At 40.0% G+C, this 131,691-nt stretch overlaps 12 protein-coding genes, 1 long non-coding RNA gene and 3 pseudogenes across 14 annotated transcripts; 14 read left to right on the forward strand and 2 right to left on the reverse strand.

Annotated features, from left to right (window-relative positions):
* Positions 1-5,862: 5,862 nt before the first annotated feature.
* On the forward strand, positions 5,863-6,916 carry LOC130140285 (LEAF RUST 10 DISEASE-RESISTANCE LOCUS RECEPTOR-LIKE PROTEIN KINASE-like 2.7; annotated as a pseudogene).
* Positions 6,917-7,470: 554 nt separating this feature from the next.
* Positions 7,471-8,331, forward strand: LOC115676586 (LEAF RUST 10 DISEASE-RESISTANCE LOCUS RECEPTOR-LIKE PROTEIN KINASE-like 1.2). The gene has a single exon (XM_030599537.1). The coding sequence runs from the start codon at positions 7,471-7,473 to the stop codon at positions 8,329-8,331; it is 861 nt and encodes a 286-aa protein (XP_030455397.1).
* A 628-nt stretch (positions 8,332-8,959) lies between these two features.
* LOC130140235 (PR5-like receptor kinase) lies at positions 8,960-10,039 on the forward strand. Its single transcript, XM_056319083.1, has one exon. The coding sequence runs from the start codon at positions 8,979-8,981 to the stop codon at positions 9,993-9,995; it is 1,017 nt and encodes a 338-aa protein (XP_056175058.1). The 5' UTR covers positions 8,960-8,978; the 3' UTR covers positions 9,996-10,039.
* Positions 10,040-13,179: 3,140 nt separating this feature from the next.
* On the forward strand, positions 13,180-14,042 carry LOC115676687 (PR5-like receptor kinase). Its single transcript, XM_030599650.2, has one exon. The coding sequence runs from the start codon at positions 13,180-13,182 to the stop codon at positions 13,957-13,959; it is 780 nt and encodes a 259-aa protein (XP_030455510.2). The 3' UTR covers positions 13,960-14,042.
* An 11,158-nt stretch (positions 14,043-25,200) lies between these two features.
* LOC115676689 (LEAF RUST 10 DISEASE-RESISTANCE LOCUS RECEPTOR-LIKE PROTEIN KINASE-like 2.7) lies at positions 25,201-27,647 on the forward strand. The gene is made up of 2 exons (XM_030599652.2): positions 25,201-26,176; positions 27,533-27,647. Exons 1-2 carry the CDS (start codon positions 25,384-25,386, stop codon positions 27,631-27,633), a joined length of 894 nt encoding a protein of 297 aa, XP_030455512.1. The 5' UTR covers positions 25,201-25,383; the 3' UTR covers positions 27,634-27,647.
* Positions 27,648-27,673: 26 nt separating this feature from the next.
* Positions 27,674-28,972, forward strand: LOC115676585 (PR5-like receptor kinase). Its single transcript, XM_030599536.2, has one exon. It carries the CDS (start codon positions 27,788-27,790, stop codon positions 28,901-28,903), a length of 1,116 nt encoding a protein of 371 aa, XP_030455396.1. The 5' UTR covers positions 27,674-27,787; the 3' UTR covers positions 28,904-28,972.
* Positions 28,973-34,908: 5,936 nt separating this feature from the next.
* Positions 34,909-69,748, forward strand: LOC115676690 (LEAF RUST 10 DISEASE-RESISTANCE LOCUS RECEPTOR-LIKE PROTEIN KINASE-like 1.2). The gene is made up of 2 exons (XM_030599653.2): positions 34,909-36,404; positions 69,525-69,748. The coding sequence occupies exon 1, from the start codon at positions 34,977-34,979 to the stop codon at positions 35,811-35,813; it is 837 nt and encodes a 278-aa protein (XP_030455513.1). The 5' UTR covers positions 34,909-34,976; the 3' UTR covers positions 35,814-36,404; positions 69,525-69,748.
* Positions 36,365-37,790, forward strand: LOC115676584 (LEAF RUST 10 DISEASE-RESISTANCE LOCUS RECEPTOR-LIKE PROTEIN KINASE-like 2.4). The gene has a single exon (XM_056319306.1). The coding sequence runs from the start codon at positions 36,657-36,659 to the stop codon at positions 37,788-37,790; it is 1,134 nt and encodes a 377-aa protein (XP_056175281.1). The 5' UTR covers positions 36,365-36,656.
* On the forward strand, positions 39,670-76,164 carry LOC130140234 (LEAF RUST 10 DISEASE-RESISTANCE LOCUS RECEPTOR-LIKE PROTEIN KINASE-like 2.7). Its single transcript, XM_056319082.1, has 3 exons — positions 39,670-40,635; positions 75,630-75,665; positions 75,775-76,164. Exons 1-3 carry the CDS (start codon positions 39,852-39,854, stop codon positions 76,023-76,025), a joined length of 1,071 nt encoding a protein of 356 aa, XP_056175057.1. The 5' UTR covers positions 39,670-39,851; the 3' UTR covers positions 76,026-76,164.
* LOC115676682 (PR5-like receptor kinase) lies at positions 45,955-48,178 on the forward strand. The gene is made up of 2 exons (XM_030599647.2): positions 45,955-46,817; positions 46,991-48,178. The coding sequence occupies exons 1-2, from the start codon at positions 46,769-46,771 to the stop codon at positions 48,166-48,168; spliced, it is 1,227 nt and encodes a 408-aa protein (XP_030455507.2). The 5' UTR covers positions 45,955-46,768; the 3' UTR covers positions 48,169-48,178.
* LOC115676685 (PR5-like receptor kinase) lies at positions 57,734-59,000 on the reverse strand (annotated as a pseudogene).
* LOC130140236 (LEAF RUST 10 DISEASE-RESISTANCE LOCUS RECEPTOR-LIKE PROTEIN KINASE-like 2.7) lies at positions 66,313-69,371 on the forward strand. Its single transcript, XM_056319084.1, has one exon. The coding sequence runs from the start codon at positions 66,377-66,379 to the stop codon at positions 67,223-67,225; it is 849 nt and encodes a 282-aa protein (XP_056175059.1). The 5' UTR covers positions 66,313-66,376; the 3' UTR covers positions 67,226-69,371.
* On the reverse strand, positions 70,344-74,271 carry LOC130140237 (uncharacterized). Of its 2 annotated transcripts, XR_008818252.1 has the most exons (3): positions 74,158-74,271; positions 73,702-73,804; positions 70,344-70,883 (listed from the first exon to the last, which is right to left on the reverse strand). It is a non-coding gene; the product is annotated as an uncharacterized LOC130140237 (long non-coding RNA). The 2 variants fall into 2 exon arrangements; XR_008818253.1 differs by lacking the exon at positions 73,702-73,804.
* Positions 76,165-78,005: 1,841 nt separating the features above from the next.
* On the forward strand, positions 78,006-86,359 carry LOC115676582 (cuscuta receptor 1-like). The gene is given in 6 exon segments (XM_056319307.1): positions 78,006-78,093; positions 78,332-78,496; positions 78,643-78,795; positions 78,921-79,574; positions 80,564-81,893; positions 86,293-86,359. Coding segments are annotated over 6 exon segments (2,457 nt in total).
* A 10,444-nt stretch (positions 86,360-96,803) lies between these two features.
* On the forward strand, positions 96,804-100,589 carry LOC115676686 (PR5-like receptor kinase). The gene is made up of 2 exons (XM_030599648.2): positions 96,804-97,341; positions 99,979-100,589. The coding sequence occupies exons 1-2, from the start codon at positions 96,843-96,845 to the stop codon at positions 100,587-100,589; spliced, it is 1,110 nt and encodes a 369-aa protein (XP_030455508.2). The 5' UTR covers positions 96,804-96,842.
* Positions 100,590-103,331: 2,742 nt separating this feature from the next.
* Positions 103,332-109,698, forward strand: LOC115676693 (uncharacterized; annotated as a pseudogene).
* Positions 109,699-131,691: the final 21,993 nt, after the last annotated feature.

The following is a 131,691-nucleotide window of genomic DNA, read 5'->3' on the forward strand; positions in this document are numbered from 1 at the left end:
ATTCATTTTAATTATTTTTATTTTTTAAAATTCTAATTTGATTTTTTTTCTTTTTTCTTCTTCTTTGGCCAGTTGCCAGCCACGACGAAGGCCGGCGAGGCTCGGGCCTTGCCAAGGGCCGGCGATCGATCTGGCCAGCTCGCTCGGGAGTCGCGACGAGCTTGACAGGCAAGGCTTGGCTTGCCGGAATTTGGCGAGCTGGAGCCTCGCCGACTTGTGGCGAGACTCAAGCTCGCCTGTGGCTGGTGACCAATCGAAGAAGAAAGAAAAAGGAAAAAAGAAAAAGAAAAAGAAAATCAAATCCGATTTTTCATACCAAACGGTAGAAAATATTTTCTGGGTCTTTTGCAGATTTGAGCCGAACATTGGAAAATTGTGTCATTTCTTGGAAAATGGCTTTTTGGAAAACATTTTCTAGAAATATCACATTCTTCGCGAAACGAATGGAGCTTTATGTTCCGTTTGTTTTGCGGACAACAAATGATTTAAAAAACATTTTAAAAAAATGATTGCTTGTATCATTTAATAAATGAATGAATGAAAAATATTTTTATCGTTCATGAAAACGTTTACACATTAAATATCGTTAATGAGAGTATTTTTCCACTAACCAATTATTTCAAGAGATATAAATGATTATTTTTATGAAAACGTTCTCCAAATCATTTATTTTGCGCGAAACAAACGGAGCATAGTATCATCACTCAAAAACTCTCAAAAAGATGAAAAGTAAATGGAAAGATAAATGTTGGTAGCATGCACGAAAACTCGATATTTTCACTTGGGGGGTTATCAACAGCAAGTCCAATCCGATTTTAGTCAATATATCTTGTTGGACCTTTATTAACCGCTTCACACCACATCATATCAATTCTTCGATGTAAGTTATGTTCTATTCTGATAAAAAAAGTCATGTGCTCAACTATCATTATTAATCGCTTCACATCATACCATATCAATTCTCAGATATATGACTTTTCTAATATAATTCGCGCTCGAATCTCAACAATAAAAACAACATAATTTCTGTGGTCTTGTCCCATTCGGGTTGTCCTCACATTGTTTCACTTTTATTAAAATCTTATACTTTTGTAGCCCCAAGAAAGGGTCAACATAGACACGGGACACTGTGTGGATGGGTGTCTGATTGTGTTTTCTTTTTCTTTGCCTCTTTTTAACTAATGAAAAAAAGCACCAACAGAGGTTGCCCCATATTATAACCATAATCAGTCAGGTAATTCCAGATCCAAATTAACAAAAACTCATTATATAAACCCAAGAAACACCAAACGCAATCTGACATGGACCGACCATTATCAATCCGCTAATCAATAGCATCTTACATCGCATTTGATCTTTGCACATGAGATATTTTAGTGAATTTACCGACTCGTTGTTAATTAAATTTATATGGAAAATTTACGATTTTGGATCTGAAGCGTCTTACTCAATCTCAAATATTTGCCAATATTGAAATATAATGGAGAACATGTTGGAATATCTTATTAGGGACTAATGTGTAGGACCAGGGTACACCTCGAGCACATTAGTGAATTAGCTATGTGTACTTTTTGAGGTTGATGATGAAGGGTCAGTTTGACTGCTCTTTTTTGGGTCCAAAGGGTCGGTTTGACTTGACTAATTCAGATCATGTAGGATCCTAGTAGTGATAGTAGTTGTTGGCAAAAGTAAGATTAAATTTCAATACCTATGATAAATACATTTGATTTATTTTATCAAAAGTCAGTGCAACTAAAATGACTTGAATTTCCCTGGTAAAAGTCAGTGGACTCGCAATAATAAAAAATTGGATTATTGACCGTGATAATTGGAAATTCCTTGTTTTTATTACAAAAGAATCTGGAAATTCTTCTTTGGCATGCTGAAAATCGTTGGCTGGCTTATCAAATTATCTATCAAGCCATGAAAAATTCAACAAATGGCATTGGAAGAGGACAAAGGCCGGTTTGAGCCATTCCACTTGGGGGTGCTTAACTAGAAGGAAAATGGGTATATTTACTTGAGCATTCTAGGGCTAGGAATTTCCACTTGCAACGAGGAATGCGATTTTTAGGCCAGGACTCAGTTTTTTCTCGCGAAAAAATCTAAACTATGCCGGGCTAGTTTTAAATCCCAAATTCTCTCTCTGTCTCTCGATCTCTCAGAGGATATCATAGGTTTCTGGATCAAGTTGAAAGAAGGACATGACATGGACCTAATATATCATAAAGCATTGAAAGCACATCTCATCCTTCATGTCTTTTCAATAGCTATTGAGACAACACAGATTGACAGGCAAAGTCTCACCATCCAATTTCCGTCTTGAAGATATACATCAAACATAACCTAATCAAAGGTGACAGGCCCAAATCGAAGCATCAGTTGCTCTTCAATCTTTCTATTCTCTTATGCACTCAATTGGTGAGATAATTATCAAAAAAGTCATAAAATTTATTATACGGAGGTCAATTAAGTCATAAATATTTCAGTATAGCAAATGTTGTCTTAAACCTTTTGATAATTTGCCAATATAGTCATTATGACTAATTTTGACCAGAAATCTCTGATGTGGACGTTAATCGTTCTGCGTCTCATGACACGTCAATAAGATTATTTTTGGTAATGAACGCAAAATAAACCCCACTTTAATTTCTAGGGTACAAACATCTAAAATCCCCGAAAGGGTTACTTGAATAGGTGTTATATTTCTTGAACATGACCTAATACTTGAGTTATATTTGTGAGGGGCCCAAGCATGCATGGACGGCTAGGATTCGATGATCATGCTGCATGTCCCCCATTACCACAACGATTCTTGGAACAACATTTGAGTGGTGGACACACATGTATCAGGTGGTCCATTCATGGGGAAGAAAGAGAGAGGGGACATGAATGATGTAATGGACAATGTTGATTTTGGTGATTGAAGATAGTGAGGAGCCCACAATTTCTTCGGCTCTCTCTCCCTCTCTCTATGAGTCTCTTCAATTTGGTGGGACTTTTCTTCAGAGTTTCTGAAACTAAAGGGAACATGCATCAACCATCAACTTCAAATTATCATCATCCGCACAGCATATTCTCAACCTTGTTCAAGAATAATGCCACCCCTCAAATTGTTTTCAAGGAAAAATGGTGCAACAGTGTAGCTATCAGCATTAGGTGGTGAGCCCCATGATGGGCTTATAATTTTGCAAATTTGTGAAGGGAGCTTCGAATGTCGGGCCCATGTGGGAAAAAGGAAATATCAACTTTTAAAATCAGAATTAATTTTGTGGATTATCCGCGCTAATCCGAGGGTCTAAGGGTCGATCTCCTGGTTTTTTTTTTTTGGTCGAAAGGTCGATCTCCTAGTTAACCCGGTGCTTATTGTACCTAATTTTGGGACGACTTGGTATTACTCTCTCGTGAATGATCCTTTCATACTAATTAATATTAAATGAATTGGCCGAAAATTGACAACAAATGAATTGGTTGAACTGGCCCAAATTGAGAAAAAATGAATCAGCCGAAAATCGAACTAAAGCCCGGTTAAACTGTTGGTTCGATCCGATTATCAAAGCAATTAATTTTTCTATCTTTTTGAATCAAAGGCTTCATTTGTTTCGCGAAAAACAACTTCCGAGAAAAAGGCTTTCCGATTTTTTCGGCGTTTGGCCAAAGGAAAACGAATGGGTCAATGGAAACAATTTCCATCAATGGAAAAGAGTCTTCCAAAATTGGGGAACCCTATCGTCTTATCTTATGCACCATGCAGGCCTAGCTCATTTTCTCGTCGCTGCACGCCTCCCCTTTCCTCCTCTCCGCCTTCTCGCTCATCTCTCTCGGCCTCCAAAAACTTTGCCTCCTCGTCCTCCTTTGTTGCCTCGTGCTTCTCTTGTAGCCGCCTTCCCCTTCCTCCTCGTCTCCTTCTCGTTCATCTCTCTTCGCCTCCACAGCTCCTACTCCTTGTCCTCCATTGTCGCCTTGTGCTTCTCTTCTAGCCACGATAGCAAGCGGACTAGAGAGGCTGAAGTTCGGAAGGAGTCTAAAGGGCCCAATCACCCACCATTCTTGCTTCTAAAGGGCCCATGTTTCGTCCCTTTTGCATTTGCTGTGATCCTCAAGAAATCTATAGCACAGTGCGAATAAACAATAACATGATTGGCTCGAGGGTGCGTTTTCAAGCTCCATAGTAAATGATCCGTAAAAACACGGTATTTTTACAAAATAAAACACACGGTTCTAACTAAACTTAATTAAGAAAACATGTAAGATGAAAGCTTGAAAATTTTATCTATTTAAAAGATTATGGATAAGTTTTAGATTAATATTAGTACGTGTATCTATTGAGAAATTAATTTCGTCTCTAGATATCCTTATGAAAATCACTTATACTTTTAATAGTAGGAATATCAACCCGATACAACTCTTAATGAGGTTTATTTTTACTATTATAGAGATCACAAACTACAATATACTTAGGTAAAACTATCATAATATTTATAACTACCGAAAAGATAAAAATCTAATAAAAGGATAGAATACTTTAGTTTGTTGATCTAGGAAATAGATTGAAAATGAAAAGATATTATGAAATCCGGTCAATAGTTTAATTATGCAAACTTGTGGATGGTAAAAATTTGAAAGATTGATTTGACTTTGTTATGGAAAGTTGAGGGACTAGACTAAACACAATGAAAGTTTAGGACTAGATTGCACATTTTGCAATAATTTAGAGACTGGATTGCACATTTTGCAATAGTTTAAGGATTAGACTTGAGCATTTCACAACAATTTGGGGACTTGTGATGACTTTCTCCCTTGTTCGATCAAATAAATGGACTACATTGAACATTTAGAAATAGTTCAAGGACCAGATTAAACAAATTAACTGTCTAAGGATGACATTATATATTTGGCTAAAATTTAGGACTTAAGTGTTATTTTTCCTATGTGTGTGTTTTTGGGACGACGATCATGCATTTTTTTCTTTGATAGTTTTTTGGTGTTGTTGTGCCGCAAAATATCAACTTGAGAAGTCCAGAAAGGGAAAATACTATAATCATTGTAATACTTGATTACAGATGAAGTTCTTATTCGAAATGTTTTAAGACCATTAATTTCTTAATCTCATTGTAGCCAAAGATAAAATACAAGCCATCGAACCACACTCCAACGAGTCGTGCGCTTACTGAAGATTGATAGTGTGAAAGAGAATACGGATAATTTTTATCACTGCTACTTTATTTGTTTGATACTGTAATTCTATAAAAAATTAATAATGAAAATTTACACTAAATTTAAGTCCCCTGAATGTTTTTGTAGAAATTTTAATAAAATTCTAACTATTGTTTTTTAAAAAGTGCATCAAGCTCGACCACCCTCCCCCCTAAAATATGGATATGAGAAAAAAATAAAAGACAAAAAGGAGTTATGGTCTAATGAAATGGCTAACTTCTCTATATAAGTCCAGAGTCATTTTCAAAAATCATCCCCCCTCTCTCTTCCGGACGACACCTGCTTCGTCACCGAAAAAGACATTGACAAGATAGGTCAAATTACGAAAATAAAGGACGCTTCTATACTTTATGGGGCGGTTCTTTTGTGTGCTCCCTGGGAATTGTAAGGCAATTGGTTAGCGTTCTTTTAAGCTTAGGAATGAGCTCAAAAGACGGGGGAGGGTTGCGTGTCCAAATTGTTATATGGGAAAACCGGTCCAAGTCCTAAGCCAAAAAGCCTTGGTCTTCGTGTCTTCGTACACCAAAATCTTGGTCTTCGTTCACCTAGGAAAGGTCTCAGTCTCTTGGCAAGAATAAGAGCTTCTCATTAGTGCATTGGATCAAGTCATTCCCAAAGCAGCGCTAATTCATCCTCTTCCTTTACATGTCCTTCCTTGTTTGCTCATTTATCAACTCCCTTTGGACGAATCTTACCATGTCACGTCCCTCTCTCTCTCTCCTTCTTCTTCATCATCTTCCTCCAGATTTACGTCCCCGTGCCAGCTTCCGGCGACTTCGCACCGTACCAAGGGTGCATTCCTTTTGATTGTGGAGATCAACAAATCAGCTATCCTTTCAGGCATAATGAGCAAAAAACATACTGTGGATATCCAGGCTACGAGCTCGACTGTGACGAATATGGCCTGACACTGTCCATGGTGTTCTAGAAATATCGGGTGATCCACATGAATAGGAGCAGGCAGATCCTCGAGGTGGCTAGGACAGATTTATCGGAAGATATATGTCTTCATACATATATCAACACCACTTTAGCCTTCAGTCTCTTCGACAACACTTCCAGTGACCTCAATTCCACTGTATTCTACGGTTGTGGCTCATCGGCCACCCCTCAACTTTATCAATTCTCTTGTCTCACGTCTCGAGATGGCTACTTTGCTCTCGATGTGGACCTTGCAAGTCCCATACATGAGCTATGCAACTTCAGTGTCCTTGTCCCGATTTCAAGAAGTGAAGCTCCAGGGCTACCACAACCTTTGGAGGGCGGCAACGATACTGCTATTATTAGGGAGGTCTTGAACAAAAGCCTTGGGATCATTTGGATTGCCAACACATCGCAGTGCGAAAATTGCAATAAATCGGGGGGTACATCCGGGTATGGCTGGACAAGGGAAGAATTCAATTGTTTTTGCCTTGATGGAGCCTATTCAATGACCTGGTTGGGATTGTGTAGGGGAGGAAGCCGGGTTGGAAAATTGGGTAGGGATTCGTCCCTAGACCCGGTTGAGTGGATTCGGGTCTCTAATCTGGACCCATCCAACCCGATCCACCACTTGGATTGGGCTGAGTCCCAAGGCCTGGACCTCCTCCTTTTTCGAATGGGCCATGTTGTGCCCATGTCTGACTTGGTCCAGTGCCCCATTGGCCTCGAATCGGAAACTAGTGAACCGACTGAATCAATTAGTCTTCAATCTATGTGATTAGAATCGGAGTCAAGAATCAAATCAAATCAAATCCTTTCTCCAACAGATACTACTAACAAATACTAAAGGTGAAGACACCTAACGCGGGTGTTGACTAATTCTAGAACCACATTGGGTTATAAGTTACATTAAGAGGAGTGAGAACCCCAGTTTTGGACAAGAATCCCCGCAAAATGTGCAACATAAATGTTTAATTTTTGTTAGGACTAAAATTTGGCATTGGAAGGTCAAACAAGAAAAATCAATAATTAATTTGCGTTGCTTAGCAGGATTTGTTCTTAATGATTAGGTAGATCGCCAATGTCAACATTTCAAAACGTTGGTGAGTCCTCCAACCCAATTGTAATTTAGAGGTCGCTTTGACTTGGAACGTTTCATGGTTTGGCCCTCAGGATTTTTTAGGGCAAAGTTGATGAACTAGCGGGCGACGGTGATTAGGAGACCGGACCAATTCAAACCAACTCCATTTGATTTTTCCGCAAATGCTTTCCTCACTCTCTCCCTACCTCCTTATCCTATTCTCTGCCATCCTCTGCCTCCTTCCAGTCCAAATGAATCTCCAAAACTTCATGTGTGTAGCTAATCGTCACCAATTGGTCCTTGTCATCGTCTTCACCAACTTAGTCTATCAGGCTCTATCGGATGGTGTGCAATACGAGGCCTGCGTGCCTCGGAACTGCGGATATGGTCCGAACATCAGCTACCCTTTTTGGATTTCTGGCTTGCAGGAGTCCTACTGTGGCTATCCGAATTTCGAGATTAACTGCAAAGAGATATACCCGGTGCTGAATTTCTCGGACGGTGAGTTCATCGTCAAGGATATCTTCTATGCGAACCATTCGTTCCTCCTGGTTAATGCCCTCGTGAACCAGGACTCCTGTGGTGCTCCGCCGCGTAATAACAGCCTCGAAAGGACGCCTTTCAATCTTAGTTCCGCAAATGACGATTTATTCTTCTACTATAATTGCACCTCGAAGCCGACAGGTTTTACATATCCAGTGGACTGTGCTAGCGACTACACCCACTATTCTTTTGCTCTTTTCCCCAAGACAGCAGCGCAAGATTTGTATTCCGCCGTCAGCTCCTGCGATCCTCCAGTTAGTGTACCTGTTGATGTTAATGCAAATATCACTAGCTTGGCGTCTATGAACTACAGTGAGATTATAAAGATGGGGTTCCTTTTGAACTGGACTGCAATTAATTGCAGCAACTGCGAGGGAAGTGAGGGACGGTGTGGTTTCGAGAACAATAATTTCGTTTGCTTTTGCCAAGATGGTCCTCATTCTCAAACCTGCAATGATGATAAGTGCATAGCGGAGTCAATTTTCTGTTTGCGCTTCTTGACTGAGGCTTCATATCTACTGTTTTGCATGATCTTTCATTTGTACGTGCGGAGGGACAGTGTGGATTAAAACTTCACTGCAACCTTCGCCGCCTCAATTGTCTGATCATGAGGTTGGTGTCTGCGTCCCACAAGATCTAATGGTATAAATGTACCGACTGAAGACCAAATTCACGTTAAAATTTGCAAACGTTGGACTAAAACAGCTTGCCTTTCTTTGTGTAATTTCAGCGTAGTTTAGTGCACAGTTTGAATATATAACATTGATTGATTTGAACTCTACATATAAAACCGTTTTTCAGTGTGGATCCAAGCATGAGCGATAAATTCTTCCATACGAGATTTATGCACGATCTACTGCACTGTTGGAAGCACTCTTTTACTAGTTTCATCACAACTTCATTAAGGATTTATTTGATAAGCCTTTGTGTCCTAGCAGGGAAACGTGGCAGTTTGAGGACAGGAGTTATAATAGGTAATCCGTTAAATCGTGTTTTTCGTTGAATATTTCCTATAAGGATTCGCAACTTAGAAGCCTCGATAAAGAGATGGAAGTGAGATTGCTGTTTGAAAATATTCTCTGTTTTATCAGGAATAGCCGCATCAGGAGCTGGAATTGGGATTACCCTAATTTTAATGCTTTCCTTAAGAAAGAGACCAATGATTAGACAAATAATGGCGTTGATAAAGCAGGGGAACGACCATTTCGATGGCGAAATGAAAATCGAGAGACTTGTCTCTTCGAAAAGATACACCTACAAAGACATTAAGAGGATGACCAACACTTTAGAAGAAAAGTTAGGCCAGGGAGGCTATGGCTACGTGTACAAAGGCAAGCTTCAAGATGGCCAGCTTGTGGCGGTGAAGCTACTAAAGAAGTTGAAAGGCGACGCCGAAGAATTGTTCAATGAAGTTGCAAGCATAAGCAGGACTTCTCATGTCAATGTTGTCAGCCTCTTGAGTTTCTGTTTTGAAGGAAGTAAAAGAGCTTTGGTTTATGAGTTCATGCCCAATGGATCCCTCGAAAAGTTCATATTCAACGGGAGTAACACTTCGGAGGTAGATCAACAATTGAGTTGGGACACATTGTACCAGATTTTTCTCGGCATAGCTCACGGGTTAGAGTACTTGCATAGAGGCTGCAAGACAAGGATCTTGCACTTCGACATAAAACCTCACAACATCCTTCTTGATATAAACTATTGTCCCAAGATTTCTGACTTTGGTCTAGCTAAAATATGCTCAAGAGAAGAGAGCATCGTGTCAATGCTAGGTGCCCGGGGAACCCCCGGATACATTGCTCTGGAGCTGATCATGAGGAACATTGGAGGGGTTTCCCACAAATCAGATGTTTATAGTTATGGCATGATGATTCTGGAGATGGTCGGTAGGAGGAAAAACATTGAAGTCATGGTAGATCACACTAGCGAAACATACTTCCCTCATTGGGTCCACCGATGCTTGGAGCTCCAAGAAGAGCTTGGGCTACAGGGGATCACAAATGAGGAGGACGAAGTAATCGCGAAGAAGATGATTGTAATAGGCTTATGGTGCATTCAGATTGATCCGAGAGCTCGACCATCTATGACCCAAGTTGTGGAGATGCTAAAAGGAAGTGTTGAGGCCTTGCAAGTTCCTCCCAAACCAACATTCTCATCTCCCTCAAGATCGCTCGTAGCTTTTCCCGGTGAAATTTCGTCTTTGCAAAAGAGTGATGACTCGAGTTGGGGTTAATTCAATGTCAATAATATGAGATTTACAATAGTTTGTAATGTAGTATTAAAAAAAGCACCGGTAAACGTATTAACTATTATTGCGATAAAATGTCTAGGTTGAATTTCTATGGTATGTTGCACAAAAAAAAAGTGAAATGTGCATTATTTCATAATATCAGTAGCCTTCGTTGTATATACAAATAGGATTTAGATTGTGCAAAATTAATAACATGTTAAACAAATTTTATTGAATAACCTCCATTCGTGCGAACCAAATTCACATGAACTCTTGAATCGAGTATGTCTAATCCATATATCAAGTATAGTTGAGAGATATGTCATTTCATTTAAAGATCTTATTATAGACTATGCTAGAAAACCAGTTAAGCAATACAAGTTACCATTATCTGACCAAATATATATATATATATACACACACACACACACACCATTGTAAACGCACTAACTTCCTTCATGATTTAAGTGGGATCAGTGTCTTAGCAATTCCTTGTCATCTATGCTCAATCAGTAATCCTGAGTACATGCTCGTAAATATATTCCTCACATATTATTTTGTAGAATTCTCTCAGATTTCTTTTTCTAAAAAAAGAATGTAATCAACAAAGCTCCAAGTCCAAGAAATTTTTGACGTTTCGCTCTTACCTTCATCTTTGAAGTGCGTTTAAGGAATCTCATAGCAATTCGTATTTTCTTGGCATCCGCAATGGCCGCAAAAACAAAGGTCATTCTTGTCACTGTGCTAGAATCACTTAACTAAATCATGGTTGTAGACACCCCATTTGTTCGATATTATTGTTCCAAAAAGCGAAAATCTTCAAAAAGGATAGAATTCCTAAAAATTTAAGAAAATTGAGGTTTATTTTATTTTAATTTAAACCGGTAAGTAGATGATTGTATAAGTAAAGAAACCGGAATGGCACTGAAAATTAAAGGTTGCGAGGAAGGTAAAGGGCCAGGAAATTGAAGGTGCTGAAAGAGTAAATCTCAGCTTAATGATGAAAGTAAATACGCAAGAACAAGTTTTCCGTGATTGATTACGGGAAACTATACAAGGATTTAACGTGGGTTTTTATATTTCAACTAATAGAGGTAATTGACAAACAGTTCTGAATTTTGAATCTATAAATAATTATCAATACCAGAAAATTAGGTATCTCGAAAATTTCTTGCTCGGTAATACCCACTTAATTTCTTTAAAAAAAAGAAAAAAACATTTGATACTCATAACTGTGGCAACTAGATCCAACATAAAATAAAAAAAATAAAAAAAAGAGGAAAATGAATAAAATTGGAATTCGCCACTTTAAATGTTTGTTGGATGATATAATGGCAATTTTGTCTCTTTGATGAAAATATGGTAGATTTAGTCGTATGGGGGTGAAAACAAGGCCACTCTAAATAAAAGACAAAAAGAGTTATGGTCTAATGAAAGGGGTAACTTCTTTATGGAAGTTCACAGTCATTTTCGAAGTTTTCAATCAATTGCATGCATGGAGAAATAATGAATTCAAGAAAATAACCAATCATTCTAATTTTGATTGTCCTCATAAAGATTAGTATAAATCGCTCCTCTTACCTTAAACGAAGTTTCATTAACTCACATGCCTTTTGTAAGGTCCTTCGTGTATTGAGTTATGATTGCAACGTTCTTTCAAGATCGATAATTCCCGACCAAGAAATATTTTACTAACATAATGGACCGATCAAACGAAATACGAGTGAAATTGTAGTGAGCGAGTCATGATGGTTTGCGTTTGTTTGGCGATACATGATAAATGGATTTTGTTGCCGTGTGGGCTTTAATCCGTCTGCACAATACACATGTTTTCTTTCTTCAACTCAGGGTGCGTTTGTTTTCGCAAATTGCGAAAGAATTTTTCGCGAATTAATTTTCTAGAATTTCTCGCGTTTGGTTTGTTAAAAATGATTGGTCAACGAAAAACCGTTTATGGTCAAAGAAAATATGCACGCTTAAAATTAAGAAAAATGAATTTCCTATTTTAAAAAGGGAAGGACATTTTCTTGGAAAATAATTTCTCCTCCATCATAAAATTTTCCCCCAAATAAGCACACCCTAAGTAAGCCAATCATGAGCTTCCGCACGAAGCGCTTGAGGAAATTGAGACTTTAAATTTTATAGGCTCGCATAATTAGTCGTTGTTTTTGGACCAGTAACTAATGACCATAATAAGTTGTTATTAGTGTACTAGAACCTTTTAAACAGATAGGATTACTCGAATATAGTTTCCAATAAAAATGAAAGTCAAACTAATATTGTCTTTAGTAACAATTTAAGACTTTGACTGAATTATTATTTAGCCGGTCCATTCTAAATTGCCACACAATCATCTTCTCCCTCACCAAGAGAAGAACAAAGAAAAATGCCAACCCACCACCTTCTCTGCATTCTCTTTCCTTCTCTCTCTCCTTCTCCTTCTTCTTCTTCGGGAGCTTCCATGGCCTCCACTCCACTTTCTCGACCATTTGCAACGCCATCTCATCCTCGTCACAATGCGGCAACATCCCCATAACCTGGACTGTCGGTGATCCTGCCGTACCCTGTGGCTACCCAGGCCACAATTGCTGGTCTGGCCCCGATTACCCGACCCTCTCTCTTCCGGACGACACCTGCTTCGGCACCAAAGAGGACATTAGCGAGATGGGTCATGTTACAAAAGAAAAGGACGGTCCTATACTTTATGGGGGTGGTCCTCAATTTTATTTCCTGGGAATTAATTGTAAGGCAATTGGGTAACGATCTTTTGAGCTTAGGAATGGGCTCAAAAAACTCGTTAATGAATGAGGGTTGCGCGTACAAATAGTTATATAGGAACGAATACCAGTCCAAGTCCTAAGTCAAGGTCTTGGAGGTGCTTCGTGGCTCATCGTCGACCCGTTGACCTTGTCGGTTCTCTTGTCCCGCGTCTCGAGATGCTACTTTGCTCTCTCTTTCTTGGATTATTTCTCCAAACCCTCAATTTGCCTTCCATTTCCTCTCTCGAGCACCCGCATTCCCATTCCTTCGGGAACCGCCATGTCTCTTTCTTGGGTTCCTTCTCCATCCTCTTCTCTCATTCTCCACTTGCTGTTTCCACTGTTCCTGATCTTTATCAAGACTCCTCATTCCCTGGGCGAGGATTATTACTCGAACTGCACCGAGACGTTCAGCTGCGGGGACGTCGATGGCGTTGGCTATCCTCACAATGGCGTTGGCTATCCTCACGTTGGTTTATGAGTTCATGCCCAATGGATCACTTGAAAAGTTCATATTCAACAGGAGTAACACTTTGGAGGTAGATCAACAATTGAGTTGGGACACATTGTACCAGATTTCTCTCGGCATAGCTCACGGGTTAGAGTACTTGCATGGAGGCTGCAAGACGAGGATCTTGCACTTCGACATAAAACCTCACAACATCCTTCTCGATATAAACTATTGTCCCAAGATTTCTGACTTTGGTCTTGCCAAAATATGCCCAAGAGAACAGAGCATCGTGTCTATGCTAGGTGCCCGAGGCACCCCCGGATACATTGCTCCGGAGCTGATCATGAGGAACATTGGAGGGGTTTCCCACAAATCAGATGTTTATAGTTATGGCATGATGGTTCTAGAGATGGTCGGCAAGAGGAAAAACATTGAAGTCATGGTAGATCATACTAGCGAAACATACTTCCCTCATTGGGTCCACCGATGCCTGGAGCTCCAAGGAGAGCTTGGGCTGTGCGGGATCACGAATGAGGAGGACGAAGGAATCGCGAAGAAGATGATTATAATAAGCCTATGGTGCATTCAAATCGATCTAAGAGCTCGACCATCTATGACCCATGTTGTGAAGATGCTAGAAGGAAGTGTTGAGGCCTTGCAAGTTCCTCCCAAACCAGCATTCTCATCTCCCCCAAAATCGCTCGTAGCTTCTCCAGGTGAAATTTCGTCTTTGCAAAGGAGTGATGACTCAAGTTAGTGTCAATTCAATATCAATTATATGAGACTGATGATAGTTTGTAACTGATTATTAGAAAAAAGCACTTCTAGACATATTAATGATTATTGGGATCAAATGTCTAGGTTGAATTTTTATGAGGATAAGTGCATTGGAAGTCTTAAAACTTATTATCAAAGTGCAATTAAGTTCTAAAACGTTCAAAAAGTGCAATTAAGTTTTAAAACTTATCACGAAAGTACAATTGAGTTCTAAAACTTTCAAAAAGTGTAATCAAATCCTAAAACTTGTCAAATTGGTCCAATTAAGCTTTTCCATTATTGCAATTTTTGAAAGTTTTAGGACTCGATTGCACTTTCGTAGCAAGTTTTACGACTTAATTGCACTTTCGTAGCAAGTTTTACGACTTAATTGCACTTTTTCAAAGTTTTAGGATTCAATTGTAATTTCGTGACAGGTTTTAAGACTTCTAGTAACTTATCCCAATTTTTATGTATGATGCACAAAAAAAAGTGAAATGTGCATTATTTCATAATATCAGTAGAGTTCGTCATTTATCCAAATCGGATTTAGATTATGCAAAATCGATGACATGTTGAACAAATTTTATTGAAAAACCTTCATTCGTACGATCACCTGAACTCTTTAATTGAGTATGCCTAATCCATGTTACGTATAGTGAAAGCTGTGTCATTTCATTTAAGGATCTTATTGCAGACTATGCTAGAGAACCAGTTAAGCAACAAATGTTACCATTGTAAATGCACCAATTTCCTTCGTGGTTGAGTGTGATCAGCGTTTTAGCAATTCATTGTCGTTTATGCTCAATTAGTAATCCTGAGATACTCGTTAACTATACATTCTCCTATACATATTCCTCACGTATTATTTTGTAGAACTCTCCCGGATTTCTTTTTCTAAGAAAAGAATGTAATTAACAAAGCTCCAAGTCCAATAAATTTTTGACGTTCCACTCTTATCTCGATCATTGAAGTGCGTTTAAGGGATCTCATAGTAATTCGTGGTTTCATGACATCGGCAATGGTGGCAAAAACAAAGGTCATTCTTGTAACTGTGCTAGAATCACTTAACTAAATCATGGTTGTAGACACCCCATTTGTTCGATTATAGTGTTCCAAAAAACTAAATTCTTCAAAAAGGATGGAATTCAGGAAATTTAAGAAAATCGAGGTTTTTTCATTTTACTTTGGACCGACAAGTAGAATTTTTCGAAAAACATAATTTTTTGGTATTAACGGTTATCTATAGATTCAAAATTCATAGTTGTTCGTAAATTACCGCTATTAGTTAAATATAAAAACCCACATTATAATCCTTGCATAGTTTCCCATAATTAATCACGGAACACTTGTTCTTGCATATTTACGTACTCTTTCAACACTTCAAATTTCCTGTCCCTTGACCTTTCTCGCAACCTTCAATTTTCAGTGCTTGCAATCCGGTTCCTTTACTTTTACAATCATTTACTCTTTAATGAAAATATGGTAGATTTAGTCGTATAGGAGCGGAAATAGGCCCACTCTAAATAAGAGACAAAAATGGTAATGGTCCAATGAAAGGGCAAACTTCTCTATGGAAGTCCAGAGTCATTTTCGAAGTTTCCAATCAATTATGGAGGAATAATGAATTCAAGAAAATAACCAATCATTCTAATTTTGACTGTCCTAATAGAGATTGGTGTAAATCTCCCCTCGAACGGTAAACGAAGTTTCAATCACTCACAGTGGCTTTTGTAAGGTCCTTCGTAATTGAATTATTATTGCAAAATACTTTTAAGATCGATAATTCCTGACCAGGAAATATTTTACTAACATAATGGACCGATCAAATAAAATACGAGTCGAATTGTAGAAATTGTTTGCGTTTGTTTGGTGATATAGTAAATGGATTTCGTTGCCGTGTGGACTTTAATCCATCCGCACAATAAACATGTTTTCTTTCTTCAACCTGATTGTAGGGTGGGTTTGTCTTCGCGAAAGAATTTTTTGCTAATTAGTTCTCTAGAATTTCTCGCGTTGGTTTGCTGAAAATGATTGGTCAACGAAAAACCATTGATAGTCAAAGAAAATATGCAAGCTTAAAATTAGGAAAATAAATTCCCTACTTTAAAAAGGAAAATACATTTTCCTAGAAAATAATTTTTCCAGAAAGCATTTTCCTTCGTCATGAAATTTTCTCTCCCAAACAAACACACTCTAGGTAAGCCAATCATGAGCTTGCAAATGAAACGCTTGCGGAAAATTGACATTTAAAATTTTATACGCTCGCACAATTGGTCGTTGTTTTTGGACGAGTGACTAATGGCCAAAATGAGTTCTTATTAAATTACTTGAACTTTTTTATACAAATAGGATTACTCGAATATAGTTTCCAATAAAAATGAAAGTCAAACTAATATATTCTTTAGTAACCATTTAAGACTTTGACCGAATTATTATTTAGCCGCTCCATTCTAAATTGCCACGTAATCATCTCCTTCCTCATCAAGAGAAGAACAAAGAAAACGCCAACCCCCCACCTTCTCTGCATTCTCTCCCCTTCTCTCTCCTCCTCCTCCTCCTTCTGCGAGAGCTTCCATGGCCTCCACTCCACTTTCTCGACCATTTGTGACACCATCTCATTCTCATCCCAATTCAGCGACATCCCCATATTCTCAGCGATCCTGCCGTACTCTGCGGCTACCCAGGCCACAATTGCTCGTCTGGCTCGGATTACACGATCCTCTCTCTTCCGGAAGACACCTACTTCGTCGCTAAAGATGACATTAGCGAGATAGGTCATATTACAAAAGAAAAGGACGGCCCTATACTTTATTGGGTGGTTCTTAATACTGTTCCCTGGGAATTGTAGGGCAATTGGCGAGCGATCTTTTGAGAATAGGAATGAGCTAAAAAAACTCGATACTTAGTGAGGGTTGCGCGTTCAAATTGTTATATGGGAATAGTAGTCCAAGTCCTAAGCCAAAGTCTTGGTCTTCGTGTCTTCGTTGCACCAAAGTCTTGGTCTTTGTTCACCTAGGAAAGGTTTCATCTCTTGGCAAGACAGAGAGCCTCTCGTTAGTGCGTCGGAACAAGTCAATGCCAAAAGCAGCATTATTCTTATCCCTCTGCATCCTCTTCCTTTACATGTACCCTCCTTGTTTGCTCCAACACCATCTCCCTTTTGATTCTTCTTCCTGGCTGCCTTTTTGGCTTCGCATGTGGAGCCCAACGAAGCAAGCACGAAAGCAGCATGGATTCTCTCACTTTTGTCTTTCCATTGAGATATTTTGCATGAAACATGACATTTTGAGAGAGTGTTTAAGTCCAACTTTAAACCATTGATTAACACAATATGATTGCACTTTAAAATGCCAATACACAATCTTGGGGGACTCGGTTTTACTCTCTCGTGAATGACCTTTTTATACTAATCAATAGTGGATTGTCCCACAAAAATCGGTCGAATTGGCCCAAATCGAGGGAAAATGAGTTGGTCGAAAATCGAAGTCATCCCCGGTTGAACCGTCGGTCCGGTCTGATTATGAAACAATGATTCTCTTGTTCGTTTTGAATTCTCAGTCTTGGCTCGTACTGGACACTCTAGGTAATTGAATGCTTCCTTTGGGGTCCGGATCTACAGGGCCCAATCACCCACCATTCTTGCTTTTAAAGGCCCAAGTTTCATCCCTTTTGCAGGTGCAATGATCCTCTAAAAGATTGACTTTGACTTGACTGGTGTTGATTGGATTGAAATTGAAACCAGCTCGTGCTTGAGGCTGTGAACATATGGACAGAGAGGGCAAAAAGAAAAAGTGAGCATTATTCACAAGGCGAGGGTGACACGAGCGGTAACAGTAATAAGGATGAGTATCCTTGATACTCGAAATATGGACTTATGCGCTGATATCATCTCAAACAATTTCATTCCTAATATGTTAAAATGAGGATAATTATAAAAAGAAAGTCCTAAATTTATTATATAGCAGCCAATTCAATCATAAATATTTCAATTTGATTAATTTAGTCATAAACTTTTTGAAAATTCGACAATGTAATCTTTTCGGTCAATTTGACTGGAAATTGATGACGTGGACGTCGGCCGTTCTACATGGCATGGTCGACGTTGACATGGACAATTTTTGCTTTTATTTTTTTAAATTTTCCGAATTATTAATAATTTAATATTTTTTCTTATCTATTTTCTTTCTATTTCTTTTCAAATTGAGCCAGCGAGGCTAGCCGACCCTCTCCAGCCACTGTGTGAGGATGACGAAGCCCTTATTGGCTGTGCGTGAGGGTTGCTGGCCCAGAGTTGGAAAAAAAAGAAAAAAAGAAAGAAAAAATATTCAGAAGAAATTAAAAAATTGTAAGAATTGTGCCTTGCCATGTAACACGGCCAACGTCCACGTCGTTAATTTTTGACCAAAATTGATTGGAATGATTAAATTGGCAAATCTTCGAAAGGTTTATGACTAAATTGGTAAAATCAAAAGGTTTAGAGCTGAATTGATATCGTACAATATGTTTATGACTTTTTTTTTCGTAATTTTCCCATTAAAGTGTTATTCTGGAAGGAATCCAAACTATATAAATCATGCTAAATTGCCTAATAAACGGTATTGATTTATATTTCTAAAATTCACTTGCTTACTTATGACGTATTATCGCTATTCTCTTTCCAATTATCTATACTTGTGTAGTTTTTTTCTTTTTTTTTGGTCGGAATCCTTGTGTAGCTTGAGACGACAGACTTTGCCCCAAACTCATACTCGATTGTTCCCTAACATTAACTCCTATCCATCCTTAACCCAAGGCGATCTTTTAAATAGGGTTCCAAACTTGTCTCGACTAAATACGTGACCGGCTGAAACCAAACTATATATTATTTTCTAAATATTTATAACAAATATATATAGTAAGATAATGGTAGATATATTAATAATGTAGTGTCTAGTTTAGAAGAATAATTGTAATTTAGGAAATTAGGTAGTCGAGAACAGATGAGGTACTTGCCAACTAAATCCTGAATCACTCGGAAGAAAAAGTCCTAACCTTTTGTATTTGTGCCAATTTAGTCATAAACCTTTTTTTGGTGCCAATTTAGTCCTAAATCTTTTGCATTGGTGCCAATTGAGTCCTAAACCTTTTTTTGGTGCCAATTCAGTCCTAAATCTTTTGTATTGGTGCCAATTTAGTCCTAAACCTTTTGCATTGGTGCTAATTCAGTCCTTCGATACGTGAATAGCTATTAACCAAAAAGACTGAATTGGCACAAATGCAAAAGGTTTAGGACTGAATTGGCACAAATGCGAAAGGTTTAGGATATAATTGGCACCAAAAAAAAGTTTAGGACTAAATTGGCACTAAAAAAAGATTTAGGACTTTTTTTACACTTTTCTCCATATTTTAGTTATATTCAGTAAATGGGTCATAAATAAATTTAAAATGATAAAGCCCAAAGTAATATAAGTATTATATGCATTCACAACTTATTTAGACCAAACCCACCTCAATGCTCTCTCTTCACTCTCTCTCGCCCTCGTTTACTCCACGCTTTCACCTCAATTTGGGTATGAGTTTTCATAAATTTTGTTAAATATGGAAGTGTTTTAGCAATCTGGACTGAGTCGGGTGAAAATGGGTCAATTTAGATCGGACCATTTTCGACTCGACCCGACCTGCTCGTTTGACGGATCTACATTTGCGTACGTTCTTATCACCTAAAAAGACTTGATATGTGGTCCAAGAAGAGCACAGTTTAGTCACCGAAACTCGGGATGATCGATTCCCGATCCGGTCCGATTCTCAAAATTGGGAATCGGGGATCGGACCGATTGGTCCTAGAATTGGGAACTGGACCGAACCGATTGGTCCTAGAACCAGGAACCGTACCGATTCAGTTTCAGTTCGGTCCGGTCCAATGGAACCGGTCATTTACGATTTAGTTTTCTCTTTTGGGTCAAACACTTAGAGTTTAGTTCACATTTTACTAATTTTTATCAATGAATTTATGTCTAATTTTTGTCAATGAATTTATGTCGATGAAATTCACTTAGGGTTTAGTTCACATTTTACTAATTTTTTGAAAATAAAATTAAAAAAAAATATATAATTGGTTCGGTTTGGTCCGGTTCCTCCTTAGAATCAAGAACCGAACCGCCCAGACACCGGTTTCACTTTTAGGAACCAGGAACCGGATCGATACTCTCGGGAACTGAACCCAACCGGCCGGTCCGATCTAGTTCAGGCGGTTCCCGGTACGAGCGGTCCATTTTGCACACCCTTAACCAAAACGCGTATACTCCCTCTCCCTCCCTCTCCCTCCCTTTCTGCCGTCACCTCAACGCGGTGCCAATGACCGGCATCGACGTTGACTTGGAGGTCGCCATTGCTTCCCATCACCGACAGCACGAAAGCCACTTCAAACAATAAATCCGTAAAGAATTGCAGAGGAGTATATGGAGAAAGTGCGGCGTCGAAGGCTTGAATGATAACCGCTACAAGAAACCGTGCACATAGAGACATTTTTTTCCAGTCGGACAATGACGTTTTTTAAAACTCCATGCACATATGGTAACGTTTTCGAAGACGTCCCATGCGCGTCGCGAAATTCGGTGTCATAGAGTTTTAGGCAACAGTGCCTTAAGAATCATCGTTGTGATGGGATATTGTCAGTGTCATTTTTACTACGCGCGTGTATATTTTTGGTATGACGATCAAACATATATTCTCTAATCGGTACTTAGTATTATTATGTGCAAAAGATTAAACTCGGGAAGTCCATAAAAGGAAAATACTCAAAGTCACTATGTTACTTGATTGCATATGTAACTTTTTGAAAATTCGACAATGTAGTCTTTTCGGTCAATTTGACTGGAAATTGATGACGTGGACGTCGACCGTTCTACATGGCATGGCCGACGTTGACATGGACAATTTTTGTAATTATTTTTTTAAATTTTCTGAATTATTAATAATTTAATTTTTTTTTCTTATCTATTTTCTTTCTATTTCTTTCCAAATTGAGCCAGCGAGGCTAGCCGACCCTCTCCAGCCACTGGGTGAGGTTGACGAAGCCCTTATTGGCTGTGCGTGAGGGTTGCTGGCCCAGAGTTGGAAAAAAAAGAAAAAAAGGAAAGAAAAAATATTCAGAAGAAATTAAAAAATTGCAAGAATTGTGCCTTGCCATGTAACACGGCCAACATCCACGTCGTTAATTTTCGACCAAAATTGATTGGAATGATTAAATTGGCAAATCTTCGAAAGATTTATGATTAAATTGATAAAATCAAAAGGTTTAGAGCTGAATTGATATCGTACAATATGTTTATGACTTTTTTTTTTCATAATTTTCCCATTAAAGTGTTATTATGGAAGGAATCCAAACTATATAAATCATGCTAAATTGCCTAATAAAGGGTATTCATTTATATTTCTAAAATTCACTTGTTTACTTATGACGTATTATCGCTATTCTCTTTCCAATTATCTATACTGGAGTAGTTTTTTTCTTTTTTTTTGGTCGGAATCCTTGTGTAGCTTGAGACGACAGACTTTGCCCCAAACTCATACTCGATTGTTCCCTAACATTAACTCCTATCCATCCTTAACCCAAGACGATCTTTTAAATAGGGTTCCAAACTTGTCTCGACTAAATACGTGACCAGCTGAAGCCAAACTATATATTATTTTCTAAATATTTATAGCAAATATATATAGTAAGATAATGGTAGATATATTAATAATGTAGTGTCTAGTTTAGAAGAATAATTGTAATTTAGGAAATTAGGTAGTCGAGAACAGATGAGGTACTTGCCAACTAAATCCCGAATCACTCGGAAGAAAAGACTCAATTTCAAACGCATCTCAATTCTTATAGGGCTTTCTAAATGGGATCCTAAGCTCGTTCATAGCTCAAAACCTTATTACGCCTTCACAAGATTTTTCAACCAATTAAAAATCCGAGTTAATTCGACCCAATGCTTTCCTTGGCAATTAGAGATTGTGAAGTCTACCCTCTTCTTACAAGACACAACTTTTAGCGTACGCGAATCAAGATTTCAATTTCCGTATACTCAAGTGGTTCAAAGCGAAAGATTATGTTGCCCGAACACGTAGCCTGCATTTGCGTAGATATGCCAAAATGAGTCATAGAATCATTTCTTAACCCATATGATTCTAAACCCATATTTGATGGGCTGAGTTATTACATATTTTAGGGACCAAGTGTCAAAAAAATCCTAAACTTTTTGCATTTGTGTCAATTTAGTTATAAACCTTTTTTTGGTGTCAATTCAATCCTAAACCTTAACCTTTTGCATTGGTGCCAATTGAGTCCTAAACCTTTTTTGGGTGCCAATTCAGTCCTAAACCTTTTGCATTGGTGCCAATTTAATCCTAAATCTTTTGCATTGGTGCTAATTCAGTCCTTCGATACGTGAATAGCTATTAGCCGGAAGGACTGAATTGGCACAAATGCAAAAGGTTTAGGACTGAATTGGCACAAATGCAAAAGGTTTAGGATATAATTGGCACCAAAAAAAGGTTTATGACTAAATTGGCACTAAAAAAAGGTTTAGGACTTTTTTGACACTTTTCTCCATATTTTAGTTATATTCAGTAAATGGGTCATATATAAATTTAAAATGATAAAGCCTAAAGTAATATAAGCATTATATGCATTCATAACTCATTTAGACCCAACTCATCTCAATGCTCTCTCTTCACTCTCTCTCGCCCTCGTTTACTCCACGCTTTCGCCTCAATTTGGGTATGAGTTTTCATAAATTTTGTTAAATATGGAAGTGTTTTAGTAATCTGGACTGAGTCGAGTGAAAATGGGTCAATTTAGATCGGACCATTTTCGACTCGACCCGACCTGCTCGTTTGACGAATCTACATTTGCGTACGTTCTTATCACCTAAAAAGACTTGATTTGTGGTCCAAGAAGAGCACAGTTTAGTCATCGAAACTAGGGATGATCGGTTCCCGATCCGGTCCGATTCCCAAAATTGAGAATCGGGGACCGGACCGATTGGTCCTAGAACTGGGAACCGGACCGAACCGATTGGTCTTAGAACCAGGAACCGGACCGATTCGGTTCCAGTTCAGTCCGGTCCAATGGAACCGGTCATTTACGATTTAGTTTTCTTTTTTGGGTTAAACATTTAGGGTTTAGTTCACGTTTTACTAATTTTTATCAATGAATTTATGTCTGATTTTTGTCGATGAATTTATGTCAATGAAGTTCACTTAGGGTTTAGTTCACATTTTACTAATTTTTTGAAAATAAAATTAAAAAAAATATATAATTGGTTCGGTTCGGTCCGATTCCTCCTTAGAATCGAGAACCAGACCGCCCAGACACCGGTTTCACTTTTAGGAACCAGGAACCGGATCGATACTCTTGGGAACTGAACCCAACCGGCCGGTCCGGTCTAGTTCAGGCGGTTCCCGGTACGAGCGGTCCGTTTTGCACACCCTTAACCAAAACGCGTATACTCCCTCTCCCTCCCTCTCCCTCCCTTTCTGCCGTCACCTCAACGCGGTGCCAATGACCGGCATCGACGTTGACTTGGAGGTCGCCATTGCTTCCCATCACCGACAGCACGAAAGCCACTTCAAACAATAAATCCGTAAAGAATTGCAGAGGAGTATATGGAGAAAGTGCGGCGTCGAAGGCTTGAATGAGAACCGCTACAAGAAACCATGCACATAGAGACATTTTTTTCCAGTCGGACAATGACGTTTTTTAAAACTCCATGCACATATGGTGACGTTGTCGAAGACGTCCCATGCGCGTCGCGAAATTCGGTGTCATTGAGTTTTAGGCAACAGTGCCTCAAGAATCATCGTTGTGATGGGATATTGTCAGTGTCATTTTTACTACGCGTGTATGTTTTTGGTACGACGATCAAACATATATTCTCTAATCGGTACCAAGTATTATTATGTGCAAAAGATTAAACTCGTTAAGTCCATAAAAGGAAAATACTAAAAGTCACTATGTTACTTGATTGCATATGTAACTTTATTCAAAATGATTTAAGATCATCAATCTCTTAATCTCATCATAGCCACAGATGAAGTACAAACCATGGAACCACACTCCATCGAGTTGTGGACTTCTCGAAGGCTGAAAGTGTGAAGAGAATATGGAAAATGTCAATTACTGCTACTTTATGGACACTGTATTTGATAAAATTTTAATCACGAAAACACTAGATTTAAGACCCCTAAATGTTTTATAAATTTTAATCAAAATTTAACTATTTTTCTAAAAAAGTGCATCAAGCTCTAAATCATGTGCTTTTTTTTCCTCTCTCAAAAAATGGATACGGGAATGAATAAAAGACAAAGATAGTTATGGTCCATTGAAAGGGCTAACTGCTCTATGGAAGTCCATTGTCATTTTTCAAAGTTTTCAATCAATTGTAAGCCTCGATGACTCAAGAAAATGACCATTCATTCTAATTTTGTCTGTCCTAATAGAGATTGGCGTTTTACACCAATCCGAATCGCTCCTGGAACGTTAAACGAAGTTTCAATCACTTGCAGGGGTTATTATAAGGTCCTTCGTGTATCAAATTATCATCGCAACGTACTTTTAAGATCGATAATTGCTGACCACGAAGTATTATACTAACATAATGGAGGGATCAAAATAAAATATGAGTCAAATCGTAAGGATCGATAATTTCTGCATGTATTCTTTAGTCAAACTAATATAGTCTTGAGTCCCAATACAAGACCTCGAACGCATTATTAGCAGTACTTAGACGGTCCACTCTAAATTGCCAGACCATTATATATCTTCTCCCTCACCAAGACAGGAACAAAGGAAATGCCAAATCATCATCACCTTCTCTGCATTTTCTCTCCTCCTCTTCTTCTTCTTCATCAGGAGCTTCCATGGCGTCCACTCTGCTTTCCCGACCGCATGCGACTGCATCTCATCATCGTCTCCATGTGGTGACATCCCCATCCAATATCCATTATGGACCGTTGGCGATCCCGCTGTACACTGCGGCTACCCAGGCCACGATTGCCCGTCTGGCTCCGGTTATCTGACCCTCTCTCTTCCGGACGACACCTGCTCCGTCACTGAAAAGGACATTAACGAGATGGGTCAAATTACAAAAGAAAAGGACGGTCCTATACTTAATGGGGCGGTTCTCTAGTCCGTTCCCTGGGAATTGTGAGGCAATGGTGCTAAAAAGACGGGGGAGGGTTGCGTGTCCAAATAGTCACATGGGAAAAGTAGTCAAGTCCTAAGTCAAAGTCCTCGTCTTCGTGTCTTCGTTGCACCAAAGTCTTGGTCTTTGTTCACCTAATAAAGGTTTCAGTCTCTTGGCAAGACAAAGAGCTTCTCGTTAGTGCGTTGGATCAAGTCATTCCCAAAAGCAGCATTATTCTTATCCCTCCGCATCTTCTTCCTTTTTACATGTACCCTCCTCCTTGTTTTGCTCCAAACACCATCTCCATTCGGATGAGTCTTACCATGTCGTGTTCCTCTCTCTCCTTACTATTCATCATCTTCCTGGTGCCAGCTTCCAGCTACTTCCAGCCGTTCCAAGATTGCGCTCCTTTTGTTTGTGGAGATCAACAAATCAGCTATCCTTTCAGGCATAATGAACGACCAAATCACTGTGGGTATCCAGGCTACGAGCTTGGCTGTGACGGAGATAACCTGACCCTGTCCATGGCGTCCCTGGAATATCGGGTTACCCACATGGATAGGAGCGCACAGATCCTTGAGGTGGCAAGGATGGATTTATTGAAAGATATGTGTCTTCAAACATATGTTAACACCACTTTAGACTTGAATCTGTTCAACTACACTTCCAGCGACCTCAATTCCACCTTATTCTACAAATGCGACCCATCAATGAGCTATCAACCTTATGAGTTCTATTGTCGTGCGTCTGGAGGTGGCTACCTTGCTCTCGATGTGGACCTTGAAAATCAAGTACACGAGCCATGCAATGTCAGTGTCCTTGTCCCGATTTTAAAAAGTGAAGCTCTAGGTCCGTCACCCGCTTTGGAGGGAGGCGACTATGGTAGATCTATTAGTGAGGTCTTGAACAAAGGCTTTGAGATTACCTGGATTGCCGACACATCGCAGTGCGAAAATTGCGCTAAATCAGGGGGAAGATGCGGGTATGGCTGGACAAGGCAAGATTTCGATTGTTTTTGCCCTGATGGAGCCCATTCAACGACCTGCGATGGACCTCTGGGTATGTATGCTTACTCTGACCACCTAATATGTGGTTTTCAATTAGCTAAAGTTGTTCAACCAGAGGGATTGCTGGGCATACCCTTCCCTTGGCTTGTTATTTGGGAAACGACCCGCTCATGCTCCTAAAGCCTGACAATCTCATTTTGCTGGGCATGCCCTTCCCTCTATTGAACTGCAGTCATCCTCCCTATGACCTCCATGATCAAGTTACGATTCAGACTCCCAAGTCTTAAAACTTTTTCGTCCCATCGTCTGCAACCTTTTCTGCTTTAATTGTTAGATATTTAGGTCGGTATCTGCCACCACAAGATCCAATGGTTTAAATAAATTGAGTGACGATGCTCCCAATTTACTGTAAAATTTTGCAAATGTTGCGCTAAAACTACTTGTTTTCTTCTTGGGGTTCTATCCAAATGAAAAGAAAAACTACGTCTCCACAGGTGGTGCTAAAATCTTATCATTCGCAGGGTTGAAATATATTTACAATATCGATAGAGGTGAACAGCACACGTAATTAAATCTCTACACTATCAATGAAATTTTTGTTCATGATGATAGTGGAGAATTAAATACTAAAAAAATGTTTTTCCTGTTATTCAATTGATCTATCATTTATACGTGCTGTGAATAATGTCCTTAAGCTTTTCCAATTTCTTTGCCCTTAGCTTAGACTGTGGTCTCACCTACCGCTGCAAACAAAACTCTTCGATCCCTTGGGTCCCAAGATATCTGACCAGAACCTAATAGATTTTGATGTGTTTATCTTTCTGCAATAGTTTGCTAGTTATCAATTGTGTGTTCATGATTGAAGAAGCTTGAACATGAGCTGCCCACTTGTTTTTATCCGTGGAACGAATTCTAATCAAGCCTATAGGTCTGCTTAGAAGGCAAAAGAGTTGAGACATGTTCAGAATATACCGCCCATTCAATACACACAGTTTTTATCTGTCTCCGCCTCTGATACCACATGGTTGATCATATTGCAGAGTGTTTACTACTTCTAAACCAGCTATTTTTTTTTCTGTCTTCCTGTTCATCACCTGATAGCTCTAGAATTCAGGACTTTAGCTAATGTCTATACTCGTTAGTCAATCAGGCACAGATCCATTTGCATGTGTTTCCAATTTCTCTTGTAAAATGTCACTAATTGATCCATGAAAAGTTCAAGAAAAAAATCAACCTAAACTGGTGAATTTGTAATCTTTTCACTCGATTTTGGTGTTTTTTCTTTCTCGAAACAGAATCATCTATTGCCTCATGATGTGCCCTGATCTTCAAATCTCTCAGACACTTTGAAGTTATCAGTTTGCAATTCGTTGACACATTTTTTCACTCTTGATGACTACTGTCTCAGGAAAACAAAAGGTTGGAATGACAATTGGAATAGGTAATTATTTCAAGACTTTTTCTTCCACTTCTCTACAATCTCCTCTGCAATTTGTTGCGACTTTTTGACAGTAAGCTTGCATCGTTGCTCAATGGAATCAATATTTCCAAAATATGCTAGATGCCCTGAAGAAGTGATGAAGTGAGATTGCCGTTAAAAAATACTCTTCATTTTTTTGGGAATGGCTGCATTGGGAGCCGGAATTGGGATCGCCGTTTTTTAATGCTTTCCTTCAGGAAGAAACCAGTGATCAGATTGCTTTTGGCTTTGATAAAGCATAGGAGCGAACATTTCGATCGCGAAATGAAAATTGAGGGGCTTGTCTCTTCGAGAAGATACACCTACAAAGAAATCAAGAGGATGACAAACTCTTTCGAAGAAAAGCTAGGCCAGGGAGGCTATGGCTGCGTGTACAAAGGCAAGCTTCAAGACGGTCAACTTGTGGCGGTGAAGCTTTTGAAGAAATTGAAAGGCGATGCGGAAGAATTTTTCAATGAAGTCATGAGCATAAACCGGACTTCTCATGTCATTGTTGTCAGCCTTTTGGGGTTCCGTTTTGAAGGAAGCAAAAGAGCTTTGGTTTATGAGTTCATGCCCAATGGATCACTCGAAAAGTTCATATTCAACAGGGGTAACACTTTGGAGTTAGATCAACAATTGAGTTGGGACACATTGTACCAGATTTCGCTCGGCATTGCTCGCGGGCTGGAGTACTTGCATAGAGGCTGCAAAGCAAGGATCTTGCACTTTGACATAAAGCCTCACAACATTCTCCTCGACGAAAACTATTGTCCCAAGATTTCCGACTTTGGTCTTGCCAAAATATGCCCAAGAGAAGAGAGCATCGTGTCGATGCCAGGTGCCCGGGGCACCCCTGGATACATTGCTCCGGAGTTGATCATAAGGAATATTGGAGGGGTTTCTCACAAATTAGATGTCTATAGCTATGGTATGATGGTTCTAGAGATGGTCAGCAAGAGGAAAAACATTGAAGTCACCGAAGATCGTACCAGCGAAATATACTTTCCTCATTGGGTCCACCGACGCCTAGAGCTTGGAGAAAATCTTGGGCTGCACGGGATCACAAATGAGGAGGACAAAGGAATCGCTAAGAAGATGATTGTAATAAGCTTATGGTGCATTCAGATTGATCCGAGAGCTCGACCATCTATGACCCAAGTTGTGGAGATGCTAAAAGGAAGTGTTAAGGCCTTGCATATTCCTCCGAAACCAACCTTGTCATCCCCCTCAAGATTGCTCACGACTTGTCTTTGTGAAAGTTCATCTCTGCAAGAGAGTAATGACTTGAATTTAGGTTATTCAATATCAGTTATATGACCGACATAGTTTGTAATAGAGTATTATTAAAAAAAAAAAAACAACCGTGACTATTGAACTGTTGACAAATTTGCGATCAAAGGTCTGAGTTTAATTTCTATAGTATGATGCACACAAAAAAGTGAAAAGTACATTATTTCAAACTATAAGTAGAGTTTGGCATCTATCCAAAAAAGTGAATAACCTCCTTTTGTTTGAGATCTTTCACATGAACTTTTGAATCGGATAGCCCTAATCCATATACTAAGTATAGCTGAGAGATATGTCATTTCATTTAAAGACTTTTTTTTATAGATTATTCTAAATGACTAGTTAAGCAGCAAATGTTACTCTAACGCACCAACTTCCTTTGTAACTAGGATCGATCAATGTCTTTAAAATTCCTTGTTATCTAGGTTTAATTAATGATTCTGCGGTACTTGTTAATGATACATGTTCCTATATAAATTCCTCACAAATCGTTTTGTAGAATTCTCATTCTACATTCTCCATAAAGCAGCTACCTACGTGACTGTAAAGGTATTGACAGATGATCTTGCATTATGAGAAACTGATTTTTCTTCTTTTTTTTTCTTTGATAGAGTGATTGTGCTTATACTTTGTAACTCGACGTGTTCATGTGGCATGATCTCAGGGATATATATTTTCTTCTAAAGTTATAAATTCTAAACCTCATTCCATTATCACATGTTTACTATATGAATTTTTTGTTTTTACTTGTGAATCAAATGTTGACAGATGGGAATTCAAAAGGAGGGAGTGGAGCTAACTATGATAGGAACTTCTAGATTTAGAGCATCCTTAAGTTCGTTGATGAAGTCTCCGTTTTGAAATGGAGATATTGCGTGATGCTCGGACACTAGAAGCGTCAAAAGTTGTGTACAACACTCACTTTAGTGCCAAAAGTTTCATTCGAATTACTTAAGTGCCAACTTTTTTAAAAAAACGCTCATTTCATTGCCAACTCCGACATGTTGGGCTGGAAATCCAACGTGACCTTTTTTTATTAGTTTCTTAAGCTGACGTGACTTGCTGGAGAGTCCAGTCAGCATCCAAACCCTAAAACGACGCCGTTTAGTACCTTTCCCCCAAATTGAAAGAGAACCCCCCAATTTCGAACCCTAACTAGTTATTGAACCCAAATTCAACTGGAATTCCGACGTGACCTTTTTCTATTAGTTTCTTAAGCTAACGTGACTTGCTGGAGAGTCCAGTCAGCATCCAAACCCTAAAACGACGCCGTTTAGTACCTTTCCCCCAAATAAGAACCCTATATTCCCAAATTGAAGAGAACCCCCCAATTTCAAACCATAACCAATTATTGAACCCAAATTCACTCCTTATTTCGAGTCGGCCCCAAAATTACCACCTCAATCTTGCAATCTCTACTACCGTCGTCCCCACGACGTTGCCAAGAACCTTTTTTCCCTCCCTCCGAGCCCTAATTTTGCCTTTTGAGCCCTCATTTACCCTTGGAACCCTAATTTTTCTAGCCAGTTGAGCAAGAGAGAGAAGATGACAAATCTGAGTGAGCGATGGCGAACGACGGTGAGCGACGGCAAGTGACGACGAGCAAGCAAGGAGGAGTTCATAGTGTCGTGCAAGAACATGAACTTGAAGCCCCAGTTTTGATCCGCTTTGTGCGATGTTGTTTTGGCTAGAGGCTAAGCGATGTCGTTTCTTTTCAATGAGCCCTGTAGGCCGGAATCCAACATCGTTTTTGTACTCCACATGGACTTGGTTTTTAATAAAATATGCCACGTCAATTTTTTTTAATTAAAACGGCCACGTAATCAATTTGGCCGAAATATCTCGCCGATGGCACTTAAGTGATTGTTTTTTCTCCGATTTGACACTTAAGTGATTTGGCGGAAATTTCTAGCACTAAAGTGAGCACCATACATAATTTTTGACACTTCTAGTATCCTTCTCCCTTCCTCAGAGTATCTTGCTACCTAAGTCTCGTGGAGGAGCAGTTCCACGTTATTAGCTTAAACAAATATCCAATTTGATTTTCAACCATTACCCACTCTCTTGGTATAGATTTTAAACCTTGAAAAAAATGCCCTTAGAGCTCAAGATGATTCACTTAGTGCAAGGAACCGACCAGGATGGTGGGCTTACTTGGTCCTTTCTCCTTATGAATCCTTCCTCTCATGTAATCACCATAGAATTGACAGTATAAAACTTGCATCATCTGCTGTATTTACTTTGAATGTTCTGCACTATATATTTTCAAATACAATACTGTAATATCTTCTGGGATTCATATCATGGATTACGTATTTTAAGCTTAATTACAGGCATGAGTTTTCGAGTCTACTCAAATGAAGTCGGTTTTGTTGAGAAAACATCCTATATATTTTGAAGTTGACAAAACTATTCACGGTTTGTATCGATCTTACTAAATGCAAGAAACTTTCATGATTCGGGTAATATTCACATTGAAAGGATTATTTTATGACCGAATGATCTTATGAACAAGTCTAGAATTCTATATTGACTCGATGGCATCAAGATCTTATGTCTATAGAATCTACATCATTATCATTGTAAAAGTATCTTGGAAAGAACAGTTGACAATATCCAAGAAGCCAGAAGCAACATACTATGTGAATATCAGCAAAGCTATCAGCAAGGCAATTGGATGAATATCAACGAGGCTACCAAGTGCATATTAGTAGACAATGCTGGAGCAGATTATCATCAGATTGAGTTGAATACTAGCAGAACACCTATTCTACATGCAACGAGATTCCTATCAAGAACTTCAAGATTATCATTTTGAGATACTTAGTCTCATTCTTTATAGCTAGTGATATGACATGAATTCCCACTTAGAAGATCTTTATTGACTATCAATCTTAAAGATTATCTTCACCAAATAATCAATCATGCGAGAAATCTTGGTTGATTGTTAATCATCCGAAAGACAAACACAAAATGAGATTATTCAATAATTATTTGTTCAACATGTCACCAAATTCCCGCAATGTAAATCTTATTTGGATAAATGCCAAGCTCTACTTATAATGAAATTAATGCACTTTTCACTTTTTTTTGTGCATCGTACATTAGAAATTCAACCGAGACATATGATCATAAATTTGTGAAAAGTTCATTTGTGATCAATATGTAAACAATTGTTTTTTTTTTAAGTACTCCATTACAAACTATGCCGGTCTAATATAATTGATATTGAATAATCCCAACTCAAGTCATTGCTCTCTTGCAGAGATGAACTTTCACAAAGGGAAGCCGCGAACGATCTTGAGGGAGATGACAAGGTTGGTCCGGGAGGAATTTGCAAGGCCTCGACACTTCCTTTTAGCATCTCCACAAGATGGGTCATAGAAGGTTGAGCTCTAGGATCGATTTGAGTGCACCATAAGCCTATCACAATCATCTTATTTGCGATTCCTTCGTCCTCCTCATTTGTTATCCCACACAGCCCAAGCTCTTCTTGGAGCTCTAGGCGCTCGTGAACCCAATGAGGGAAGTATACTTTGCTGGTACGATCGACGGTGACTTCAACATTAAGCCTCACAACATTCTCCTCGGTGAAAACTATTGTCCCAAGATTTCTGACTTTGTTCTTGCCAAAATATGCTCAAGAGAAGGGAGCATCGTGTCAATGCTAGGAGCTCAAGGCACAGCTAGATACATTGTTCTGGAGATGATCATAAGGAACATTGGAGGGGTTTCTCATAAATCAAATGCCTATAGCTATGGCATGATGTTTTTGGAGATGGCCGGCAGGAGGAAAAACATAGAAGTCACCGTAGATCATACTGGCGAAATATACTTCCCTCATTGGGTCCATCGACGTTTGGAGCTTTGAGAAGAGCTTGTGCTGCGTTGAATCGCGAATGAGGAGGACGAAGGAATTGCGAAGAAGATGATTGTAATAGGCTTATGGTGCATTCAGATCGATCCGAGAGCTCAACTATCTATGACCCAAGTTGTGGAGATGCTAAAAGGAAGTGTTGTGGCCTTGCAAATTCCTCCAAGACCATCCTTGTCATCTCCCTCAAGATTGCTCGTGGCTTGTCCATGTGAAGGTTCGTCTCTACAAGAGAAGAATGGCTCGAGTTGGGGTTATTCAATATCAATTATATCATACCGGCATAGTTTGTAATAGAGTATTAGGCAAAAAAGAAAAAGAAAAAGAAAAGAAAGAGCAGCTGTACACGTATTAAGGACTAGAGATATTTGCACAAATTTGTAGTGCAAATGTCTATAATAAATTTCTACATGTATGATGCAGAAAAAAAGTGAAAAGTGCATTATTTAATATTATCAGTAGACTTTGTCATTTATCCAAATAGGATTTAGATTGTGCAAAGTTGATGGCATGTTAAACATATTTTATTCAATAACCTCCGTTCATGTGAGTGCAATTCACATGAGCTCTTGAATCGCATAGGCCTGATCTATTTATTAAGTATAGTTGAGAGATATGTCATTTCATTTAAAGATTTTATTATAGATTATTCTAAAGAACTAGTTAGACAACAAATGTTACGACTGTAAACGCACCGACTTGGTGATTAAGTTTGATCAATGTCTTATCAATTCCTTGTTATCCATGCTTAATCAGTGATCTTGAGTTCAGGCCTGGTAATCTCCTTTTAGTGTTTGACGTTAAATGGAACCCTTTGTGGTCGAAGCCAAGTCAAGCCCGGTCGTCTCCTTTCTATTCTGATGTTAAATCGAACCCTTCATGGTCGACTAGCCTAATAATCTCCTTTCAATCCTGATGTTAAATCAAACCCTCTGCAGTTGAAGCCAAGTCAAGCTAGTCATCTCCTTTCAATTTCGATGTTAAACCAAATCGTGGTCGAAGACAGTTTAAGCCTGGTCGTCTCCTTTCAATTCTGACATCAAATCGAACCCTTCAGGGTTGAAGCGAGGTCGAGCTTGGTCGCCTACTTTCAGTGGCGTTAATCACAGGCATTGACGTCGACTTCGAGGCCGCCACTACTTCCCAACACTGGCGGCACGAAAGCCACTTCAAACAACAAAAGTGTAAAGAATCGCAGAGAATTACATCGAGATGATTCGGTCTGAGAGGCTTGAACAAGAAGCACTACATCAAACTATGCAAATAGAGACCTTTTCCAGTTGGACAGGGATATTTTTCAACAGTCTTTGCATATTTTGTGACGTTTGTGAAGACATCCCATGAATGCTACGAAATTCAGTGTTGCGGAGTTTTAGGTGACGCGCCTCCAGAATCGTCCCTACGATGAGATGTTAGATTGTTGCCCCCGCTTTGGTCAGGAAGACGTCTTCCATACTACAAAAGGGGGAGACTCCGTCGAAACTGAATTCATATACATCGGCGTATTTGAGTTACAAAATGCTGTGTGTCTGGTATATAGAGCCCATATATTTATCTATCATGGACGGAGTTGAATGCGTGGAAGAATCTTGCTGGGGAGGACCTTAGAATCAATCATCAAAATGACGAGAGAAACTCATATTATGGCATCGGTCCCAGCGACCTCAAGCAAGAAGAATTCATATATATCTGCAAGAGGAGTAATCACTTTTTCACCTTTCAACTTCATTATTGTAAAAACAACTACATAATGAATATTGAGGATCTCGTTGTCATAGAGGGGAGAAGTACTTTGTACTAGTAGGCTAATGGATGATAAAAAGTGTCTACTTGTTGAACAGCTTTAGAATTAGAGAAGTATACATTTGGTTAGTCAATTTCTCGATCAATCTTTTTTAAGATTTGAACGGTTGTCTCACTTATGCACGTATATCCCTTGATCTAAAGTGAATTTTCGGTGAGAATGATAAGATGAAAGGCCTCGCATGCAGTGAAATGTGTGTGATACTTCATGCTTGTTACAACATGCCTTGGTTCTTCTTGTCTGTTTTCGGGTCGGGCATCAGTCTTGGTCTCCGTTGACCTCGGAAAAGACTCTCTTGCCAAGTCAAGAGCCTCTCAGTAGTGCATTCGATCAAGTCATTCCCAAAGCAACCTTATCCTATCCTTCACATGTAACCTTGTTGTTTGCTCAAACATCGACCCCCTTTCCCTGCGTCTTTCCTTTGGATGAGTCTTACCATGTCTCGTTCTCCTCTTTCCTTAGTTTTCATCATCTCCCTCCAGATTCACTTCCTGGTTCCAGCTTCCGGCGACTTCCTGCAGTACCAAGAGTGCGCTCCTTTTGATTGCGGAGATCAACAAATCAGCTATCCTTTGAGGCATAATAAGCAACAAAGATACTGTGGGTATCCAGGCTTCGAGCTCGGCTATGACGGAGATAACCTGACCCTGTCCATGGTGTCCCAGGAATATCGGGTGATCCACATTAATAGGAGCACGCAGATCCTTGTGGTAGTGAGGATGGATTTATTGGAAGATTTATGTCTTCAAACATATGTTAACACCACTTTAAACTTCAGTCTCTTCAACTACGCTTTCACTGACCTCAATTCTGCCTTATTCTACAATTGCAACTCCTCGTCAACCCCTCGACCTTATCGATTCTCTTGTCCCACATCTGGAGATGGCTACTTTGCTCCCAATGTGGACCTTGCAAACCCACTACCCAAGCTATGCAACTTCAGTGTCCTTGTCCCGACTTCAAGTGAAGCTCAACCTCTAACACCACCACCTCCGGAGGGTGGCAGCCACAGTGCTACTATTAGTGAGGTCCCGAGCAAAGGCTTTGAGATCACCTGGATTGCCGACACATCGCAGTGCGAAAATTGCAATAAATCGGGGGGAAGATGCGGGTATGACTGGACAAGGCAAGAATTTAATTGTTTTTGCCCTGATGGAGCCTATTTTACGAGCTGCCCGCCAGTACCGGGAAGCATCCCTTCGGGTTTGTATGCTTATTCTCACCTAATATGTGGTTTTCATTTAGCTAAAGTTGTTGAATGAGAGGGATTGCTGGGCATACCCTTCCCTTCGCTTGTTAATTGGAAAACGAATGGCTCATGCCCCTAAAGTCTAACAATCTCGTTTTTCTGGGCATACACTTCCTCTTATGAAGTGCAGCCATCCTCGTGATGACATACATGATCATGTTACAGTATAGACTCCAAGTTTTAAAACTTTATCATCCCATCCTCTGCAACCTTCCTTGCCTTAATTGTTGGATCATTAGGTCAGTATTTGCAACTCACAAGATCCAATAGTTTAAATACATTGAGGGGAGAATGACACAAATGGTCTTCAAACTTTGGTCTAATGTGCAATATCATCCCGAAACTTTTAATTTTGTTCAATGTTATCTTTGAACCGTTAGTAGATGTTCAATCTAGTCCCTAAACTATATGAAAATGTTCAATGCCATCCTTTCATTAATTCAAATTAATGTAATCTGCTGACGTGGCTTCCAATATGTTAAGCTTGAATAGTGGACCAAAAAAAAAAAGTTACACATTGATTGTCTAAGTAAGATGTTCATCTCATGATGTGCCCTGATCTTTATATCTCTTAGACACTTTGAAATCATCTGTTTGCAATTCGGTTGACACATTTTTCACTTTCGATGACTATTGTCTCAGGAAAACGAATCGTTGGACTGAAAATCGGAATAGGTAATTATTTCAGGACTCTCTCTTCCACTTCTCTATATTTTCCTCTGCGATTAGTCCCAATTTTTTGACAGTAAGCTTGCACATTTGCTCAATGGAATCAATGTTTCCAATATAGTCTTAGAAGCCTTGATAAAGTAATGAAGTGAGATTGCTGTCAAAAAATATTCTTCGTTTTTTAGGAATGGCTGCATCAGGAGCCGGAATTGTGGTTACCCTTATCTTATTGCTTCCCTTCTGGAAGAAACCAATGATTAGAATAATTATGGCTTTGATAAAGCAGAGGAGCAAAGACTTCGATGGCAAAATGAAAATTAAGGGACTTGTCTCTTTGAGAAGATACACCTACAAAGACATCAAGACGATGACTAACTCTTTTAAAGAAAAGTTAAGCCAGGGAGGCTATGGCTCCGTGTACAAAGGCAAGCTTCGAGACGGTCAACTTGTGGCCTTGAAGCTGCTAAAGAATCTGAAAGGCGATGCAGAAGAATTTTTCAATGAAGTTGCGAGCATAAGCAAGACTTCTCATGTCAATGTTGTCAGCCTCTTGGGGTTCTGTTTTGAAGGAAGCAAAAGAGCTTTGGTTTATGAGTTTATGTCCAATGGATCCCTCGAAAAATTCATATTCAACAGGAGTAATACTACGGAGGCAGATCAACAATTGAGTTGGGACACATTGTACCAGATTTCACTCAGCATTGCTCACGGGCTAGAGTACTTGCATAAAGGTTGCAACGCGAGGATCTTGCACTTTGACATAAAGCCTCACAACATTCTCCTCGACGAAAACTATTGTCCCAAGATTTCCGACTTTGGTCTTGCCAAAATATGCCCAAGAGAAGAGAGCATCGTGTCAATGCTAGGTGCTCGGGGCACCATCGGATATATTGCTCCAGAGTTGATAATAAGGAACATCGGAGGGGTTTCTCACAAATCAGATGTCTATAGCTACGGTATGATGGTTCTGGAGATGGTCAGTAAGAGGAGAAATATTGAAGTCACAGTAGATCAAACCAGCGAAACATACTTCCCTCATTGGGTCCACCGACGCCTGGAGCTTCGAGAAGAGCTTGGGCTGCATGGGATCACAAATGAGAAGGACAAAGAAACCGCGACAAAGATGATTGTAATAGGCTTATGGTGCATTCAAATCGATCCAAGAGCTCGACCATGTATGACCCAAGTTGTGGAGATGCTAAAAGGAAGTTTTGACGCCTTGCAAATTCCTCCCAAACCCATTTTGTCATCACCCTCGCAATCACTCGCAGCTTGTCCATGTGAAAGTTCGTCTATGCAAAAGAGTAATGACTCGAGTTGAGGTTATTCAGTATCAATTTCGACATAGTTTGTAACATACTATTCGAAAAAAAAACTACAAAATCAACTATTATTGAGATGTTCATATATTTGTGATCAAATGTCTAGGTTGAATTTCTACAAGCATGATGAAAAAAAAGAAGAAGAAGTGAAAAGTGCATTGTTGACACATAAATTTTCTAATATGGGTCTCTATTGCATTTTATCAAAGTTAGGGATCTAATTTATAACATAAATTGACCCCCTAACCCAAAAAATTGACCCTGTATCATTTAGTATTCACATTGCTTGTTACATCTCATCACGGTTAGGGACATTGTGATTTTTGAACTTTCACTACTGCATGGGTAATCCAATTCATAGACAATAACTAAAATAAATATAATAATTTAAATAAATATAAAAAATTAGATTAAATTATGCAATAAGAAAAGGGAAACAAGGCTCGCGGATCATTTTGTATTTCACAAACACATTAACTTTGCCATACCAATTAACCGAGAAGAACGGGCCTCATTCTGAAGCCCATCTATTGGGTTCGCGCCCGGCCCGCTCGAATGGGCCTTAATTTCAGCCCATGAAGAATTAGGAGGGACAAGTGGAAACACTGAAAAGATTGGAGGGCTGAAGAGGAAGCATGCGTTAAAGTTAACGGCCTCGTGCATGCAAGGGAGGAGGCACCCACTTTGCCCTAATCGTTTTCAGAACATTTGGCTTAACGGCTTGAACATTTGGCCGCACAAGCGTGCAAAGTGCTAAGTGCGCCTAATAATCGCGCACCCGGGTATTGTGTGGACTAGCACACACCCCATTGTCTTCACTCTAAGGAGTAAGAAGACACTCACAGTTATAAAATGGCCCACTTACCCAAAACTTTCCTATGCGGGACAAAGAAAAAAGCATTGTTTTGTTTGTTTTACAAACAAACATCCAACATCCGTTCCTCCTCTCGCTCACACGGTCCTCCAGTAGGCCCAAGGCGTTAAGAATCTCACGACTGAGGCTTCACGATGATGATGGGGATCGATTTCGGATGAACTAGTTTTGGGAGCCGAGATGAAGCGACGTCTTCAAATCCATAGAAGCAAAATGAAAATGAGGGTTAAGAGTCGAATCCTCTAGTTAAGAAGGTTCTGGCTCTCAGCACTCTGGAAGAATTACCGTTGTTCCGATGTCAATCCTCAGGCGAGACTCGTCGACCTTCAGAGCACTAACGTCGTCCATTGTTCTGACAAAAAAAAAATGTCCTCCATCATGCTCACCTACGCATTCACTTCTGTTTCCCTGCTGATGATCCACTACAAAAGGATGGGTTTTGCAGCGAGAATTTGCCGATGGTCTTCCATCGTTGCCATTGCTGTAGTTTTAGTGTTGTTCTGTCCAGCTCGGCTTTCCATCAATGGTGAGGCACAAATTCCGGCAAGTTCCTAAGAGGCGACAACGGTATGACACCGTTCCCCCGAGAGTTTGATCCTGGGTAAAAGAAAATTGTATTTTTTTTTAACTTACTTGTACTGAATGACAAAGTTATGGCAAATGGCGTGGATTGATCGAATGAATGCTGCGTTTTTCTTCTGAAACAGGAACCCGACCCGGACAAACACGACCCGACTCGACAAGATTGTTGAGATTATGTTTTTGTTCGGGTCGGGTCAGTTCGGGTCAAGCACACATGTGTAGTGTTTCGGGTCGGATCGGGTATTCTGAAAACCCGTCTTGACCCGACCCATTGACACCCCTATGGGCTGCCGCGTGTACAAATTGTAAGATGGGGAATACTAGTCCAAGTCCTCCTAAGTCAAGTTTACAATTAGCCATCAGCTCAAGCTACTCGGCTTGGTTTCCACGTGCCTCCTCCTCCTCCTCCTCCTTCCTTTTTGGCTTTTGCCTTGGGCGCCTAAGTCTTGGTCTTCGGATGATTTAAGACAAAGAGGTTCTCATTTTAGTGCATCGGGGGTCAAGTCATTCCCCAAAAGCAGCATTGTTCTTATCCCTCTGCATCCTCTTCCTTTTTACATGTACCCTCCTACCTTGTTTTGCTCCAAACACCATCTCCCTTTGGATGGATCTTACCATGTCGTGTTCCTCTCTCTCCTTGCTCTTCCTCATCTCCCTCCATATTTACTTCCTGGTGCCAGCTTCCGGCTACTTCCAGCCGTTCCTAGATTGCGATCCTTTTCCTTGCGGAGATCAACAAATCAGCTATCCTTTCTGGCATAAAGAGCAAGAAAGTCACTGTGGGTATCCAGGCTACGAGCTCGGCTGTGACAGGGATAACCTGATCCTGTCTATGATGTCCGAGGAATATCGTGTGATCCGCATGAATTTGAGCACGCAGATCCTTGAGGTGGCGAGGACGGATTTATGGGAAGATATATGTCTTCAAACATATAAAGATACCACTTTAGACTTGAATCTCTTCAACTACACTTCCAATGACCTCAATTTCACCGTACTCTACTATTGCGACTTGTGGAAGACGACTCCACCTTATCAGTTTTCTTGCCCCGAGTCTCAAAATGGCCACTTTTTTCTCAGTGTGGACCTTGCAAAGCTAATACCCAAGCCATGCAGTTCGCTTGTTCATGTCCCGATTTCAAGAAGCGCAGCTCGTGATCTACCACCACCTTTCGCGGGAGGGGATGATGCTGATGCCATTAGTGAGGTCCTGAAGAAGGGCTTTGAGATCACCTGGAATGCCAACACATCGCTGTGTGAAAATTGCACCAAATCGGGGGGAAGATGCGGGTATAATATAACAAGGCAAGAATTCAATTGTTTTTGCCCTGATGGAGCCTATTTTACGACCTGCGACGAACTGCCAATACCGGAAAGCGTCTCTTCGGGTATGTATGCTTACTCTCACCTAATATTCGGTTTTAAATTAGCTGAAGTTGTTCGATGAGAGGGATCGCTGGGCGTACCCTTCCCTCAAACGAAGTGCAGTCATCCTCGCTATGACATACATGATCGAGTTACAATTTAGACTCCCGAGTTCTAAAAACTCTATCGTCCCATTCTCCGCAACCTTCCTTGCCTTAATTGCTCGATCATTAGGACGGTATCTGCGGCTGACTAGATCCGACATTGTAAATACAATGAGCGAAGATGCTTCAAGTTTATCGAAAAATTTCACATCATGGACAATTAATTTTAATTGGAATGCGTTAGCCGATTAGTCAATCAACCTATAATTCAGGTTTGACTAGTTCTTTACTTCTCTTGACATGAAATCTTGACCCCTCAAATGGGCTAGACTTTTTCATACGTGGGAACCTGGAGAAATTTTCACTCTGCAATTCAACTACATGGGAAGAAATCCGGAGGAAATTGCTTTGCATGTGTCCTGGCTACTCCTTCCTCATCACCTTCACGAAATGTCAGAAGACTGAAACCGGTCTCGGTCAAAGTCAGCGGTCAGAAGAGTCTTTTGATATTGTAACCACATCCATCTCTTTCACACATGAGTCTTCGGAGAAGCTGAATTAAAAACGAATTTCTCCATCCTCAGCTTGCCCCTCTGAACTCTAAACCCCCATTCCACATGATATTCTCCACCCATGAGAGCTTGAACTTACTCAAATGGGTGACGCAGCCACTCTCCTTCTCTCCTCCCCTTCGCACTCCATCCTTGTTTTCGTCCTCGTCGTCCCCATCCCACGAGTTCTTTTGTGCGAGGGAGACGACGATGTCCACTATACCGAATGCCGCCACTCTTTTAGCTGCGGAACCGTCGAAAATTTAACTTAGCCTTTCTGGGGAGACGGTCGACCCCAATTTTGTGGACTTGAAGGATCCAAGGTCGAGTGCTCTGAGGACAAGTACCCTATTCTTGAGTACCTAATGCAAAGGTATCGAGTCCTCAAGATTGATCAGCATCTTCATACGATCACGACTGCGAGGATGGATCTGATGGATGGTATGTGCTTGCGCGAGTTTGTGAATACTAGCATAATGGAGTCCACTCTCTTCCATATGAACACAGCCGTTAAGAGCCTCAGCATCTTCTACGGATGTTTGGCTGCGTTGAAGAATGTTAGAAAGTCCAACCCAAAAGTTTAAGTTATTAAATGGAGGGAGACCACATGAATATAAAAAGCAATCGATGTGGGATAATACTTCAATACCACACTCACGTGCAAGCTGGATTACGAGTAGCACGTGAAATTTTGATATCGAGCATTCACATGGAATTTTTACTAAGCACATTTGCGAAAGGGATAGCATTGGCTCTGATACCATGTTAGAAAGTCCAACCCAAAAGCTTAAGCTATTAGATGGAGGGAGACCACATGAATATAAAGAGCAATCGATGTGGGATAATACTTCAACAAAGAACATAAGCATCGAGTGCTTCTACGACGACTCCAGGGAGTCAGCTTTCTTCATGGATGACATTTTCTGCCGCCTCCTTCCGGTCCAAATGAATCTCCAAAACTTCATGTGTGGAGCTAATTGTCGCCAATTGGTCCTTTTCTTCGTCTTGACCAACTTAGTCTATCAGGCTCTGTCGGATGATGTGCAATACAAGGCCAAAATGAATAATTGAGGCTTATAGATCATGTTCAAATGAATCTCCAAAAGATGTCTGCGCTTTTTGAAAGTTTTAAACTTAATTGCACTCTCATAATAAGTTTTAGGACTTAATTGTACTTTTTAAAAATTTTAAGACTCAATTGCACTTTGGTGATAAATTTTAGGACTACCAATGCACACTTGTGACTCACAAGTGTACTAATTTGCGGTTTTTTTTTGTATTAATCCAAAAATTTGTCAAAAGTGTATCGATTTTGGGTTTTTGATGGTCAAAAAATTAGTTTGGGTAAATTTGTCATAAGTATATTAGTTTGGGGTTTTTGATAGTCAAAAAATTAGTTTGGGGTAAATTTGTTACAAGTGTACCAATTAGAGGTTTTTTGTGGTATTAAGTATTAACCCTTTTTATTCATTTGCCTACATATATGGCGACGTTTTTAAGTACATCCCACGTGCGTCACGCGTGTCGTGGAGTTTCAGGCGCACGCCTCAAGTATCATCTAATCACTGCGAGTCTGTGATAGGAAGTTGAGAGTGTTGTAATCATTTTCAGTAGGGGCACGTTTCTACAATCTCCGTTAAGAAAAGAAAAATAAAATGAACAAAAAACGGGGTTGTTTCACTCATGTTGGATCGTCATCCGTGACATATAGGACGACCAATGATTGCTAGATCATCACGTCTGCAATTTCATATGAGACTCGATCCGGAGGACTTGATTGTGTTTTCACTCAAAGGTTTATGACAACATTAATTCATTTGAAATGTTTGGGACTAATTTCAATTCCACACAATAAATTTAGCACTAAAATTGCAATTTTTCCGTGTTTACACCAACCCGAACCGCTCCTTGAAGCTTAAACGAAGTTTCAATCACCCTTAGTGGCTTTTGTATGATACTTCTTGTATCGAACAATTGTTGCAACATACTTTTAAGATCAGTAATTCCTGAACATGAAATATCTTACTATCATAATGGACCGATCATGTCAGCGATTTTCGACAACAATTAGTTGGAAAGACTACATTATAATATTTTGTAAAGGTTTAGAATTATATTGACAAATTTGAAAAGTTTAGCACGAAAATGGTATTCGTACGATATGTTTAGAACTGAGTTTGTAATTTTCCCTAAGATTTGTATAACGGGAGGTTTGGCTCGGAAGTTTCATGGTTATTTCCTAATGATTTGGTGGATCATCAATGTCAACATTTCAAAACGTGTGCGAGTCGTTCAAACAAATTGTAATTGAGAGGTCCCGTTGACTAGGAAGTTTCATGGTTTGTTCCTCAAGACTTACCGGGGCAAATTTTCCGCGTGGGCCATTGATGCATCATCATTGGGTGTTTGAATAATGCAAGCACGGAACCACTTTCTGCCTCGCTTAGCATTTGCTTCAAAGTTGATGAACTAGCACAAGACAGTGATAGGAGTTAGGACCAATTCAAACGAACTCCGGTTGATTTTTCTGCAAATACTTTCCACACCCTCTCCTACCTTTTTCTCCTATGCTCTGCAATCCTCTGCCTCCTTCAGTCCAAATGAATCTCCAAAACTTCATGCGTGGAGCTAATCGTCACCAATTGGTCCTTGTCACCATCTTAGTCAACTTAGGCCCCGTTTGGTTCAGCTTTGGGAAGGGGCTTTCGGCCTCGAAAGCCCCTTCCCAAAATGCTGAACTGTTTGGTTCGGCTTTCCGAGTTCGGAAAGCCGAAAGCCAGCATTTGGAATGCCGTTGGAATGCTGAAAGCCCAAAGCTGGTCCGGACCAGCTTTGGGCTTTCAGTATTTGTGGAATGCCGAAGCCTATTTTTCCTTCCCAAATTGCCCTCACTCAAATTTCAATTTTCCGGTTTTGCCCTGTTACTGTTCATCTTCTTCACAGTGAAGGTGGCCGGCGAGGGTGGCCGGCGAACGGCCGGCGAGGGCGGATTTGGCCGGCGACGGGCCGGCAAGGTCGCCTGACCCAGGCGACGGCCGCCTGGGGTCGGGCGACCGCCCCAGCGCCGTCGCCTGGAGTCGTGCGACCCGTGCGACGGCTGCGCTCGAGGTCGCGCGACCTGTGCGACCGCCGCCCGGGTCGCGCGACTCCAGCCCGATCGCCGACCCGGGCGACGGCGCCGGGCGGTCGCCGACCCCCAGTGGCAACCTCGCCGGCCCTTCGCCGGCCAGATCCGCCCTCGCTGGCCCTTCGCCGGCCAGATCCGCCCTCGCCGGCCCTTCGTCGGCCACCCTCGCCGGCCACCCTCACGGTGAAGAAGATGAACAGTAATAGGGGCAAAACCGGAATATTAAGAATAAAAATTGTTAAAGCCCTTTGCAAAAAAAAATTTACCAAACACTACTTAGGCCAAAGTAGCTTCACAAATTTTTTTTGACCAAACACCACTTACATTTCCCCAAGTGGCTTTCACCTAAAGCTATTTGTATTCTCCCAAATTGCATTTAAAAAGCCGAACCAAACGGGCCCTTAATCTATCAGGCTCTATCGGATGGTGCCCAATACGAGGCCTGCGCACCTCGGAACTGCGGATATGGCCCGGACATCAGCTACCCTTTTTGGATTTCTGGCTTGCAGGAGTCCTATTGTGGCTATCCGAATTTCGAGATTACCTGCAAAGGGATGTACCCTGTCCTGAATTTCTCGGACAGTGAGTTCATCATCAAGGATATCTTCTATGCGAACCAGTCCATCCTCCTGGTTAATGCCCTCGTGTACGAGGACTCCTGTGGTGCTCCGCCTCGTAATATCAGCCTCAAAAGGACGCCTTTCAATCTAAGTTCCGCAAATGACGATTTCTTCTTCTACTATAATTGCACCTCAAAGCCGCCAGGTTTTACATATCCAGTGGACTGTGCTAGCGACTCCACCCACTATTCTTTTGCTCTTTTCCCCGATAAAGCAGCGCAAGAAACCTATTTGTATTCTGCCATCAGCTCCTGCGATTCTCCAGTTAGTTTACCTGTTGATGTTAATGCAAATCTCACTAGCTTGGCGTCTATGAATTACACTGAGATTTTGGAGATGGGGTTCCTTTTGAACTGGACTGCAATTAATTGAAGCAAGTGTGAGGAAAGTGGGGGACGGTGTGGATTCGAGAATGACAATTTCGTTTGCTTTTGCCAAGACGGCCATCATTCTCAAACCTGCAATAATGGTAAGTGCATGAGGGAGTCAAATTTTCTGTTATTGCTTGATCATTCTTTTATACGTCCAGAGCGATGATCTGGATTAAAACATCACTGCTGTCTTCGCTGCCTTAATTATCTGATCATGAGGTTGGGGTCTGCGTCCCACAACATCTATTGGTTTTAACGTATCGAGTGAAGATGCAACGAATTCACAGTAGAGTTTGCAAATGTTGGACTAAAACAAACAAACAAAAGTGGTCCTAAAATCTGATCAAGTGTGCAGTAGAAGTATATATTAATCGATAGATTTGAACTGTTCATAGAATTAGATCTTTAACACTATAAGTAATAGAGTTTTTACTCTAATGGGTGTGGATCCAAGCATGAGCCATATGTGCTTCAATACGACATATATGCACGATCTATTGCAATTTAGGAAGCACACTTTTACTAGTTTATTGTCCTAGCAGGGAAAAAAGCTATCATAAAGTAATCCGTCAAACTGTGCTTTTCGTTTAGTATTTTCTATAAAGATTCACAACTTAGAAGCCTCGATAAAGTGATGAAGTGAGATTGCTGTTCAGAAATACTCGTGTTCTTTTTAGGAATAGCTGCATCCGGAGGAGTTGGAATTGGGATCGTCCTTATTTTAATGCTTTCCTTCAGGAAGAAACCAATTATCAGAAAAATTATGGCTTTGATAAATCTGAGGACCTAATAGAATTTGATGTTTCTATCTTTCTGCAACAGTTTGCTAGTTATCAATTGGGTGTTCATGATTGAAGAAGCTTGAACATGAGCAGCCCACTTGATTTTTTTCATTGGAACGACTTCTAATCAAGCCTATGGGTCCGCTTAGAAGCCAAAGGAGTTGAGACATGTCCGGAGTATACTGCCCATTCAATACGCAGAAAGTTTTATGTGTCTCCACCTCTGATACCACATAGTTGATCATTCTGCAGAGTGTTTGCTACTTCTAAACCAGCTATTTTTTTTTCTGTCTTCCTGTTCATCCCCTGATAGCTCTAGAATTCAGGCCTTTAGCTAATGTCTATACTTGTTAGTCAATCAGGCACAGATCCATTTGCATGTGTATGCAATTTCTCTGGTAAGATGTCACTAATTGATCCAAGAAAGTTCAAGAAAAAAATCAAGCCAAACTGGTGAATTTGTAATCTTTTCACTCGATCGTGGTGTTTTTTCTTTCTTGAAACTGAACAATCTATTACCTCATGATGTGCCCGGACTTTATATATCTCAGACACTTTGAAGTTATCAGTTTGCAATTCGTTGACACATTTTCCATTCTTGATGACTACTGTCTCAGGAAAACAAAATATTGGACTGAAAATCGGAATAGGTAATTATTTCAAGACTTTCTCTTCCACTTCTCTACATTCTCCTCTGCAATTCGTTCCAATTTTTTTGGCAGTAAGCTTCCCTCATTGCTCAGTGGAATCAATATTTCTGAAATATTCTAGAAGCCTTGAAGAAGTAAGATTGCTGTTAAAAACATATTCTTCATTTTTTTAGGAATGGCTGCAGCAGGAGCTGGAATTGGGATTGCCCTTATTTTAATGCTTTCCTTCAGGAAGAAGCCAGTGATCAGAATGATTATGGCTTTGATTAAGCATAGGAGCGAACATTTCGATGGCGAAATGAAAATTGAGGGACTCGTCTCTTCGAGAAGATACACCTACAAAGACATCAAGAGGATGACTAACTCTTTTGAAGAAAAGCTCGGCCAGGGAGGCTATGGCTGCGTGTACAAAGGCAAGGTTCAAGATGGTCAACTTGTGGCGGTGAAGCTTCTGAAGAAACTGAAAGGCGATGCCAAAGAATTTTTCAATGAAGTCGCGAGCATAAGCAGGACTTCTCATGTCAATGTTGTAAGCCTCCTGGGGTTCTGTTTTGAAGGAAGCAAAAGAGCTTTGGTTTATGAGTTCATGCCCAATGGATCGCTTGAAAAATTTATATTCAATAGGAGTAACACTTCGGAGGTAGATCAACAATTGAGTTGGGACATATTGTACCAGATTTCGCTCGGCATTGCTCACGGGCTAGAGTACTTGCATAGAGGTTGCAAAACGAGGATTTTGCACTTTGACATAAAGCCCCACAACATTCTCCTCGACGAAAACTATTGTCCCAAGATTTCCGATTTTGGTCTTGCCAAAATATGTCCAAGACAAGAGAGCATCGTGTCGATGTTAGGTGCCCGGGGCACCCCTGGATACATTGCTCCGGAGTTGATCATAAGGAATATCGGAGGGGTTTCTCATAAATCAGATGTCTATAGTTATGGTATGATGGTTCTAGAGATGGTCAGCAGGAGGAAAAACATTGAAGTCACTGTGGATCATACGAGCGAAATATACTACCCTCATTGGGTCCACCGACGACTAGAGCTCGGAGAAGAGCTTGGGCTGCATGGGATCACAAATGAGGAGGACAAAGGAATCGCGAAGAAGATGATTGTAATAAGCTTATGGTGCATTCAGATTGATCCAAGAGCTCGACCATCTATGACCCAAGTTGTGGAGATGCTAAAAGGAAGTGTTGAGGCCTTGCAAATTCCTCCCAAACCGACCCTATCATCTCCCTCAAGATCACTCGCGGCTTGTCCATGTGAAAGTTCGTCTTTGCAAGAGAGTAATGACTTGAATTTGGGTTTTTCAATATCAATTATATCGGAGCGACATAGTTTGTAATAGAGTATTTTTTTAAAAAACAATTGTTAACATGACTATTGAACTTTCGAAAAATTTGCGATCAAATCTCTAGGTTTAATTTCTATTGCATGATAAACACAAAAAAGTGAAAAGTGAATTTTTTTCATACTATAAGTAGAGTTTGGCGTTTATCCAAATAGGGTTTAGATTGTGCAAAATTGATAACATGTTAAGCAAATGTATTGAATAGCCTCCTTGTTTTTGAGATCTTTCATATGAACTCTTGCATTGGATAGGCCTAATCCATATTTTAAGTATAGCCAAGAGATATGTCATTTCATTTAAAGACTTTATATAGATTATTCTCGACGGCCAGTTATGCAGCAAATGTTACTCTAACGCATCGACTTCCTTTGTAACTAAGATTGATCAATGCCTTTAAAATTCCTTGTTATCTAGGTTTAATCAGTGATTCTGAGGCACTCGTTCACGATACATGTTCCTATAAAAATTCCTCACAAATCGTTTTGTAGAATTCTCATTCTACATTCTCCATAAAGTAGCTACCTACCTGACTATAAAGGTATTGACAGATGATCCTGCATTATGAGAAGCTCATTTTTCTTTTGTTTGATAGAGTGATTGTGCTTATGCTTTGGGACTCAAAGTGTTCATGTGGCATGATCTCAGGGATATATATGTGTTCTTCTAAAGTTAGAAATTCTAACCTCATTCCCTTATCACATGTTTACTATATGAATTTTTGTTTTACTTGTGAATCAAATGTTGACAGATGGGAATTCAAAAGGAGAGGAGTGGAGCTAACTATGATAGGAACTTCTAGGTTTAGAGCATCCTTAAGTTCGTTGATGAAGTCTCTGTTTTGAAAAGAGGATGTTGCGTGATGCTCTCATTACTCGGAGTATCCTGCTACCTAAGTCTCGTGGAGGAGCAGTTCCCCATTATCAGCTTAAACAAATATCCAATTTGACTTCAACCGTCACCCACTCGCTTGGTATAGATTTTAAACCTCGAAAAAAATGCCCTTAGAGCTCAAGATGATTCACTTTGTGCAAGCAACCGATCAGGCTGGTGGGTTTACTTGGTCCTTTTCTCCTTATGAATCCTTCATCTCATGTAATCACCGTAGGATTGACATTTTAAAACTTGCATCATCCGCTGTATTTACATCGAATGTTCTGCACTATGTTGCCAAATACAATACTGTAATATCTTCTGTGATTCATATCCTGGATTACGTATTTTAATCTTGATTACAGGCGTGAGTTTTCGAGTTTACTAGAATGAAGTCGGTTTCGCCATCGCAGGAAGGAATATGGGATGCTACATGTGTATGGAAATGTGAAAGACTCAGAGGACAGTAGATGGGCTGAGTACGATGCATGGAATTGCCAGATCTAAGGTAAGAATTTGCACAATTCATCACAAATGTCCTAAAACAGGGGAAAAATCACTTGGATGTAGGCTCCATTTGTTTAGCGAAAAATAAATATTTTAGAAAATATTTTTCTAAAAATGATTGCATATAGCGCTTATAAAAATGAATGAACTAAAATTATTTTCATCGTCAACGGAAATTTTTAGATATAAATTGTGATTGATATTGAATGTATTTTTTATTGACTAATTATTTCAAGTAATAGAGGCCTTTATGTTTAAAAAAATATTTTCTAAATCATTCATTTTCTATAAAATAAATGGAGTAGAGTAGAGACTAACATCGTTGTAGTCGTTGGTTCTTCGCTTGATGCATTATACAAAGGCATGGATGGCAAATCGAAGGAAGCAGCCCCATATGTTAGACGGCATTTCCTTGATAATAAGGGAAGACGTCCCCCCACTCAAAACAGGGTTAACACCCTAACATCTCTTCGCAGCGACGATTCTTGAGCCTCTTCACCTAAAACTCCCTCGACACTGAATTTTATGACTGGCACGTGGGATGTCTTAAAAAATGCCATCAAATATGGTGTTGAGAGCGTGCAGGAGAAACCCGATACCTTTTGTCTGGGAAGATCGCCAATAGGTAGCCTAAGTCTGGCCCATCAACATATCTAGTTGAATCCACCTTCGATGAATAATTTATGTTAATGAGTTATGGGCTAATTAGAATAGATATATTAACTGCTCTACACCATATCAATTTTTCGACACGTGTGAAGTCAGTGTTAGTGTTATGTCTGCTTTCCCTTGATTTAGGTATATTCTTCTGCATCAAGATATCTCATATATCAACTTGAATAGATTGGGGGCTCATCAACTCAGTGTTAGGTCTACTCTCCCTAATTCAAGTATTGTTTTGCATCAAGATGTCTTGTATCAACTTGAATAGATTGGGGGTTCATCAATCTACCATTAGAAGTCTGATACCTTCACTCGAGAAGATCGACAAAAGGAAGCTAAGTTCGAGGATGTTAACATATCCAGTTGGATCTACCTTCACTTAAAAGTTTAAGCCAATGAGTTATGGGCCAACCATGATATATTAACTGCTCTTCACCACACCAATTTTTCGATGTGAAACTTATTTAACACAACTCACATGTGCATCTCAATATATGGATAAACTCGTCCGACTAGAAAAAAAGTCTCTTTGCTTAGTTTAAATATAGCGGTTCTTGTTCAAGCTTCTTAGGCCGAATTATCTCCATGTGCTTCGGTGCGATTATTTACGCGTGCTGGCGGTGTTGGGAAGCAATGGCGACCTCGAAGTCGACATTAGCGCCGCGTTGATGCGACGGTCCTACATTGTAGGGGACAAAAACATACACAGATGTATGCCAGATGTTCGGGCAGCATAACCTCTCCCTTGTTTCACCCTGTTAAATTGAAACGCTCAAGTATATAGCAGTTGAAATCTTGATGCACGTACACCGAAAGTCGTGTCTTGTGGTGTTCTCTGGTGACAAAAATACACAGATCACAGATGCATGCCAGGTTTTCGAGCAGCATAATCTTTCCCTTATTACACCCTGTTGAACTTAAACGCTTGATGCGCATACACCAAAAGTCGAGTCTTCTAAGAGGAGAAAAGACTTTACAGTCTCTGATTACCGAGGAAAACGGTGGATTATATTGACTCGGATTCTCAATTTATTGAAAAATCTTGTGAAGGTGCAATCTGGTTTATGAGCTATGAGCGATTTTAGGATCCTGTTTAGAAAAGTCCTATAGGAATTGAGATGTGTTTGAAATATAGCCTTTTCTCCCCAATGGTTCGAGATTAAATTGGCCAGTACCTTACCTGATCCCGACTAGCTAATTTCCTAAATTACAATTATTCTTCTAAAATAGACATTATAGTAATATAATATCTACCATTATCTTATGATATCTATTTGTTTATAATTTTTACAAAAAAAAAAGTTTGGTTTTAGGTTGTCACATATTTAGTCAAGACGGGTCTGAAGCTCTATTAAAAAGATCGTCTTGGGTTAAGGATGGGGACGAGTTATATCAGGGAACAATCGAGTATTAGCCAAGTCAGTGGTCTCAAGCTTGTCGCAAAACTCCGGAAGTGCATAAAATCTTAAACCTATTGCACTTTGGCCAATTAAGTCTTAAACTTTTCAATTTTGCCAATTGACTTTTAATCATTTAGACAATTTGCCAATTGAATCTATCCAGCCAATTTTGGCTGAAAATCACTAATGTGGATGGCAATCGTATTACGTGGCATCGTCAGCGCTGATGTGGATAATTTTTGTATTTTGGATTTTGTATTTTTCTTTTCCTTTTTTTCTTTGCCTAAGTGCTGGCGAGGGTCACTGGCGACACTCACCGGCCATGAAGGCCTTGCCCAAGGTCATCGCGGCCTTGCTTGTCGTGAGCGAGGATTGCCTGGCTCGCAGTCGACGGGGCTATGAAGGTCGCCCAAGGCCTTTGCAACGCCGCCGGTAGTGGCTGAGGTGGCCCTCACCTAGTATGGACAAGGCCTTTGTGGCTGGCGAGGGTTGCCGGTGACCCTTGTTGGCATAGAAAAAAAAAGCAAAGAAAAAATGGAAAAGAAAAAGAAAAAGAAAACATAATAAAAATTCAAAAAAATCACAAAAATTGTTCATGTTAACGCCAGATAGACTCAATTGACAAACCGTCAAAAGGTTTATGATTCAATTGGTAAAATTGAAAGGTTTAGGACTGAATTGGCCAAATTGTGATAGGTTTAGGACTTTTTGGACAATTTTCCCCGCAAAAACCACCTGTGGCGTGCTTGCTACTAAAAATGCCTTTCTTGTCTCTTGATTTCTCAGCAGCAATGCATAACATGAATCTTCTTCTTAACTATACAGCGATAGATAATTATAGCAATCATACGTCATACGTAAACAAGTGTGAGGAATATGTTTAGGGGCATATACGGTTTGTTGTAGCAAACGCAGAAAAGCAAAAAACAGAACACAGGGATTTACGTGGTTCGATCACGAGGTGATCTACGTCCACGGGCAAGGCAAGACAAAATTCCACTATAATCAAAGAGAGTACAGTTTTCAGAAGTCGAAACAACGACAAAAGCTCACGGCTTACAAAACTCTCCAAAAACAAAATTCTCTCTGTACATTAATGAGAAAACCTAGCCGCGGTATAAATAGTGCTCCCAAAACTATCGGTCCAACCCTCTGCGTCGCGAACCAAATCTCAATTTTCTCTCCACTTTCGGGTCGCACAAAAATATATGTCGGGTCGGGTCATAAACCGAACCGAGTACATAAAATTCAAGACATATTTAACAAATCTCCACCTTGGTTTGAATTTCCCAAAATAAAACAATCAAGAAGCCGAACACATTCTCTCGGCATCCCTAAGCCTACGTGAGCTAACTCGGTGTAGGAAACAAGGGCTGCAACGAAAGAACATATCCACTTCAAAAACAAATGTAGAACTGTCATTTACCTCGCCACCAAAGCCCCACAAGGGGCAAACTCAACCAAGCATGCCAATCAAGTTCAAGCAATGCTTAAACTTGTTGGCGGGAACTGGCTTGGTCAACATATCAGCAGGATTGTCAGCTGTACCAATTTTCTTTACCGTCATATTTCTCTCGGCAACTGCCTCTCAAATAAAGTGATACCTGACATCGATGTGCTTAGTCCTCTCATGATATGCTTGATTTCTAATCAAGTATATAGCACTCTGATTGTCGCAAAAGACAACCGAATTGTCTTCCTGCTGGAGCCCAAGTTCTTGAAAAAGATTCCTTAACCAAATACCTTCTTTCGCTGCTTCTTCTACTGCTGCCATATACTCTGCCTCTGTAGTAGACAAAGCAACTGTCGACTGTAAGGTTGACCTCCAACTAATAGCCGAACTAGATAGTGTGAAAAGATAGCCAGTTAAAGATCTCCTCTTATCGAGATCACCTGCATAATCGGAATCCACAAATCCCACGATTGAGGTACCGTTGGAACTGTTTCTATCAAACACTAGGCCCAACTCTGCGGAGCCTCTAAGATACCTAAGTATCCATTTCACTGCCTGCCAATGGACCTTTCCAGGATGCGCCATATATCTACTAATCACACTAACTGCCTACGCAATGTCTGGACAAGTGCATACCATAGCATACATAATGCTACCGACTGCACTAGAGTATGGGACACAAGACATCGCAACCTCCTCGACCTCTGATTGAGGTGAATGTAGAGCTAAAAGTCTAAAATGGGATGCCAACAATGTACTCACGGGCTTAGCGTTTTGCATGCCAAACCTTTCAAGTACCTTCTCTATATAACTCCTCTGCGAGAGATATAACTTCCCTCCTTTCGTGTCCCTCTGAATCTCCATTCCTAAGATCTTCTTGGCAGGACCCAGATCCTTCATCTCGAACTCCTCACTGAGCCGTTTCTTCAAGATCAACACTTCTGACATGTTCTTTGCAGCAATGAGCATGTCATCCACGTATAAGAGAAGATAGACAAAAGATCCATCTGAACCCTTCCTGAAGTAGACACAACTATCATAGTTGCTCCTATGATAACCGCTCCCTATCATAAAGCTGTCGAATCTCTTATACCACTGTCTTGGTGACTGCTTCAGACCATACAAGGATTTCTTCAATTTACAAACATGATCTTCCTTGCCTTCTACATAATAGCCCTTGGGCTGGGCCATATAAATAGTTTCCTCAAGCTCGCCATGCAGAAAAGCAGTCTTCACGTCAAGTTGCTCAAGCTCTAAGTCAAATTGAGCAACTATAGCCAGCAACACACGAATGGAAATGTGTTTTACCACAGGGGAGAAAACTTCATCATAATCAATTCCCTCCTTCTGGTTGTAGCCTTTAGCTACGAGCCGAGCCTTGCATCTAGCATTTTCAACACCTGGAATTCCTTCCTTTTTCTTGAAGACCCATTTACACCCGATGGCTCTTTTTCCCTTAGGCAATTGCACCAAGTCCCGAGTCTGGTTCTTGTGAAGTGATTCAAGTTCCTCAACCATAGCAATAGCCCATTTCTCTGATTCTGTGCAAGTAACAGCTTCTGTATAGGTAGAAGGTTCCTGAATACCCATATCTTCTGCTGTCGTAAGAGCATAAGCCACCAGATCAGAGAACCCATATTTCTGAGGAGGCCGAGTCTGCCTCCTTTCTCTGCCAGTAGCAATAGAGTATGGCTGCTCCACCTCATCTACAGCTTCCTCATCTAAACTTGAATCAACAGGAGCATTTTGCTCGTTCAAAACATTCTGAGAGGTCTTTTCTGGAAGCTCCACCTGAACCTCCACCTCATTCATATCACTCTCATGTTGTCCTGCAAACTCATCAGCAACTTTCCTTTGATCAAGCATATGCATTTCATTAAATGTAACATCCCTACTAATAATGAACTTAGGTGAGTTAGGTTCCTGGCACCATAAACGATAACCTTTCACCCCGTCAGCATACCCAACAAAAATACATTTCTTTGCTCTAGGTTCTAACTTACCATCCTTAACATGATAATAAGCAGGGCATCCAAAAACCTTTAGATTAGAGTAATCACAAGGCTTACCTGACCACATCTCAAAAGGAGTCTTGCATTCCATTGCTGTTGAAGGAGAGCGATTAACCAGATAACAAGCCGTGTTAACAGCTTCAGCCCAAAAATCCTTTTCCATGCCAGCATTAGAGAGCATGCATCTTGCTCTCTCCAATAGAGTTCTGTTCATACGTTCTGCCACTCCATTCTGCTGTGGAGTGTGCCTAGCTGTACGGTGTCGAACAATACCTGCATCTGCACAGAATTCATTAAAATCGCTACCACAGAACTCAAGACCATTACCGGTCCTAAGACGTTTGATCTTCTTCCCTGTCTGATTCTCAACAAGAGCTTTCCACTTCTTGAAGGTTTCAAACACATCACTTTTTCTTTTCAGAAAATAAACCCAAACCTTCCTGGAATAATCGTCAATGAACGTCACAAAGTAAAGGGCACCACCCTTAGATGGAACCTGTGCTGGTCCCCATAAATCGGAATGGATATAGTCGAGTGTGCTCTTTGTCGAATGCGTCCCGGTACTGAATCCGACTTTGCATTGCTTGCCAAGAACACAATGCTCACAGAAATCTAGCGAGGTCGTCTGCTCCCCACAAAGTAAACCACGTTTACTCAAAACTGACATGCCACGCTCACTCATGTGGCCCAAACGCATGTGCCACAATTTCGTTCTATCATTATCAGAAATGGAATTGCTTGTGCCAATTGAAGGACCCATAACTGTTCTACCCTGCAAATGATACAAGTGATTCACCTTGCTTCCTTTCATCACAACCAGATTGCCTTTTGTAACTTTGAGAACTCCACCTCCACCTGAGTACACACACCCAATGGAATCCAAACTGCTCAACGAGATAAGGTTTCTCTTCAAGTCTGGTATATGTCTTACTTCAGTCAAGGTTCTTACTGCTTTGTCGTGGCACTTAATCCGAACAGGACCAATACCCACGACTTTGCATACAGCATCATTCCCCATCAAGACTGATCCACCATTCAACGGCTCGTATGTGGTGAACCATTCCCTGTTTGGGCACATGTGATATGATGCTCCCGAATCCATTATCCAAACATCATTGGACAAATTAACAGCAGAGCATGCCGTAAGAACACTGTCTGACGAATCAGCCTCATTTTCGTTTGCAATATTCGCCGAATCTTGTTTTTGACTATGCTGCTTATCCTTTTTCTTGAGCGAAGGACAATCTGACTTGTAATGTCCCTTTTTATGACAATAGTAGCACTCAACGTTCATCTTATCTCCAGGTGGCTTAGATTTTGAACGACCAACAGATTTCCCTCGGAAAGCTTTATCCCTGCTCTTGGTCCTGCCTCTCACAAACAAACCATCTGCTTTGTTTTCACTAGTATTTCCATTCAATTTTGTTCTCAGTTCTGCAGAATTCAAAGATGCTTTGACATCCTCCAAAGTTATGGATTCACGTCCATAAAGCATCGAGTTCACAAAATTCTCGTATGAGGCAGGCAGTGAACATAACACGATCAAAGCTTGATCTTCATCCTCGAGTTTAATATCTAGATTTTTCATATCCAGAACAATTTTATTAAACTCATCCAAGTGTTCCTGAACAGACGTACCTTCACGCATCTTTAGGGTATAAAGACGCTGCTTCAGATAAAGTCTCGATGTTAGAGATTTCTTCATGTAGAGACTTTCCAGTTTCTTCCAGAGACCGGCCGCTGTTTCCTCATCGGCGACTTCTCGCAAAACCTTGTCATCTAGAGACAACTGGATCGCGCTATGCGCCTTCTCTTCCATCTCTTCAATCTCAGCCAAGGTCATATCGTCTAGATATTTTCCGTCCAGCGCCCTAACCGTACCCTCTCGCCTCAATAAAGCCTTCATCTTTATTCTCCATAATCCGAAGTTGTTCTGTCCGTCAAAAGATGAGATCTAAAACTTCAAATATGCCATCTCAATGAACCTTAGAATCGAACGCTGCTCTGATACCAGTTTGTTGTAGCAAACGCAGAAAATCAAAAAACAGAACACAGGGATTTACGTGGTTCGATCACGAGGTGATCTACGTCCACGGGCGAGGCAAGACAAGATTCCACTATAATCAAAGAGAGTACAGTTTTCAGAAGTCGAAACAACGACAAAAGCTCACGGCTTACAAAACTCTCCGAAAACAAAATTCTCTCTGTACATTAATGAGAAAACCTAGCCGCGGTATAAATAGTGCTCCCAAAACTATCGGCCCAACCCTCCGCGTCGCAAACCAAATCTCAATTTTCTCTCCACTTTCGGGTCGCACAAAAAATATGTCGGGTCGGGTCATGAACCGGACCGAGTACATAAAATTCAAGACATATTTAACAAAGGTTAATGAGTAACTCAAGATCCTTGATAAGTATATATAACAAGGAATTTCCAGCGAAGAACGTCGGTGCGTACAGAGTTGTAGCAATAGTTCTCTAGAATAATCGATAATAAAAATCTTTACATGAAGCGATATATTTCTCTATTATTCTCAATAATTGGATTAGGCCTATCGGATTCAAAAGTTCATGTAAAAAAGGCAAACACGAAATGATATTATTCAATAATTATTTGTTCAACATGTCATCAAATTCGCCAAATGTAAATCGTATTTGGATAAATGCCAAACTCTACTTATAATATGAAATTAATGCGTAAACAGTTGCTTTCTTTTTAAGTACTCTATTACTAACTATGTTGGTCTGATATAATTGATATCGAATAACCCAAATTCGAGTCATTACTCTATTGCAGAGATGAACTTTCACAAGGACAAGCCGTGAGCGATCTTGAGGGAGATGACAAGGTTGGTTTGGGAGGAATTTGCAAGGCCGCTACACTTCCTTTTAGCATCTCCACAACATGGGTCATAGAAGGTCGAGCTCTAGGATCGATCTGAATGCACCATAAACCTATCACAAGCATCTTCTTCGTGATTCCTTCATCCTCCTCATTCGTGATGCCACACAGCCCAAGGTCTTCTTGGAGCTCTAGGCGTCGGTGAACCCAATGAGGGAAGTATATTTCGCTGGTACGATTTACTGTGACTTCGATATTCTTCCTCCTGCCAACCATCTCTAGAACCATCATGCCGTAGCTATAGACATCCGATTTGTGAGAAACCCCTCCAATGTTCCTTATGATCAGCTCCGGAGCAATGTATCCAGCGGTGCCTCGGGCTCCTAGCATTGACACGATGCTCTCTTCTCTTGGGCATATTTTGGCAAGACCAAAGTCAGCAATCTTGGGACAATAGTTTCCGTCGAGGAGAATGTTGTGAGGCTTTATGTCCAAGTGCAAGATCCTTGTGTTGCATCCTTTGTGCAAGTACTCGAGCCCGTGAGCTATGCCTAGCGAAATCTGGTACAAGGTCTCCCAACTCAATTGTTGATCTACCTCCAAAGTGTTACTCCTGTTAAATATGAACTTTTCAAGTGATCCATTGGGCATGAACTCATAAATCAAAGCTCTTTTGCTTCCTTCAAAACAGAAACCCAGGAGGTTGACAACATTGACATGAGAAGTCCTGCTTATGCTTGCAACTTCATTGAAAAATTCTTCTGCATCCCCTGTCATCTTCTTAAGAAGTTTCACCGCCACAAGTTGACTGTCTCAAAGCTTGCCTTTATACACGGAGCCATAGCCTCCCTGGCCTAACTTTTCTTTGAAAGAGTTGGTCATCCTCTTGATGTCTTTGTAGGTGTATCTTCTCGAAGAGACGAGTCTTTCAATTTTCATTTCACCATCAAAATATTTGCTCCTCTGCTTTACCAAAGCCATAATTCTTCTGATCAGTGGTTTCTTCCAGAAGGAAAGCATTAAGATAAGGGTGACCACAATTCCAGCTCCTGATGCAGCCATTCCTAGAAAAACGAAGAATATTTTTGAACAGCAATCTCACTTTATCACATTATCAAGGCTTCTAAGATTATATTGGAAACATTGATTACATTGAGCAATTATGCAAGCTTACTGTCAAAACGCCGAAACTAATTGCAGAGGAAAATATAGAGAAGTGGAAGAGAGTGTCTTGAAATAATTACCTATTCTGATTTTCGGTCCAACCATTCGTTTTCCTGAGACAGTAGTCATCAAAAGTGAAAAATGTGTCAACCGATTTGCAAACAGATGATTTCAAAGTGTCTAAGAGATATAAAGATCAGGCAGATCATGAGGTTATAGCATATTCAGTTTCAACAAAGCAAAAACACCACGATATTGTAAAAAGATTACAATTTCACCAGTTTGGCTAAATCCTCCTCTTGAACTTTTTTCGTGGATCAACTAATCAATTAGTGACATCTTTCCAGAGAAATTGGAAACACATGCAAATGGATGTGTGGCTGATTGACTAACGAGGATAGACATTAGCTGAAATCCTGAATCCTAGAGCTATTGGGGGATGCACAGGAAGACAGGAAAACAAAACTTCTAGCTGGTATAGAAGTAGCAAATACTCTGCAATATGATCAACAATTTGGTATCAGAGGCGAAGACAGATATAAACTTTCTGTGGCAGTAATGAATGGGCGGTATGTTCTAGACATGTCTCGACTCTTTTAGCTTCTAAACGGACCTATAGGCTTGATTAGAAGTCATTCCACGGATAAAACAAGTGGGCAGCTTATGTACAGGAAGAATTTTCAAGCGTCTTGAATCGTAAACACCCAATTGATAACTCACAAACTATTGCAGAAAGATAGAAACATCAAAATATGTGAGGTTCGATAAGATATCTTAGGACTCAAGAGACCGGAGACTTTTGTTTGCAGCAGTAATTGAGTCCACAGTCTAAGCTAAGGCCAAGAATTGGAAAAGCTTGAGGACATTATCCACATCACGTATAAATGATAGAGTAATTAAATAACAGTAAAAACATTTTCGTATTTGTTTCTCCACCATCATCATGAACAAAAATTTCTTTGATTGTCTAAAGATTTAATTAAGTGCGCAGTTCAACTCTATCAATAATATATTTCAACTACACAAATGATCAGATTTTAGCACCACTTGTGGAGACGTAGTTTTTCTTTTAATTTGGTTGTGTTCATAATAAAAGCCTAAGAAGAAACCAGTAGTTTTAGCCCAACATTTGCAAAATTGTACAGTAAAGTCGGAGCATTTTCACTCAATGTACTTAAACCATCGGATCTTGCCGGTCGCAGATACCAACCTAAAGATCTAACAGTTACAGCAGAAAAGGTTGCAGAGGATGGGATGATAAAGTTCTAGGACTTGGAGTCTAAATCGTGACATGATCATGTATGTCATAGCGAGGATGACTGCAGTTCATCAGAGGGAAGGATATGATGCCCAGCAATGAGATCGTCAGCTTTAGGGGCCTGAGCGGGTCGTCTTACAATGAACAAGCAAAGGGAAGGGTATGTCCAGCAATCCCTCTCATTGAACAACTTTAGCTAAATGGAAAGCACATATTAGGAGAGAGTTCCCTATGCTGGTGGTCGAGTTCTCCGGCGAAGTCAAGAAACCATAGGGTCGAGGATTCGTTGCTGCCATTCAGATGTTATCCTAACATTAGTCCGAGCCCCAACGTGACCCTTGACATTCGCTACACGCCGCCTTCGTCTGACTACATATTAAGGTGAGTTATTCTGTCCTTGTTTCCTTCTCCATAGTCGAATTACTTCATGTTAAGCCCGCTAACAATATCCGTGTGTTGTCAAAGCTTGTGAACTTTAAGAATCCCATTGAATCCTTCAAATCGTGATGTTGATCGACCGTCAAATGTAATATAAACCCAAGTCTGCTTGCATTTTCGATCTCGATTTCATATTCTATCTTGTTATTGTTCTTTCAACGTTGATGTAATTTCGCGCATATTTCATTTAGTGGAAAATTGTGTTTTATCCCGACCCTTGCCAACGGTGTTTTATGTACTCGAAAATTTGAATCTTGACGATTTCATTTTCCTATCGTTGATTTTTTATTTTTTTTTTGCTTTCATTTTCTTAGCATGTAGATTGAGTTTTCTTTTTTTAATATCTAGATAATGTCAATAACAAAACACAAAAGAAAAAGGCCATTTAGGTACATTTAGTCGTTTCTCGTCTTATAAGATATGTCTAAAGAGAGAGAGAGGAATAAGAAATGGTCAGATACATCGAAAGGAAAGGCACAGGAAAGGGAGTCGCCTGTGTGTTTGAGCAAACAATGACTGTAACCCACAGCACTAATGATGACTTGGCAAGAGACCGAGACTTTTCCCAGGCCAACGAAGACCAAAGACTTTTCAATGCATGTGCCCTTACATGTTTTTCTTACGAGGGGGTAGACATTACGGGTGATCGGTTCCCGGATGAGCGTAGAATCGGGAAACGGATTCAGTCTAATGAAATTGGTCACTTTTTTGTCCCATTATTTGATGTCATCTTTTCGTGTTCCCTACTAACTTTTTAGAAAAACAAGTCTTAGTAAAAGTACCGTAACTATGTGCTCATATATCTTCTATGATAAATAAAAATTAAAAAAACAGGTTCATAAATTGCAGATCGAAAACAATAAATTAAACCAACCAATCATCAAAAGATAATGATTATTTTGCAACCATAAATGATCAAACATTAGTAATGATCCTCAAATTGAAAAGACGAACTAAAAAATGTACTTCACTTAAGGATTAGTTCACATTTTTTGAAGAAATAAAAAAATAAATACGTAGTTGATCCGATCCGGTCAGTCCGATTCCCTTTGGAACCGAGAACCGAATCGCCTGGATACCTGTTTCACTTTTAAGAATCGGAAACCGAACTGATACTTTCAGGAATCGGATCAAATTAGCCGATCCGATCCGGTCCAGACGGTTTTTAATTTGGGCGGTTTGTTTTGCACAATCCTTAATGTACGTGCATGATTGATCACTATGCAAATCATACAAAATAAGTTATTAACAAATTGATAGACCAAGGCTGCGCATGACAACTATTCTGTGCCCCGGAACAGATACTGCTGAAAAATGATTCTTTTTGATTCTGTGCCCGAAATTGATTCTGAGCATTTTAAGGCGTTTGTTAACGGCCCAAAATTCCATCCCTGTAATAGAAAAAGAACAGAAATGCGCTTGGTAACGCCACAAAATTTCTTTTTATTAATAATATTTTTAAATATTTTAATATTTCTTTTTTTTCTTTTCTTTTTTTCTTTTCCTCCTTCTTGGCCATGGCATACTCGCTGGCCATGACCGGTAAAATATTTTTTTATTAATAATATTTTTTATTAAAAATATATATTTGTATTTTTTTGGGCCATGGCCTGGTATGGCCGGTAAAATATTTTTTTATTAATAATATTTTTTATTAAAAATATATATTTTAATTTTTTTTGGCCATGGCCTGGTCGCCAGTTATGGCTGGTAAAATATTTTTTTCTTTTTTTTTGTCATAGCCTGTAAAATATTTTTTTTATTAATAATTTTTTTTATTAAAAATATATATTTTTATTTTTTTTTGCCATGGCCGGTAAAATATTTTTTTTATTAATAATATTTTTTATTAAAAATATATATTTTTTCTTTTTTTGCCATGGCCTGGTCACCGGCCATGGCCGGTAAAATATTTTTTTTATTAATAATTTTTTTTATTAAAAATATATTTTTTTCTTTTTTTTGCCATGGCATGGTCGTCGGCCATGGCCGGTAAAATATTTTTTATTTTAATAATATTTTTTATTAATAATATTTTTTATTAAAATATTTTATTCTCGTCAGATCCGGCGAGGGCGGTCCTCGGGCTGGACATTAGAAACTACATTAAAAACCAAGAAAAGGAAGAAGAAAAAAAAATTGATTCTCAAAATTGTTCCCAGAATCAAGAAGCTACTTTTTTTTTATTCTTGAAAACTGATTCTGGGAACAATTTTTGATAAAATTGTGCCCAGAATCAAAAAATTAAACAAACGCATTTTTGTTCCCAAACTGATTCTGAGAACAAAAGAACAGAATCAAATACTGTTTGGCAAGTTGCCATGCGCAGCTTAAGTACATTTTTTTTTTTTTTTTGGTAAGGCCCAAGTATATTCTTTTCTAGTTCTAAAAGCTGCTGAAACATGAAAAATACACAGAAACCAAAGCACACGCAGCTAAGAAGTGACAAGCATTGAAAAAGGCAATCATGGCGGTTTGCGAACAAAATGCAGAAAACCATGTCCCAAAGAAAGAGAGAAAATAAACAGACATAAAGCCTCGTTCCTACCTTTGCAAAGAGAACCGTCGATGTGATTTGACCCGTCGTTGCAGAAGCACATCAACTGATCAGTCTGGTTGAACGCGCACCGCCCGCCGGAGTGCTCGCAGGCGCTGCACTCCTTCGCCGCCTCCCAGTCCAGCACGAACCCCTCGCTCATCGCCCCGGCGAACTCCTCCACCGCGTTCGCCCCCGTCACCGCCGTCCTCTTCACCGCCGCCGCCACCATCTCCTCGCAGCCCAACTCCCCCTCGTACGACGCCACCACCTCAAGGCTTCTGTTCACGAACACGTACGACCGGTTATCACCGGATCGCAAGCAATCGATGGGCACGGCGGGCATGGACTCCACCGGAGGAGCTGTGCAGTTGAAGAAAAAGGTGAGATTGACGTTGGCGGAGTTGTAACCGAGCGGAAGCGAGCCGAGCGTGAGGTTGTGGCGGGCCCTGGGGCATCTCTGTTCGGCGACGTCGATGTCGACGAGAGTCAGGGTTTGGTTGTCGTAGTTGATGTCGGTGACGAAGTAGGCGTCGCCCGGAAGAGAGAGGGTCGGGTGAACGGAGCCATACGGGCAATCGAGGCCGAGGCCTGGGTAGCCGCAGTGCACGGGGGCGTCACTGTCGTTCCAGAATGGATACCGGATGGGGACGTTGCCACATAGGAACGAGGATGAGACGGGGTCGCAAATGGTCGAGAAAGCGGATCGGACACCATGGAAGCTCACGAAGAAGAAGAAGAAGAGGAGGAGGAGGAGGGAGAGAGAAGGAGAGAGAGTGCAGAGATGGCGGTGGCTTGGCATTTTTCTTTGTTCTTGTCTTAGTGAGGGAGAAGATCATCGTCTGGCAATTTAGAAGCGGATCACTCCCTTTATTCCTTAATCCGGTTGCTACACGCCACTACTCCTCTTCTCTTTAGCTTTGTATTTGTCTCATGGGAAACATGGTTATTTGATTAAATGATGTACCCATAATTTAATGAAAAAAGTGTCGGAAAGGTCATAAATCCCTATAGAATTAGTGCCGATTTAGTCATAAACTTTTTTTAATTATGACAATTTGGTCCTAAATCTTTTGATCTAGAGCCAATTCAGTTTTTCCGGCTAATTTTGGCTGGATATTATTGACGTGAACGCCGGCTGGCCTACGTGACACCGTCAGTGCTGACATGGAGAATTTTTAATAATATTTTTAGATTTTTTTAATTTTTTCTTTATTTTCCTTTCTTCTACCATTGGCCGGTGACTGGCCATGGCAGGGGCAAGAATCCCAATGAAATGTGCAATATAATATAAACAATTAATTTTTGTTAGCACTAAAGTTTTGTAAATTGGAAGAAAAGAAAAAAGGAAAAATCTACAATTAATTTGCGCTGCTTAGTAGGATTTGTATAACGGGAGTTTCGTTCCTTAGTGTAGCTTAGAGGTCCCTTCGACTCGGAAGTTTCATGGTTTGTGCTGGATCATCAATGTCAACATTTCAACAAGTTGACTAGGAAGTTTCATGGTTTGTTCCTCAAGACTTTCCAGGGAAAATTTTCCGTGTGGGACATTGATGCATTAACATAGGGTGTTCGAATAATGCACGAATGTGAATCCAATTCACATCAACTCTTGAATCGGATAGGCCTAATTCATTTAATGAGTATAGTTGAAAGATTTGTCATTTCATTGAAAGATTTTATTATGGATCATTCTAAAGAACTAGCTAGGCAACAAATGTTACAGTTGTAAACGCACCAACTTCCTTCGTGATTAAGTGTAATCAATGTGTAAGCAATTCCTTGTTATCTGTGATGCTTAATCAGTGATCTTGAGGTCAAGCTTGGTAGTCTCCCTATAGTGTCGACGCTAAGTCGAACCCTTTGTGGTCGAAGCCAGGTCAAGCCTTTTCGTCTCCTTTTCCATTCCGATGTTAGAAAGAACTCTTCATGGTCGAAGCCTAGTCAAAGCTTAGCTCGAAAACTAGATCTGTTAGCACCATGTATTGATGAAATTAATATCCATAATTATATTATAATATACGATGTTAATATTCTGGTATGTGATAGAAAGCCTACGTAAATATTCAGATGATGAGGTAATGTTAGGTATATTACGGTGGGTCCATTAATTTGATTTACTAAGCAATGTCTCAGACTACATAAGTCACCTTTTAATCAGATAATATACTTCGCGTTATTCTTCCCATGGCATAGGATTACCTATTTCTTTCCCTTTCTTTACCTTGCAGGAAAGAAGGGAAAACGATTGATCGTCTAATTTTTCCTAGAAAACAAGATAGAAGCAAAATTAGCAATTCATGTTTCAATGATTTATACATTAGTAAATGGCCCGCAAAGATATATAATGTGCTCTTTTTCCTTTAAGTTCGATATAACCAGTCTCACAAATAGAGACACTCCTGGCTGGAAGAGAAATTTTGATTTTTGACTCGTTCAAATCAGAGTTAACGCTGAACATTTGAAGTGTCATTTTCTGGTTTTCTTTTGATTCTTCTTCTTGGCTGCCTTTTTGGTTGAGATATTTTCTCCGAAGCATGACATTTGGAGAGAGTGTTTAAGTTCGACTTTAAACCATTGATTGGACTCTAAAACAATATGATTACACCTTTGAATTGCCAATGCACGATATTTTGGTGAACTATAATGTATGCATTTCGAGAAGGACCGAAAGGGGGATGATTTTCGCACTGATGAAGAATCAACCACATCCATCTCTTTCGCACTTCAGTCCGGAGAAAGTGAATGAAAAAGAATTTCTCCATCCTATAAAAAAGTCTTTTTCAAAGTGAGAACCTATAAAAGAAGTTCCACTTTTCGATTTCAACTACATGGGAAGAAATGCGGAGGAAATTGCTTTGCATGTTTCCTGGCGGCATCTTCCTTATCACTTCCACCCCTAGACCCAGTTTCAACGTTTTATAGCCATCCTTTTATTTCCATCCTTGCAGGAAATACCACATCCATCTCTTTCACACTTCAGTCTTCGGAGAAGGTAAATAAGAAAAGAATTTCTCCATCCTCGGCATGCCTCTCTTAACTCTGATCCCTCATTCCACATGATATTCTGCACCCGTGAGAGCGTGAACTTTACTCAAATGGGTGACGCAGCCGTTCTCCTTCTCTCCTCCCCTTCGCACTCCATCCTCGTCTTTGTCCTCGTCGTCCTCATCGTCCCACGAGTTCTCTTATGCGAGGGAGACGACGATGTCCACTATACTGAATGCCGCCGCTCTTTTAGTTGCGGAACCGTCGAAAATTTAACTTATCCTTTCTGGGGAGGCGGCCGACCCCAATTCTGTGGACTTGAAGGATTCAAGGTCGAGTGCTCTGAGGAGCAGCACCCTATCCTTGAGTACCAAGCGCAAAAGCACCAAGTCCTCAAGATTGATCAACATCTTCGTACGATGACGATCGCGAGGATGGATCTGGTGGACGGTACGTGCTTGGGCGAGTTTAGGAATACTAGCATGATGGATTCCACTCTCTTTCATATGAGCTCAGCCGTTAAGAGCCTCAGCATCTTCTACGGATGTTTGGACTCGTTGAAGAACGTAAGCAACGAGTTCGAGTGCTTCTACAACGACTCCAGGAAGTCGGCTTTCTTCATGGATGACATTTTCTTGAATAGTCACCCGTTTAACGTCACCAACTGCATCAAGAGCATCAAGGTTCCTGTTCTTCAGAGCGCCCTCGATGATATTGGCAGACGCAATATCAGCTTGCAAGAAGCTTTGAATCGAGGTTTCGACGCTCAGTATAGTGACCAACCTGAGTGCTCGGCGTGCGCTTCTTCTGGCGGGTTATGCGGTAGCAGCTCCTCTTCTTCATCATCTAGTTTCACGTGTCATTGCCACAACAAACCAAACGCTGGTACCTGCAATCACCCTGGTACGTTCTTTAGGTAGCAGTCCCAAGTGATCATTCTCTACTTCATTTGGTGGGTTCTTTTCTGTATCAGCGCATGAGATTCTATTATCGACAGCGTAGAATATGCATGAAAATCACTAAACCTTGAGCTGCTGCGGAGTTAGTTTTGATTAGTACCTCGAAGATCATATGGCCAATGGAACCTGAGAACTTGTCCAGAGAAAACTCAATTCGATTGAATGTGATCCGCTTGTTTCTTTTGCTGGAAATTTGATGGCGCCGTACTTGTTTTGTCTTCCTCCATCTAAGAATATCATGCGACAAGAATGACTTTTCTATGATTTTTCTTTTTGGGGCGCCTAGCAAGAGGAAATTTCAAGTTAGCTACTGCTTGGCCATCAATTCTTCAGGGAGAGACTCGTTTTCGCTGACTAGTCACGAAGATTTGTATAATGGGAGGCTTGTTCCTAATTGTAATTTAGAGGTCCCTTTGACTAGGAAGTTTCATGGTTTGTTCCTCAGGATTTTGTGGGGAAAAGTTTTTGCAAATTTTCTTCATTGGGTGTTTGAATAATGCACGCATCAGACGACTTTCTGCCTCGCTTGGTATTTGCTTCGAAGTTGAAGAACTAGCACATGACCGTGATAGGAGTTAGGACCAATTCAAACCAACCATTTGATGTTTCCACAAATGCTTTCCACACTCTCTCCTACCTCTTTCTCCTTTCCTCTGCAATCCTCTGCCTCCTTCCTGTCCAAATGAATCATCAAAACTTCATGTGTGTAGCTAATTGTCACCCATTGGTCCTTATCATCGTCTTCACCAACTCAGTCTATCTGGCTCTATCGGATGATGCATAATACAAGGCCTGCATGCCTCGGAACTGCAGATATGGGCCAAACTTTAGCTATCCCTTTAGGATTTCTGGCGAACAAGAGTCCTATTGTGGCTATCCGAATTTCCAGATTACCTGCAAAGAGATATACCCTGTCCTGACTTTCTCGACGGGGAGTTTATCATTGAGGATATCTTCCATGCGACCAATTCGTTCCTCCTAATTAATGCCCCCATGTACCAGGAATCCTGTGATGCTCTGCCACGTAATATCAGCCTCTAAAGGACGCCTTTCAATCTCAGTTCTACTAATGCCGATTTCTTCTTCTGCTATAATTGCACCTCACAGCCGACAGGTTTTTACATATCCAATGGACTGTGCTAGCAACTCCACCCACCGTTCTTTGCTTTTTTCCCGAGGAAGAATTTGGAAATGGATTACTATTCTGCCGTCAGCTCCTGCTATTCTGCAGTTAGCATACCTGTTTACATTAATGCCAATTTCAATAGCTTGAAGAAGGGGTTACTATTGAACTGGAAGGCAATTACTGCAATTAATTGTTAGATCTTTATGGTTTAAATACATTGAATAGAGATGCTTTGACTTTACTGTAAAATTTTGCAAATGTTGGGCTAAAACTACTGGTTTCTTCTTGGGCTTTTATTATGAACACAACCAAATGAAAAGAAAAACTATGTCTCCACAAGTGGTGCTAAAATCTGATCATTTGTGTAGTTGAAATAAATTATTGATAGAGGTGAACTACGCACTTATTTATACGTGCTGTTAATAATGTCCTTAAGCTTTTCCAATTTCTTCGCCTTGGCTTAGATTGTGGACTCGCTTACTGCTGCATAGAAAACTCTCCAATCTCTTGGGTCCCAAGATATGTTATCGGAATCTCATATATTTTTTATGTTTCTATCTTTCTGCAATAGTTTGCGAGTTATCAAATGGGTGTTTACGATTCAAGAAGCTTGAAAATTCTTGCCTGAACATCAGCTGCCCACTTGTTTTATCCGTGGAATGACTTCTACTCAAGCCTATAGGTCCGTTTAGAAGCCAAAAGAGTTGAGACATGACTAGAACATCCCACGCATTCAATTAGTGCCACAGAAAGTTTATCTGTCTTCGCCTCTGATACCACATTGTTGATCATATTGCAGAGTATTTGCTACTTCTATACCAGTTAGAAATTTTTTTTTCCTGTCTTCCTGTGCATCCCCTGATAGCTCTAGTATTCAGGATTTTAGCTAATGTCTATCCTCGTTAGTCAATCAGCTACAGATCCATTAGCATGTGCTTTCAATTTCTCTAGAAAGATGTCACCAATTGATCCACGAAAAGAGTTCAAGAGGAGGACTGAGCCAACTGGTGATATTGTAATCTTTTCGCTCGATCGTGGTGCTTTTTCTTTCTTGAAACTGAATGTGCTATAACCTCATGATGTTCCCTGATCCTTATATCTCAGACACTTTGAACTCATCAGTGTGCAATTCAGTTGACACATTTTTCACTTTTGATGACTACTGTCTCAGGAAAACGAAAGGTTGGACTGAAAATCGGAATAGGTAATTATTTCAAGACTCACTCTTCCATTTCTCTATATTTTCTCTGCAATTAGTTCCGACTCTTTGACAGAAAGCTTGTATCAGTGCTCAACGGAATCAATGTTTGCAATAAAATCTTAGAAGCCTTGATAAAATGATGAAGTGAGATTGCTGCTAAAAAATATTCTTCTTTTTTTTTAGGAATGGTTGCATCAGGAGCTGGAATTGCGGTCACCCTTATCTTAATGCTTTCCTTCACGAATAAACCAGTGATTAGAATGATTATGGCTTTGATAAAGCATAGGAGCGAACATTGCGATGGTGAAATGCAAATCGAGGGACTCGTCTTTTCGAGAAGATACACCTACCAAGACATCAAGAGGATGACTAACTCTTTCAAAGAAAAGTTAGGCCAGGGAGGCTATGGCTTCGTGTACAAAGGCAAGCTTCAAGACGGTCAACTTGTGGCGGTGAAGCTGCTAAAGAAGCTGAAAGGTGATGCAGAAGAATTTTTCAATGAAGTTGCAAGCATAAGTAGGACTTCTCATGTTAATGTTGTCAGCCTCTTGGGGTTCTGTTTTGAAGGAAGCAAAAGAGCTTTGGTTTATGAGTTCATGCCTAATGGATCACTCGAGAAGTTCATATTCAACAGGAGTAACACTTGGGAGGTAGATCAGCAATTGAGTTGGGACACATTGTACCAGATTTCGCTTGGCATAGCTCACGGGCTAGAGTACTTGCATAGAGGATGCAACACGAGGATCTTGCACTTTGATATAAAGCCTCACAACATTCTCCTTGACGCAAACTATTGTCCCAAGATTTCTGACTTTGGTCTTGCCAAAATATGCCCAAGAGAAGAGAGCATCGTGTCATTGCTTGGTGCCCGGGGCACCGCCGGATACATTGCTCCGGAGCTGATCATAAGGAACATCGGAGGGGTTTCTCACAAATCCGATGTCTATAGCTACGGTATGATGGTTCTAGAGATGGTTGGTAAGAGGAAAAATATTGAAGTCACAGTAGATCGAACCAGCGAAATATACTTCCCTCATTGGGTCCACCGACGCCTGGAACTCCGAGAAGAGCTTGGGCTATGTGGGATCATAAATGAGGAGGACGAACAAATCACGAAGAAGATGATTGTAATAGGGTTATGGTGCATTCAGATCGATCCGAGAGCTCGACCATGTATGACCCAAGTTGTGGAGATGCTAAAAGGAAGTGTTGACGCCTTGCAAATTCCTCCCAAACCCATTTTGTCATCACCCTCAAGATTGTTTACGGCTTGTCCATGTGAAAGTTCGTCTCTGCAAGAGAGTAATGACTCAAATTGGGGTTATTCAATGTCAAGTATAAGAGACTGACATAGTTTGTAACATACTATTTGAAAAAAAAAAAAAAGCAACTGCAAAATTAATGATTAGTGAGTTGTTCATAAATTTGTGATCAAATGTCTTGGTTGAATTTCTACAAGCACGATGCCAAAAAAAAGAAGTGAAATTGCATTGTCAACACCTAAATTTTCACATATGGATCTCTATCACATTTTATCAAAATTAGGAATCTAATTTATGACATAAATTGACCCCGTAACCCAAAAAAATTGACCCCATATCATTAAGTATTTACATAGCTTACTACATCTCATCACGATTAGGGACATTGTGATTTTAGAATTTTCACTACGGCATGGTTAATCCAATTCACAGACCATAAATAAAATATAAAACAAATGAAAAAAATAAGTTAAATAATTATAAAAAAAATGGAAACAAAGCTAGCAGATCAGTTTATATTTCACAAATACATTAACTTTATCATACCAATTCGGGGTGAGCATGGTTCCAGGGTAGAATTTAGAACCTAAGAACCTGACCGGTGGGAATCTGCAGATTCCAGGTTCAAGGTATGCAAGAATTAGGGAACCTGTTTTGATGAATAGGTTCTAGCTAGGTGGAACCCGGAACCTGAAATCTTAAACAAGTTTTTTGTGTTTTTTCTTAGTCTATGTCTTCGTGTGATCCCGCAGTGTTCCATGGCGTTAGATGATGAGTGTATAATCTAGTACCACTAGTTTAAGCTTTCATTTTATAACTTATTAATGTTTCATATTTTTCGTGTGTCCAAATATAAGTTATGGTCAGTGGATCGTAGCAGCAAGTGGTTGTTATTAAAGGTGATGATTCACTGCAACTGTTCAATTAATAATACATGTAGAATTTGGGTAGACCTTGAAACCGACCTTAGAACTTGTGACAGGATAGGTTCCAAATTCCAAGATACGTAGTGTAGGTTCCAGGTTCCAAAATATGAGAAATCTGTTCCCATAGATAGGTTCCAGGTTTTAGGGAGAACCTGAAATCGCTTATTCCTAATACCAATTAACCACTAAGAATGGACCTCATTTTGAAATGGAGCATAGTGAAATATTGGTGGGACAAAGAGGAAGCACGCATCACATGGCCTCAAGCATGCAAGGAAGGAGGCACGCATCACATGGCCTCAAGCACGCAAGGAAGGAGGCACCCACTTTGCCCTAATCTTTTTCAGAACATTTGGCTTAAAGGCTTGAAGTATGTAAAGAAAAAAGGAAATGGGATTTTAAAGGACATATTCTCTCTCTCTCTCTCTCTCTCTCTCTCTCTCTCTCTCTCTCTCTCTCTCTCTCTCTCTCTCTCTCTCTCTCTCTCTCTGTAGGTTAGACGATATTTTCCTTGATTTTCCATATTTCTTATGATAATGTATATATCTAAGAGATTCTCCGTATCTCCATTTGATTCTGCAAATTTGATATGTTACCTTAGCTAATGTCGCAACCTACCCCTCGAGGGCTGCCTCGGGAAGTAGATTTAGAGGTATTTTATGAGATCATCTCTAAGTTCATACCTCGCGTGATATTGTTTGTTTAAATCTATATGTTCGATAGGAGTCGCCACTAATCACGATGAAGGGTCGGCTAGAAACCCTAATCAAGATGCGGGAGTGTTATCTAAAAAACATACGCAAACAGAGATTCTTAGGGATTGGAGACTTAATTACACTAGTTTTTTCAACTAATGCCTTTTCAATACCTAAACTTGACTATTTGCCAACCAAAATGTCAGGGCATTCTTTCACAAATCGAGAATTTAAAATTTCGTCCTAACCATTCTAAAAAAGAAAAACAACAAAAAAATGTATTTAAAGTGCGCAATCAAATGAAAACAGAATGAAAGTGCACAAACAGCAACCTAGCATCGTCTCTAAAAAAAAAACAATAAAAAATCCCTAAGTAAAGCCCTAAAAGCTTATTCAATTTTGGTTTCAATTTTTTTTCAAACCTAAAGTGTTTATTAAAAGCTCTAAACTATGTGAATTCTAATTTTTTTTATAGCTTTTTTCCCATTTTTTTATTTTTCTGGATTTTCTGAATTTTTTTATATTTTTTCTGAATTTTTTTATTTTGAAAAAGGATAAGGACTCCGGACCGGGTCAAGGAATTCGGTCCAATTAGCTAGTCTGATTCAGACTCTAGCGGTCCGGGTCAGATTCGCAATTCGGACCGGTCCTTGGGCCCAGTTAAAATTTGGGTCTCTTCTGATGGGCTATCAACAATTCAAGCCCAAGTTTTCCAATTTTTTATTCATTTTAGCCCAACTAAAAGTTCAGCCCAGTCACAATAATATTGAGCCCATTTACCTGTCTTAATCTCTAGCCCATCAGCTCCTCTGCTCCGACCCAAAGAGAACCCGACCCGGTTTTCATTATATCCGAAATTTCTATTTCTTTTTCTTATTATTTTTAATTTCTTTTATTCTCTATTTTGTATTTCTTTTTTTTCTTTTTTTTTGTATTTTCTATTTTTCCTTTTCTCTGTGTCGTCTTCCTCCTTACGTCTTCCTCACCAGAGCTCCCCTGGACCAATTTTTAACGCGAACCTCATACCGGAGCTCTGGCCAACGGATCCCGCCATCAACACTAACTGCCAACACCGACCACCACTTCCCGTCGGTCGGCCGACGCCAAATCACTGCCGGCCACTAGCTGGTCGGCAGTTTCTGAAACGCCGGTCACCTATTCCGGCCCAAAAAATTCATTCACCAAATCCATACAACTAATCTAGTATACAAACAAGCATATGCGTACTAAAACGGAGATGAGTAGACTAACTCGGGCGGCCTCAAACCACTGGCTTAGCTCCGGCGAGGGGGAATATATCTCCGACCGAAGTCTCATCCATGACCGAACCCTTATGCATAAATGCCACAGAAATCACGGAAAAACCACGGATTCAGTATTGATTCATCAAACTAAGACCGAATCAAGCACAAAAGAACGAGCTCCATGCATCGATTTCACGAAAATCAATTCGGTTCTTCAATTAAGCATTTTGTCGAACATATGATATGCAACTTCAGGAACGATTTTTCTGATTTTATTTCCAAACGATTTTCCGCTTAAACACAACATACAAAGTTCTGAATCACCAATAAATTCCACAAATCCGCTTCGGTTTCACACGATTTTGACCAGAAATCATTCATTAAATTCGGCGCTCTATGCCTCAGTGAGAAAACAAAGCATTACAAGCAGAAAGTTTACCTGGTTACTGTGGCAAGAAGGAAACGTTAGGATCTAGTCAACTGAGTTCCACAAAGTCGTCAGCCTTCTTTTCCCTGACGACGAACAGTTTTAGTTGATGTCTTCTTCGTTGAAATTTCTATTTTTGGAGTTTTGCAAAAGAAATGAATGCTTGGATGGTCGACCAAAATTCGGGTGTCAATAGATAATAATCTCACAAAACCTATAAATAGGTTGTACCCTTCATAATTATACATCCAATACATAGAAATTCCATAATTTTCAATTTCACATATTTTTAATCTGTTGCCGTGATTTGAAGGAGCTCATTCGGGCCGAAGTACTGAAGGCAAGATTAATGTACTTGTTTCGTTTCAATCTTTATTTCCTCGATTCATTGTCATTAGAGCTTAAACTCCGAAGTTCAAAGTCGAATATGAGAGCAAAATGTCTCGATCTTACGGAGTAATGAGTTCCTTTTTTTATAAGGAGATGTATGTGTTTTCACGTCTAGGATCAATGTTATCTTTGGTAGAATCAGTCTTTTTTTTTTTATGTTAATTGAAAAAAGTTACATTTCGGTTTGTTTTAAGGTTGATGCTTGTCGGTATTTTAAATCCTAATATATCCCATTGCAAGGCCGTGAGTTCCTCATCATCTTTGTTGAATATCCATGTTTCCTTGTATCATTTCAGCTCATTTAGTGATTATTTAATTTTAAGGATAGCAATGTTAGTGCTACTATTAATCATGCTGCAATTAGTTTGTTCCTGAACAAAGGCTTTGAGATTACCTGGATTGGCGACACATCGCAGTGTGAAAATTACACCGAATCGGGGGGAAGATGCGGGCGCAACTGGACAAGGCAGGAATTCAATTGTTTTTGCCCTGATGGAGCCCATTCAGCGATCTGCAATGGATCGCCAGTAACAGGAAGCGTCCCTTCAGGTATGTATGCTTAATCTCACCTGATATGTGGTTGTCAATTAACTAAAGCTGTTCGATGAGATGGATTGCTGGGCATACCCTTCCCTTTGCTTGTTAATTGGAAAACAGCCGGCTTATGCCCCCTAAAATATCCAACAATGGTTTAAATGTATTGAGTGAAGATGCACCGAGTTCATGGAAGAATTGGCAGAACTTGTACGACAACTTGCTTTTCTTTGTAGGATTTATCGTGCACATAACCAAACAAAAGAAAGCTTCCATCTCTACTAGTGGGGCTCAAATCTGATCAAGTGTGCGATTGAAATATATAACAACTGATAGATAGGAACTGTACATAGAATTAGATATTAACCCTATAAGTAAAACCGTTTTTCAATTGGGCATGACCTCATTTACAAATTGTATAAGTGTGGATCAAAGCATGAGCCCTGTATTCTTCAATACGATATATATGCGCGATCTATTGCACTGTAGGAAGCACTCCTCTACTAGTTTCATCGCTACTTCATTTGGGATTCACTTGATAAGGCCTTGTGTCCTAGGAGGGAAACCAGGCATTTTGGGGACAAAAGCTATCATAGGTAATCCGCTCAACTGTGCTTTTCGCTGAGTATTTTCTATATTCGCAACTTAGAAGCCTCGATAAAGTGATGAAGTGAGATTGTTGTTTACGATATTCTGCTTTTTTAGGAATAGCTGCAATGGGAACAGGAATTGGGATCGCCCTTATTTTAATGATTTCCTTCAGGAAGAAACCAATGATCAGAAGAATTATGGCTTTGATAAAGCAGAGGAGCGAAAATTTCGATGGCGAAATGAAAATCAGGGGACTTGTCTCTTCGAGAAGATACACCTACAAAGACATCAAGAGGATGACCAACTCTTTCGAAGAAAAGTTAGGCCAGGGAGGCTATGGTTGCGTGTACAAAGACAAGCTTTGAGATGGTCAACTTGTGGCGGTGAAGTTTCTAAAGAAGCTAAAAGGCAATGCTGAAGAATTTTTCAATGAAGTTGCAAGCATAAGCACAACTTCTCATGTCAATGTTGTTAGCCTCCTGGGATTCTGTTTTGAAGGAAGCAAAAGAGTTTTGATTTATGAGTGCATGCCCAATGAATCCCTTGAAAAGTTCATATTCAACAAGAGTAACAATTTGGAGGTAGATCAAACTACTTAGTTGGGACACATTGTAGCAGATTTCCCTTGGCATAGCTCATGGGCTAGAGTACTTGCATAGAGGTTGCAACACCAGGATCTTGCACTTTGACATAAAGCCTCACCCCAAGATTTCCGATTTTGGTCTTGCCAAAATATCCTCCTTCCTCCGCCGGCCACGTGCTCAGCGATGGCCGACAGCCTGGCGACCGGCCAAAACCCAGGTTGGCGAGCTTGAGGCTCGGCCGATCCAGGCGAGCCTAAGCTCGGCCAAGGCCAGCGAGCTTGCGGCTCGCCAGATTCAGGCGAGCCCGGGCTCGGACCGGCAAGCTCTCGGCTCACCAGATCCAGGCTCGCCTGAGCTCGCAGCTCGCCCGAAGCCAGCAAGCTCGAGCTCGCCTGTGGCCATTGTCGGCCGGTCGCGGAGGAGGAAGGAGGAGAAAGAAAAGGAAAGAAAAGGAAAAAAATTTAATAAATAATTAAAAATTCCAATTTTTTTCAAAAAATAAAAAAATAGAAATAAAAAAATAAAATATTCGATTTTTTTAAAAAAATAAAAAATATTTAAAAAATTCGATTTTTTTTGCTTGAAATAAAGTCATGAAATTGAAATCATTTTCCAATAAAATCCAATTATCAAAAAATGATTTTCATCATGTATCACCAAACAAAGGAAAACTAAGTGTATTCTTGGAAAATGATTTTCCGGAAAATATTTTCCTTTATTATTAAGTTTTCCGCAAAACAAACGCACCTGTAAAGTCCTACTCAAATTGGTGGCTCGGAGGAATATACACCTGAGAGACGGAATCGCATCGAGAATGGGCAGAATAGAATTATCCAGAGAGTTAAAACTCAAGTCAAGCACCTTTAGTTTCCTCAGCCTTGAAGATAGCAGGTTTGGTTCTGCAAACAAACAATGACAAGCAGTAAAGTCCGCAGAAAACTATTCAAGTCAAGGATGGCAATTTTGTACAGAATTATGAGCAGAAAATAAGCCGGAGATATTACCATTCATATGTAAAGTCCTACTCAAATTGTTGCCTTGGAGGTATATACACCTGAGAGACGGAATTGTACCGGGAATTGGCAGAATAGAATTATCCAGAGAGTTAAAACTCAAGTCAAGCACCTCTAGTTTGCCCAGCCTTGAAGATAGCAGGTTTGGTTTTGCAAATAAACAACGAAAAGCAGTTCCACAGAAATCTATTCAAGTACGTGCACGAGCAGGTATTGTTATTTCAGTGAAATATATCATAGACTTGTGGATAAATGATGATGTGGACATAATCATCTATAACGTAGGAAATGAGGAAGAAAGAAAAGGGAAAAGAAAAAAAGAAAAAGAAAGAAGAAAGAAGAAAAGAAAAAACAAAAGAAAAGAGAAGAAAAGAATAAAAATAAAAATAATTAAAAATTCGATTTTTTTAAAAAATATTTTATAAGAATAATTTCATTAATCAAGAAAAAAAGAAAAAAATAGAAGTTATTAAGAAATTCAAGATGAGTAATTTTGGAAAGTGTTTTCACCTTCTTAGATTAGGGAATTCACCTTTCTAATCTTATATATGAATTTTTCCTTGACCGGAAAGTGTTTTTGGGTTGACTTATCATATTTGATGAACCAAATGGGTGAAAGTCTGGAAAACTGATTCCTGAAAAACACTTTTCCTTAAATAAACACACCCTACATATGAATGGTAATTTCTCCAGCTTATTCTCTGTTCATAATTCCGTACAAAATTGCCATCCTTGACTTGAGTTAGCAATGTTTGTGTATAAATTAGGTGATTTCAGTAATTTAAAGGAGCTGGACATAAGTTATAATGTAGTTGATGCAGCAGCTACTGCTGAAGGTACTGCTTCAGTTTTCATGCAAGATCCTCATTTTATTCATATATTAGACTAACTAGCCTTCGAGTCATACATGCTCTTTAATACCTTTACATGTGCTTCATATTAAGAATACATAAGTCATATTGCAACCCCCTTCTCTTTCCATATAGAAATGTCGCTGATTCAAAAGATTCCTATCTCAAGGCATCCTCGTGTGTGCTTTGACAATTTACTGCCAAGCGAGTTAATTACTTGGAATTTTACTGCTAGGCATCAAAAACTTGAGCCACTTAGAGAACCTCTACCTAAATGGTGTCCACTTGAAGGACGCAGGGACCGTCCTGCGAGCATTAGGGGCATTGTCATCCTTCAGGATCCTTTCTCTCCAGGATAATACAGTAGAAGGAACAATTACTGCTCAAGGTTAGTCGAACCCGTTAGTGAATGTATATTCAAAATAAGTTTTTATTAAAAAAAAGTTCCATTCACTCGTGATAATTCTGTACCATTTCTTGATTATGCTTGTGTAAGGAAATCTGATATTTAGTTATGTTTTGTTCTCTGGGAAGATTTCCATAACTTCAGTAAGTTGGAACAGCTCATCTTGGATTATTCTTCGTTGAACACAAGCATGGGAATCCTTTCCAGCCTTGGTCCTGTGACATCTCTTAGATTGTTGTCCTCATCCAGCACTGGTCTAATTGGCAACCTATCAGATCAGAGTAAGTCCCGATCTCTCAGTGTAAAAGCTGGACATAAATGGATCCTTCATGTATGTGTATGTCCTTTTGTTATATGTTCCGATATGTCTCATTGTAGTTGAATTGACTTGTGATATCAATAACAGCCTTGTGCAACCTGGTAAAACTAGAAGAGCTAGATCTTAGCACTAACAGAATTACCGGCGAGCTTCCTGCATGCTGGCAAAACATAACCTCTATTCGGGTTCTGAATCTTGAAGACAATGAATTCACATATAGTGTCGCCTCATCTCCCCTCATTGGTCTTACCTCACTCGAATTTCTTTCCATTTCGAGTAAGTATTTTGATATCCCCTCATCACTCGGCCCACTTGCAAACCATTCAGGCCTTAAGGTCCTGTTGCTTGATGACACCAAACTAACAATCGATACCAAAGTTGTGTCTTTGATCCCAAGGTTCCAGTTGAAGGTTTTTAGTACGTCAAAGAGTCCATCGAGAGGATTCAAATTGACTTCTCTGGGCTTTCTCAATCATTAATATGACCTAAGAATCATGGATCTCTCCTCGAATGACATTCCAGGTCCCTTTCCAGCTTGGTTGTTGGAAAACAATACTAACTTAAAAATGCTTTCTTTGTCAAATAACTTATTTACGACACTTGAGGTTCCACCAATGACCCTTTTTAATCTTTCGGTGCTAGACATATCCAACAACGGCATGAGAGGAGAGCTCACTACCAAAATTTGTGCAAATGTCCCAAATTTGTTCTACCTTATTCTGTCAGCCAACAAATTGGAAGGGAATATTCGGGGGAAGAACAGCAGAAGTGCCAAAAGTTATGTACGGAACTCACTTTGGTGCCAAAAGTTTCATTTGGATCATTTAAGTGCCAAAATTTTTAAAAAACGATCACTTAAGTGCCAACTCCGGTCATTTTGGCCGGAAATCCAATATGGCATTTTTTTTATTAATTTCTGAAGCCGATGTGGCTTGCCGGAGATACAGTCAGCACGTACAGTTAGCATTTTTTATTTTAAATAATTTTTTTCTTTTTTTTCTTTTTTCCTTCTTTTCATTTTTTTCTTTTCTTTCTTCTCGCTTTGGTCACCGCCAGTGACCGGAGGCCGGCCACCGGCCACCTGGCCTCGCTCGGACGAGGCCGCCGCCACTCGCCACAGGCAAGGCCTGGCCGACCCTCACCTAGGCGATGGCGGGCAAGCCCCGGCGAGGGCTCCCGTCACCCAGGCCGCGGCGGCCTCACCAGACGTCGCCTTGGCTTGGGCGACGGTCGGCCTCGCCGGATCTGGCAAGGGGAGCCCTTGCCGAGGCTCACCCTCGCCTATGCGAGGCGAGGTCGACCTTGCCGGGGCTTGCCCGCCGTCACCCAGGCGAGGGTCGGCCGGGCCTCGCCTATGGCAGGCGGCGACGGCCTCGTTCGGGCGAGGCCAGGCAGTCGGTGGCCGGCTTCCTTTCACCGGCGGTGACCAAAGGGAGAAGAAAGAAAAGAAAAAAAGAAAAAAAGAAAAAAAAGAAAATAATTCATAAAAGTATTTAAAAAATCGACATATATACGTGAAAATGCCACGTAGACTAATTTTTTTAAAAAAATCCAACTAAGATTAAAAGTTTAATTATAAATGCCACGTATTAATTTGGTCAGAATCTCTCGCCGTTGACACAAAAGTGATCATTTTTCCTCCGATTTGGCACTTAAGTGATCCAAATGAAACTTTTGGCACCAAAGTGAGCTCCGTACACAACTTTTGGCACTTCTGCTGTTCTTCCCCCGGAATATTCCATCTGAACTGGGTAGTATAAAATCCCTACATTTCTTAGACCTGTCTAGCAACAATTTCTCAGGGGGACTACCTGTCCAATTACTAGATAGTAACTCATCAATATATAGCCTCAACGTAGCATATAACAACTTGCGAGGAGAAATTGTATTTTCCGACGACACCATGAGCCTAAATCTAACAGATCTGCGGTTAGACCACAACATGTTCTATGGAAATCTGTCCTTTCTTTCATCACTTGTAAATTTGTGTGTATTGGACATTAGCAACGACTTTTTCATCAGCAAGCTTCCCAGATTAAGTGTAAACATGTCATTTCTTGTGGCCCTTGACTTGTCCAAAAATCAGTTGGACGGCCTCATCCCTAGGGAACTCTTTAATCTTGCTTCGCTTGAGTTTTTGGATTTGTCAGACAACAATCTCTTTGGTTCATTAGCATCATCTTTTATAGCACCCGAGTTGAGTCACATCCAACTATCTAGGAACAAATTGAATGGTTCAATCGTGCATGTGCTCTCTAACAGCTCCGAATTGGTGACCTTGGATCTGAGTGAAAACGAGTTCTCCGGAAGCATACCCTATTGGCTAGGTAACCTCTCTCAATTGAGCATTCTTTCACTGAGAGGTAATAGCTTTGGTGGAACATTTCCCGAGCAATTGTGCAGATTGAAAGACTTAAGTATGATCGATCTTTCTAATAACAATCTATTTGGTCCATTGCCCAGTTGCTTGGGACCCATGAATTTCTCCAAAGGATACACCGATAAGATAACTTCAACACCGCATGCCGAAATTGGAATTGAAGAGTGGTCAACTTGGTCTTATGTGAAGGCAAGCCGTACCAGGGACAGTAAAAAAATAACGGAAGTGAATGCATTGCAAGTTCCACATACTGCTGGATTCACAACAAAGAGAAGGTTTGATTCTTATAAAGGCTATGCACTCCTTGAAATGGTTGGACTAGATTTTTCTCGCAACCAATTCAGCGGCGAGATCCTAGCGGAGATTGCAAATTTACAGAACAAGCTTGTGCTGAACCTGTCGCATAACAAGCTTACAGGACGTATACCGATGTCATTGTCGAGCCTCACAAAGATAGAAAGCATTGACCTTTCCTACAACAACTCGAATGGTTTTATCCCTGAAGAGCTTACTCAGTTGAATTCCCTGGAAGTCTTCAATGTGTCTTACAATGACTTGTCAGGAGTCATACCAAACAAAAATCAGTTTGGGGCATTCGATGAAAGCAGTTACTATGGAAACCTTCTTCTGTGTGGACTACCGTTTGTCGTGACCTCCCCGAACTGGCCCCGCCGCCTAAGGTGTTAGGCTAATGGATTACTAAGTTGAACCTAGCTCGAGCTCTCCCAAGCCCATACCAATTCGCGACTTAAGTTTAAGTTGTTAACATGCAAATCAATTTCATCTAGGAGTCGCCACTAATCGATTTTTGGTGGGTCAATTAGACACCCAAGTAAAGCACGGGAGAAATGCTTTACTTCTACGAACCAGAGATTCAATGGGTACGGGGACTTGATTACACTAATTGACTAATTAGTGCCCTTTCGGTACCTAATCTTGCTCAATTCACCATCTAACGTGTTCACACTAATCGGGAGTCTCAAAATTCCATTCCTAACTAAGCTAAGGGAAGCAAAAATCGACACATTAACATGCATAATCAACCATTAAATTAAACGCGCAATTCAAAGTGTGCAAATCAAACGAGGTGCAATCAAACATAAGCTAATCACACAAAAAGGGAGAGAAAAACAATTTCAAAACCCAATTTCCAATTTTTGATTTTTCGAAATTTTTTTTATTTTTTTTTATCTTTTTTTAAAAAAAAATTTGTATTTCCCCTTCCCCTTTATTCTTTTTTTTTTTCCATTTTTTTTTTCTTTCTGAACGTCATCTTCTCATTGCCTAGAAACTAACACATGAAGCCCAGAACACAACTTTTGCTTCGCATTCTTGCTACTCAAAAAAAAAAAAAAAATTAAACGCTACGCATTTGTTCTGAAATGCCGGAACTTCAACAACAATAATAACGTCATATGCTCAACAAGAATGGCCCTATCTCGCACTATCAAACCGACCATCAAAGTTAACGAGTCTTGCCATCATCCATCGCAATGAGCAGCCAAACACATCACATACGCAGCTACATCATCATAGCACACAGAAGATGGAAGAACGAAAAAGCGCAAACATCGAACAACAAAAGCATTTGCCGCGAACGGTGTGGTTCGGGGAATCATACAACTCCACCCCGTCTTCAGACATCACAAACCAACGTACATCCCAACATTCCAACAAATCAGACTCGAGAAAAAAAAAAAGGTTTACGAATCTAGTTGATGCATTTCAGCAAACACGTAGCGTGCAGTACTAGAAAGGAAACTCCCGACTCAAACTGCGCACGAAATCAACCCAAACTCAAAATGCAGTGAACAAGCCATGCTCAATATCAACTCGGAAATGGTTCTTTCACATCCAACGCAATCATAAACGAAGAACGCTAAATCCCGGTCTCGGTTGAACCGAGATAGGGCGAAACTGAGCAACAATCAGGGCGAAGAAGAACGTGAGCACAATCGACGAAAGTGGCCCTACTCGGCTCAGAGACGACGGATAGAGAGCGAACTTGAGATATATCGGACTTAGTCCGGTCGCCTCGCACGCCTTCGAGCCGGGATCCTCGGGAAATCGACCCCCAAATCAAGCAAAGCTTGACGGAAACTCAGATCTAAACTTACCAGAAAAATGACGTGGGGGGAAGGAAGGATGATTCTCGGCCACGACACCAACCGACGAGTGCCGGGGGATGTGGTCGAGTTCTCTCTCTCGATCTCTCGCTCACCTTCTCTCGGTAACTCTCTGTTCTCTCTCCCCGATTTCTCTCTCTGTTTTTTTTTCTTCTATTCGATCTCCCCCACTTTTAACGTCCAGAGAAAGAGGAGGCTCTGCTCCTCCTCCCCTTCCCCGGCGACGCTCTCCCTCCATTTCAAGCTCAGGGGAGCCATGGATCAGTGTGCCCTCCCCCGTTTCGTCAAGCGTCAGCAGTCGGTCCTACTCTCGGGACCAAGCTAGACCCGTTTTCGGCTAAAACGGTTGCAGGACTCCCTTGATGCAGATCGGAAGCACTGCGCCGTCCTCGATGCGCTCACTTCCTGCTGCTTTGCCGCTTCTGTTTCTGCTTCCTCTTCTGCCTCCTGCTTCGTTTTGCTTTCTTTTCTTCCCCTTTCCAGAAGCGTTGGATAACACTGGGGAAAGACCCACGCGTGACCAGCATTATTCAATGCTGGTCTCTTTTTTTTTTTTTTTTTTAAATTTTTTAATTAATTAATTTCTTTTTAAATTTTTTTTTTGCGACGCTGTGCTGGCCGGCGTTGAATAATGCTGGTTCCCCCTTTTTCAAAATTTTTTTTTTTAATTAATTTTTTTAAATTTAATTTTTTTTCTAATTTTTTTTTAATTTTTTTTTTGAATTTAAACAAGGAAAGCATGTTCGAATATGCCTTATTAATGCAAATGTGCCCAATGTCTACATGCCGTGGAATTTAATGAAAATATTTTTGGTTTAGGGGTTAAAATTAAACCCTAATTTTTATGCGATAAAATCCTAAATGATTTGGGCAAAATTTAGGTGTCAACACCGTTGAATAAGGACTGCTCGACAACCATTAACGTTAATTCCTCAGCAACAAAATCATGCACGAAAGCTAAAGAAGACGGTTTCATAGACAGAGAGACATTGTATATCAGCTTTGGAGTGTCATACACGACGGTTTTACTGGTAATTCCGGTTGTTCTATTCATCAACCCCCAATGGCGACAGGGATGGTGTTGCTATGTGGAACTGGTTATCACCAAATGTCGGAGCTTGCTTATCACATGCTACTACTTTGTGCAGGACAGTTTTCGAAAATTGTCTAATTGCCGAAAAATTTAGGTTCTCTCATTCTGCATTTCCGGGTAATGGCAGGATTGGTTTTTTTTGCTGTCATTTGTTATTGTCGTTGATCGACATTGGCCTTAGTGTGGATCTGCCAGATCTATGTAAGTTTTTACCTTTGTATTTGAATTAGGTTGTGTCCTAATTTCCCTGAAAATAATGCATCGAGTGATCTTTCCCTCTTTCGAAAATGAAGTTTTTTAACATAGTTGCTTGTTCATCTCTATTTAAGTTAGGTGATCATACTGCTAACGATGACAAACAACACTAGAAAAACACAGCTTGTCTCTTCTCGCTGGTGTTGTTTATGCGGTAACACATTTGCTTTCCTTTCCAAATGAACATTTCCATCTTCGTATATCACTAGGTCCATTCGCAAACCGTTCGAGACATAAAACTCCTCTTGTTTGATAATAGAGCGCTATCAACCGAATGCTCTTTAAGAGTCCTAGGTTCATGGCAGATCCGCAATTTGATTAAGACATTGATTTCCGTCAAACTGTTATCTGAAAGACATAATGGGTGGACCGCCCAAGATGGGCCAAACCCGGCTCGTGAGCCACAATGGCCCACAAGGTAGTTATTTGGCTATCACTATAAATAGTCGGCACCCCTTGGAAAAACGCACGTGTTTTTCCATATGCAAAAGAACACACTCCTTCGAACATAACGTTATCTTTGTTTTTCCTTCGGAAAGCAAACGAGTACGAAAGATGATCAAAGAACTCTCCAGCGCAAAGTGGCACTTAATCTGTGACAATACCAGGTATGTTCATTGTGTGATATGCCTGTACGATCAGTGATACAAATTGATGGTCATCGGGCACGTTTTCCGCATTGATCGAATTCGTTTCGAATATGTTTCGAATGTGTCGATCGGGGATTGAGTTTTCCCAACATTGGTATCAGAGCCCGTTTACTTGTTTCCCGATCATGCATGTGTATCGTCTCTAACATTGAAATGTATATTGCTTGTTTTTGGTTTCGGCCTCATTTTTTGTTTGTTTTCTTCGCGTCGCCGAACTATTCATGCATGTTTCGATTTTTGTTTTTCGTCAAAACTTGATTTTTATTGCATAGACAGAAAGTGCTCGTCGAGACGAGCAAAATGAGGGGTGGCGCGTCGCCAGAGGAGGCCGCACGCGCCCTCACGCGCCGACAAGGGCCGTGGGCGCAACGGCGCGTGAGGTCCACGCGCGACCGTGGCGAAACGGCGCGTGAGGCCCACACACAGCCGTGGCGAAACAGCGCGTCGATCGTCGCCAATCGCCAACGATGACGTCATCGGAGCGCGGATCCGAGACCCGACCCAAGACCCGACCTTGATCCGACCCGGTTGTCTTTGACCCGTTGACCGACCCGATTGACTGTTGACCCGACCCGGTTGACCGGTCAACGGTTGGACCGGTCAAACCGGTCAAATCGGACCGGTTCAAACTGGGCAGAATGACCCCATTGTGTTCTTTCGGCCCGTTCGAGCTCATTTGAACTCCGATTTGGGCATTTTTGGTATCGACGTGCTCGTATCGGAATGCTCTATGTTATGATATATTCATATTACATGTTTACTGCACTTATGAATGTGAAAATGCACGATAAACCCTATGTACACGTACTTAGGGGTATATTCTTTGACATTTTCTCTAGTATTTCTCTATAGTTTTTTGAAATACAAGTGTTAGATCATATGTATATGAATAAGCATTCCTTATCTTAATGTATCATGGATTATAAGTAATCCCTTTGTTCTGCATTCGTTGCAGGAACAATGATACATTGGAGACGCACTCCGATAATCCCAAGAACGACAACTCAAAAGGAGAGGCTTGAGAAACTAAGAATCAAGCTAGCTCTTTATCGATGGGACGCTGGAGATGATATGATGACACTCATCATCAAGGTCAACAAAATGATACAGAATATCATTTGGAACGGTTTTGTAATGTCGGAATATGTAATGGTCGGAGCCCTAAAATGCACTATTCCTGAGAAGTTGGGAAGAATTCTTAATAAAGTTAAAGAAACCTTAAAGGGTCCAAGCTATAAAATGCTTGTGGAGAATTTTCTTCAAGAATACATAAGGGTCGGGGCAAGGAGAACATCAACCCTTGCATTGAATGGGTCTCGGGGCAAACCATGGCCCGGATCTAGGGGTTTTCCTGGAGCCTCCATTTATGTGCCAAAGAAAATAGAATTTTCTAAAGAATTTTATGAGTCCTTTCCTGTCTATGTGTTGGATTGATACACTTGATATTGTTCTTTTAGGATTTGGAATCAATTCTGTACATGTTTCAAGTTGATATTACATGTTCTTAAACATTTGTGAATGTGTTATGAAATATATATGGCTATGAATTTTTGTGATTTCTCATTTTATATTGCCATATTATATGTTATGTTATATGTAGGAAGTTCTTAAAAGTTTGTATAACTTTTGAAGAACCAATTTCTTTACATAAATGATTATGTTAATGATAATTTCAAATTAGGATTTTTAGACGATGATTGGGAACATAGTGAACTTTCGACTTTAAGATCTTTTGTGAAACTATTCATTAATATGATTAGTTTATGTAATCATTATGCTGATGAAGCATTAAGATAGGCTTTAATAATTTGTGTGTATGTGTCTGAAATGTTCAGATTCGATGGCTTCAGCAACTAAGAACATAGTAGCTAAACTTAATAAGGGAGAAAAATCGAATGGCGACAATTATGAGATTTGGAGTCTCAAGATTTAATATGTGCTGAAAGAGCAAGAGGCACTCGAAGCTCTTAACCAGATTATGGAAGAACTTGAGGATGGGACAACTGCCCAACACAAAAGGGACAAAGATGCCTTTACTATTTGGAAAAGAAAGAACTCTCTTGCTCGCATTACGTTGCTAAGCAGCATGGACAATGACATCATGCGAGAGTTCGGACGTTTCAAGAATGCCAAAGACATGTGGGCTGCACTGGCATCAAGATTTGGTCGAACTTCTGTGATCAAACTGAGATAACTCACTATCCGTTTCGACTCATACAAGATGTCTCATGGAAAGACCATGAAACAACATTTGAGGCAGATGTCGAATATGATTAGTGAGCTGAAGGATGCCGGCCACATACTCACTGATGAAGAGCAGGTGCAGGCAGTAATCCGCTCCTTGCCTCAAAACTGGGAGCACATAAAGATCCATTTGACCCACAATGAGGGTATCAAGACCTTCGAGGATGCTATGCAGCATCTTGAGCTGGAAGAGGATTGCCTTATGGCGGCTAAGCCAGAAACTGATATTTACTTTGCTGGTTCTAGCTCGCATGGAGTTTCGGGCTCCAAGAGGAAGCACCCTGCTGGGTCAAAGAAGTGGAAAGGCAAGGGAGCAAGTCCTTCAGGGAAGAAACCGAGACACAACCAACGGGAAAAAGGAAAGCGTCCTTTCAAGAAGAACATTTCAAGAGTGAAATGTTACAACTGTGGCAAGAAGGGTCACTTTGCTCGTGACTGTGGCAAGCCAAAGAAGATAGAAACTCTTAGCATTCATGAAAATGCTACTTATGTGTCTAGTTCAGTGTTTCTAACTGAATCTAATCCTTTGTGGACTGTAGACTCAGGAGCCACAAACCATATAGCGAAGGACAGAGAAGCTTTCGTGGAGTTTCGATGAGTTCCACAAGGAACGAAGTGGATATACGTGGGGAACAATTCAAGAGTAGAGGTCAGAGGCATTGGCACCTGTCAACTACTTATGCGTGGTAGATGCACAGTGTTCCTACATGATGTGCTATTTGCTTCGGAGATTCGTCGGAACTTAGTTTCGGTATTGGTTTTAGTTAGACTTGGTTTTAATGTAAACTTCCATAACAATGGTGTAGACTTGTCTTTAGGTACAAATTATTATGGTTCCAGATATTTTTTAGATGGTTTCATTGTATTATATGTTAACTATTGTGAAGTTAATGTTAGTTATTCCTTATTTACATCATCTGATTCTTATGAGAATGATGTGAATATGTGGCATGCTAGACTTGGTCATATTGGCCAACAAAGAATGAATCGATTGGCTAAAGATGGCTTCTCGGGCAATATTAAAAAGGTTGATTTGCCCATATGTGAGCATTGCCTAGAAAGAAAAACAACGCGAAAACCATTTGGAAAAGGAACAAGAGCTGAATTTCCTTTGCAATTAATCCATACTGACATCTGTGGTCCAATGAATGTAAAAGTAATGCACGAGTCTGTTTATTTCATCACATTCATTGATGATCATACTTGATTCGGACATGTCGATTTGATTTCTCATAAGTCCGAGGCTTTAAATTGCTTTAAAAGATTTATGAGCTTAGTGAAAAATCAATTAGATAAAAAAAATAAAAGCATTAAGATTCGATCGAGGTTGAGAATATATGTCTGATCAGTTCAGAAATTTATGTGATGAAAAGGGAATAGAAAGACAACTAACAATTCCACATACTCCTCAACAAAATGGTGTTGCGGAAAGAAGAAACAGAACCTTAATGGAAATGGTTAGGTCAATGATGGCACAAGCTAACTTGCCCATCACTTTTTGGGGTGATGCTTTGTTGACTGCTGCCTACATACTTAACCGTGTGCCTTCTAAATCAGTTGCTTCTACTCCATATGAGTTATGGACAGGCAGAAAGCCTGATTTAAGTTTTCTAAAACCTTGGGGTTGTGCTGCCTATACTCGCGAGTCTTCTCACAAGTATGGAAAATTAGGCCCAAGAGGCAAAAAGAGTATTTTTATAAGATACTTAGAGCACTCAAAAGGATATGTATTCATAGGTGAGCAAGAAAGCGGAAGTATAACTAAATTTGAATCACGGGATGTTACATTCTTAGACAATGAATTTCCTAAAAAGGCGAAGTAGGTGGAGATTACTCACTATACGAATCTGTGGATTGTGATAGTGAAGTTAGTGGGAGCATTGTGACAAATGGGGAGTTGAATGCAACCCAGTCTCAATTGCAACCACTTAAAGAGATGACACCACCATTATCTAATTCGAGTAGGAGCGCAATAGAACGCGGTGAATCATCAGGAGTACAGCATTCCATACGACAGTTAAGTCGTAATAGGATTCCCCGTCGACGTTTTGACATTGAAGGAAAAGCTTTCATGATCGGCCCACAAGATGAAGATGAGCCGAAGAATGTGAACGATGCTCTAATGTGCCCTGATAAGGAAAAATGGATACATGCAATGGAAGAAGAAATGGAGTCATTAAGATCAAATCAAGTTTGGGAATTGATTGACCTTCCAAAAGGACGCAAAGCCATTGGGAACAAGTGGGTTCTCAAAATAAAGCGTAAGGCTGATGGCTCAATAGAGAGGTATAAGGCTCGCCTTGTGGCGAAATGATATAATCAATAGGAAGGAGTTGACTTTGAAGAAACTTTTTCTCCTGTGGTTAGATTTATCTCTATTCGCCTTATTCTGGCAATAGTAGCTAGTATGGATCTTGAATTACATCAAATAAAAGTAAAGACTGCATTCCTCAATGGAGAATTAGATGAAGAAATTTATATGGAACAACCTATTGGTTTCATTACAAAAGGCCAGGAGCACAAAGTGTGTCGACTATTGAGGTCGATATATGGCCTTAAGCAGTCTTCGAGACAATGGTATATACGTTTTCACAATGCCATAATGGCATATGATTTTGTAATGATTAGTGAAGACAATTGTGTATTTATCAAAAGGTCCAAAGATCAATTTGTGATCTTATCATTATATGTTGATGATATACTAAATGCCGGAAGCAGTATGGAGTTTGTCAATACAGTCAAGAATTGGTTATCTTCCAATTTTGAGATGAAAGATATGGGTGAAGCTGCATAGATTCTTGGAGTTAAGATTTCAAGAGATCGCTCAAAGAAATCCCTATCCCTTTCACAAGAGACGTATGTGAATAAAATCCTTGAGCGATTTCATATGCAAGACTGTAAACCAATAGATATTTCTATTGTAAAGGGCGAAGCATTAAGAGACAGAATGTGTCCTAAGACTTCATAAGACAAGGAGCAAATGGAACAAGTTCCATATGCTAGTGCTGTCAGAAGCTTGATGTACGCTATGATGTGTACAAGACCTGATATTTGTTATGCAGTTGGAATGGTAAGTAGATACCAATCCAATCCAAGTCAAGCACATTGGATCGCCGTCAAAAAAATCCTGAGATATCTAAAGGGAAGTGCCGATTATGCGTTGACTTATCAAGGAAGTGATCTACACCTTGAAGGCTATACTGATGCTGACTGGGAGGAGATTTAAAAGAAAGGAAATCTACTTCTGGATACGTGTTCTTACTGAATAATGGCGCCATATCTTGGAGCAGTAAGAAACAACAGTGTGTAGCCTTATCTACAATGGAAGCCGAGTTCGTGACTCTATCAGCAGCGGCACAAGAAGCTGTTTGGCTTGGAAGATTTTTGGATCACTTAGGTTTTACTGAGAATGCTGCAAACCCAGTATTGGTCTATTATGACAGCCAAGCAGCAATAGCGTACACTAAGGATCTCAAGTACCATGGAAAGACCAAACATATAGATATCAAATATAATTATGTCAAGGACATGGTTGCACGAAAGGAAGTAAACGTGAAGTACATATCTACACAAATGATGATAGCAGATCCTATGACGAAGCCGATTCCTAGAGAAGTTTTCCATGGTCATGTGAGATCTCTAGGACTGTGTAGAATATGATGTACTGAATATTGTAATTTTCCCTGAATATTCACTATTAATGAAGTTTGTTATTATCAATGCCTATAAGTTTGTATGACGTTTGTGAATGTCGATGCTGAGTGCATTATATTGAAAAGGTATGTCGGACAGATGAGAGATTAGCCCACTCACACGGGTAATCGCCTCTACTCACCGTGTGATGAATAGAGATGAGACAATTTTAAGCTTGTTATCTAGGTGATAATTGAGAGCTCAAGCTTGAAGCATGGACGTCGCCTTAACAGAATGTTGAGATGAGGACATATAGATTATTATGTCCGAAAGTGAAATGACCCGCATATTTCACTTTACATGTCTTTAATGCCAGATGTAAGTTCTGATAGACGCTTATGAATAGAGTAGATTTGTGAACTCAAGTTAGGCATTGAGTATGTCTAAACTATCATTTGTACGGTATTGAGAGTAAAGACATACGCTCTATGGGAAAAGGAGAGAATACCGTAATATGTATTTCATATTACGTATGCATAGGACGACATATAAGAGTTGGTAAAAATTATGATCTCAACTTTTAAGTCGTGTGAGACTATTGAGGAAAATAGTTTTTCTCAATTAAAGTGCCATCACGACTCTTACTTATTCTCAAAATTTCTATTCAGTGTTTGCTATCTTAGGATGTTGCCGATGATCATGATAATTCAGTCTAACGGGGCATTTATAGAAAAGCGAGTTGGACTGAAATGGAGAGGTTTAAGGAAAGAGGAAGATCAATTTAATTTATGATATCACATTCTATATTTGTATTTACAGGTCGACCAATTATGATTTTGAGTAAATCATAGTTGTGAATACAATCTACGAGATACTAAAAGAGATCAAGAGAGATAAAAAAAAAATGTGACTGATTGATCTAGGGAACTGCATACTAATTCTACTCTGGATAATGCCCAATTTGAGCTGTTATATATTCCTAACAGATGTATAACAACGAGCTCTCGTAGTATGCTGGTCGCACGGATTATTTGCCAATATGAACTTTGCAAGGAAGAGAATTGTGTTTAGCCCATTGTGGGCAAGTGGGAGATGAAAGACATAATGGGTGGACCGCCTAAGATGGGCCAAACCCGGCCCGTGAGCCACAAGGGCCCACAAGGTAGTTATTTGGCTATCACTATAAATAGTAGGCACCCCTTGGAAAAACGCACGTGTTTTTCCATATGCAAAAGAACACACTCCTTCGAACATAACGTTATTTCTGTTTTTCCTTCGGAAAGCAAACGAGTATGAAAGACGATCGAAGAACTCTCAAGCGCAAAGTGGCACTTAATCTGTGACAATACCGGGTACGTTCGTTGTGTGATATGCCTGTACGATCGGTAATACAAGTCGATGGTCATTGGGCACGTTTTCCGCATTGATCGAATTCGTTTCGAATATGTTTCGAATGTGTCGATCGGGGATTGAGTTTTCCCAACATTATCAAAGTTAACTTATGCTAAAGTGTCTCATGAGATAGTTAAATTGACAGTCAAACTGACAGTCAAACTTGCATTTTCATGACTATTGTTGATGTTCCTGTCTGCATGGAATGACGTTCTAACATTTTGTTAGGAGCTTATCTTTAGCCTGAAAAACAAAGTAACTTTAGCCTGAAAAATAAAGTAACTTTACTGTGGCATGTCCTGTTCAGTCTGAAAGAGAACAAATTTGTTGTCTCGATGTCTAGGCCAAATTTCGAGCAAGAACCAACCCGGATCAAGTCCTGGATTGGTGCAAATGTATGAAAATGGCACTATCCACTAGTAGGGCTCCCAACTAGCCAGGCCAGGCCGCGTGACCGGGCGCCTGGGTCAGAGAGAATAACCTCCCATATTGAATTTTAATTATTTTTAGAGTCTTTTGATGTCTTACATGACATTTCACTGTGCAAGAGTATTTAGATTTTTTTTTTCAGTGATTTCTCTTACGAATTCTCGCTTTCTCAAGAAAGGATTGTGAGAAAGCCACAGATCATATACCATCGACCTTATTAATTATCTCAGATATGAAGAAGCAAGTTTAACGTGTGCAAATGAGAATTATTATACCAGATAGCGTATAAGTAAGTATGGCATCATGCCATTTTTTTCTCAAAAAGGGAAAAAATAAATAGAGAAAGACCCTAGTTGAAAAGATAAACTAACCCCTCCGCCCCACCCCAAACCACATTTTTTATCCCCATTGGCTCTATCTTCCGCCACACCAGTGTCAACTTCTCTCTCTCTCTCTCTATGGCCACTACACTAGAGCTCGAAAGTCGCACTCGAGGCCGTGGCCATAAGCACAGAGGTAGCACTAATGCCCGTGGGCCTTCGAGCTCAAAAGCCGCGCGATCTGGCGAACTCATCGTGGCCACTAGATTCCACGTCGAAGTTCAACAACCGCAATTTGGGTGGTGATGGACGCAAGCTCGAGACACGGCAATTGGGGACGGTTGGGCTAAGTAATAGGCTTTGGGTTGCGTTTTTTTTTTTTTTTGAATAGGTGGGTTTTGGTGGTAGGTAAATTTTGAATGGTGAGTCGGAGGAGCAAAGTTGGGGAAAAATATAATACGATTAAAATCATGACTATGTCAAAAAATTACAGTCCCTCATTCATCTTCTCGATACAATCTCTCTTCCGCACCGAATCTTACACTGCACATTTGGTCTGCCTGGCTAATGAGAACTGGAGAACAAACCAAATTAAAAATATAATGCCGCCGCTATCTCGCGAGGATCGTCGCGAGGACCTCTCTCTTCAGGCTCCCAAACATTGACAAACTTACGTAAAGCATTGCCATCCAGTTACATCAGTCCGGCATCTCCACTAAGAATAAATGAGCATCTAGGAAGCTAATTTGCGTGCGATCCAACTTCATTCCACTTATAAGAAACTGTTTTTACTTGGAGATCTTTCCATGTATCGATGAATAAATCGTACAGGGTATGCAAAGACTCAGTGGTCATTCTCCTGCCTCATCTTCTTTTATTAATGTCAAGTATCAGGGGACTTAGTTAAAGAAAAATCAGGGTCGCATCAACTAAGAGGGCAAATTGACTCAAATTAACCCCATTAACATACAAATACATCACAAACCATCATGATTTCAGGAGAGCCTAAGCTACGCAAAATCAATCGAGGTCGAATTTCGCCCAGCTAGACTAGTTGCAGGTTCTTTATTAGCGAAAAAAAAACCAAGAGAAAAGATCAAGGTTAAACATATAAGGTTAAAGATCATAGGCAATACGAATCAACTATGGAGCCCTTTTCAGTTCTTCAAGTATTTTGTGCTTTCTTCAAACTTAGCAAAATGCATTGGACTGTCAGCGTTTTCTCTATAACTTATTATTCAAACTCTATTAATCAAACTCGATGTGCTTTTAGTTCAGTTGTTCAATCATTTTGTCCTCACCGGGGCAATTTGTGGGCTCCGACCTCGAGTTGTGCTGATAAACCGTCAAAATGGAAACATAGGTTCAATCTTTAGGGAGATATAGTTGTACATCTTATGGCTGCTCTATCCCGAGCTTATACTATGAGTCTTTTCATGACCATAGCATAAATTCAACTTGGGCAAATAGGGTACAGACATCGACACGTTAAAATAGATAATGCATTGATGGGGCCTGTCTAATTACATGACAGGCCGCCAAGGCCCAGTAGCGTATTGCGATGAACTTTCACAGTCAAATTTTGTAGACTTTAATTGCCTACTGGCGACATTCTTTTTTGGTTGTACAAAAGAAAGCGTGTGGGGTTAGGAATTGGTTAGAGAAAAGATGTCAGGAAGTGGTTAGAGAAAAGAAAATAAATTATAAGCAAGGTTTTTCTTTTTTCGTTTCCTGTCCTGGAGAAGCCAAATAGCTTTAGAAATTGAGACACCGCACAAAGAACAAAAGATAGAACGTACAGACGTTCTTGAATTAGTTGTGCGAAGGGTTTTGCTTTGGGCTTAAACAAGCAGCAATTTGTGCCGTGACTTTTACATCCAATTAAGTTGTGCACTTTTGGATTTGGTCTTAATTTAGATGTGGAAAACACTCGAGCATATCCGATTATAATGAATTATTTATTATTGGCTTTTCTTATAGAATAAGTACCGATATTCGGACTGAATCACGTAAATTTTCGGCATCCTTATTGTTCCTTGTGTATTTCTTCAGTGCTTTCGCGTTAATTTAATAGCAAGATCTTGTCAATCTTTGCGTTGGTTTCACAACATGTGTACTTCTGAAATGCCTCTAGTCGGATCACTTTCTGCTTAATGCACCATTGCAAAGTAAATTAACAGATCTCCCATGTTTAGAACCAACCAATTTCTGAACGTATTCCAGTGGAGTTTCACTTATAAATGCGGACTTGTAGGGATAATCCACTGTCGCCCTTGCATTACAAGCAATTCGAATAGTGTTAACTAGACACTCTTTAAGTTAAATAACCGCATTTCAACAAACCGAAAGGCGATTTGTTACGCTTTATCTCTTGTGTGAAATGTGCAAAAGCAACAGATTAGTAATTTGCAGTATCTTGAAAATATAAGCATTCTGAGGCTCCGTTTGTTTCGCGGAAAATGAATAATTTTGAAAATATCTTCCTAAAAGTGACTGTTGACTCGCTTTAAGCTGCAAACAAAACTCTCCGATCTCTTGGGTCCCAAGATATCTTATCGGAACCTCATATATTTTGATGTTTCTATCTTTCTGCAATAGTTTGCGAGTTATCAATTGGGTGTTTTCGATTCAAGATGCTTGAAAATTCTTACCTGAACATGAGCTGCCCACTTGTTCTATCCGTGGTACGACTTCTAATCAAGCCTATAGGTCCGTTTAGAAGCCAAAAGACTTGAGACATGTTTAGAACATACCGCCCATTCAATGAGTGCCACAGAAAGTTTATATCTGTCTTCGCCTCTTATATCACATCGTTGATCATATTGTAGAGCATTTGCCACTTCTATAGCAGCTGGAAATTTTTATTTCCTGTCTTCCAGTGGATCCCGTGATAGCTCTAGAATTCAGGATTTTAGCTAATTTCTATCCTCGTTAGTGAATCAACCACAGATCCATTTGCATGTGTTTCCAATTTCTCTGGAAAGATGTCACTAATTGATCCACGAAAAAAGTTCAAGAGGAGGATCGAGCCAAACTGGTGAAATTGTAATACTTTCACTCTATCGTGGTGTTTTTTCTTTCTTGAAACTGAATGTGCTATAACCTCATGATGAGCCCTCATCTTTATATCTCTTTGACACTTCATCTGTTTGCAATTCGTTGACACATTTTTCACTTTTGATGACTACTGTCTCAGGAAACAAAAAGATGGGTCTCAAAGTTGGAATAGGTAATTATTTCAAGACTTTCTCTTCCACTTCTCTACGCTCTCGTCTGCAATTTGTTCTGACCTTTTGACAGTATGCTTCCCTCATTGCCCAATGGAATAATGTTTCCTCTTCCCTAATTGCCCAATGGAATAATGTTTCCAATATAATCTTAGAAGCCTTGACGAAGTGATGAAGTGAGATTGCTTCCCTAAAAAATATTCTTCGTTTTATTAGGAATGGCGGCATTAGGAGCTGGAATTGTGGTCACCCTTATCTTAATGCAAGCTTTGATAAAGCAGAGGAGCGTACACTTCGATGGCGAAGTGAAAATCGAGGGACTCGTCTCTTCGAGAAGATACACCTACAAAGACATCAAGAGGATGACCAACTCTTTCGAAGAAAAGTTAGGCCAGGGAGGCTATGGCTGTGTGTACAAAGGCAAGCTTGGAGACTGTCAACTGGTGGCGGTGGAGATTCTAAAGAAACTAAAAGGCGATGCAGAAGAATTTTTCAATGAAGTTGCGAGCATAAGCAGGACTTCTCATGTCAATGTTGTTAGCCTTCTGGGGTTCTGTTTTGAGGGAAGCAAAAGAGCTTCGGTTTATGAGTTCATGCCCAACGGATCACTCGAGAAGTTCATATTCAACAGGAGTAACACTTTGGAGGTAGACCGGCAATTGAGTTGGGACACATTGTACCAAATTTCCCTTGGCATAGCTCATGGGCTAGAGTACTTGCATAGAGGCTGCAACACGAGGATCTTGCATTTTGACATAAACTGTTGACACCTAAATTTTGCTTATTCATTTAGGGTTTAATTGCATGAAAAATTAGGAATTGATTTTTAACCCCTAAACAAAAATATTTTCATTAAATTGTGTGGCATGTAGACATTAGGCGCATTTGCATTAATAGATTTAGTGAAACATATTTTCGCTTTATTTTACTTCTTTTTTATTTTTATTTATTTAAAATTATTATAAAAAATTTATAAAAAAAAATCTCTTCCCCGTGACTCTCCCTCTGACACTTGTGAAAAAGAAGAAAAGGGGGTAAGGACAGAGAAGAAAGGAGTCTCACAGGAGACAAAAAGAGGACTTTGCCCTCTTCTTTTATGGGGATGAAGGCACGTCCAGCAGAAAAACAGAGGCACGGAGGGAGAGAGTTCCGAGGGAGAGAGTTCCGAGAGAGTGCTCGAGAGAGCTAAACGGGGGAACGCAGAAGCCAGAATGGGGGGCACCGAGCGAGAAACACAGAGCGAGAGAGCCAGAGTGAGAGATCCGAGAGAGACATCCAGAGGGAGAGAACCGGGAGGGCGAGAGAGAGCTCCACAGAGAGAGATCTTCAGGGTGAGAAAGGAAGAGAGAGCCTCACCCGCTCGCCGGAGGGCCGCCCGAGTCGCCGTCGGTGCAGACGAGCTTCCAGTCGCCGCGCTTCATCCCGGTCGGTCACGAACCAGGTGGGTCTCCATAGCTTTCCCCTGTTTTGGCTGCTCCTCTCCCCTGCCTCTCGGGTGCCGGGCACACCGAGTCCGTTCGGTGATTGCTCGGCCCCGTCGACAGAGGCTAACATTCGCTCGACACTCCATGAACCTTTTCTGAGCATTGTATGTTGAAAACAAGCCGTGAGCCTAGTCAAAATCGGACATGTGGATCCATTTGTTTTGCCGCCTGAAGCTATTTAAGTTTTAAATGTCGGATCTGGTCGCCTTTTTTTTTTTTAGCGTTCTATCGCAAGCCGAGACGATTTTTTTGACGAGATACGGTTCCTTAGATCCTCACACTCCATGTTCAAGCCAAACATCGCACCGAATGCCAATCTTAAGCCCCTGCTCGAACTCGCCCACCACCTATTCGACAAAATGTCCGACTGAAACTCCGAGTCCGTTTTTGCAAAACCGACGCCCTAAAGTTTTGTTATATGCTTGAATGGTTCTATTGTAGTTACTGACCCCAAGCTTTCCTTGTTTTTTTTCATGTGTTTGTATGGCATATTCCGTTGTTCCCCGATGTCGGCCATGGACGTGCACACGAGTCGGAGTCAACATTCATTTTCCGGTGAGGCCTTGGGGCGAAGTCCCACCGTGACAGTGTTCTATGCCTGATTTTGTGTATGTATGCTTGTGTGTTCAGGCTTAGCGTCTATTGTTGGGACCGAATGTTGGATTGTTAGAAAGTGCGTTTGTCGCCGGTGGGGAGTTGTGACTGTTTCTCTAAGGGGCTGGTGTGGTCGCCAAAGTTGGCCGGCGGTGATGGCGTAAGGCCAGCGTCCGTCGTCGACGCTGGCGGCCCGAGCCGACGGATGGCGGTGGGCGTTCCCGGCGTAATCCCAGTGACGGCATGAAGACGTTCTCGATGAAGAAGCGAAGAAGAAAGCGTTCTGGGGAGAGACGTCCAGAAGGGCACGCAAAGAGGGGAAGAAGACCAGAAAAGAATAATAGAAAAAGAAAAAGAAACAAAAAAAAAAAGAGAAAAGAAAAGCAAAAGAGGGGAAAATCAAGAGAAAAAAAAATAAATAGAAAAGAAATGAAAATGGGGTCCGGGGCGGGTCGGAATGCCGGGTCAGAGTTCGGGCGGATCGGGTCAGGGGACCCGGTCCGGAATCTTTATTTTATTAATAAAAGTATCAAAAAAATATTAAAACATTAAAAAAATTAAAAATTCCAAAAAAAAATTCGAAAATGTTTAAAAATCCCGAAAAAATTTAATTAAATAAAAAATATATAAATATATATATTTAAAAATTCAAAAATATTAAAAAATTCAGAAAAATCCACAAAATTCCAAAAAAAATCAGAAAATTAGGAGATGTTTAGAAATCAGTTTTGGGCTTAATTTCACTAGATTTTAGGTTAAAAACTCAAAACAAAAAAAATGAAAAAATGATAAAAAAACCCTCTAAAAAATTCTCAAAAATCAGATAAGCCATGAGGGCTTTACTTTAGGGCTTTTGATTGCCTTTTCTTTTTAGAGACGATGCTAGGTCGCTAGTTGCTTGTTTTCTTTGTGATTATTTGGTTGCGCACCTTGAATTTATTAGTTGTTATTTTCTATTTTTAGCATGATTAGACGGAATCTTCGCTTTTTCGATAGGCTGCCTGGTATGTTAATTCACAAGTAATCAAGTTTAGGTACCGAAAGGGCACTAGTAGATCGCTAGTGTAATCAAGTCCCCGTACCCATTGAATCTTTGGTTCGTAGAAGTGAAGCATTTCTCCCGTGTTTCACTTAGGTGATTAATCGACCCATCAAAAACTGATTAGTGACAACTCCTAGGTGAAATTGATTTCCATGTTAATAACTTCAACTTAAGTCGCGAATTGGTATGAGCGTAGGAGAGCTCGAGCTAGGTTTAACTTAGTAATCCATTAGCCAAACCACATAGGCGGCGGGGCCGGTTCGGGGAGGTCGCGACAGCCTCACAACATTCTCCTCGATGCAAACTATTGTCCCAAGATTTTCGACTTTGGTCTTGCCAAAATATGCTCGAGACAAGAGAGCATTGTGTCAATGCTAGGTGCCCGAGGTACCCCTGGTTACATTGCTCCGGAGCTGTTCATGAGGAACATTGGAGGGGTTTCTCACAAATCAGATGTCTATAGCTGCGGTATGATGGTTTTGGAGATGGTTAGCAGGAGGAAAAGCATTGAAGTCACGGTAGGTCGTACCAGCGAAACTTACTTCCCTCATTGGGTCCACCGACAGTTGGAGCTCCGACAAGAGCTTGGGCTGCACGGAATCACAAATGAGGAGGACGAAGCAATTGCAAAGAAGATGATTGTAATTGGTTTATGCTGCATTCAAATCGATCCAAGAGCTCGACCATGTATGACCCAAGTTGTGGAGATGCTAAAAGGAAGTGTTGACACCTTGCAATTTCCTCCCAAACCATTGTTGTCATCACCCTCAAGATCGCTCGCGGCTTGTCCATGTGAAAGTTCGTCTCTGCAAGAGAATAATGACTCGAGTTGGGGTTATTCAATATCAATTATAAGAGACCGACTTAGTTTGTCACAGACTATTTGAAAGGAAAAAAAAAGCAACTGCAAAATTAATGATTATTGAGTTGTTAATAAATTTGTGATCAAATGTCTAGGTTGAATTTCTAAAAGCAAGACGCAAAAAAGAAGAAGTGAAAAGTGCATTATTGACACCTGAATTTTCACATATGGGTCTCTATCCAATTTTATCGAAATCAGGGATCTAAATTATGACATAAATCGATCCCCTAACCCAAAAAGTTGACCCATATCATTTAGTATGCATGTTGCTTGGTACACCTCATCACGATTAGGGACATTGTGAATTTAGAATTTTTACTACGGCATGGGTAATCCAATTCATAGACAATAACTAAAATAACAAAAATAACAAATAAAAATGATAAATTAAAATAAAAAAAAATATAATTAAATAAAAAGGGAAACAAGGCTGGCGGAAATAATAATATAACCACGAAGAACGGGCCTTATTTTAAAGCCCATCTTTTTCCGAACATTTGGCTTAAGGGGGGAAAAGTGCCAAAAAAGTCCTAAACCTTTTGCATTAGTGCCAATTTAGTCCTAAACCTTTTTTTGGTGCCAATTCAGTCCTAAACCTTTTGCATTTGTGCCAATTTAATCCTAAATCTTTTTTTGGTGCCAATTCAGTCCTAAACCTTTTAAATTACCAATTTAAAAGGTTTAGGACTGAATTGGCACCAAAAAAAGATTTAGGACTAAATTGGTACAAATGCAAAAGGTTTAAGACTTTTTTGGCACTTTCCCTGGCTTAAGGGCTTGAACTATTTAAAGAAAAAAGGGATTAGTGTTTTAAAGGACACATTCTCTCACTACTCTCTCTCTCTCGTCCCCCCCCCTCTCTAGCCGCATCTATGTAGGTTAGACAATATTTTCCTTAATTTTCCATATCTTTTATGATAGAGCGTATATCTATGATACTCTTCACATCTCCATTTGATTATGCATATATGATATGTTACCTTATATAACCATCTCGTAAAACCTATAAATAGGTTGTACTCTTCATTAAGATAAAAATTCCAAAATTTTCTATTCCACATATTTCTTATATGTTGCCGTGATTCGAAAGATCTCGGAAGTATTAAATGTAAGATTGATGTACTTGTTTTGTTTCAATCTTTATATCCACAATTTATCATCATTATAGCTTAAACTCCGGAGTTCAAAGTCGAATACGAGAGAAAAATGTCTCGATCTTGCGGAGTAACGAGTTCCTTTTTGATAAAGAGATGTATGTCTTTTCACGTTAAGGAGCAATGTTATCTTTGGTAGAATCGGTCTTTTTTTTTATGTTGGTTAAAAAAAAGTTACTTTTCGGTTTGTTTTAAGGTTGATGCTTGTCAGTATTTTAAATCCTAACATATCCCATTGCAAACCCGTGAGTTCCTCATCGTCTTTCTTGAATTATTCATGTTTCCTCATGTCATTTCAGCTCATTTAGTAATTATTTAAGGATAGTATACGACGATTCCATTTTGTCTTTCGTGGCATATGTGTTCGTTCTTGTGTTTAAATCCATCTCATTTGCTCGTATTTAAATTCTATCGAGCATCTTTTTGTTCTTACTTAGCATGGTTTTAGATCGCATTTACATCACATTTGCGTATACGTTGATGTATGCATGCATAGTAGTTGGTTTACTTCGATTTCTAGACATTCCGGCGCGATTTTTTACTTGTATATGAGGTGTTACATGGTCACATGTCGCTGTCCACGAGGTAAGCTCCCAATCGACGCTTGCAGGTCCCCAATCTTTTCATGTAATTTTCGGACTCAAAGCAAACCTTAATGCTTGTTGTCCATCTTCGGGGAGTATCGTGTTGATCTTTCATGGCCCGAATGGTCCGTAGGCGCCCCGAGAACATTGGTGATTGTGTGAGAAATGGGCCTAATTCCAAAAAAAAAAAGCATCAACTCTACTTTGAGTGACAATTCTAACCCAAACTTTTTTTGTTTAATAAAAAATTACCAACTTTTACTTAAATCCCAAATCTCGCCCGAACAATTTAAAAATTTTACATCACGCGGGCCAGATTTGAGACTCGAGTAAAAGCTGGTGCTTTTTATTGAGACAAAAAAATTTTCCGATTAAAATTGTCACTCAAGGTAAAATTTGTGTTTTTTTTTTTGAATTAGCCCGTGAGAAATGGAGTCTTAATGCTTGTTGTAGGGACTGTATACCGGGACGCCCCTTACGTGTCCAGTCATTTTTTCTTCACTTCTCCGTATGTTGGTAGCCAATTTAGTTCAATTTCCAGCATTATCTTCACTTTTAGGGGCATTACATTTTGTCTTGATTTATATTTAAGTCATTGTTGCTACGATGGAAAAATTAACAGTAATAAAAAAAATAGAGTTGCATTTAATTAAGGCTACATTAGTTTGGCGGAAAATATAACATTTCTAGCAAATGTGTTCGAGGAAGTCATTTTCTTGGAAAATGACAATATTTTTCGATATTTGGTTGAAACCTAAAAATAAATTGAAAAATATTTTGTTATTTGATATGGAAAATCTGTTTTGATTTTCCTAATAGGCATATACTATTTGGGCGTTAATTACTTGTGCATAGCCATTGGGAGAACTAAGGAGAACTGGGTACGGACACTAGAGTCTCAGGTTTGGCCGAAATAGACCCTGATCTGGGTGCCGAGGATCGAGGCATAGGCACGTGGGTCCCGAGCGCGGCCTCAATGGACCTAAGCGTGGGCACTAGGGCCTCGAGCTTAACCTTGATGGACCAGGCATGGCCTTTGTGGACCTTGGCCCAAGTATTGGCGATCCAAGCTCGGGTAATGGGATCCCATGCTTGGCCTTTATGGGCGCAAGCCCAGGTGCCAAGGCATCAGGCCCGCCCTTGATGGACCCCGGGCTCAGCCTTAATGGACCTGGGCATGGGCACCAGGGATTCGGACCTGGGCACAAGATCCCAGGCAAGGCCTTGATGGACCTGGGCCTGACCCTCGAAAAACTGGTCTTGGATGCTAGAAAACAGCGTTGAGGTTTCCATGCCCAAATGTAGAGTTTCAGATCCAAGCGTCCATATCTAGTCATATTTTGGAAAATGATTTTTGATTTTATAAAAAGGAAATCATTTTCCTAAATCTAAGCATAGGTGTTTCATTAACTAGGAAAACATTTTCCGTTGACTTTTTTTCCTAAGCGAACCAAACGACGGAAAATGAGGAGAATATGTTTCACGAAACAGACAGAGCATAAGGGCGCGCATGGAATCCATTTTGGAGTAGAAATTCTACTCCAGAATTATGGAAGAAAAACGTGTTTGGTAAAAATACATTCTTATTTTGGTTCCGGAATGAGTTTTTGCTTCCATAATGTGTTTTGGGGAAAAAAAGAAGAAGCTAGTTTTTGTAGCTTCTGGCTTCACGAATGCATTCTGGCCAAATTTCCTTCTTTACTCTCTTCGAGAGACGTTCGACTCTCTTCAGTTTCGTGCCCTCCTTCCTCCTCGCGACTGCACCGGAACAGCCACCACACACGGCGGCGATCGATTTTGGCCCTCACTCTCTCTCTGCCGCTTCCGTTTCTTCATGCGTAGCTCGTGAGTCTTCAATTCCTCCAACTGTTTCATCTCCTCTCTCGTCGTTGGCTTTTCCCTTCGGTGCCATCCACGGTGCGCGACGCTGCCGCCCATTTGGGACACGCGGCCAGCGCGAATCTCGCTCGATCGAGTCGGAATCGAGGGAACGAAACGCCGCGGAGCGGTCTGGCGAGAACTTGATTAGCATGCTGCGGATTGAGGTTGAGGTTGAAGTTGAGCCGTGGGGTTTCTGTTTCGAAAGGGCTATGATGTGTGGGTTGTGTGGCTGAATCGGTTTGTTTCGTCATTCGTGTCTAGCTCTGCGGTTCGCGGCCCCTCCGAGGCCGAGGCCCTCGTCGAGGCGTGCCTCAACGCGCCCACCCCGCTCCGCTACTTGACCGAGAAGCAGCGGGCCCCGCGAGGCCGAGCGCAAGAAGATGGGGCCGATCGGCAAGGGACCGGGCGAGAGATCGACATCTTTCAAGAAAGGGAAGTCGAAACTGGGCGTCTCTGAGAAGCCAGAGATAATCGGGACACCGGGCTTGGATTTGATCTCGTTGGGACTGGTCGATGCGGATAAGATTCCAAAGTATGGGCTCACGGTCGAGGATGAAAGGCGGCTCGCGAAGGAGTATTCTAGGGTTTTGATGAGGAGGCATATGGCGAGGCAGGCTGTGGAGAGTAATTTGTTGCGGATGAAGAAGGAGGCGATTGAGGCGCCGCCGGAGAAGGCTGCGAGAGGCGGTGCCGGTGCAGATTTGACACCTTTCCCGCAAACCGCTTCATGGCGACACTCACGCCGCCAATTGAAGGGTACATTGAGAAGGTCAAGGACACTGCGAGGAAGAGCTCAGCCAAGGAGAAGCTTAGATGATTTTGGATGAAGGCCGTGATTATAGGTTAGAACTTTTTGTTGTTTTAGGTGAATTGGTTTCTGTATGAAGTTATGAACTATGTTTAGATGATGTGTTCCATGTGCTGTTTTGAGGTCAGAAAGGAAGATATTTGTCATAGGTTTTAGCTGATTCTTTGTTGAATGTTCATGTAATGCTTGAAGAATGAGCCATAGATGTGTTTCAGGGATGTTGAAATCTTATTGGTTGATTCGACTCTTTAATTTAGGTGTAGAGATTGGCAGAATGCAAATCATTCTGTACAGTTTAGAGTTTGAGCTGTGGTCATTAGCTTCTCTGGGTATGCGATTGTTCGTCCAATCTTGATACAATGTGCTTTGACATCCAGTTATATGCTCAAGAGCAGCCGGAAGAACAAAAATCTCCGTCCTTTTTTCTTCTTATTTAAGCAAAGGATGGTTTTAGTCTTCTGTGATCCCATTGCCTAGCAAAACGTCTTTTTTGATCTCATTGTCGCTAGTCGTGGTTTATGGCCACTACAAAAAAACTGATTTTTTCCGACGAAATTTCCAACGAAAAATTCTGGAAAATTCGTTGGAAAACGAATTTCCAACGAATTTTCCAACGAAAAAAAATTCGTTGGTAATAGGTCGTTGGAAAATTTTCCGACGAAAATTTTTAATTTTCGTTGGAAATTTGCGACGAAAATATTTTCGTTGGAAATTTCGTTGGAAAACTCGTGACTAAATTCGTTGGAAACGAATTTTTTTTTCCGACGAATTTTTTTCGTTGGAAATTACAAATTTTTTTTTGATCGAAAAATCGTGGAAAGTTTTTTTCCATCAAATTTTTTTTTTTGGTCGAAAAATTTCAATTTCAAAAATTTTTTTTTTGGCCGAAAAATGGCCCTCGCCGGCGGCGAGGGCCAGCCTCGTCGGCGGCGAGGGCCGAGCTCGCCGGCCATGGCGAGCTCGGCCCTTGCCATGGCCGGCGAGGCCGCGGACCCGGCGGCGGCGGTTCCAAGCGGCTCACGCGGCCGAGAAAGGAAGAGAGAGATCGAGGTCGGTTGGACGGTGGCGGTGAGGCGGGATGGGTGGCGGCCTCGCCGGCCATGGCGAGGCCGAGCTCGCCATGGCCGGCGAGCTCGAGCTCGCCCGGATCCGGGTGAGCTCGGCCCTCGGCGGCGACGAGCTCGCCCGAGATCCGGGCGAGCTCGGCCTCGCCGCCGGCGACGAGGCGTCGGGCGTCGGGCGTCGGGGCGGCCCATGGTGGCGTCGGGAGCGCCGACCGCCGCGGGGCTGGCCTGGATGGCCGCAGCCGACGCCTTCGGGGGACGGAGCCGACGTCGCGGATGACACGGATGCCGATCTTGGTGTCCATGGCACCGGAGCCGAGTCGGAGGAGGAGGGGGGGCGGCGGGGGAGGCAGCGGGGAGAAGGTGGAAGGCGAAGGAGAGACCGAGAGAGAGAGAGGAGGAAACAGGGAGCGAGTCAAGCGTCGAATGGACTCAGCCGAGTTGAGGGAGAGAGGGACTCGGAGAAGGGAGGCTTGGGGGGGAAGGAGATGAAGGAGACGGCCATGGCGGAGCAGAGGGAGCGAGCGAGAGAGAGACACTAAAATAATTGCCCGGAAAATTAAAATTCGTTGGAAAATTCGTTGAAAATTTCCAACGAAAAAAAATTCGTTGGAAATTTCCAACGAATTTTCCAACGAAAATTGTATAAACTGAAATAATTGCTCGGAAAATTGAAATTCGTTGGAAAATTCGTTGGAAATTTCCAACGAATTTTCCAACGAATTTTAAAAATGCCGAACGGTACCGGTTTTTTTTGTAATTCGTTGGAAAATTCGTTGGAAATTTCCAACAAATTTTTTTTCGTTGGAAATTTCCAACGAATTTTCCAACGAAAATTGTATACAATGAAATAATTGCCCAAAAATTGAAATTCGTTGGAAAATTTGTTGGAAATTTCCAACAAATTTTCCAACGAATTTTAAAAATGCCGAACGGTACCGGTTTTTTTTGTAATTCGTTGGAAAATTCGTTGGAAATTTCCAACAAATTTTTTTTCGTTGGAAATTTCCAACGAATTTTCCAACGAAAATTGTATAGAATGAAATAATTGCCCAAAAATTGAAATTCGTTGGAAATTTCCAACGAATTTTAAAAATGCCGAACGGTATCGGTTTTTTTGTAATTCGTTGGAAAATTCGTTGGAAATTTCCAACGAATTTTTTTTCGTTGGAAATTTCCAACGAATTTTCCAACGAAAATTGTATACAATGAAATAATTGCCCGAAAATTGAAATTTTCCAACGAATTTTCTAACGAAAATTGCACAAACTGAAATAATTGCCCGGAAAATTGAAATTCGTTGGAAAATTCGTTGGAATTTTCCAACAAATTTTCCAACGAATATAAAAAATGCCGAACAGTACCGGGTTTTTTGTAATTCGTTGGAAAATTCGTTGGAAATTTCCAACGGAAAAAAATTCGTTGGAAATTTACAACGAATTTTCCAACGAATTTTGTTTCGTTGGAAATTTCCAACTAATTTTCCAATGAAAATTTTTTCGTTGGAAATTTCCAACGAATTTTGCGACGAAATATAGTTTGTTGGAAATTTCCAACGAATTTTACGACGAAAAATTTTTTGTTGGAAATTTCCAACGAATTTTACTTTTCGTTGGAAAATTTGTCGCAAATTTGCAACGAAAATTTTTTCGTCGCAAATTTTCGTGGCAAAAATCCAGTTTTTTTGTAGTGGGCCATTGTTTTCCTCCTATGATGTGAGTGGGTATTAAATAGGGAAGAAATCCTTCAAGGGTCTTTTTCGGTCTGAAGTTTAAGAAAAATCCTTTTCCTTTTCTGAATGATAAATAAGGTTTCATTAAGAAGGTACCAGGGGTACCGCCTTTACACAAAATGGCTTCAGGTAGAAGCCACCTATATACAAAATTATGCACAAAAGACTTTCTAATATTTCCAACAAACTATGAGAGTGATTCAGCTCAATCCCGATAAGAGCGCTTGATCAAACAAATACATAAATTTCCTAGTCCATCTTTGAGTACCTGATACTCATAGGGTGTTTGAACTCTCATGGCACTTAGTTCTTTGAAATGAGTGAAGTTTTTGATACAGATATTCAGTTAATTTTCCTGCATGCTTTTCAATTATAGTGAAGTCTCATATATATACTGATTTTTGTTAATCCATAAAGCTTATTTGGAGCTATACAAACGGTAAATATAGTGCGTGTCGTATTTTATTCCAAGTTTAATCTGTGTTGATTCTCCCTGTATCTTCTGGTCCTAATCTGGACATCCAGATCGCCCTATAGATTTTGTGGATGTTGTTATTGTTACTTTCTATAGTCAACAAAATTTTTTGGGTCGTGTTCTATAGTCATTTGGACTCGTTAATTTGTCTATGGCTAACCAAGGTAGCAGTGGAATAGGGGTTGGCTATTTGTTTTGCGAGCTTTGCCTGTTGCTTCTAACTACTTACTGCTGTTCCATGACTATTTGCTACCAGGCACTCGATTAATCTAAAATAAGAAGACTTGGTTGTGTTTCAATAGATGACTGGTTTGCTGGTATTTTGTGATGGCTTGGGAATTGCAGGATACTCTCCAAGCTTCAGGTTTGCAATGTGTGCTCCCAAAAAAACTGAATGCCCAGTGACTCATGTTTGACATCGTTTGCTTTGCTTTCATGTAATGTCTCTTCGGGGAATTGAATGGTCTAAAGTTGCTGTAATTGGTGTGTTATTCGCGTTCCTCTGCTGTTGAATTTAGAGTAATGTCAGTTTCTTATTATTTTTATCAATTTTGAGCAGGTAAGATGTGCAAAGCGAGGGACTGTTGGAAACAATGTTAGAGCAATTGAAGCTAGAAAGCTTTTCTTGATTTGAGGAAGCATTTTTCAAAGAGGGGACTGGCGAATTGGGGTGCTAGTACTCTTAGTCTCTCATTAGGTCTTGCACTTTCTCTTGTTGGGCTTGTGAATGACAGAAAAATTCTAATAAATTTGCCATCTTCGGTTGTTGAGACTTTACAAATGCTTGGATCTGCCATCTGCTGCTTAAAAGTACCATAAATCTGTTTATTTTGCACATGCGAATCTCAAGTTTATCATTACCTTTCTTTTTCCCTTAATTATTTGCTGAAGTTTTGGAGAATGGTCTGAGTTCAATTACCAACTCAACTTAGTTAATCTTCCCTCTGTTGACTATTCTTGGAGAATTCAGTAGAAAGGAAATGCGAGCAGAAGCAAAAAATTTCCCACACAAAGCCCTCATAGCGTCTAAAGTAACAGGAAAATGAGATAATAGGAATCACATAATCTAAGCCCTTACCATATAACTGTATTTTCCTTCTCTAATCTATCTGATCGAGTTTTATCTTCTCCATATACGAAGTTTATTATCCCGGCATTGCAATCTAGGATGGCAGGAGCATACTTGCTGGAGATCATGTGCGAAAGGCTTAAAATACTTCATAAGATTTGGTGATTATCCGTTCACAACTTAACTTTCAACTACTGTTTCTTGCATTAGATTTCAAGAACACAAGGAACCAAATTCAACAAACCCTGCCAAGGCATGTTTCTTAGAAACAAAGTGATATGCCTTCAAGATGTATTTAGACTCGACATTAAATATAGACATATTTGTGAAGCTGAGAAGACAAATCTTCACAAATGTAGATAGCTACATAAGCCAGTTAACATGGGGCTATCATTTTTGGGAAAAAAGACTTTCTCCACAAGAAAATTTCCTCCTGTTTTATCATACAGATTTCTCTTCCAGAAATTAATTTCTGGAGCAGAATTAGTTTTGTTTTATCAAACAGATTTCTCCTCTAAAAATCAATTTCTAGAAAAAATTTCAGAAATCAATTTCTAGCAAGAATTTGATTTCTGGAGCAGAATGGTTACCATTTGCATCCTAAGCAAACCAAACGCCAGAAATCTCATTTGTTTCGCAAAAAATGTGATATTTTTGGAAAAAAATTTCCAAGAAAATGATCATATGTTTTTTATGTTTGGTTGAGACCTAAAAATGAAAAAGAAAATCTACTTACTTTAACAAAAACAAATGAAAAAGAAAATATTTTTTGTCGTTTGGAAAGGAAAACATTTTTTTCCTAAAAAAACCAAATTCTATTGTCCAGGTTCGAGCTCATCCCCATGTATAAAAATGTACATATATAATTGAAGGATTATATTTATTTTTTTGCGAACGCTTTTGCGTCACAAGCAGCTCCACGCCCACACACTCCGCATCCGAATGCTTTTGCGTCAAACCATATGTGAATAATTACCACCACCATCTTCGTCGACTTGACAAATGCCCCAACTACTCAAGCACTAAACCCTAATTTCACTTGCCCCTGCCAACGACCACCACCGCAATTTCAAATCGATCCGAGAGCTCGACCATGTATGACCCAAGTTGTGGAGATGCTAAAAGGAAGTGTTGACACCTTGCAATTTCCTCCCAAACCATTGCTGTCATCACCCTCAAGATCACTCGCGGCTTGTCAATGTGAAAGTTCGTCTCTGCAAGAGGGTAATGACTTGAGTTGGGGTTATTCAATATCAATTATAGGAGACCGACTTAGTTTGTAACAGGCTATTTGAAAGGAAAAAAAAATTTCCAGCATTATCTTCACTTTTAGGGGCATTACATTTTGTCTTGATTTATATTTAAGTCATTGTTGTTACGATGGAAAAATTAAAAGTAATAAAAAAATAGAGTTGCATTTAATTAAGGCTGCGTTAGTTTCACAGAAAATATAACATTTATAGCAAATGTGTTTGAGGAAGTCATTTTCTTGGAAAATGACTATTTTTCGATATTTGACTGAAACCTAAAAATAAACTAAAAAATATTTTGTCGTTTGGTATGGAAAATCTGTTTTGATTTTCCTAATAGGCATATACTTTTCGGACGTTAATTACTTGCACATAGCCATAAGGAGAACCGGGGAGAACCGGGTACGGACACTAGAGTTTCGAGTTTGGCCTAAATAGACCCCGATCCGGGTGCCAGGGATCGAGGCATAGGCACGTGGGTCCCAAGTGCGGCTTCAATGGACCTAAGCGTGGGCACTGGGGCCTCGAGCCTGACCTCGATGGACCAGGCACGGCCTTTGTGGACCTTGGCCCAAGTATTGGGGATCCAAGCTCAGGTAATGGGATCCCATGCTTGGCCTTTATGGGCGCAAGCCCGGGTGTCAAGGCATCAGGCCCGCCCTTGATGGACCACGGGCTCGACCTTGATGGACCTGGGCTCGGGCACCAGGGATTCGGACCTGGGCACTAACATCCCAGGCAAGGACTTGATGGACCTGAGCCCGAGCCTCGAAAAATTGGTCTTGGACATTGGAAACCAGCATTGAGGTTTACATGACCAAACGTAGAGTTTCGGATCCAAGCGTCCATATCTAGTCATATTTTGGAAAAAGATTTCCAATTTTATAAAAAGGAAATCATTTTCCTGAATCTAAGCATAGGTGTTTCATTGACTAGGAAAACATTTTCCGTTGACTCGTTTTCCTAAGCGAACCAAACGCCGAAAAATGAGGATAATGTTTTCCACGAAACAGACGGAGCATAAGCAAACCAAACGCCGGAAATGAGGCTCCGATTGTTTTGCGGAAAATGTTATGTTTTTGGAAAAAAAATTCCAAGAAAATGACCATTTGTTTTTTATGTTTGGTTGAGACCTGAAAATGAAAAAGAAAATATTTTTTGTCGTTTGGAAAGGAAAACATTTTTTTCCTAAAAAAACCAAATTCTATTGTCCAGGTGAGAGCTCATCCCCATGTATAAAAATGTACATATATAATTGAAGGATTATATTTATTTTTTTGCGAACGCTTTCGCATCAAAAGGAGCTCAACGCCCACACTCTATGCTTTTGCGTCAAACCAGATACGAATAAGAATAACTACCACCACCACCATCTTCGTCGACTTGACAAATGCCCCAACTACTCAAGCACTAAACCCTAATTTCACTTGCCCCTGCCAACCACCACCACCAAGATAGTGACCAGATCTTCCCTCGCAGTGGTGCCTCACAAGCCATCCCCCTCGTCGTCACCCTCAACTGCATGGAGGACTCGAGCAGTCCTCCCTCATTGGTGTCTCCTCCGTCGAGCTCGTCTCCCTCAGCCGCCTCACCTCCTCAGACTGCACCATCGCCTCCGCCGTCCTCCACCATTCCCTCGCCTTTATCCCTCGCACCACCAAGGGTTGCCTCCACCCTTACTGGCTCGTCCTCTACCTCGGCTCCATCGACCACGCCATTGACTCCACCCTTACTACCGAGCCAGGGCTTCACCTCGTCCACATGGACACCTCTCGAGCTGAGGAGATCACTGAAGAGAACCACGAGACGACAAGGAGGAGGAGCTCAGGAGGCAGAGAGAGATGAGCGAGAAGGCAAAGAGGAGGAAGGAGGAGGCGTGGAACGAGAGGAATGGAGCTAGGGCTTTGTCTCAGAAAGTGGGAAAATTATTTTCGTTTTTTAAAAAGCAAAGTCATTTTCCCTTATTTTAAAGGACTTTTTCCAGTTGACGGAAATTGTTTTCTTTGATCCAATTATTTTCCTTGGGCCAAACAGCGGAAAATATTTTTCGCGAAACAAATTGAGCATAGAATCACATATTTAGGACTTAGTTAATTCATGCTTTGTCTAGTCTTTATTTGGTTCAAAACTTCATTTTTTTCATCTAATCTAGGAAATTAAATTCCATAGCTAGGTTAACCGCATGTTTAATTTTATGCATAACTCACGGGGTCCTTCCTGGAGCTTAATAATGAGGCGATATATTAATTTTGACAAATATGGCTTGTGTTTTTCCTCTATTCTACTTTATTATATATTAACGTTATGGGTTAATACTATAAAAAAATCCCAAACTGATACACATGTGATAAATTTACCCCAAAGCTAATTTTCTGACCACTAAAAATCTCAAACCGGTATACCTGTAACAAATTTACCCTTGTTATTTTCGTTAAATTTTTACCGTCAAATTGCTGAGTTGGATGACACGTGACAGTTGACAAATGTACTCCGAATCTTCAGTCGTTAACGAAGCAGCAGAAGAAGGCCAACGCGAGGGGCAAACCTTTCTGGATGTCCCACTAAAGAACAACAAAAAGTTGCACTAGATCCTCATATGTTAGCCACCATGAAGTGATTGTTTAAACCTGATCAAGCCAATCATCATCAATGCTATGAATGATGTTTTGTCGAGGCTGGGATCGTTCAATCAACAACCACCATCTAATACAGTAATAACAGGGTATGTTCCTAGTCCCTCTTCATTTATTGATGCCAATACTATTGGTTAGAGTAATCAACCCCCTATAAGAATTAAGGCCTAAATCTTCCAATCAATGTCACAATACCAAGAATAATCGGACCGATGTTGGTCAAAATAACCGGTGACAACAATTTTGCAAATTAAACTAGTCTACACTAGTCAATTGCCAAATATTGAAGATGCAAGGCCAGTTCCACACAATGTGAATATTCATATTGGGCCTAACATGCCGATTAACATTTATAATCTGGTAAGACAAGCGTTTAATGTCTAGGGGGCAAAATGGCCAACCAAAATTATAGTTGAACATAGCACAATTGGTCGAAGAAGTTCAACAACAATTGGAGTTAGATAAGGGTTATATCATACATGTTTCTAGGAAAAAACACATGATGAATGAGTCAATAACCAGCGTTTTCCAAGAGGTTTTGAAATCCTGAATTTTTCATTTTTACTAGCGAAGATGAACAATCAACTGTTAAACTTATTAATCGATTTATAGCTAGTGTGGAGAAGTAGAACAAATGAGTTTTGAAGACTTAGATTATTTCATTTGTCTTTGTCGAAAATTGGTTTTATCTGGTACACTGACTCACCACTTAATTTTGTATGTAATTGGGAAAAAATGGAGAAACAATTCCATTCTCAAATTTAAAGAACAATACCCGAGGTATAGATTGTTGATTTGGCCACCTTAATCAATACAATAACGAGTCAGTCGATCAATTTATTGCTAGATTCATAAAGGCTATAGATGTCTTACTTCACTCTCGGAGAAAGAATTCGCAAATTTCGCTTTCAATGGATGGAAATTTAATCTTAGAGAAAATTTTGCAGGCCAAATTTTTGCCGATTCAATTGGCAATGAAGGTGTCTATGCGCAACTACCTAAGGACATAAATAAAGGGTCACACGAAGACTTTACACAAAACAAAACTTTCATGGAAAAATGTGTCGGATGATGAATCTGACCAAGATATGATTTAGCAAGGGAAAATCAAATTTGCCGATGATAAGGGGGCATATAATGACTCATGATTTTTTAATTTAAAAGAATTGAATGATCAATAAATCATGCATTGAATAAGTGTTTGTGAAGTAACTTTTAACAACCACTAAAAGGATTAAGGAACTATTTATTCTTTCAAATTTAGTAACCGTCATGTATAACCGGCAATTGTAACTGTCTGAAGAGGGTTACAAATACCCCAAATGCCCTTTTGGTAGAGGCCTCTCTCGATCAATCACAAAATTCAACATTCTGGCAAATTTATCTTTATATTTACTTTTCTGCAATTTAAATATCTTTCAATTCCCGTACTTTAGTAGTAGTTTCAAATATCTCGTCGTCGATTAAATTCTGGCGCGTATCTTAGTTGTAGTGTTTAGATCTTCGTCGTTGATTAAATTCCGACGTTGTATATTTATCATCGCACTTTTTCGTCGATTAAATTCCAGCAAAGCTTTCGTATGTCACCGGGCTTCATCATTGATTAAACTCCATTGAAGCGCATCTGTTCCTTGTGTTCCATTGATACAATTGCTCTCCAGAATTGCCACAGAACCTGTCTCAATCTTTAAAAAAGCCAAAGAACGAATTTCGATTAAAGATATTTCGTCGATTATTCAGTTTCGGTGAAACAGGTCCATAAGACAAGCTCCAAACCGACCCTCGTGGGTCTCCATGGTCCGGGGTTGTGTCGGGTTAATATGTAGTCATTTTCATGTAATTTTCGCACTCAAAGCGAACCTTAATGCCCACTGTATAGACTGTGTGAGGTTTGGAAAGCGGGCGTCAACGCCTTATTTCGGCGTTAAAAGGGATCCTAAACGGTCCCAGGACGCCCCTTCACTTTGCCGTGAGTTGGTAGTCAATTTAGTTCAATTTCCAGCATTATGTTCATTTTTAGGGGCATTACATATAGTCTTGATTTATATTTAGGTCTTTGTTTTTATTGTTGAGGAAAACTCCTATTGATTTTGAAGATGACAAAACCTTCTATGTTATTGTAAATCTGAAACTTATTCTGAACAACTTTATTCTAGGACTGTATATTCTGAAAGATAAGAAGAAAGTTATCCAGACTTTACAATCTGTCAAGTATGGTTATGAAGACCCACATAATCGAAGTTCTGAAATTCAAACTCAGAAGTTATTCAGATGCAAATGCAGAAGCAGAAGTTATTCAGATGCAGATGCAGACGAAGAAATTATTCAGACGCAGAAATTCTTCAGACGCAGACGCAGAAGTTCTTCAGATGTAGACGCAGAATTTCTTCAGACGCAGAATTCAGAACGTAACACAATAGCTAGTGATCTAGCATGGATTTCACAGAAGGAATGTTCTGATTGTCTCAATCTAAATCAAATTGATTGACAATCAAACATCACGACAGGAATGCATTACAACGGACAAAGCTCTACTTATGGAAATCAAGATTCTGATTGTATGGGCGACCAGAATCAGCGGGATTCAGAATCTGTTATTCAACGGCTACTCAATCCTTCGTATACAAATCTGTCCAAAGTAAAGATTGGAAGATGATCCTCTGAATGCTGTCCAAACGGCTAGTTTTGAAAGTAGAGGAGTATTTAAGGAGGGCAACGAGCAGCAGAAAAAATACAGAATCAAGAATCAACAAGTCCAAAGTCTGAGCATACTCCAATCATTTCTCTTGTCTTTCTGAGCAAAACACTAAGATCTTGAGGGATACTTTGTAAGAGTGATTGTGTGAGATAGAGAGTCCTATCATACACAAGAGTATTGACACTCAGAAGTTGTAATTCCTCTTGATTACATAGTGGAATCCAGCCAGTAGGCTGTAAGCGTGGGAGAGTGGACGTAGGCTTACTATAAGCCGAACCACTATAAACTTGTGTGCAGATTTTCTATCCCTTATCTCTTACTTTACATTCTGCACATCAAGAGCACAGTCTATATAATCTGTCTTGAATCTGAATTTTATTCAGACTCTTCTGCGATTTATTTCATTTCCGCATAAATTATTAAAATTTGTTTTAGATCACCTATTCACCCCCCTCTAGGTGATCCCTGCTAGCTACATCAATTGGTATCAGAGCAGGTTGCTCATTTATTGAAGTATTTTACTTCTGAGCTAACGATCTATATGGCTAGCTATGGTGCTCCAGGGCTCATTGAAGGACAGAGCAACAACATACCACCATATTTCGATGGCAAGGAATATAGTGTCTGCAAGAATAAGATGAAGGCATTCATAAAATCAATTGATCACATGCAATGTGATGTCATCATTAGAGGAGTCAATCCAAGATCTTCTGGTTCAAAAGAAAAGGCAGAAGCAAGCACAGCAACAGATCCTCCATTATCTCAAACTGAGATATCCAAAAGAGAAACCTTAGATTCCAAAGCAATTTATTCTCTCTATTGTGCTTTATCTCCTATTGAATATAAAAAAATTGCTGCTTGTGAATCAGCTAAGGAAATCTGGGATACTCTCCTTGTCACTTACGAAAGAACAGATCGAGCCAAGGAAACTCAAATCAATCTTTTGCTTGGTCAATATGAATCTTTCAAAATGAAGCCTGGAGAATCTATTGCTGATTTGTATGACAGGTTTACCGATATAGTAAACGGTCTTGCTTATTAAGGACAACCAGTTCCGGATGTAATGAAAGTCCACAAACTCCTGAGAGGACTGACAAATCAGTGGGATACCATCAAAACATCTCTTCGAGAAACACAAAGGATCAAGCCTCTATCAGTGAATGAGTTAATTGGAACTCTTCAATCATATGAGACTGAGAAACGGAATGAGGAGATTGAATCCAAAGGTAATAAATCAATTGCTTTGAAGACTAACATTGATTCTTATGCAGATTCTGAAGATGAAGACGTTGATGATGAAGAACTAGCTCTCTTTATAAAGAAGTATATAAAATGAAGATCAAAGGAAGAAACCTCAAAGGTAAGAAGCCTTTTGAGAAGAAGAAATCTTTCGATGACACTGATAGATCGAAAGATGTTATATGCTTTCACTGTAAGAAACGTGGACATATCAAGCCAAATTGTCCACTTCTGAAAAAGAAGACCAAGTTTGAGAAAGCAAAGAAGGCCTTAAAAGCAGAAACTTGGAGTGACACAGAGTGTGAGGACAGTGATGAAGATATCTCAAATTTCTGTCTAATGGCTAAGTCAGACTCAGACTCAGATTCAGATTCTGATCCCAAAGTGGAAATTGAGGTAAAACATTCTGACATGCCTATTGAAGTATCAAATTACATTGATGAATTATGCTTTGAATTCAAGACTGCTCTTAAATGCATCTCTTCTTTAAAAAAGGAAAATTCATCACTGAGGCAACATGATGTTTCACAAAAATAGAAAATCGATTTCCTTCAAAAAGAATTTCATCAAGTCAAGAAAAGTCGAGATTTTCTTTCCAAAGAAAATGCGGTTTTGAAAAAGCAAGTTTCAGAAATTACTTCCAAGTTTTCAAAGGGTTCAGAAACCTTGAAGCATATCCTTTCTATCCAAATTCCTTACTACAACAAATCTGGTCTCGGATTTGTGAAGGAAAGTGATAGCTTGATTGATTTTCCAAAGGTCAAGGAGAGATTAAAACAAAGACCTCCTCGACAAGCTTATAAAAATCATTTCAAAAGGAATTTTGTAAAACCTGTTGGCCGAAGTGCACTCAGGTGCTCAAAATGTGGAGATCCACAACATTTTGAGAATGAATGTCCTAAGGTCTGGAGACCTGTTAGAAGAGATTTTGTTAAGACAGCGTATACTAATACTCAAGGACCCAAACAAATTTGGGTACCAAAGAAAACTTGAGATGTTGTGATTTTTGCAGGTTACCACAAAGAGAAAAAGGAAGTGGTATCTAGACAGTGGATGCTCTAGACATATGACAGGAGATCCAAGTATATTCGCTGATCTACACAGTCTGAATGGTGGAAAAGTCTCCTTTGGAGGAAATACCAAAGGAAAAATTGTTGGCAAAGGAACAGTTGAAATTGGAGGACTTACAATCAATGATATCTCTTTGGTGAAAGGACTCAACTATAACTTGATAAGCATAAGCCAACTATGTGATATAGGTTTCAGAATCAACTTTCAAGAAGATACATGCTCAGGGACAAGCAAAGATTCTTCTCAAACATTTACAGGAAGAAGACATGGCAATATCTATCTTCTAGATGTCAATCCAATCTCTACTCATTGCTTGATCTCAATCAAAGAGGATGAAGATTTATGGCATAGAAGATTGGGGCATATCAGTATGAAACAAATCTCAAAGATCTCAAACAAGAAACTGGTTCGAGGTCTACCAGATTTGAAATACAAGAAAACAGAGTTATGCAATGCCTGCACTCTAGGAAAACAAGTAAGAAGTTCTTTCAAGTCTATACATCATGTTTCCACTAATCGTGCTTTGCAGCTTCTTCATATGGATCTATTTGGACCAACCAGAACACAGAGTATTGGTGGTAAGAAATATTGTTTAGTCATTGTTAATGACTTCACAAGATTTACTTGGGTGTTCTTTCTTGCTCATAAAAATGAAGCATTTTCATATTTTTCAAAATTTGCAAAAAGAATTCAGAATGAAAAGGGCTATTCCATTTCCAGCATTAAAACTGATCATGGGGGAGAATTTGAAAATCAAAGTTTTTCAGATTTTTGTGAGGAAAATGGCCTTCAACACAATTTTTCTACTCCTTATACACCAGAACAAAATGGTGTTGTGGAGAGGAAAAATCGTTCTTTGCAAGAAATGGCAAGAACTCTGTTGATTGAAAGCAAAATTCCTTTTCATTTCTGGGCAGATGCAGTTTTTACAGCATGTTATATCATTAACAGAGCTTTTCTCAGACCTATTCTTGAAAAAACCCCCTATGAGCTTTTCAAAGGTAGAAAGCCCAACATTTCATATTTTCGTGTGTTTGGTTGTAAATGCTATATTCTGAAAAATCCAAATGACCGCACTGGTAAGTTTGATGAGAAAGCAGATGAAGGATTTTTCCTTGGATATTCTACTTCAAGTAAAGCATACAGAGTCTTCAACAAGAACTCTCAGACTGTTGAAGAATCAATGAATGTAAAGTTTGAAGAAAACATTCAGACTCACAGAGATGAATCTGAACCATCTCCCAACATTCAAGATCTATCAGAAGATCATCAACAATCAGTCTCAGAAGGAAAAGAAGATATAATACAGACTCAACCAGAAAGTTCAGAGTCTGCAGATTTTCAGAAGGAAAGATTTGACAAAAACTGGAAACATAAATCCAGTCATCCGAAGAATCTCATCATTGGAGAAATAGAAGATGGCATCAAGACAAGATCTAAACACAAAGAGAACATCAGCAACTTGGCATTGATATCAGAAATAGAACCAAAAGAAGTTGGTGAAGCCTTATCAGATGAAAGCTGGATCGATGCTATGCAGGAGGAACTTCAGCAGTTCAGAATCAATAAAGTTTGGGAGCTTGTGCCAAGACCCAAAAATTATCCAGTCATTGGAACAAAATGGGTATTCAGAAACAAACTGGATGACAAAGGGAAAGTTACAAGAAACAAAGCAAGACTGGTTGCAAAAGGCTATTCTCAAGAAGAAGGCATAGATTATGATGAAACTTATGCACCAGTTGCAAGATTAGAAGCCATTCGGCTATTATTAGCTTATGCTTGTTTCCATAACTTTAAATTGTTTCAGATGGACGTGAAAAGTGCTTTTCTAAATGGATATATCAAAGAAGAAGTATATGTGGAACAACCACCAGGTTTCAAGAACCCGTAAAGGCGATTATGTCTACGGACTCAAGAAGGCTCTTTACGGTCTGAAACAAGCACCCAGAGCTTGGTACGAAAGGTTAAGTAATTTCCTTCTGCAAAATGGTTTTACCAAAGGTAAGGTTGATACAACTTTATTCGTTAAGAAAAAGGGTAAGGATTTCCTACTTGTTCAAATTTATGTTGATGATATAATTTTTGGATCCTCTAACGAATCGCTATGCAAAGAATTCTCAAAGAATATGTAATGAGTTCGAGATGAGTATGATGGGAGAATTATCATTCTTTCTTGGCCTTCAAGTGAAACAAACCAAAGATGGTACATTCATTTGCCAAGAGAAGTATGCAAAGGAGATTATCAAGAAGTTTGGATTACTGAATTGCAAGAAAAGAGACATCCCCATGTCTCATTCATCCAAACCGGACAAAGATGAAAATGGTAAAAAGGTTGATCGAAGGTATATAGAAGCATGATAGGTTCTTTATTATATCTAATCGCATCTCGACCGACATTCTTTTTAGTGTCTCGTATGTGTGCGAGATTCCAATCGACCCAAGAGAATCTCATTTTTCTAAAGAAAGAGAATAATCAAATACGTTGGAACATATCCAATGTTAGGTCTTTGGTATTCCAAAGATTCAGATTTTACTCTTCTTGGATATTTCGATTCTTGATTTAGCTGGATGTAAAGTGGACAGGAAAAGTACTTCGTGTACATGTCAATCGCTTGGGAATATGTTGGTATCCTGGTACTCAAAGAAGCGAATACGAGTTGCACTTTCTACGAGCAGGCGAATATGTAGCATTGGGAAGTTTTGTGCATGATTCTGTGGATGAAGCAGCAATTACAAGACTTTGATATTGAAGAATCAAGTGTTGCAATCAAATGTGACAACACAAGTGCAATCAATTTGACAAAGAACCCAATTCTTCATTCTCGAGCTAAGCATATTGAAATCAAGCATCACTTTATTCGAGATCATGTTCAAAATGATGATGTAAATATTCAATTTATTGATTCTAAGAATCAATTAGCTGATATATTTACAAAACCTCTTGACAAATCTTCATTTGAGTTTATAAGAGACAAACTGTGTATCACTTATCCGTTTTCTTGAAGTGTTTGATAGACAGGAATTTTTTCAGACTCAAGTATTCTCAGTCTTAACATTTTTCAGACTCACAATGAAAGGTACGTTCATTATTCAAATTTTGGTGGGTATATTTTTGGCATGTTTGACAGGATATTTTTATAATCGTTATTTATGGAAGCAAATCAGGTATGTATTCTAATTTATCTGATAAATTGTGCTTAATATATTGTTATGATATCATCCTGTTTTGTTAAGCTTCCAAGAGTATTTTTTCTTCCTACTTACTTGGGACATCTTTTTATTTTCTAAAAGTAATTTTTCTTTCCAAAAATTATCCACCTCCTTTTTAAACCCATCCTTCTCTTTTCAAAACCCTATCAGTACGACCTTTCTATCTCAAAACCCTTCCGATATTCAGAGAGTCTCCTCTTCTTCCTCCAAAGATCGAAACTTTCGTCTCCAAAGGTGATCATAATGCCAGTCAAGATGGTGGCCCGTAGAAGATCATCCCGTATTCTCAATCAAGACTCAAAGTCTACTGGATCGGCGGAATATTTGGAAGTTTCAGACTCAGAATCCGATCATCCTGCAGACCCTTCTGAAGCGTCAACACCTCAGCGATCGTCTCCTCCAAAATTGTTTGGTAAAACTGATTTTCGGTTCAGAAGCATTAAACATGTGTGGGAACATTATCAAAGGTTGAAAAGGTTCAATGCCTCTGAGTCGGCTCTTCGTGCTTGTCTGAAAGACAACAATCTTCGCTCTGAAACTCACCTTGTGAAAACCTATACTGATTACTGTACTCACTCTGGACAAGTTCCAACCCGTTCTACCCCACAAGAGACTTCCTCACGAAAGGGCAAAGAAAAAGTTGGAGAAGCTTCAACTACTTCTGAAAAGAAATCGGTTCAAGTAAGCCCTAAGACATCTAGTGCTTCAAAATTTGTTATTCCTGATGATGATGCACGATTTTTTGAGACTTTCGAGATAAAAGTGGGAATAGCATCTGGCTTGCCTGAAACAGGGAGCTTGTTCAGAAGTACTGCGCATCATATGTACTACAAGTTGTTACTTGCTAGGGGAGTAATGAATAATAGAACTGTGGATTTCGAATACCTGGAGAAGGCTGGAATTTCTGTACAGCATCTGTTTGAGAAATTAGGGATTTATGAATTTTGTCTTCAATCTGCCCATACTTATGCTGAATTAACTGCCTACTTTTATTCCAATCTTTCAATACTGTCACCAAATTGGATTCAGTTTACTGTTGGTGATAAGAAGGTTGATTTAAAAGCGCATGAGTTGGCAAGGATAATTGGAGCCACACACTCCACTTTTACTCCATTGGCAGTCAATCTTGAAAAGGCTTCTCAGGTAGCTTCTGAAAATCCGAATTTTGCTCAAGGATCAAAACGACATCTCTCCTATTCTGACTTATCCAGAAGATCTGTGATCTTACATAAGATCATAATAAACTGCTTGAAGCCTAAGGATGCCTCAAAAACTGATCTATCAAAATCAGAGATCAAGCTCATCTGGGCTATCTTGACAGGTCAATCCTTTTCTCTCCCTCACCTCATCATATTCCATATGTATAGAGCATTACAAAAGGATAAAGGTCATTTGCCATATGGAGCTTTAATCTCTCGAATCTTCATGTTTCTAAATCTATCTATTCTTGGTGAGTTGCAAAAAACTATGCTTCCTCGTATGTTTGTTGGAGAACGAATGCTCTCCAAAATGAAGAAATTTGACGATGTGAGGGAAAGAGTAAAAGGAAAGGCGGCTGAAAAGTCAGAGGAAAAATCTGTCGGCAAGAAAGTTCAGAAAGAAAAGGAGGAAAGGAAAAGAACAAGTTCAGCCAACAAGCAGCCTGACTCTCCTACCCCAATAAAGGTGTATAGTAAAAAGCGTAAAATTCTTCTGCAAGATGAAAATGATGAAGCAGAAGCTGAACACTTTGCAACAGGAGGATCAGAACATGTTGCTGAACCAGATCCCAAGGTTTCAGAATCCATTCATACAGAACATGTTTCTGAAGATCCATCACCTATTCAGGGGGAGAATCCGCCAGAACCAGCAATAGAGTACAATCAGTCTGAGGAAGATAATGTCCAAGGTCAGCCATCCGAAAATCAGAACATCCTCTCTATTCTGCTTGAGATTAAAGACAAGCAAGCTGCTCTAGAACAAAATCTGCAGAATCTACAGAAGGAAAACACCAAGGCTCAACAACTTCAGGCAGCAGCAGATAAAGCAGCATTAGAGGAAGCCATTACTATGTGCTCATCCAACATGGATAAGGCCATAAGTCAATGCAGTTCAAAGATTGAGGAGGCTGTCTCAATATTGGAAAATTTTCAACTGATTCGTACTCCTAAGAAATAGCCTGTTTTTCAACTTTTCTCTCATTTTCCTTTCAATTGGTCTGTAATATTTCTCATACTTATTGTTAGACTAATTGATTAGTTAAATCTCAGTACCTTATTATCTCTATTATTATCTTTTTGCTGATGACAAAAAGGGGGAGAAATTATGTGAAATTATGTGCAGATTTGCAGGTTATATTCAAAAGGAAAGAAAGACACAGATATCAACAGAGTTTGCTCTTTCAATCTGTGTTTCACGAGCTTAATATGTTTATTCATTTTCAAATTAATTCAAACCGCAAGAAAGTTTTGTCACCGTCAAAAAGGGGGAGATTGTTGAGGAAAACTCCTATTGATTTTGAAGATGACAAAACTTTCTATGTTATTGTAAATCTGAAACTTATTCTGAACAATTTTATTCCAGGACTGTATATTCTGGAAGATAAGAAGAAAGTTATTCAGACTTTACAATCTGTCAAGTATGGTTATGAAGACCCACATAATCGAAGTTCTGAAATTCAAACTCAGAAGTTATTCAGATGCAAATGCAGAAGCAGAAGTTATTCAGATGCAGATGCAGACGAAGAAATTATTCAGACGCAGAAATTCTTCAGACGCAGACGCAGAAGTTCTTCAGATGTAGACGCAGAATTTCTTCAGACGCAGAATTCAGAACGTAACACAACAGCTAGTGATCTAGCATGGATTTCACAGAAGGAATGTTCTGATTGTCTCAATCTAAATCAAATTGATTGACAATCAAACATCACGACAGGAATGCATTACAACGGACAAAGCTCTACTTATGGAAACCAAGATTCTGATTGTATGGGCGACCAGAATCAGCGGGATTCAGAATCTGTTATTCAACGGCTACTCAATCCTTCGTATACAAATCTGTCCAAAGTAAAGATTGGAAGATGATCCTCTGAATGCTGTCCAAACGGCTAGTTTTGAAAGTAGAGGAGTATTTAAGGAGGGCAACGAGCAGCAGAAAAAATACAGAATCAAGAATCAACAAGTCCAAAGTCTGAGCATACTCCAATCATTTCTCTTGTCTTTCTGAGCAAAACACTAAGATCTTGAGGGATACTTTGTAAGAGTGATTGTGTGAGATAGAGAGTCCTATCATACACAAGAGTATTGACACTCAGAAGTTGTAATTTCTCTTGATTACATAGTGGAATCCAGCCAGTAGGCTGTAAGCGTGGGAGAGTGGACGTAGGCTTACTATAAGCCGAACCACTATAAACTTGTGTGCAGATTTTCTATCCCTTATCTCTTACTTTACATTCTGCACATCAAGAGCACAGTCTATATAATCTGTCTTGAATCTGAATTTTATTCAGACTCTTCTGCGATTTATTTCATTTCCGCATAAATTATTAAAATTTGTTTTAGATCACCTATTCACCCCCCTCTAGGTGATCCCTGCTAGCTACATCAGTTATGAGGGAAAATTTAACAATAATAAAAAAAAGAGTTGCATTTAGTTAAGAATCACATTTTTAGGACTTAGTTAATTCATGCGTAGTCTAGTTATTATTTGGTTCAAAACTTCATTTTTTTTTCATCTAGACTAGGAAAATTGAATTCCATGGCTATGTTAATCGCATGTTTAATTTTATGCATAACTCACGGGGTCCTTTCCGAGGCTCAATAATGAGGCCATGTATTAATTTTGCTCAATGTGGCTCGTGTTTTTCCTTTATAGTATTTTATTTTACGTTAACGTTATTATGTTTCGTTTGACTATTGTTTAGTTTAAATTTGATGTATGAACACCCTTTGCTTTATTATGTAAAGTTATACATTTAATTTTTTTTAGGAAAATAAAAAAGTAAAAGCTTAAAAAGATCGCATGATACATTATTTTTACGAAATAAACTTGAAATAAAAAAAAAGAAGGTACCAATTTAGGGCGTTGAATAAATATTAAGTGTAATCAAGTCCCCAACCCGAATCTATTGTTGTAAAATGAACTCCCCATATTACTAGATTCTAATCGGCACACAAAAGATTAGTGGTGACTCTAAAGAAAAACTAATTTGCATAGTAAAAATGAGTAAACCAATGTTTAGTAGGCTTGGAAAAGCCCCACCTTGCAAGATGAATAATCATTTGCACCTGCTCGGTTAATTGATAAATCCCTCGAAAATTAAGCCCCTCTGGAACGTCGTGACATGCATTATTTCATGTTATTAGTAGAGTTGGTCATTTATCCATATAGGATTTAGATTGTGCAATATTGATGACATGTTAAACAAAATTTATTAAATAACCTACATTCATGTGAGTCCAACTCACATAATCTGTCGAGTCGGAATGCTGTGGAAGAGAGAAAATTGGTAAGAGTAGAAGAAAAAAATTCATACAAAGAAAAAGGAAGCGAGGAAGTAAGAAACTAAAAGCGAAATATTTTTGTACACATTACGTCAGTATGTAGACTTGACAAAAACATATGATGAACGCATGCTGCAACACCCGGTTGTAGCATTGATGCTGCAACTCGGCAGCAACGTAATCCTTCCCTAGAAAGCAGAGACACGAAGTCCGCCCTCTTTTTACACGATGCAACTCGGTATACACGCATCTAGATTTCAACCGGCATGAACTCGAGCATTGAGTTGAACATGGTGAAACATAACACACAAGTTTCCTTGTCGCTGTTGACAGCAACTTATTGATTTGATGCTAATTTCCAAAAGTTAGGCATCATCATAATAGGCATTAGATAGGCACATGAAGTCATAGAGTTTATAAACTTGGAGGTGATCAAGTCAAAGAGTGAGATCCGGGCAAAGCAGACCTTGACTCCAAAACCACTTGTGAAGAGACCCAGTTGGCCATTTCTATGGGCCAAGGAGAGAACAAAAAAAAAAACTTAGATGAAATATGAAAGTCTAAGTTTCATCACGCGGTTTCTAAATCGTCAAACGAAGCTAAATTCAACACCACACTATCAAGTTGGAATTCTTTTTTTTTTTCTTTTTCTCTTTGGCTTCTTTTGTGTGTTATATTCCTTCATATCCATAAAGCATACGATTGTGTCGTCATCTCTCTCTTTTTTCTCAATTTTTTTTATGAGAAGAATGTCGTGGCTTCTACTAAATTCAATGAATCGTGAAACTTTCTTTTGAAGAGTCATGGAAAGAAATTTGTCTTGTTCATCAAAGTGGGAAAGATGGAAGTTTTCAACATCCTTAGATGTCCATAATATCCCCTCTGTAACACACATACCTCATTTAAGACCAAAGGATGTAGTAAATCACTGCCCCCTTCTCCAAAAATAGAAAAAGAAAAAAAAATTAAGAAATACTTTGGGTTGCTACTTGGAAAGTGTTTGGTCGCCGGTCAATGAGGTTCACAGAGTGGACCCTGTCTCAAATGAAGTCCCAAAGTGACCAATTCAGTTTCAAATAAGACCCCGACCTAATTAGATGTTGAGCACATATTTTGATTTATGGCAATATTTTTGAGTAAGCAGGCTCATTTCATGTTCTTATTTGAAATTTTCCTTTTCAGCTATAGTATTCTTATCATTTATGGCAAGGAAAACTCAACCACATGAAAGTCCTCCTCTATTCATTCTCGAAATGCATACATTATAGTTCAACAAATATTTTCTAGAGCACCCACCAATGAAATTCATCTGGAAATAAAAAGTCTATTGTCACATTGGCAATTTAAGGTGTAATCAAATTCGTCTTCGAGTCTAATAAATTGTTTGAAGTTGGACTTAAACATTTTCTCCAAATGTCTTGTTTGGTGGAAATTACCTCAACGAGAAAAAGACAAAGGTGAAGGAATCTATGCTAAGTTCACACCTATCTTTGTTTTTTTCTCTTTTTCTAATTTTAATATCCAATGGAACGTGGAGGCCACGGGCCCTTCGTTTATTTTAATGCAACTCGAGCAACGCACATATCTAGAAGTAATCTCTTGAGCTTATTTTTCTAATATTTTTGTGCTGATTTGAACAAGTCAAAATGAAAATACTTACGAGCCAAGTCCAAGCCCAAGCCAACGTTGATTTTAATGAAACACCAATGTTGGTTCTCGAGTTCTTGGCATTCGGGATCAGGTCTCCAGCACCCAAGCCAAGTCTATTGAGGTTGAGCCCGTAACCCTGGTGCCTGTGCCTTGGTCCCTGGCATCCACGCTCGGGTCCATCAAGGTCGGGGTTGGGACTTGGTGCTAGGGCCCAGGTCCCTCCAACCGGATTCATCAAGGTTGAGTAGGGAACCTCGGTGCCCATGCTCAATGCCCTGGCACTCGGGCCCTAGTCCACAAAGGCCAAGCATGGGATCACGCTACCTATGGTCAGGTCCCCGACACCCGGGCTCGATTCCACAAAGTTCGTGCCTGACACTCGAGCTCTAGTTCCTAGCACTTAGGTCTTGGTCCATAAAGGCCGTGCCTAGGTCCTCGGCGCTCAGGATCGAGTCCCTGGTGTCTGAACCGGGGTCTATTGTGGCCAAGGCCTGACATCCCAGTTTCCGTGCTCAGGTTCATCGAGGCCACAGTTGGAATCCAAGTGCCCATGCTCGGGTCCATCAATGGCGGGCCTGGTACCCTAGGGACGAGGTACCCGGTTCCCTGGATACACCCAAGCAGAAGTGTGGCAACCTCCCCACGGGCGGCCTCTCGACTGGTCGTGGGGGCGGTTAAGAGGCTAATGGATTAGATTTTAGATGTCAACAACAAGTTACCAGCACTTGAATAATGTATATCTATTTAGAAAAATTAAATCAGATTTTCTATAACGTTAGAAAATATTTTTCAGTTCATTTCCATGTTTCAGCCAAACACCAGAAAATATTTCACGGAAAATATTTCCGCAAAATAAACGGAGCCTTACAATATATTCCTTTCAACTAATTTTCGCCAAAAATCGCGACAGTGTGCTATGTAGAACGGCCGGTGATGATTGGACAGCCACGCTGGATACTATAATGGATTTTTATACAAATGTTTATGACTAAATAGAAAAAATTGAAAATTTTGTGTGGAATTGATATTCATACAATAAATTTAGGATTGATTGAGTAATCGTCCCTTGCTCTAAGAACCCACCAGTGAAATTCATCTCTAAATAGAAGGCCTAATGTAAATCAATTGTCTTAGAGCCTAATCGATGGTCTAAAGTAGGACGTAGACACTCTCTCCAGATGTCGTGTTTCGTGGAGATCACCTCAACGAAAGGACAAAAGTGAGAGAATCTATGCCAAGATCACACCTATCTTTGATTATCTTTCTAGCTTTAATATTCAAAATGAACGTGGAGGCCAGGGGCCCATCGTTTATTTTAACGCAACTCGAGCAATAAAACATATCTGAAAGTAATCCCGTGAGCTGCTTTTGGGATTTTGCTTCGTTGGCCTCCACATGCAAAACCAAAAACGAATCCCGAAAACAGAACAAAAAGATAAAAAAAACAAAAGGAAAGCAAGAAAAAGATACTTCAAAAGTACAGCGTTTACGCTGATTTGAACGGGTCAAATTGAATATACTACAACCATTATAGTACTTGATTGCATATGAAATTTTGTTCGCAATGATTTAAGATCATTTATCGATTAATCTCACTTAGCCCTATCAAAATAGATCATAAACTCATTTCTTAATCCATATATTAATAAATTGATTATAAATAGATTAATTGTATTTAGTAAATGGGTCATAAATATGTATAAGTCTAATATGGATATTAAATGGGTCATAAATGGATCGTAAATAGATAAAAAATGAGTTTACAACTAATTTAAACTCAACTCATTTCTCTCACCTTCACTCAATCTCGTGCTCACTCATTCTGCACTCTCATCTCAGTTTGGGTATAAATTTTCATAGATTTAGTTAAATATGGAAGTGTTTTAGCAATATGAGTCGGGTCGGGTATGAGTTGGGTATGAGCCAAGAAAATTGCATTGCGCATAAATGGGTCATAAAAGGGTTAATAGGTCAATTTGGGTCGGATATGAGTCGGGTATGAGCCAAGAAAATTGCATTGCGCATAAATAGGTTATAAAAGGGTTAATGGGTCAATTTGGGTCGGACCATTTATGACCCGACCCAAACCCAACCCAATCCACCCATTGACAGATCTAATCTCTTTGTAGCCACTTATACAATACAAGCTATCGAATCACACTCCATCAAGTTATGAACTTATTGAAATCTAACACTGTAGAGATAATATGGCTTGTTGAGTTTGAATTTCAAAATCCGTCGATTCTCTGGTGATTTCTTCGTCTTTGCGTTAGATTTGCATTGCAAGATCCGTGAACTTCTTTGTCATTTCTCAATATGGAAAATGCCGACCACTGCTACTTTATTGTTAAAGATTGTATCTTTATAAAATTTAATTATGAAAAATTGTGCTAAATTAAAATCTCCCCAAATATTTTTATAAAAAAGCGTAATCAAGCTCTAAATGTTTTTAAGAGAAAAGGCGTATCAAGCTCTAAATCCTGCCTTTGTTTTTAAAGAAAAATCGATATGAGAATAAACAACGTACAAAAAAATCCCAACTTCTTACTTAATTAAGTAAGCCAGCTACTTTGACCAATAAAAAAAAAAAAAAGGTAAGCCAACCACGAGTGTCGAGCTTGCATATAGAGCGCCCGTAGATATCGATATGGAAAATTCTACTCGCTTGTGTAATTATAAATTGTTTCTACGCCAGCGACTTCCGATCACAGCAAGTCGTTATTAGCCTAGTAGAAATTTTTATTTTTTCCACGTGCGATTACTCGAACGTTGCGCACAAACGAAATATCAGAGTCAAATTTGTGTAGCCTTGAGTGCCAACGTAAGACTTTGAAAGCATCATTATTATTTAGGCGGTCCATTCTACATTGCCAAGACGATGATCTTCTTCCTCACCAAGACAAGAACCAAGTAAAATGCCAAACCGCCGCCATCTCTGCACTCCCTCTCCTTCCATCTCCCTTTCCTCTTCCTCTTCATCTTCTTCTTCTCCGTGAGCTTCCATGGCGTCCGCTCCACTTTCTCGACCATTTGCGACCCCGCCGAATTGTTGTTCCTATGCGGCAACGTCACCGTCCGATATCCATTCTGGAACGACAGCGACACAGCCTTTCACTGCGGCTACCCAGGCCTCGGCCTCGAATGCCCGTATGGCTATCATTACCCGATCCTCTATCTTCCGGGCGATGCCTACTTCGTCACCGACATCAAATACGACGACGAAACCCTGACTCTCGTCGACATCGACGTCACCGACGTTGCCGGCCAGGAATGCCCCAGGGCCTGCCACAACCTCACGATCGGCTCGCTCCCGCTCGGTTACAACTCCGCCGACGTCAATCTCACCTTTTTCTTCAACTGCAGCGCTTCTCTGGGGGTGTCCATCGGCACCGGGGCCATCGATTGCTTGCTATCCGGTGGTAAGCAGTCGTACGTGTTCGTGAACATGAGCCAGGAGGAAGAGGCGGCGTTCGATGAGGCGTGGGACTGCAAGGAGATGGTGGTGGCGGCGGTGAAGGGGACGGAGGTGACGGCGGCAAACGTGGTGGAGCGGTTCGCCGGGGCGATGAGCAAGGGGTTCGTGCTTGACTGGGAGGTGGCCAAGGAGTGCGGCGCGTGCGAGCACTCCGGCGGGCGGTGCGCGTTCAACCAGACCAAGCAGGTGCAGTGCTTCTGCAACGACAAGTCCATTCACGCGGACGGTTCGGCATGCAAAGGTAAGAACGAGGTTTGTGTCTGTCCGTTTTCTGTCATTCTTCGTAAATGGTTTCTGCATTTTGTTCGCCAATCGCCATGCTTACTTTTTCAATGCTTGTCACTTCTTAGTTGCGTGTGATTTGATTTCTGCCATATGTTTTGATGTTGCCGCAGCCGTTAGAATATAGAAAAGTATGTGCTCGGTTGGCCAATTTCTTAATCAATGCTTTTCCAAAATTTGAAATGTAGCCACTTGTGCATGTTTAATAAAAAAACTTAAAGTAGAGAACTATCACGTATAAATAATAGTGGGGGTCAAGTGGGGGCTTCTTTTTCAGAAAGATGTCTTTTCTCCTTTCTTGCTATTATTGACTTTCGGAACTGAACAACTCCTTATGGCGGGGAGTTCCAGTTGAGTCTTAGGTCCCAGTA

This window comes from Syzygium oleosum, unplaced genomic scaffold (assembly GCF_021117445.2).
Source record: "Syzygium oleosum isolate NSW1041296 unplaced genomic scaffold, Sole_v2.1 Sole_v2.17, whole genome shotgun sequence".
Classification (NCBI taxonomy): domain Eukaryota; kingdom Viridiplantae; phylum Streptophyta; class Magnoliopsida; order Myrtales; family Myrtaceae; genus Syzygium; species Syzygium oleosum.

What these genes read in the sequence shown, in the direction of transcription:
- LOC115676686 (XM_030599648.2), top strand. Translation starts at nt 96,843, where the DNA reads ATGCAAGCTTTGATAAAGCAGAGGAGCGTACACTTCGATGGCGAAGTG. An exon ending in GATCTTGCATTTTGACATAA is followed by an intron (nt 97,342 to 99,978) that starts ACTGTTGACACC and finishes GGAGGTCGCGAC; the next exon opens with AGCCTCACAACATTCTCCTC.
- LOC115676682 (XM_030599647.2), top strand. Translation starts at nt 46,769, where the DNA reads ATGACTACTGTCTCAGGAAAACAAAATATTGGACTGAAAATCGGAATA. An exon ending in TGGACTGAAAATCGGAATAG is followed by an intron (nt 46,818 to 46,990) that starts GTAATTATTTCA and finishes TCATTTTTTTAG; the next exon opens with GAATGGCTGCAGCAGGAGCT.
- LOC130140236 (XM_056319084.1), top strand. Translation starts at nt 66,377, where the DNA reads ATGATATTCTGCACCCGTGAGAGCGTGAACTTTACTCAAATGGGTGAC.
- LOC115676584 (XM_056319306.1), top strand. Translation starts at nt 36,657, where the DNA reads ATGGCTGCATCAGGAGCCGGAATTGTGGTTACCCTTATCTTATTGCTT.
- LOC115676687 (XM_030599650.2), top strand. Translation starts at nt 13,180, where the DNA reads ATGGCGTTGGCTATCCTCACAATGGCGTTGGCTATCCTCACGTTGGTT.
- LOC130140234 (XM_056319082.1), top strand. Translation starts at nt 39,852, where the DNA reads ATGGATCTTACCATGTCGTGTTCCTCTCTCTCCTTGCTCTTCCTCATC. An exon ending in ACCGGAAAGCGTCTCTTCGG is followed by an intron (nt 40,636 to 75,629) that starts GTATGTATGCTT and finishes GTGTCCTAGGAG; the next exon opens with GGAAACCAGGCATTTTGGGG. An exon ending in GGGGACAAAAGCTATCATAG is followed by an intron (nt 75,666 to 75,774) that starts GTAATCCGCTCA and finishes CTGCTTTTTTAG; the next exon opens with GAATAGCTGCAATGGGAACA.
- LOC115676689 (XM_030599652.2), top strand. Translation starts at nt 25,384, where the DNA reads ATGTACCCTCCTCCTTGTTTTGCTCCAAACACCATCTCCATTCGGATG. An exon ending in GACCTGCGATGGACCTCTGG is followed by an intron (nt 26,177 to 27,532) that starts GTATGTATGCTT and finishes CTACTGTCTCAG; the next exon opens with GAAAACAAAAGGTTGGAATG.
- LOC130140235 (XM_056319083.1), top strand. Translation starts at nt 8,979, where the DNA reads ATGAAAATCGAGAGACTTGTCTCTTCGAAAAGATACACCTACAAAGAC.
- LOC115676585 (XM_030599536.2), top strand. Translation starts at nt 27,788, where the DNA reads ATGCTTTCCTTCAGGAAGAAACCAGTGATCAGATTGCTTTTGGCTTTG.
- LOC115676690 (XM_030599653.2), top strand. Translation starts at nt 34,977, where the DNA reads ATGAGTCTTACCATGTCTCGTTCTCCTCTTTCCTTAGTTTTCATCATC.
- LOC115676586 (XM_030599537.1), top strand. Translation starts at nt 7,471, where the DNA reads ATGAATCTCCAAAACTTCATGTGTGTAGCTAATCGTCACCAATTGGTC.